Genomic DNA, 144,179 nt, shown 5'->3' on the forward strand with positions numbered 1-144,179 from the left:
TCCTTTGAAGTTTTTATATGGTTAACGCCATAAAGCAGGGCAGCCCTCAAAAGTTCACATGTCAACCTCCTCATTTAAGGGATTTTTCCAATTGAATCAACAAGTAGGGGTGGGGTAGTAAGGAGTGTTATTTTAATTTGGTTTCATCCTTGAATTATAGATATATGCATCAAAAGGGAGTTGGCATTCCAATTCATCCCAAAGGTGTTGGATGGGTTGAGGTCAGGGCTTTGTGCAGGCCAGTCAAGTTCTTCCACACCAAACTCTGCAAACCATGTCTTTATGGACCAGGCTTTGTGCATTGAGGCAGTGTCATGCTGAAACAGGGAAGGGCCTTCCCCAGACTGTTGCCACAAACCCAGATTGGTCCATCAGACTGTCAGATAGTAAAACTTGATTCATCACTCCAGAAAGCACGTTTCCACTGCTCCAGAGATCAATTGTGGTGTGCTTTACACCACACTAGCCAACGTTTGGCATTGTGCATGATGATTTTAGGCTTGTGCTTGGCCATGGACACCCAATTTATGAAGCGCCCAACAAACAGTTTTTGTGCTGACATTGCTTCCAGAGGTCGTTTGGGACTCGATAGTGAGTTTTGCAACCAAGAACAGACGATTTTTACACATTATGCTTCAGCACTCGACAGTCCTGTTCTGTAAGCTTGTGTGGTCTACTGCTTAACAGCCGAGCTGTTGTTACTGTGAGACAGTTCCACTTCACAATAGCATGCTTACAGTTCACCGGAGCAGCTCTAGCTGAGTAAAAAAAAATTGTTTCACTTTATTTCTGATTTTTCCCCTATTTTCCCAATTTAGTAGCCAATCGATCCCTATTCTAGTTCAAACACCCACCCTCGTACTGTACGCGTTCGCCAACTGCATCTCTCCAGCCGGCAGTCTCAAAGGAGACGCCTCGCCACTTTTGTGATAAGGTGAATCCAGGCCAAACCACTGTTTTTTCCCCGACACACACAGAGACGCATTCGTGTGACGAACACAAGCTGACTCCGCCCCCCTCCCAAAGACAGGGTTGCCAATTATTGCTGCCTCATTGAATCCGGCCATAGTTGGATCTGATGAGACCGAGGCGCGAACCCCGATCCCCAGTGGGCAAATGCATCGACACACATCCAACGCTTAGACCACTACACCACCGCGGACCCTCTAGCAGGGTAAAAAATTGACCAACTGACTTGTTGGAAAGATGGCATCCTCTGACAGCGCCATGCTGAAAGTCACTGAGCTCCTCAGTAAGGCCCATTCTATTGCCAATGTTTGTCTATGGAGACCGCATGGGTGTATGCTTGATTTTATGCATCAACCAGCAATGGATGTGGCTGAAATAGCCAAACCCATTCATAAGAAGACATGTCCACATACTTTTGGCATACTGTCTCTCTCTTGAACTACTTACCCTTGTCTCTCTCTCTCCCTCACTCTCTTTCTCTGCCTTTGTCTCAGTGGCTGAACCTCCCACTAACACACAGCGTACTGTCATTCATTATTATACTAATTAGCTGTCTGGGTGAGTCACACAATGGCCCTCGAAAAACAGCCAGAGGAGCTATGGGCTGTGCGTCAGTCTCACAGCACTAAATGGAAATTAAAATGTGACTCACGCATTTAATTATGACGGAACCATAAAACAAATGTCATGGTGACACCGAGTTAAGTAGACGTGTCTGGTAGTCATTGTTTGCACACGGGAGATTGTTTTCCACCCTGCAGCAACCATGTATCAGTGAGACTTCCCAAACTATTCCTTATGGGATGATACAATAGTGCAGCAGCAGTTTAGTAACAGTATAAACACTGAGACTTCTACAAACGCTGTATCTGAACATAATCTTATTGATTAGAGAATATGGTTACAATTTCAGCCAGGACTTGTGTTAATCAAACATTTGCTTTCAAAAGCCTTCATTTCGAGCCAGAAAGCTGGCCATTTTTTTGGCTTATGTTAATTTTTTATGTTGATGTGAAATATGAATCAATAGCCATTAACTCTATTATATTAATCTTTTAACATAAAATTTCAACCAGATGGTGAACCACTCAACTGCAGCACCTTAAAAGCATAGTTTATTACAACAATAACACATGAAAAAGGCTTCTTTTACTCTGTGTTATGGGTGAGACAATGGTTAAAAAAATGTAAGGTTCAGCCCATTATGATTTCAATAGACACAGTATCCATAATCAAAGGGATAAGCACACATTTGGAAATGATATCTTTAGTGATATGATTTTACACAACACGCAAGCCGACAGAGGTTTTCTTTAAAGTATTGTACATACATGAAAATCAAATAAACATTAGAAAACAAAACTGGTTGCTAACTAGCTCTTCAGTTACCTTAAGAATTGGCCTGGCAAGCAACAAAGTAAAGTTGGAAAGACTGGCAGAATAACCAGGACAGCTGAAATCCAGCTTTGACCAATTTAACTTGCCTGTCATTAGTTGATATTCATTAATTGATATACATTATAAGAATCTGGATTGGAGTTTTAGCTGTGGATAGGCCAAAGTTGTTATTTTTTTCACCCCCCCCCCTTTTCTCTCCAATTGTACTTGGCCAATTATGCCACTCTTCCGAGCCACTGCTCCACCCCCTCTGCCAAGCCAGAGAGGACTGCAGGCTACCACATGCCTCCTCCAATACATGTGGAGTCGCCAGCTGCTTCTTTTCACCTGACAGTGAGGAGTTTCACTAGGGCGACATAGCGCGTGGGAGGATCATGCTATTCCCCCCAGTCCCCCCCCCCCCGCAAACAGGCGCCCCGATCAACCACAAATGGTGCTAGTGCAGCGACCAGGAAGCATACCCACATCCGGCTTCCCACCCGTAGACACAGCCAATTATGTTTGGAGGGACGCCCGACCAAGCTGGAGGTAACACGGGGATTCGAACCAGCGATCCCCGTGTTGGTAGGCAACAAAATAGACTTCTACACTACCCAGACACCTATGTCAGTGTTTTGAAAACATTGGCTGCAGAAACAATGTGAGCGAAGACTTTCTGTTGACAGCTGCTGTCATGGCAGATCAGGTTAATGGTGGGGATGAGTATTTTGATACTCTGCCAAAGAAAGTATGTTAACCTCAACAAAATCAATTTGTACTTGAACTTTGGCCAAGAAATTACTTCTAGTACAAGAAGGACGACCCATTTCAGGAGTCTCAACACCATACATTAGTACCAAAGGAGAAAAAGTGACCAACACCCAGTTTTTCAAAGTAAAAGCTTGAATTACTCATTGTCTTCATTTAGTCTTCTTGAAAGGGAGCTGAACACGGATTTTTAAGCCTTGAAACAGCCAAAAAATAGACTTGCAAAAGGGGGTGCTACTCAATATATGGAAAATGGTGTGGAAGCAGTTGTCACCATCCACAGTTGTTACCAACTGTTACCACAGTACCATGGATGGTAACCTCGGTTCTGAGTTCTCTTGTACAAACCCTAATTCCAATGAAGTTGGGATGTTGTGTAAAACGTGAATAAAAACAGAATACAATGATTTGCAAATCCTTTTCCACCTATATTCAATTGAATACACTACAAAGACAATGTATTTAATGTTCAAACTAATAAACTTTATTGTTTCTTGCAAATATTCACTCATTTTGAATTTGATGCCTGCAACACGTTCCAAAGAAGCTGGGACAGGGGCAACAAAAGACTGGGAAAGTTGAGGAATGCTCAAAAAACACCTGTTTGGAACATTCCACAGGTGAACAGGTGAATTGGAAACAGGTGAGTGTCACGATTGGGTATAAAAGGAGCATCCCCAAAAAGCTCAGTCGTTCACAAGCAAGGATGGGGCGAGGGTCACCACTTTGTGAACAACTGCGTGAGCAAATAGTCCAACAGTTTAAGAACAACGTTTCTCAACACACAATTGCAAGGAATTTAGGGATTTCATCATCTACAGTCCATAATATCATCAAAAGATTCAGAGAATCTGGAGAAATCACTGCACGTAAGCGGCAAGGCTGAAAACCAACACTGAATGCCCGTGACCTTCGATCCCTCAGGCGGCACTGCATTAAAAACCAACATCATCCTGTAAAGGATATTACCACGTGGGCTCAGGAACACTTCAGAAAACCATCGTTAGTTAATACAGTTCATCGCTACATCTACAAGTGCAAGTTAAAACTCTACCATGCAAAGCGAAAGCCATATATCAACAACACCCAGAAACGCCGCTGGCTACTCTGGGACCGAGCTCATCTGAGATGGACTGAAGCAAAGTGGAAAAGTGTGCTGTGGACTGACGAGTCCACATTTCAAATTGTTTTTGGAAATCATGGACGTCGTGTCCTCCGGGCTAAAGAGGAAAAGGACCATCCAGATTGTTAAGAGCGCAAAGTTCAAAAGCCAGCATCTGTGATGGTATGGGGGGGGGGTGTTAGTGCCCATGGCACAGGTAGCTTGCACATCTGTGAAGGCACCATTAATACTGAAAGGTACATACAGGTTTTGGAGCAACATATGCTGCCATCCAAGCGACGTCTTTTTCAGGGATGTCCCTGCTTATTTCAGCAAGACAATGCCAAGCCCCATTCTGCATGTGTTACAACAGTGTGGCTTTGTAGTAAAAGAGTGCGAGTACTAGACTGGCCTGCCTGCAGTCCAGACCAGACCTGTCTCCAATTGAAAATGTGTGGCGCATTATGAAGCGCAAAATACGACAACGGAGACCCCGGACTGTTGAGCAACTGAAGTCGTACATCAAGCAAGAATGGGAAAGAATTCCACCTACAAAGCTTCAACAATTAGTGTCCTCAGTTCCCAAACGCTTATTGAGTGTTGTTAAAAGGAAAGGTGGTGTAACACAGTGGTAAACATGCCCCTGTCCCAGTTTTTTTGGAACGTGTTGCAGGCATCAAATTCAAAATGAGTGAATATTTGCAAAAAACAATAAAGTTTATCAGTTTGAACATTAAATATATTGTCTTTGTAGTGTATTCAATTGAATATAGGTGGAAAAGGATTTGCAAATCATTGTATTCTATTTTTATTTACATTTTACACAACGTCTCAACTACATTGGAATTGGGGTTTTTACTTTTTCTGGTTTTGTTTATTTTTTTAATTTCCAGCGCCCACTCACCGATCACATACAGCAAATAACTTTTAAGCCTCCAATTGTCCACTGAACAAACTGAACAAACTTTTTTACCGACTTTAACTGAAGGTTTTAATGAAAATCTTGCCAAGATTTTGACTGGTACAGCCCTGTGTGGACTACGACGAAGGGGGAAGCGAGCCGGAGCACTCGTTAAAACTGCGACAGCTGGGATTTAGAACCGCGTTCCAGCAAGTCCACCCGGCTAATGTCTGCAATCTGCAATAGAGGCTTTGAAAGATGGCCCACTCAGATTCCATGTCTCCAGTCTCCCTCGGGATACATGAGAACTCATTCCGGAGGTGGGACTTGAAGATCTCACGGACAGGGGCCTCCGCCAGACGTTCCCAGTTCACCCTTACTACATGTTTGGCCCACTCAGATTCCATGTCTCCAGTCTCCCTCGGGATACATGAGAACTCATTCCAGAGGTGGGACTTGAAGATCTCACGGACAGGGGCCTCCGCCAGACGTTCCCAGTTCACCCTTACTACATGTTTGGGTTTGCCAGGTCTGTCCGGCAGCTTTCTCCACCATCTGATTCAACTCACCACCAGGTGGTAATCATTCAACAGCTTTGCTCCTCTCTTCACCCGAGTGTCCAAAGCATATGGCCGCAGATCTGATGATGTGACCACAAAGTCTATCATCAATCTTTGGCCTAAGGTGTTCTGGTACCAAGTACACTTATGAACTACCTTATGTTCAAACATGGCGTTTGTTATGGCCAGTCCATGACTCGCACAGAAGTCCAGTAATAAGGCTCCGCCCGGGTTCTGATCGGGGAGACCATTCCTCCCAATTACGCACCTCCAGGTTTCTCCGTCGTTGCCCACGTCAGCATTGAAGTCCCCCAGCAGAACTATAGAGTCCCTTGGCCATCTCCAGCCCCTCAGCTCAGGCTCCTTCCCTGCCATAGAGGTGACATTCCACATCCCGACGACCAATTTGCGATGCCGGAAGTCGGCACGCCCCAGTCCTCGCCTTTGCCTGCCGCCTGGACTGCATTGTGCTCTACCCCAATGCTCATCTCCATGTGTGGTGGGTCCTCGGGGTGGTGGCTCCATGTTGTTTTTTCAGGCTGGGCCCGACCGGGTCCCTTGGGCCAAGGCCTGGCCATCAGATGCTCACTGGCGAGCTCCCTTCCCAGGTCTGGCTCCAGGAGGGGGCCGCAGTTTCCCTTTTCTGGGTGAGGTGCTGTATCTCTGGTGTTCTTTCATTGTGTTTCTTAGGAATCACTCTTAGTTTGGGCCATCCCCTTGGACCTATTTGCCTTGGAAGACACTACCAGGAGCTATTGCCCCTGACAACTCAGCTCCCAGGATCACAAGGACACCCAAACCCCTCCACTGCCCTAACGTCTGTGGTCATGAAATTCTTCGAGAGACAGGTGTTGGCCCACCTGAAGGAAATCACAGGCCCCCTGCTCAAACCCCTGCAGTTTGCCTACCAAGCAAACAGGTCAGTGGAGGATGCAGTCAATATGGGATTTCACTACATTTTCCAACACCTCAGCTCCCCAGGGACACATGTAAGGGTCCTGTTTGTGGACTTCAGCTCAGTGTTCAACACGATCATCCCAGATATCTTCCACTCCAAACTCACCCGGCTCACTGTACCATTCCCCATCTGCCAGTGGATTAAAAACTTCCTGACAGACAGGAGGCAGCTGGGGAAAATCGCATCCAGCACCCGGACAATCAGCACTGGCGCCCCTCAGGAATGTTTGCTCTCCCCTCTACTCTTCTCCCTCTCCACAAATTACTGCACCTCAGGTGACCCATCTGTTTAACTCCTGAAGTTTGCGTATGACACAAACATCATTTGTCTTATTTCGGATGGTGATGAGTCTACACATAAATGGGAGGTTGAACAGCTGGCATGAAACAGGCTTGTACTGTCTCATAAAGAATTTACTTGACTCACTGGATTATATATATATATATATATATATATATATATATATATATATATATATATATATATATATATACACTACCGTTCAAAAGTTTGGGATCACCCAAACAATTTTGTGTTTTCCATGAAAAGTCACACTTATTCACCACCATATGTTGTGAAATGAATAGAAAATAGAGTCAAGACATTGACAAGGTTAGAAATAATGATTTGTATTTGAAATAAGATTTTTTTTACATCAAACTTTGCTTTCGTCAAAGAATCCTCCATTTGCAGCAATTACAGCATTGCAGACCTTTGGCATTCTAGCTGTTAATTTGTTGAGGTAATCTGGAGAAATTGCACCCCACGCTTCCAGAAGCAGCTCCCACAAGTTGGATTGGTTGGATGGGCACTTCTTGCGTACCATACGGTCAAGCTGCTCCCACAACAGCTCAATGGGGTTCAGATCTGGTGACTGCGCTGGCCACTCCATTACCGATAGAATACCAGCTGCCTGCTTCTGCTCTAAATAGTTCTTGCACAATTTGGAGGTGTGTTTAGGGTCATTGTCCTGTTGTAGGATGAAATTGGCTCCAATCAAGCGCTGTCCACTGGGTATGGCATGGCGTTGCAAAATGGAGTGATAGCCTTCCTTATTCAGAATCCCTTTTACCCTGTACAAATCTCCCACCTTACCAGCACCAAAGCAACCCCAGACCATCACATTACCTCCACCATGCTTAACAGATGGCGTCAGGCATTCTTCCAGCATCTTTTCATTTGTTCTGCGTCTCACAAACGTTCTTTGTGATCCAAACACCTCAAACTTGGATTCATCCGTCCACAACACTTTTTTCCAGTCTTCCTCTGTCCAATGTCTGTGTTCTTTTGCCCATCTTAATCTTTTTCTTTTATTGGTCAGTCTCAGATATGGCTTTTTCTTTGCCACTCTGCCCTGAAGCCCAGAATCCCGCAGCCGCCTCTTCACTGTAGATGTTGACACTGGTGTTTTGCGGGTACTATTTAATGAAGATGCCAGTTGGGGACCTGTGAGGCGTCTGTTTCTCAAACTAGAGACTCTAATGTACTTATCTTCTTGCTCAGTTGTGCAACGCGGCCTCCCACTTCTTTTTCTACTCTGGTTAGAGCCTGTTTGTGCTGTCCTCTGAAGGGAGTAGTACACACAGGTGTAGGAAATCTTCAATTTCTTAGCAATTTCTTGCATGGAATAGCCTTCATTTCTAAGAACAAGAATAGACTGTCGAGTTTCAGATGAAAGTTCTCTTTTTCTGGCCATTTTGAGCGTTTAATTGACCCCACAAATGTGATGCTCCAGAAACTCAATCTGCTCAAAGGAAGGTCAGTTTTGTAGCTTCTGTAACGAGCTAAACTGTTTTCAGATGTGTGAACATGATTGCACAAGGGTTTTCTAATCATCAATTAGCCTTCTGAGCCAATGAGCAAACACATTGTACCATTAGAACACTGGAGTGATAGTTGCTTGAAATGGGCCTCTATACACCTATGTAGATATTGCACCAAAAACCAGACATTTGCAGCTAGAATAGTCATTTACCACATTAGCAATGTATAGAGTGTATTTCTTTAAAGTTAAGACTAGTTTAAAGTTATCTTCATTGAACAGTACAGTGCTTTTCCTTCAAAAATATGGACATTTCAATGTGATCCCAAACTTTTGAACGGTAGTGTATATATATATATATATATATATATATACACACACACACACATAGTGATAGTAGCTTTATTGACAGCTGGTGATTGCTTATGACATTAAATAGGCTTGTCCTGTCTCATAATTTACTTGACTCACTGGATTATTTTGCTCCTTATTTGTTGAGCACTTTCCTTACCACTGAGTGTTTCTTAAAAAAAAAAAAATATATATATATGTATATACATATATATATATATATATATAAATATGAAGATGTGTGTTGTAGTGTTTTTATTCTATGTTAAGTACATGGAGAGAGCCATGAAACCGGAGTCAAATCCATGTATGTGCAAAATTACATGGCCAATAAACATGATTCTGATTCTGATTCAGTCTAATCACCTTAATCCCTTGATACTTCAACAGGATACTCCAAATTACTCCTCTTGTGGATGGATCGAAAATAAATCAGTTCAACAGAGTATGTTATTTGTATTTATTTCTGTATTATTTCTGTAGCCCAGCATAAGAGTAAAAGCGTAGTATTTCCAATCCTTTTACAGCCTTGGCTTGCTCCTTATGTTGATTTAGTGAAGCAGAAGAGAAGAGATGATCATTGTCACACTTTCAATGGTTCTTTGATATTGAATGAAACTACTTCTACTACTTTCGGCTGCTCCCGTTAGGGGTCGCCACAGCAGATCATCCTTTTCCATCTCTTCCTGTCTTCTGCATCTTCCTCTGTCACACCAGCCACCTGCATGTTTTCCCTCACCACATCCATAAACCTCTTCTTTGGCCTTCCTCTTTTCCTCTTCCCTGGCAGCTCCATATTCACCATCCTTCCCCCGATATATCCAGCATCTCTCCACACATGTCCAAACCATCTCAGTCTTGCCTCTCTTACTTTGTCTCCAAACCGTCCAACTTGAGCAGTCCCTCTAACATAATTATTCCTAATCCTGACCTTCTTCGTCACCCCCAATGAAAATCTGAATATCTTCAACTTTGCCACCTCCAGCTCCGCCTCTGTCTTTCCGTCAGTGCCACTGTCTCCAAACCCTACAACATAGCTGGTCTCACAACAATATTGTAAACCTTCCCTTTAACTCTTACTGGTACCCTTCTGTCACAAATCGCTCCTGACACTCTTCTCCACCCATTCCACCCTGCCTGTGCTCTCTTCGTGACCTCTCTTCTGCAATTCCCCTTTACTTTGGACAGTTGACCCCGAGTATTTAAACTCATATGCCTTCATCACCTCTACTCCTTGCATCCTCACCATTCCGCCGTCCTCCCTCTCATTCACGCATAGGTATTCAGTCTTGCTCCTACTGTCTGTCAGCCTGTCCATCACCACTGCAAACAAGAAAGGGCTCAGAGTTGATCCTTGGTGTAATCCCACCTCCACCTTGAACCCATCTATCATTCCAACCGCACACCTCACCATTGTCACACTTCCTCATACATATCCTGCACCACTCCTACATACTTCTCTGCAACTCTCGACTTCCTCATACAATACCACACCTCCTCTCTCGGCACCCTGTCATATGCTTTCTCTAAATCTACAAAGACACAATGTAACTCCTGGCTTTCTCTATACTACCCAATCAACATTCTCAAAGCAAACATCACATCTATAGTGCTCTTTCGTGGCATGAAACCATACTGCTGCTTGCTAATCGTCACCTGTCCTCTTAACCTAGCTTCTATTACTCTTTCTCATATCTTCATGCTGTGGCTGATCAACTTTATACCTCTGTAGTTGCTACAGTTCTGCACATCACCCTTGATCTTGAAAATCGGTACCAGTATGCTTCTTCTCCACTCCTCGGGTATCCTCTCGCTTTCCAAGATTGTGTTAAACAATCTAGTTAAAAACCCCACTGCCATCTCTCCTAAACATCTCCATGCCTCCACAAGTATGTCATTGGGACCAACTGCCTTTCCACTCTTCATCCTCTTCATAGCTTCCCTCACGTCCTCCTTGCTAATTCACTGCACTTCCTGATTCATTATCCCTGCATCATCCGACCTTCTCTTTCTCACATTTTCTTCCTTCATCAGCCCCTCAAAGTACTCCTTCCACCTTCTCAGCACACTCTCCTCACTTGTCAGCAAATTTTCATCTCTATCCTTGATCACCCTAACTTGCTGCACATCCTTCCCAGCTCGGTTCCTCTGTTTAGCCAATCAGTACAAGTCCTTTTCTCCTTCCTTAACGTCTAACCTCTCATACAACTCACCATATGCCTTTTCCTTTTCATTTGCCACCTCTCTCTTCGCTTTACGCTGCCAACCTCTTCCTCTGTGTACTTTGCTGTACTTCCTCATTCCACCACCAAGTCTCCTTGTCTTCCTTCCTCTGTCCTGATGACACACCAAGTACCTTCCTAGCTGTCTCCTTCACTATTTCTGCAGTGGTTGCCCAACCATCCGGCAACTCTTCACTACCAGCCAGTGCCTGTCTTAACTCCTGCCTGAACTCCACACAACAGTCTTCCTTCTTCAACTTCCACCATTTGAGCTTCGGCTCTGCCTTTGCTCGCTTCCTCTTCTTGGTCTCCAAAGTCATCCTACAGACCACCATCCGATGCTGCCTAGCTATGTTCTCCCCTGTCACCACCTTGCAGTCTCCCACCCCTTTTAGATCACACCTTCTACATAAGATATAGTCCACCTGTGTGCACTTTCCTCCACTCTTGGATGTCACTCTGTGTTCCTCCCTCTTCTTGAAATATTTATTCACCACAGCCATTTCCATCCTTTTAGCAAAATCGACCACCATCTGTCCTTCCACATTTCTCTCCTTGACACCATACCTACCAATCACCACCTCATCACCTCTGTTCCCTTCACTAACATGTCCATTGAAGTCCGCTCTAATCACCACTCTCTCCTCCTTGGGTATACTCTCCACCACATCATCCAACTCACTCCAGAATTCTTCTTTCTCTTCCATCTCACACCCAACTTGTGGAGCATATGCGCTGATAATATTCGGCAACACACCTTCGATTTCCAGCTTCATACTCATCACTCTGTCTGACACTCTTCACCTCTAGCACACTCTTGACATACTCTTCCTTCAGAATTACCCCTACCCCATTTCTCCTCCCATTTGCACCATGGTAGAAGAGTTTGAACCCACCTCCGATACTCCTGGCCTTACTCCCCTTCCACCTGGTCTCTTGAACACACAGTATGCCTACCTTTCTTCTTTCCATCATATCAGCCAGCGTTCTCCCTCTACCAGTCATAGTGCCAACATTCAAATGATATTTGAATATTGGCACATTTGAATGTTGGCACAAAAGTCATAGTGCCAACATTCAAATGATATTGAATGAAACCAAATAATCAATTATTCATTTGCAGTTGAAGTTTAACTTCAACCACTGCTAAAATGAGATTTCAGAACCAGAATCCGAAACCAAATCAGTTTTGTTTGCCAGCAGGTTTACATGTACAAGAAATGTAACTTGATATGTTGCTCACTATAATACTTAGAAAAAAAAGCAATACACATATAGAAGTTTGTTCTTTGTATATTTAGAAATAGTTAAAGTACTAATTTTCAATTGCTTGATGGAGAGATGGTCCTGCTCTTGTTTTCCAGGAAAATGAGAGGCCCTGAAGGCCTAAAGAGTTGAAAGACAGACGTGGCTGCTCCAAATGGCGTGGGCCGAGCCAGCGTTAAGTCCAAACTCTAAGTCAACCCCACAACAGAGGAACCAGAGATTATACATCACAGCAAGGACTTTTACATCAACTGTCCCTCGAGTTCATCTTCAAGTTTTGCTCCTATTAGTCCTCTTCTTCTCCTCCCTGCAAACAGTCCTGAGCATTCCACCCCAGCCTGCCCGTGCCCCTCTTCTGTCTGGCCAACCTTTCATCATCTTCTGGGGGATTTCTGATTCTTCCTGCTCCAGTCGGCCGGACCTTGGGTCCTTTGGAATGGAAAGGGAAGGCCGTGTAACAGTTTTTTATGAGGACACGTTGGGAAATTATCCTTACTTTGTAGACCGAGATACACCAGTGAACAGCGGTTTACCGCAGTACACACGTCTGCATGACCACCTCCAGAAGACAGGGGAGGACTTGGTGGCAGCGCTACCTACCCCAAGGTACCTGGGGCTGGGTGTGCTGCGCTGGGCAGAGTGGGTCCCCCAGTGGGCAAGGAACAGAGAGACGCAAAAGGTGTACTTGGATGCGTCCAGAGCCCTGCTGAAAGCTTTCTTTCCAAATTGGACGCCCGAGGAGGTTGAGAAGTGGTCACAGGTGAGGAGGAAGAGAAGTGAGGAAATGGGGAGGGGAAAGAAGAATTAGAGATGGAGAAAATAGTGTGCATACATAAGAATAAAAACAGGATTGCTATCTAGCTTTCTTTGTCAAAATAACTGTCTAGTAACATAAAATCTACTATTAGCATGGCTATTGCTTATGTACAGTGGTGTGAAAAAGTGTTTGCCCCCTTCCTGATTTCTTATTTCTTTGCATTTTTGTCACAAATGTTTCAGATCATCAAACAAATTTAAATATTAGACGCAGATAACACAAGTAAACACAAAATGCAGTTTTTAAATGAAGGTTTTTATTATTAAGGGAAAAGAAAAATCCAAACCTACATGGCCCTGTGTGAAAAAGTGATTGCCCCCCCCCCCTGTTAAAACATAGATTAAGTGTGGTTTATCACATCTTTGGAAAGCTGAGTTAAATTTCTCTAGCCATACCCAGGCCTGATTACTGCCACACCTCTTCTCAATCAAGAAATCACTTAAATAGGACCTGCCTGATAAAGTGAAGTAGACCAAAAGATCCTCAAAAGCTAGATATCATGCTGCGATCCAAAGAAATTCAGGAACAAATGAGAAACAAAGTAACTGAAATCTATCAGTCTGAAAAAGGTTATAAAGCCATTTCTAAAGCTTTGGGACTCCAGCGAACCACAGTGAGAGCCATTATCCACAAATGGCGAAAACATCGAACAGTGGTGAACCCTCCCAGGAGTGGCCAGCCGACCAAAATTACCCCAAGAGCGCAGCGACGACTTATCCAAGAGGTCACAGAAGACCCCACAACAACATCCAAAGAACTGCAGGCCTCACTTGCCTTAGTTAAGGTCAGTGTTCATGACTCCACCATAAGAAAGAGACTGGGCAAAAATGGCCTGCATGGCAGAGTTCCAAGACGAAAACCACTGCTGAGCAAAAAGAACATGAAGGCTCATCTCAGTTTTGCCAGAAAACATCTTGATGATCCCCAAGACTTTTGGGAAAATACTCTGTGGACTGACGAGACAAAAGTTGAACTTTTTGGAAGGTGTGTGTCCCATTACATCTGGCGTAAAAGTAACACAACATTTCAGAAAAGGAACATCATACCAACAGTAAAATATGGTGGTGGTAGTGTGATGGTCTGGGGCTGTTTTGCTGCTTCAGGACCTGGCAGATTTGCTGTGGTAAATGGAACCATGAATTCTGCTGTCTACCAAAAAATCCTGAAGGAGAATGTCCGGCCATCTGTTCGTGACCTCAAGCTTAAGCGCACTTGGGTTCTGCAGCAGGACAATGATCCAAAACACACCAGCAAGTCCACCTCTGAATGGCTTAAGAAAAACAAAATGAAGACTTTGAAGTGGCCTAGTCAAAGTCCTGACCTGAATCCGATTGAGATGCTGTGGCATGACCTTAAAAAGGCGGTTCATGCTCGAAAACCCTCCAATGTGGCTGAATTACAACAATTCTGCAAAGATGAGTCGGCCAAAATTCCTCCACAGCGCTGTAAAAGACTCATTGCCAGTTATCACAAACACTTGATTGCAGTTGTTGCTGCTAAGGGTGGCCCAACCAGTTATTAGGTTTAGGGGGCAATCACTTTTTCGAACAGGGCCATGTAGCTTTGGATTTTTTTTTCCCTTATTAATAAAAACCTTCATTTAAAAACTGCATTTTGTGTTTACTTGTGTTATCTTTGTCTAATATTTACATTTGTTTGATGATCTGAAACATTTAAGTGTGACAAACATGCAAAAAAATAAGAAATTAGGAAGGGGGCAAACACTTTTTCACACCACTGTATTTGACCAATTCAGATTGCTACCTGTAGTATTGTCTTCATTTGAAGAGTCTAAATTCAATAGACAAAAAATGAATTAGGGCCACAACTGTTAGAAGACACATACAAGAGTTATTGAAAAATCAGTTACGTTAGAGGAAACGTCAAGAGGACCGTCTTTATGCATGCTTAATAATCCAGGCAAGAAAATAACAGAAAGTTGAGTCAGTTCATCTGAACACAACGTTTATTGAGTGAAAGGTTTCATCACTCATCTAAGTGACCTCTTCAGTCTCACCTGACTACAGGTATCCCCACCCTTATGAAATGAAAGCCACCTTATTTGACATTGTATTCTTACAACGAATTATATTCTTGCAATGAATTTGTTCTCTGCATTTAACCCATCCTATTGTATAGGAGCAGCGGGCAGCTGCAGCGCCCAGGGACCAACTCCAGTTCTTCTTTCCATTGACTTGCTCAGGGGCACAGACAGGAGTATAAACCCTAACATGCATGTTTTTTTGATGGTGGGAGGAAACCGGAGCGCTAGGAGGAAACCCACACAGACATGGGTTGAACAGGCAAACTCCACACAGAAAGGACCTGGGTTGGAACCCAGGACCTTCTTGCTGTGAGGCAACAGTGCTAACCACGGGACACTGTGCCGCCATTAACAATACAGTGGCATAACGACCGAAAACAACAATCGGTTTCATATGCAAACTGCTGTGACTTTCAATTGCAATGTGTATTATTCACAGAGGATTTGGGAATGGTTGCAATCACAGCATTGTAAGATGGCGACAGATGTACCCTTAGCCCCCCCCCCTCCCCCGGTTCAGTGATGGTCATTCCCTCTTCATATAAATGGCCTCTTTGACTCACCATTCAAACTAGCGTTCCTCCCTATCAAGGATGTTCACATTCTCATCCTTGAAAGAGTGGCCACTGGCATGTAGATGGGTGTAGAATGCGGAGTCCTGCCTGACACGCTAGCTCTTCTGTGTTGTGCCATCCTCTTGGCCAGCATCTGTTTGGTTTCCCCAATGTACAAGTCATGGCAATCCTCCCCGCACTTAACGGCATATACTATATTGCTCTGTTTATGCCAGTGGACCCAATCCTTGGGGTGGACCAATTTCTGGCACAGCGTGTTTTGGGGTCTGAAAGCAAATGATACACAATGTTTGGAAAATACGCATCTCAACTGTTCTGAAACTCTCGCCACATACGGAATCACCAAGCGTTTACGCTTAGGCAGCTGTTGTCCTTCTCTCTTCAATCTCCTGGTGCACTGTTGAAATTGGTCCACCCCAAGGATCGAGTCCTCCGTCACAAACAGAGCAATATAGTATATGCCGTTAAGTGCTGGGAGGATTGCCATGACTTGTACATTGAGGAAACCAAACAGACGCTGGCCAAGATAATGGTACAACACAGGAGAGCTAACACATCAGGCCAGGATTCCTCAGTCTACACCCATCTACAGGCCAGTGGCCTCTCTTTCAAGGATGAGGATGTGCACATCCTTGATAGAGAGGAACGCTGGTTTGAATGGGAAGTCAAAGAGGCCACTATGTGAAGAGGGAATGACCATCACTGAATCGGGGGGGGGGGGGGGGGCAACAGCGCTAAGAGTACATCTGTCACCATCTTACAGTGCTGTGATTGCAATTATTGCCAAATCCTCTGCGAACAGTACACATTGCAATTGAAAGTCACGGCAATTTGCATATGAAACTGGCCGTTGGTTTCAGTTGTTATGCCACTGTATTGTTTATAAGGGTGGGGATACCTGCAGTCAGTTGAGACTAAAGAGGTCACTTAGATGAGTGCTGAAACATTTCCAGAGAACCATTGTAAAAAAGGTAACAGAGGGTAGTTGGGATGGAAATCACAGATCTCAGACACCAGAATTGATTGGGAATAATCCTGTGCACTCACAGGTGGACATGTCATATGCACACTGCTAGCATCTGCATCAAACACTCCCTCGATCAGTCTGGATTACATCCTTCTTCTTAATCCTCTTTCCCCGTCTGTTTCTATGTTGATCCCTTATCAGATACATGTTGTCATTGTTTGTTTCCGAGTCGCCTTGTTTCATTTGTGGCGATTGTCCTCCTCTTGGAGAAGCGATGCCGATTGGTTGTTTAGCTGATCAAACATGCCCAAGAGGGGGACCGATGGTGGCTATAAATGTATAACAAAAACCCTGTGCTCTTGTCATCCCACAGATCATCCAAAGGATGGAATTATTATAAGCGGTTCTTGAGGATTAATAAAGATTGCCTTTGCAGGTGGAGAATCTGAACTCCATTTGCAGATTAATCCTGTCTAGGACACAGTGGCATACAAAGTCCCTGTGTTGTATGCCAAGCCTGCAAACAGCACAAGTTTAAAACAATAAAAATAGAAAAAATAAAATAAAAGACAGATGGGAATAGAAAGGAAGCAAAGAGGATAATGGGTATGTGAGAGAAAAAGGTAGAGAGAAAGGAAGTTCCAAGGAAGGAACAGGCATTGAAGCATCAATGACTCAGGAAGACAATTACAGAAGGTAGAAGGAAAAAAGAGAGAGACTGTGGGGTGGGGGGATGAGGTGGTATGTGAGGCTGTACACCGAGAGGGCTGAAAGTTTTATCCCTTACAGGACCATTAACTGTGAACACTTCTTTGAGCCAAAAAACTCACAGGGGTGCCACACTAGCTGACTGACCCTGCACCCTGACTAGAAATCAAAACACCAATTAAAATACACCAAATTGTAAAAACAAGTAGTGTATCTAGAACAGCATCTAAAGCCTACTTTTCTGAGCTCTTGAGAAGTAAGGAGGGTAGTTTCAGCGATAAGAGGAGAATTGGCAGTCAAAAGGAATGTTTATATTATTCCTGAATTGCCTCGTTTGTCATGATGGAGATTAAAGGATAATTCTGTCGCTTTACAACTTGAGTCTTATTTTCATAGTTTTTGCCTTTGTGCTTATCAATCATACCGTTTCACTCAACAGCGTCATTTTGGAGAGCTCGGCATGGGACCATCGCTGGACTTCGCTAAAATGGTGTCTTGAGGGCAATTCATTCCTTCCATGTTCATGAGGGTCCGCTTTGGTCCCCGTGATATAAATGTCATCATCTGGCAATGTCCATCAGGGTCCTCGTGGATCCCTATGTGGACTTCCGCCTACAGTCCAAAATACAACGAATACAATCATCAGACATGTTCCAAGAAGTCCAATTTAACCCAATTATCTAAACCCCGTTTAGAACTGTAAACAAAAATGAAAGTTAAAAGTTATAACTGGAAATGTCCAATATTATCAACAATGGTTGATTGCATTGCTGGTTCAACATGCAGGAATGATTATCTTACGTATTGTAGGCAGTAGTAACAGTCGATAAACTACCCAGTGCAATTGAAAAATTAGTGATCATGGGAAATAATATACACTGTCTATCTGAGCATTAAGGGGTTTGTTGTGTTGAAAGGACAGGTAAATGGATCATATTACATAGCCCCATAAGATGCCATTGTAACCACGTTCAAGAGCTCCACAATGAAACCCGTGAGAAAAATGTCATAAGTGATTATCACGATGGCAAAAACTATGAAAATAAGACCATGGTTGTAAAAAAAAAAAAAAAAACACAAAACAGCATGAGCCTTTAATTGTAAAACAAAACAATCTCATCTCATGTCAATAATGTCACACAGGTCGACTTCGAGGCGGCAGCCCAGTCCATACTGATTGAGACTCTCCTGGAGGTGCAGAGACTACGCCCCAAAGCATTATGGGGTGTTTCTCCTTATCCAAGCTGCTACGAAGCCGACCCTTCCCAAACCCCATTAGCCAATTACACAGGCAGGTGTCCTGCTGCAGAGATGGCGCTCAACAATGAACTACAGTGGCTGTGGAAACGATGCTCTGCCCTCTACCCGCTCCTAACCTTGGAAAAGCTACAAGTAGGGATCCTAACATATGATCAAGTTTTGCAAACTTAGCATGAAAGCAAAACCCATGGAAATTGAATAACTGAAAAAAATACATACAGAGTCTGTCTGATCTGCAACACAAAGGTTGTGTACCTGAAGAGATCATTGCCTTACCTGCAAGCTGAAATATTTACCATATTCTTCTTTTGAAACACCTTTCTAAAAGTATTTTTAAATGTTTATTTCCTTAAAAGCAGTAATCAACCAGCAGATGGGGTTAAAAAGAGACGTAATATGCACTCCTCAAACCTCATCAACCACATTTGGTTTATTCATGCATCTGCTGACTGCTGTTGGCAATCTCGAAGAGTTGAAAATTTGTTTCTGCATCTGTGTAAACACGTATCTGTAAACCTGGTTGAGTTCTCGTGAGGTTATATTGATAATATTGCTTTGTTGGTGGTCAGCGTGGATAACAGTTTGTACAATTTATCTGCAGGGCGGGACTACAGGCTCCAGGCTCTATTTGTCCAACCAAATCAGAGAAGCACTGAGAGTGGCTTCTCTGGCTGGGACAGTGTATGATCTACCTGTTTTCCCATTGGTCAAGAGCGTCTATGTCGCTACTAATACTTTTCTGTCACAGGTGAGCTATATTTAATGTCATCTATATTATGTTTTGGTCAGCACTGCTGAATTAGAGCACAGCCTGGCGGCCTGTCCAGGGTGTCTTCCTGCCTGCCGCCCAGTGACCGCTGGGATAGGCTCCAGCATCCCCGCGACCCTGAGAGCAGAATAAGCGGTTTGGATAATGCATGGATGGATGGGTATTTATACTGATGTTATACATTATATGGTGTAAATATAGTATAAGGAAAATGTATGCTAATCAGAGGAGATAAAAGGACAGCAGCTGCCTAAAGGACAGAGATGCCTTTGTGCAAGGCACTCTTAAAGTACTTACCTTTTTTCATTTAGCGGATGCTTTAATCCAAAACATGTTTGCCAGAGTCATCAATGAGCATATATATTTGTGTGTCTCCTTCTATCGTAGCGCGTTAAATTGCAATTATAGCCAAAATTAAACTTACAAAAAAGCTGGAAAATGCCTCGAGTCAGTATGACAGACATCATTCATTGCCAAGAGTGTATGTCAGTCATGTCAAGTGCAAATAGTGTAAGTGTGAAACAGGCAGCTCACCAACATGGACAAATGTAATAGGACACTATTCAAATTACAAATTAACTGGACAATGCAACAAATCAGTTTAACAGTTATGCTTAGAGACCATCTATGGATTAAGGTAGGCCTGGAAAAGGAAGGTTTTCTTACTATGTACCACACAGTCACACAGAATGCTCCGTAATGTCCTCTGTTTTAATCTGGCCTCAAAGCCGTGTTTCTCTGTTTTCTCCTCTTTCTCAAACCTGTTTTCTTGTTACTCTCCACTGTCTTGTCTTTGGCAAAGTGTAAAATAAAAAGTCTTAAAAACAAGTGTCTCAACTCTGATTGACTGAACCCAGGTTCCCTTTAAATGCTGATGCTGCTATGGCATCGGCATCAAGCTACCTGGAAAAAAATCCTCATCTTATGATGTTCAGCTGTTTCAGTGACGGTTGTGATGTGTCTACAGGCAGACCTTGTCAACACTGTTGGAGAGAGTGCTGCCATGGGGGCTGCAGGAGTTGTTATCTGGGAGAAAGATGAGACAAAAACCGAGGTATTTCGTCAAAACATCCATGTATCTGTTTATCTATGTATCAATCCATGTGTCAGTCCATCTATGTATCTGTCAATCTGTCTGCCCGCCATCCAACCTTGTAGTTTTGTGGCACAGTAGGCCCCATACTAAACAGTGCCCCATTTAATCCTGACAGAGGATTACTGTTCCTGTTGTGTCCTTGAACGTATCCTTGAATGTTTCTGTAAGGTTTTGCCAACATGAAATTGGATTTTTAGAGAGAAAAAAAATCCGGTTCTAACTGACTTGTTCATTTGATACTTAATTTATATACTTAACTTAATACTTAACCCTTCTAGACTATTTTTTTACCCCCCCCCCTTTTCTCCCCAATTGTATCCGGCCAGTTACCCCACTCTTCGGAGCCATGCCGGTCACTGCTCTGCCAAGCCGGGGAGGGCTGCAGACTACCACATGCCTCCTCCGATGCATGTGGAGTCGCCAGAGCTCTGCTTCTTTTCACCTGACAGTGAGCAGTTTCGCCAGGGGGGACGTAGCATGTAGGAAGATCATGCTATTCCCCCCAGTTCCCCCTCACCCCCGAACAGGTGCCCCAACCGACCAGAGGAAGCGCTAGTGCAGCGACCAGGACACATACCCACATCCGGCTTCCCACCTGCAGACATGGCCAATTGTGTCTGTAGGGACGCCCGACCAAGCCAGAGGTAACATGGGGATTTGAACCAGCAATCCCCGTGTTGGAAGGCAATGGAATAAACTGCTACACCACCCGGATGCCCCTAATTCATCATTTTTTTTTCTTTTTTTCCCCCACAGTGCCTGTTCATCCACCTAAACTCTCTTCCAATTTTGTGTTTCTGTATGTCTACCCATCTCCCAGAGAGAGTGTTCAGACCTGGCCGAGTTTGTACGTCAGGTCCTCGGGCCGTACTCCATCAACGTTACAACGGCATCTCGACTCTGCTCATCCTCTCTGTGTCAGGGAAGGGGTCGATGCATCCGTCAGAACCCTGAAAGTGCTGCCTACCTTCACCTCCCACCCCCATCCAACGTAGTGGAGAAGGTGACAGAGAAGGTGAGATGGATAATCTTTAAATATTTAAAATCTCGTTCTTTTGAAATCTTGAGCATTTTGATTTTAAACTCCATCAACAACTGAATTGTTGATAATTACCTAAACAATGGAAAATGTCTCAACACACTTTTGGCTACCAACTCAATGTTACTTCAAAAAACAAAAGGATTAAGACATGTCTTTATGCATGCTCAATAATCCAGGTTAGAAAATCACAGAAAGTTGAATCCGTTTATCTGGACATAATGTTGACTGAGAATGTTTCATCCCTCATCTAAGTGACCTCTTCAGTCTTAAGACTGATGTCGATTAGAGACATGGGTGTAGACTGCGGCACTTGCCCAGAGGATTGCCTTGCCATGACTTGTACACTGGGGAAACCAATCAGACACTGGCCAAGAGGCACAACACTAGAGAGCTAACGCGTCAGGCCAGGACTCCGCAAGTCTACACCCATCTACAGGCCAGTGGCCCCTCTTTCAAGCATGAGGATGTGCCCATCCTTGATAGGGAGGGACCTGGGTTGGACGGGGAGTCAAAGAGACCGTCTATATGAAGAGGGAACGACCATCCCTGAACTGGGGGGGGGGGGGTCTGAGAGTACATCTGTCGCCATTTTACAATCCTGTGATTGCAACTATTCCCCAACCCTCTGTGAATAGTACACATGGCCATTGTAACGCTACTTTTGGTCGTTTTGCCACTGTGTTGTTTATAAGGGGGGGGGGATACCTGCAGTCAGCTGAGACTGAAGAGGTCATTTAGATGAGTGATGAAACGTATCTCTCAACAAACGCTGTATCCAGATGAACTGATGCAACTCTCTGGGAAGGATTAAGACATTGCTGAAGACAACTGTAATGATAGTGCTACTATTTACATTACACAAGTAATAAAAAGATGCCAAATAAAGTCATTCTGCTTCCACACCTTATCATTTACAAACAATTGTTTTCAGGGCCAAACAATGACAACTAACTAATACCAAAAACAATTGTACGTGTGCCTCCCATCCCCCAGTTTCCATGCTAAGCTGGTAGCCTTTTTGGGGGGGGGTTGGAGATTTCTCTTTGGTAGAGACGAAACAATTTTCATTTTTCAAGAACCACTTATATATCACAACTTTACACACACCGCACGGTTACCAACATTGGCGGCGCCAGCGGATTTTTATTTGGGGTGCTCAGTCGGAGCTCGACTATGAATTGGGGGTGCTCCGGAACTGTGGATATACCAGTATATACGCACGCACGACCAAAGGCAATCGCACGTGTTAAGAATGGCTAAAACTGAGCAATGCAAAAGTGAGACAGAATCAGACTCAAAACAGCGCGCGCGCGCACTGTATGCACACACACAAACACACACACAGAGCGCGGGTCAGCGACAGAAACCTCATCAGACCTCGATCCAGATCAAAACCAAAACTGTACAAGCGCGATAAAACAACGCGACTGCCTGCCATTTCTCTCCAACATCCCAAAAACCGTCACAAACTGTCAGACGTCCAGCATAACATACATCTCCAGGTACAGAACAATGCTGCCGGCTCCCTAGTAAGCAAACACAGCTCATAAAATAAAGAATAACTTACAGAATATAAATAAAGAACAATGGTGACGCATGAGAACAACTGTTATATGGCAATGCCTGACCTAGTAATACAGCGCCATTATAAGACAAGTCACTCACCATTGGACGTCTTCATACGAGAACAACGCGTCTGTATTTTGATTGTTGGCAAATGCATCGATGATTTCATCAGCATCTAAATCTTTGTCTTCCTGGTGTTTATGGCCAACAATGCCAGGCTACTGTTCCTGCTTCATTTTGAACTCCGTCCGCGCCTTCACTGAAAATGTGTGCCCCGCACTTTCGTGACGAGCCTTAAACTTGGCCGTAGCTTTTCGCCAGTTTTGGAAGGCGGTGATGGTGAACGATGACTCGGAGTGAAATCCGTGCTGACCTGGTCGTAAAAAAAAAAAGCCTGCATGCAAAACAAAAAGCTGCATCTTCGGTGATGCTGTATTCCAGCCAGACAGATTGCTCGAACCAGATTCTACTGAAACGTCTTTGCTGAGTCCCAAACGTCTGTCATCGGTATGCTTTGACAATTGGACGTCTTGGCCCTTCCTTCTGTGGTGTATTGGATCGAGCACCCGAGTGCTCGATTGTGTTGGACTGTCACCACTACTGAGTTCTGTAATACTCTGGTCGAGCCTAGTAGTGTGTGATGTCTCCGTCAGTAAAGATCAGACTTGTGCCGCATCCTCGTCTCCGTGTACTTATATATAATAGTGATTAAGTTAGTAACCCACGAATAGTAACACTACAATAGTGTACATAAGAGAAGTCACAACATGGTGTCAGAAGACGGAGTTACGGTATAATTCGAGGGCGGTACTTCAACGAGTTCGCTGGTAGCTGAGGCAGCTAGCTAACACGTGCTAGCCTGCGCACAAATATGGAACAGTTCAAGCCGCCACCACCGCTGATAATTACCGGGAATGTCGCAGAAAACTGGAGAAGATGGGAGCAGCGTTTCCAGCTGTACATGACCGCTTCAGGTGCGTTGGATAAGGAAGAGACGGTTAAAATAGCCATTCTGCTTCACACCATCGGCGAGGAGGCGCTAGAAGTGTATAACACACTCACCATCATCCCAGAAGGAGACGACGAATCGATGGAGGACGTTCTGAAAGCCTTCAAGGACTACTGCAGCCCTCGGAAGAACGTCGTGTTCCAACGCCATCAATTCTGGTCGCACACGATGTCAGCAGGAATATCGGTGGACAGATTCATCACAGAGCTGCGCCAGAAGAGCAAAGACTGTGAGTTTGGCAGACATGAAGAAGACATGATAAGGGATAAATTAGTGTTCAGCATAAATGATGCCCGTTTGAAAGAAAGACTGTTACGTGATAATGAGCTTACTTTGCGCAGGGCCGTAGAGATATGTAGATCAGCCGAGCTCGCTAAGTCACAAATACAAGCGATGCAGACGTCACATGTTGTCCAAGACGCCTCAGTGGATGCATTAAAGAAAGCAACAGGGCAAACGCGCACGGGCAGCTGGAACAAGAACAAAACGAGCAGCAAGAGGCATGTAACAACAACTCTCTGCCACAAGTGTGGAAATAAACATGAGCCCCGTCAATGCCCAGCTTATGGTGCAGTGTGCCACAAATGTGGTAAGAACAATCATTTTTCCAAGGTGTGTAAATCAAGCACTGAAAAAAGCGGCAATTACAAGACAAAGACAGTGCATAATCTAGAAAGTGAAATTGATTCCTTATATATAGGCATGATTGGAAAATATAAAAACAAAGCAGCCCACCAAGCTAAAAGCACTGTATGGCGTGAAACAGCCACGGTCAGAGGCGTAGCAATTAACTTTACATTGGACACAGGCGCCGATGCAAATGTGCTTCCTATGCGCGTATTCCGGCAGCTACCAGGTCCCGTTCAGTTACGGCCCACAGAGACTGTGCTGATTGCTTTTGGTGGTGCACGACTACCCTCAGATGGTGTTGCATCTCTAGATTGCCGCACATCAAAGCATACGGCTATATTGGACTTCCATGTGTCTAGCCGAGCTGACAAGCCAATCCTGGGTGGAGATGCGTGTGAAGAGCTGCAGCTGGTGAGAAGAGTCGAGGCGCTTGCAGTGGAGTCCCCACAACCAGCAAAACCTCCGGCCACCAAAGAGGAGCTGCTGCGGAGGTATGCGGAGGTCTTCACAGGATTAGGCGAATTTCCTGGAGTTCATCACATACACATTGACCCCAGCGTCACGCCTGTGATTCACGCGTGCAGGAACGTACCACTCTCCATCATGGACTCACTAAGAGAGACACTCACAGACTTGCAGAACAGGAAAGTCATAACTCCTGTCAATGAACCTACAAAATGGGTGAACAGTCTTGTTGCTACAAAGAAAAAAAATGGTGCGCTAAGGGTATGTTTGGATCCTTGCAACCTGAATGAGGCAGTCAAGCGTCAACACTACTCCATTCCTACACCGGAAGACGTGCGCAGCAGGCTAACAGGAAAATCCATCTTCTCCATCCTAGATGAAAAGGATGGATACTGGCAGATCAAGCTAGATGAGCCGTCGTCTAAGCTATGCACCTTCAACATGCCGTGGGGCCGGTTCCACTTCCTCAGACTCCCATTCGGGATCAAATCGGCCAGCGAAGTGTTTCAACAAAAGAACTGTGAGACCTTCGGCGATATCCCAGGTGTGTACATTATAGCAGACGACATGATCATCGCAGCGTCATCAGAGCGGGAACACGATGAAATCCTGCAGAAAGTAATGGAGAGAGCCATGACCGCACATGTGAAATTTAACAGGGACAAGATCCAGTTTAAAGTTGATACTGTAAAGTACATGGGACACGTCATCACGGCAGCAGGACAGAGAGCTGACGACACAAAGATCAAAGCGATTGTCGACATGCCAACCCCGGAAGACAAACAAAGTCTCCAACGTCTGCTGGGAATGACAAAATTCCTAGCACAATACATACCAAATGAAGCCTCACTCACGGCACCCCTCAGACAGCTGCTCAAGAAGGATGTAGCGTGGCAATGGTGCCCATACCACAGCTCAGCGCTAAAGGCACTAAAGACCATCCTCACACAAGCCCCTGTGCTGAGATACTACGATCACAAGCAGCCTCTCACTCTACAAGCAGACTCCTCAAAGGATGGACTGGGAGCCTGTCTGATGCAGGACGACCACCCAGTGTGCTATGCCTCACGAGCGCTCACCGACACAGAAACGAGGTACGCACAGATAGAGAAAGAGTTGCTCGCTATAGTGTTTGCTGCTAAGAGATTCCACCAGTATGTCTACGGCAGACCAGTAACTGTCCAGTCCGATCATAAGCCTCTGGAGGTCATCATGCGCAAGCCGCTGAGCAAAGCACCTGCGCGGCTGCAAGGTATGCTTTTACAACTGCAGAGGTATGATCTGAGTGTAACATACACACCAGGCAAGCACATGTACATTGCCGACACACTCTCACGCGCTACAGCTAGCAGAGAAGGTGACCATATTGATGAAAACCCTTGTGATGAGAGAGTTGTGTATGCCTTGGATGCCACAGATGCCTTCAGCGAGGAAACACTCAGCCAATTAAAGAAAGCAATGGCAGCAGATAGCGTGCTGCAAGCTGTGTGTGAGAAACACAAGAAAGGCTGGCCCATGAAAAAGAAAAGTTTGGACAGAAAACTACACGCCTACTGGGCAGTAAAGGACATTATAAGCATGGAAGATGACATTGTCTTGGTCGGAGACAAAATCATCATACCCCAGAGCTTCAGGAGCACGATTTTGGAGAAGCTGCATCTTGCACACCAAGGAGTGCAGTGCACAAAGGCCAGAGCAAGAAAGTCTCTCTACTGGCCTGGCATGGCACGAGATATAGAGGCAATGGTGGAAAAGTGCGTGCAATGCCAGCAGCTACAGCCCAAACAGCAGGCTGAGCCACTTATGCCGCATCAGGTCCCAGAACTGCCATGGATGAAAGTCGGAGCTGACATCTTCGAGCTACACGGTCAGTCATACCTGTTGCTAGTTGATTACCTAACCAAATATCCTGAAGTGCTCAACATATCTGACAAAACAGCATACACAGTAATCCAGAAGATGAAGTCTGTGTTTGCCAGACACGGGATTCCTAGGGAGATAGTGAGTGACCATGTCCCATTTGCCAGCTATGAGATGAAGTCATTTGCAGCTTCATGGGAGTTCAAGCTCACACACTCCAGCCCAGGTTTTCCCTCTTCAAATGGCATGGCTGAGAGAGCCATAAAGACAGTGAAACGTGCTGAAGAAGGCAATGCAGACCGGCACTGACCCACATCTGGTGCTGCTGTCACTGAGGAACACACCGGTGACAGGACTGGACGTATCACCTGCACAAATGTTGATGGGGAGAGTTCTACGAAGCACACTTCCGTGCTCCAGTGCTGTGCTGACACAATCAGTCCCACAGCACATTCACAGCAAGAACCTGCAGTTCTGCCAAAAACAACGTTACGACCAGCGTGCAAAGCCCCTGCCAGTGTTGACCCCAGGAGACACCGTACACATGCAAACACGGCGCGGCTGGGAGCCTGCCGTTGTCATCCGACAGCGAGATGAACCACGGTCCTACACTGTGCAGACACCGGCTGGGAGGATGCAGAGAAGGAACAGGCGACATCTGAGGAAGATACATCTGAGCCTATTCAGAGACACGGACAGTGATGAACATTTTGACTCAGAGGTACAACCCTCACCCTCACAAGCGCCTGTGCCAGTCGACTCACCACCACATGACCTGCCACCACACGACCCTCCTCCGGTGACTACAGGCAGTACACCCACATGCTACACAAAGTGCGGCAGAGCAGTTAGGCGCCCTGCCAGATACAATGACTAACCTCAGGGTTCTTTTGTGTGATCATTCAAGTGTTTATCAAGAAAAGAAAAAAAGAAAAAAGAAGGTGAAACAAAGAGTACAAGGTGTGTTTAACCTGAAATGTTGCAAGATTGCTGAATGTTCAAAATGTTTACATGCTAACCACCAGAATGTGAAAAGGAAATGGTTTATGTTGTTTAATGAGAGTCATCTGTCATTTAAAAAACATGCTTTATTAATCATTGAAGTATGCAAGTAGAAAAGACTTGTTCAGTGTTGATGCCATAGTGTTAATGGTTCGGTAAAGGGTCTACTGTTGAAGCAACTGATGAGTAGGCCACATCTCAGTTGGAAAAGAGGGATGTGGTGTATTGGATCGAGCACTCGGTGCTCGATTGTGTTGGACTGTCACCACTACTGAGTTCTGTAATACACTGGTCAAGCCTAGTAGTGTGTGATGTCTCCGTCAGTAAAGATCAGACTTGTGCCGCATCCTCGTCTCCGTGTACTTATATATAATAGTGATTAAGTTAGTAACCCACGAATAGTAACACTACAATAGTTTACATAAGAGAAGTCACAACACCTTCCTGTGGAATCCACGTTGGCCGTAGCATCGTGAAACGGATTCTCCTCCTGCTTTAGCGGATCTGGTTTCAGCAGACTCGCTATCAACAGCTGCGGGTCGATCATCCACAAAACGTGGCCTTTTGGAGACCAAGAAACGAACCATTTCGGACGATATGGATCACTGACATAACCCATAAAAACATTGCCCACTGTATTTCATTACTGGTTCAATACTTCCTGTTTGCTCGAAATATGCGCGTTGAGTGGCCGTTGCAGCTAGAAAAGCGCTATAAAATGCAACTTGATTGATTGATTGATTGACTGATTGACTGACCTCTGCGTTGAGAATGCGCCTTCGATCATTAAACATGCCCAACCAGCCATTAGCCAACCACACCTGCTATTTTAAGCGCGATCATTAAAATGCGTGGGGGTGCTAGCGTACGTATACCGTAAATAACGTATTATCGGTCACCTATTAATAGGATCAGGCCGGTCCTAGTAATAGATGACCGATAAAGACCAGATAATGTCACACAGTCGAACATTTAATTTAATTTACAATTAACTTATTGTAAACTGATTAATTACTTTATTTTGTAACTTAGTCACATTTCATTTTTTCACTGAATAAAATTAATTGTTCGACTGTGTGACGACCAGATAATGTCACACAGTCGATTAAATTTTATTTGGTGAAAAAATGAAATGTGTGAAGTAGTTCTAAAATTTCTTGGGGTGCTATGCCCTTTCTCAAAGCGCCACCTCTGGTTATCAAGTTTGTCAGTTTCTACTTATGTATCTCTTAGCTGACACAAACAAACAAAGCCATGCATATGAACCCTGCAAGGTTGTCAAGAGTGTAGGTTCACCAGCGGTGTTGCTCAAAGGTACACAGGCAGTGTAGGTGAATCCAGCAACCGATAGTGTGCATTGTACTCCTGATGTCATCTTCAGTTTTATACAAATCTCCTGTGATTTTAATAAATGGTCTTGAGATTTTGCATAGTCAGCATTCCATATTGTCATCTACTGGGATTCAAACAGGTTGAAGCTCTAATTCAAGGCCATCCTACCGTCCATTTGAAATTAGGAGTTGTGAATGGGATGATGACACAACTGCTAGGTGCTTACCATTATTAACAACAAGTAAAACATCACATAAAACTGTTACTTAGACAACATTAGGAAACAAAATTTATATTCACATTTATGATAAGCACTCCCCCTGGAATAAACAGTATAATGTACACGATGTACTCATTTCAAATGAGACTTCGATTGGGATTACAAACTGATACACATTTCGGTAAGATATAAAAAAACGCAAGAGTATTACCAAACAAAAATGCATAATATTCAATCACAAGATTTGCTTTTAAATTTATTTTGATTTCTTTAAAGCTGTAACCATTTTGTGATATTTACTCTTTTAGGCAGAGTTGGCAAAAACTACAGTCCTACCAGAAACAGCTGTTAAACCTAATGTGCCAGATCCAGCTGAGATATGGAAGAAAGACTTTCAGTGCCAGTGGTTCGAGACTCCAGATGGGGCCATCTCTGACCAGCAGTCCCCAAAGGATGGAGCTCCTGTTGGGGGACTAGGAATATTAGAGGCTGAGGATCTAACTGGGCCTACTGGATCATCTACGGTGAAGAGCATCTCTATTGATGAACTCGGGAGAAGCAGCATGTCTGGCACACAAAGTCTAAAACCCTCATTGGAAGTACCCTTAGACCATGGTACAAAGCCACCGAGTGCCTGGGTACTGACTGTTCTTCTGTTGTTAGTTGTTCTGTTGTGTTGTTAGACTCCTTTGCCTGGAAACTTAGAGGAATCCAAGCATAGCAACTGGGGAAAAATGTCTCCCTACCAGAGGTGATTGATTTAAGCCCCCGACTACTGAAGTGTCCTTGAACAAGATGGTGATTGCCTATCGGCCTAGAGGTATGTTAAAAAAAGGTTGAAAAAAGGCAAACTTAGCACAAGAAGTCCAACGCTTCCACTAGAAATACAAAGGCAAAATTGCATGACATTTTCTAAGTGATCCAGGGTCAGCTAGTACCAGTCCTGCTTATGTGTCCTCAAACAAGACACCAAGTCCCAGACAGCTGCAGGGATATACATATACAGCATACCCAGTTCTGCAAGTCCAGCACCTTTACAGGATTTACCAAGGGACCATGGCACTAACAATGCCCCAAAACCTACTTCTAGTGCCGCCTCGTGCCCTGTTAGGTGTGGGGCTTTCAACTGTGTGCCATCAAAGGCCACGAGTATTAAGAGTTTCATTCAACCAAATGCTACACCTGCCGATTTCATCAAACAGTTCATCTCTCATGAGGAGGGTGAGCTAATTGATGAAATTAGCTAGTGTAGAGTTTGTTTGGAGAGAAAACCTGCATACCCTTGGGGCTTGATGGCACAAGTTTAACAACCGCTGCCTTAAACTTAATCTACTTGAAGTTGAGTAGAGGTAAAGATTACCTGGCAAGCATAAAGTTCTCACTAGAACTCACAAAACTAGTTAGTCTTAGGTGTCCAAACTGACACAATTGCTGTGGCTGCTGGGTAATATCTAATGCCAGATGCTTTCAAAACAGTGTTGACAATGGTACAAGTAAAGAGGACCATGGTTTAAACCCAGTCAGCTAACTAACCCCCTCTGCCTGAGCTTGAGAGTTCAACACTGGTCACAACAATTGTATAATCAAGGCTCTCCCAGTGAGGTTAAATTTGCTTCAAGTGTCTGTTACATATGCAGTATCTGTTGATTCAGAGGTCACTCTTGCTTTGAGGGAAAATAGCATTTCAGTATACACTATACAGCTGTATGTACTTCAAGGAGCCACATTTTTATTTTTTACAATGGTTTAAATCCATTTTTTTTAAATTTTTTCCTCAATCACCCAAGATACCTCCAAATCATGTACATAAGAAAAACTTGTGGTATATCATAAAACTTGTTGTATATTATAAAAAAATGGGACTGAAGACTTCTTATTTTTCAGCTCATGTAAATTTATTTTTCAATAAAATATACACTCAAGACGAACAGTAGCTAAATCAATTTTTAGTTACACAAAGATTGTATGTACACAGGCGCATCTAATTGTACAATAGAATATCAATCATGTAATGAAGAAGATTAAGTTCCCTCCCTAAACTCCTATCCTGAGCATGCTTCTTCTCAGCAGTACCTTCTCTAAAAGGTTTACAGATGCTTCCTCCTTTTGCAGGAAGCACCTAGTCTAGGTTGCACTGGTACTTTGAAGGGGTAGTACTCACAACTTTACAGAACTGGTATGGTTTCAGGAGAATTCAGCAACGCCAAGGGAATCCAGGCTTGGTGATGCCAGATTGCCATCTTCACTCGCCAAATGAATTTGACAGTTGAAGATCTTCAAGAGTGAGCTCAATGAAACGGCATGCTGGTCAATCAGAGAGGAGGGCTAACATTTGTCATACAAGGACAGGTTTTCATTCCACCTAAACATCCTACACCCACTGATTTTCCTTTTTAGTTCCCCTCTGGTTCACGTTGTACTAATCAGCAACTGAGCTGGTGTCATGGTTCACAGGAACAAAAACTGGCCTTCCATCATGGCACATAAGTGTATACAGATATGTATATTGTATATAACTTTTTCCTGCCCTTTTTTTTAGACTTACTTGACATGTCTTCTCCTAGAGAGGTCAAGGGGGAAATGAGTGACAGACAAAACATTATTCATATGGAGTCCAAAGTCCTGTCTGAAACCCTAAACCTAAACAATGTCCTTAATTCATGAATTTTAAAGGCAGGCGGATACAGAGCCATACCTTAAGAGCTCTAACTGTGTGGCTTTACACTGTAACCAAAGCTCAACCATGCACCTGCAAAGATGCTGCTTTAACTAAGGTTAAAAAATTGAATGTTTTCATAAACAGCTTTAGTAAGCACCAATGTTGCAACCAGGGTTTTATTTGTAGGAGTATCTTGACCATCTGTTGTATGGAAGTGGGTAGGTATTGTACATTTAATGGCTTGAGGGAGTTCCTCAACTTTAATTTTCTAAGTTTTGTTTGGCGTAAGACCCAATAATAGTGTTGGACTGCGGCCTAAGCACACAAAAAAGCCATCATATAAGAGCCATCACAATGTCAAAATTATCCAGCCAAAATAATCGAACACATTGCCAACCCATCAATAATAGGTTACAGGTTTGATTTAAATAGTACCAAAAATCTAGAATAGTACTAAGATCTAGTACAAAGCTTTCTACCAGTGCAAAGATAAAATGTTCTTCGGTAAATACAAGATGATGCTCTGTGAGAGCAAATGGCTTTTGGTTGGTGCGGAACAGCCAACCTATGCTGCAATCACTGGATATCTGCGACCAATTTCAGACAGAAGCAAGTAGTCCTAGTCCTCACCTATACTTGTTTTAAAGTCAACTGAACCTCCAACCTGCCATTGATTTAGATTTGCAGATAATGTCATGAGTGTGTTCAAATTTAACAAGTGCCTTGGTTCAATTTTCCGTGGCTGAAATTAAGGCTTCTGTCCAAATTATTTACTGTTGAACAAATAACTTGACCTCATCACACTATCTTCAGAAAACATGTTTTAAGCGGTCATGTGTCATGCTAGCACTGGAACAAATTAATGGCATTGTTGTCAGTATGGCTTTCCTGTGACTGGACATGTTTGTTTCAACAGTCAGGGTTTTTTTCAGCTTCAACTCGATACAATTAGAAGTTAGTAAAAATAAATCAGTTAATTTACAGGTGCTTTCTATGATTTATAAATTAACTGTAGTCAATACAAAATAAATTAAGGGTTAAGAGTTTTGTCCAAAAAATAAGCTAACATTTATACAAATAGTTACCACTGTAACATGATTGTGGTGTGAAAGTAAAGTCCAATGTGCGTTACTACCAAAATAATCTGTCAGCCTAGAAGTTCTACTTTAACACTAGTTGTGGTTTTGCAGATTAAAAAGGATAGTTTGGAATTTTTGAAATGCATTCTACTTTCTATTGACCACAAATGTCAATCGATAGATTCCTGCAACCTAGCTAAATGGCAATGAAACTCAGCAGGGAAAGTTATTCTCATTCAGTTCAAAAAGCACTCTAGAGTTCACCTAAAGCCAACATAATATATCACACCAGTTTATGATAGTGAATTTGAGTGGTTATATCAAAATATTAGCTTTTACTTACCGGTATTTGAACCCTGGAGTACGTTTTTATAACTGCATGAAAATTGGCCACCTATCTATGTTGACTTGCATTGCACTGGCAGGAGCAGTCCAGTAAGTACAGGATGGATGAACATGAAAATGGAGACCAGTGGTTAACAACATTATGGTGAGTGGAGAAAAGGAATATACTTTAAAACTTCTGAACTAACCATCTATGAGCATTTTTGAACAGAACTTTTCAAATAGCATTTACTTTGGTTAAAATGGCTTCAGATAGTCGGGGGCGGGGGAAGCTTCAGGTGGGGTTGACTGATCTGTGCTGCATGAAATATTCATATCTAGGCACCTGATAAAGTCAAAACAAGAGCACCTGAAACATTGCAAATATAAAAAGCCCTTTAATAGGCTACATACAATGTTTTTCCAGATATGTGTTCAACTCAGGACTGACCGCGCAACAATACTTTTTTTTAATGTGAAAACAAAAGCAGCATTACCACAGAAAGAGAAACAAGCTTTTAACCCCCCCCCCAAAATGTAACATTAATCATAATTATGGTCGAAGTAGCTGTATTCTACCTATATTCCAAGGAGTGCTCTGATGAATGCTGAGAGTATTCTGAGAATTCTATGATTTTTTTTTTTGGTCTATTCTTGACAGGCTATTGCCTAAATGATCGACCTTACCTATGCACACAATGAGGGGCAGACAAAAGAAGAGGGTAAGGTGACTCATTCCTCGTGATACTGTTATTTATAAATAACATGTGGCTGGTGTTTGCTTCAAGGTCACAGCACTGACATTCTGAATGGAGGATTGCCGGCTCAACATCCTCAGACCGGCTGAGAGAAACTGGGCATGAAAAATGAAATGAGTGTACACTTGAACTTCCCTCTACATCTACTATTAACACAACTTTGAGCAATGCATCCGACCTTCAATCATTCCAGAACATCGGATCAGGAGCAAACAATAGAAATTTTGGCTGTACTGGGCTGCTCCAAATAATGACCACTTGGAACTGAGAGTATGAATCAGAGTACTACTGTTGCTACTCAGAAAACCTTCTAGGGTAAATCAAAGACACATAAAAAAAAAGTTTCCATTCCTGTGCAAATCATGACATTGTCTTCTGAACAGTTCATACAAGGCCTCTTCAGAGAGACAGCGAGAGACAGCGAGAGAATGCCCCTGTGTGGAAAGCAGAAGTTAGTGCAACCTGGACCAAGCATGGATGGACGGAGAGAAACCCACAGTCCTTCAAAAAGAAAAAAGAAATCTTCTGTTAATGGGGAGAGAGGAGCACTTATTCATGCATCTCCAAGGAAGTGTATTGTGTTTATGTGTGTGGTTTGTAACCGTCATTTGTAACTGTCATTGGGGATCCAGGAAGCATAACAGATGTATGGTGCATGTTTATTTGTGTGTATGTGAGTCACTTCACCAAGTATCTCCAAAAACGTGAATTTGTGGGGTTTCAATGCAGGACAACTCCAGCAGAGGAAGTTGGCCTTGTTTTATTAATGGTCAGCCCCCAAACCGATTTTAGAACTCCTAAAATGGGCTCTACCACATAGATATGGTAACCCTCAAACATGATTGGTTGGCTTGATGAGGATGAGGAGGGATTAGAAGCAGCAGTCATCCAGTATGATTATTAGCTGTGAGTCCCGGGATCAAAAGTCAGCAGTAAAGCATCTCACTGGTTGCCAAGTGCCCAAGGAGCACATCATCACTCTGGTTGCTAGGAGGACTTTCAGGGGCTGGATGGCTTGCAAATTCTCCAGGGCAGTTTTATTTTTGTTGCCTATTTGTGTGATACCTGCAGAGAGGAGAGGGTTAGTTGCAGGTATCCTCCAGGGTTTTCTGGATGCGCTAGATGTTGAGTCTATGCAGTGGGGATGCGTATCAGCTCCAGATAGGTGGGGTTACTTGCAGATGGCTTCCAGCGCATCCAGGGTGCGTTTGATGTCACGAATCTGTGCGGCCAGGGTGTGTATGGGCTGCATGGAGCGATCCAACTCCTCACAGCGAGCCATCAGCGTGTACATTCCCTGTAAGAACAGGGATATGAAGAAAGTGATAAGAAAGGAATGCTTTGGAAAAAGAATCGAGCACAGTCGAGACTATATAAGCCTGATTCATCCTTATAACAAAAGCATAAAGAGCAGTGAACTTAGTCAAAATGACGCACTTGTTGTATAATCTCTAGTTGACAGGAAGTGTTTACCTTAGTTGCACATGAAGTTGCAGACAACCTGACCTTAGTTGCATGAGGTTGCAGACAACCTGACTTTTGAAACAATGCAGTATTTTGGAAGATGTGATTCTGTCCAGGATTGTGTGAATTAGAACTTATAATTTGGTATTTTGGTGCATGTGCAAAGGTGAGTGTGTACGTGCCATTGTGTCAGAAGGGGATTTGGACAGACAACATGTGGATCTGTTCAGATGTAAAATAACAGCAATGTTTAAGAGTTTGAAGTCCAACTAAATCAAAATAATCAGATTGGTGTGCTCTGTAATTATTTTATGACTCATTGCAAAATGGTATAATTTCAGCACAAAGTTAATCCCCCCCCCATCCAATTATTTCGGTATGGTAAACAAAGCTGCCATCTTTTTTATTTTTAATTAACAGAACTGGAACCACTGATCTTTCGTCTTCTATTTTTTTTGGCTGATTTGCATAATTTCCAGCAGTGCTTCCAAATGCACTGCTAATTTGATATGCACTGCCATCCTGACAATGTGAGAAACATGAGTAACTTAAGAGCTGTTGGACAATGTCTATCTTAATATAGCTCAATAATGATAATAGCAAAAATAGTAATATAATAACGCTTTTATTTCATACAGTTCTTTTCAAGATACAAAGAAGCTCAAAAAGAACAAAATCAAAAACAAGTGTAACTGCAAGCAGCGATTCTGGGGTTCAAGCCAACACAGACCATTAGAAATTGAAAACTTCAACAACTTAATTAAAAATATCCACCAAGTTTGGTGATGTTTGGAAAAACTATCATTGTTTTATGGCCAAATTTGCACCAGGCCCATGCAGGTGTATAGAACTGACAGCGCACCCTATTGAACAATTTCAAAATAGTTTTACACACGTTTTGTTTTATTTGTGTATGCCAAGCCCCCCCCCCTCCTTTTTCTTTTGCATTTGTAGCACCCCCTAATTTTAGATTTGAATGAAATTTTCAGGGTATGTTTCAGGTACATGTGTAGACATATTCTGCAAGTTTTCAAATGTTTAGCCCAACAGTTATTGACTTTGGTCTATTTATGTGCTGAGCCATGCCCTTTCAAAGTTCATTTGTCAATATCTTGAAAACTAATTATGATATAAACAAGCTTTAAAACAACTTTTGATAACCTTTGGCCAATAATGATCCACAGACAATTTGGTAACAATTGGACCTATGGTCAAAATGTCAAAATGTCAAAAATGTGTTTTTCAAAGAATTCAAAATGGCAGAAAATCTAGTCAGGTGGACTTAAGTGGTTCTTCGGCAAAATTGTAGAATGAGGATAGATGGATGTCTGAACCAAGTTTCGTCTAAATCGGATTTACGGCATAGAAGTTATGACTTTTCAAAGTTCAAAATTTTGACCTTTAATTATAGTGCCCCTCTCAGGCTGATTGGGGTCATATTTCATGGGCAGCACTTGCACACAACTTCAAATCAATAGGCCACGTCTCATGTCTCTACCATTTACCATCTCACAGGAAGGCGGCAATTCCAAGATCCAAGCCAACACAGACCATTAGAAGTTGAAAGCTTCAACAGCTTAATTAAAATATCAACCAAGTTTGGTGATGTTTGGACAAATTGTCATTGATTTATGACGAAATTTACACCAGGCTCATGCACATGTTTGGACGTGGTGGTGCCCCTGTTGAGCAATTTCAAAATAGTTTTACACATGTAGTTCAACATCATTATGAAACATATCTTGTAAGTTTTGTAATGATTGGACAAACAATTTCTGATTTACAGTCTGATTTGTGTTATGCCATGCCCATTTTTTTTTTTTTTTTACATTTGCAGTGTCCCCTAGTTGTGGGTTTGAATGAAACCTTCAGGGTATGTTTCGGTTACCTATGTAGACAGATACTGCAAGTTTTGTAATGTTTGGCCCAACAACTGTTGACTTTGGTCTATTTATGTGCTGAGCCACACCCTTTTGAAGTTCATTGGTCAATATCTTTAAAACTAAATAAGATATCAACAAGCTTTATACAACCTCTGATAAGCTTGGTCTAATAATGATCCACAGAAAATTTGGTAGCAACTTACAGGTTAGAATATGTCAAAAATGTGTTTTTCAAAAAATTCAAAATGGTGTTAAAACTAGTCAGGCGGACTTTGGTGCTTCTTGAGGCAAAACTGTAGAGTGAAGACAGATGGATGTCTGTATCAAGTTTCGTATAAATTGAACTCGCGGCTTAGGACTTACGACTTTTCAAAGTTCAAAGTCTTGACCTTTTATTATAGCGCCCCCATACGGCCAATTTGGGTCATATTTCATTGGCAGCACTTCCGCATAACTTCCAACTAATGTGCAAAATCTTATGTCTCTAGCATTTACCATCTCATGGGAATTTGCGTAAACATTTCCGAATAATAATAATAATAATAAACCAGCACAAAAACAAAACCTAACCAGCACAAAATCAAAAAGGGTTAAGCCCTCCGAGCTTGAACCCTAATAACATAGAAATCAAATTAAAAAAAAAACAATAAATACATAAAACTATAAAATACACAAAGGATAAGAATGAAACAGAAGTTAATAATGAGAGGAAACACAGAAACAGAAGGGAAGGTACTGACATTTTTAGACAACAAATATACATTTAAATAGTGATTTTAGGGACTTCTTGAATGAGGTAAGTGAATCATAATTGCTAATGTTTTGGAAGAGAGTCTAAGTGATTGGGCTGTACATACCTAGGTTTGGTGTTTCAAACCCCGAAACAAAGCTCCTTCATTTCATGATATTTTACTGGAGAGATTAGAAAAACGGGTCCGCCTATCTGGGCCAGTTCTGAACTGGTTTAGAACCTACCTACAGGACAGGCAGTTCTCTGTGTCCATTGAACACTTTGCCTTGGACAAAGTGGGTATTATGTGTGGGGTACCCCAAGGTTCGTTTCTTGGACCATTGCTATTTAATCTCTATATGCTCCCACTCGCACATGTTATACAGAGACACAAAATCCATCCATCTATCCATTATCCAAGCTGCTTATTCTACTTAGGGTTGTGGGATGCTGGAGTCATCCCAGCAGTCATTGGGCGGGAAGCGGGAAGACACCCTAGACTGGCGGCCAGGCCATCACAGGGCCAACACATTCACACCTAGGGACAATTTAGTATGGCTGATTCACCTGACCTACATGTCTTTGGACTGTGGGAGGCAATCAGAGCACCCAGAGGAAACCCACGCAGACACGGGGAGAACATGCAAACTCGACACAGAGGATGACCTGGGATGACCCCCCAGGTTGGACTACCCCGGGGTTCGAACCCAGGTCCTTCTTATTGTGAGGCGACCGCGCTAACCACTGCTCCACAGAGACACAAAATAAATTACCATAATTATGCAGACAATTCAGAACTATACATATCCCTATCCCCTGATGACCTAGATCCCATACATTCCCTAACTCAGTGTATTGACGATATTAATCTATGGATGTTAGAGAACTTTTTACAATTGAACAAAGACAAAACAGAATACTCATTTTTGGTGCAAAGACTCAGAGACAGAATTGCAGCCTATTTCAGTTCTCTGTCCCTGGAGTGCAAAAGCGAAGCTAGAAATCTGGGTGTAATCATAGACGACGACATAAAGTTCAAGAGCCATATCAACCATCTCACAAGATAAGCCTTCTACCATCTTAAAACATCCATCCATCCATGATCTATACCCGCTTATCCAATTCAGGGTCGCGGGGGGGTGGAGCCTATCCCAGTATGCATTGAAGCTGGGATAGGCTTGGGGCATAAGGGGCTTTCTATCAAAACCAGTCTCTGAGAAATTAATCCATACATTTATAACAAGTAGACTAGACTACTGTAAGGGTCTATTCACTGGCCTCCAAAAAATCAATTGTGCAGCAACTACAGTTAATTGAAAATTCTCACCGGAACTAAAAAGTATGACCAAATCACACCTGTTCTTAGATCTCTGCATTGGCTCCCTGTCAAAACTCGAATCGATTTTAAAATTCTGTTACTTGTATACAAAGCTCTAAATGGCCTTGCACCTCAGTATATAAAAGACATGCTAATTAGATACAAACAAGCAAGTACTCTCAGATCCAAAGGTAGTGGTCTTTTAACCACCCCCTCATATTAACTCCAAAGCAGGGGAAGCTGCCTTTTGTATTTACGCCCTAAGTAGATGGAATGCCCTGCCTGAGGACCTGAGAAAGGCCCCCACACTGAACACTTTTAAAAGCAGGTTAAAAACTTTACTTTTCACAACAGCCTATAGCAAAGTTCTTGGTGTGTGTGTGTGTGTGAGAGAGAGAGAGAGAGAGGGCATTTTGTATATTCTGATTTTTGTATATTCTGCTCCAAATTCTGTATAATTGCACTAACACCTTTTGAAGTGCATATTTATTTTCCACATTTGCACTTTTAAGACTGTTTCGATTGTACTGTCACTTTATGTAAAGCACATTGTGTTACCTGTGTATGAAATATGCCATATGAATAAAGTTTGACTTAACTTGACTTCACTTCAGAGACTTTCACAGATCAATCGGCAGGAAGCATGAACCCGGCCTATGGTGTTACCTTTTCGTTAAAGTAGACCTCTGAATCTGCAAGATGTCTCTCTTAATTTAACACATACACAAAGGGGGTCAGTGGTATTCTCAAAAGCCAGTTTGTGAGGGGAAGGTCATGGATCAAAACCCATCAGTGGGTAAAAATTAAGATGGAATACAGGTAAATGAGAAACACTACTCTGTTCTTTTACATCGACTGTCCAGGTGCCACTGAGCAAGACATCTATACCTAGTGGCTCCAGTGGAGTTGATATCGATCAACCGGTTTAATATTACCATGCCCTATGAGGACTGCCTTAAAGCAATAAATAACATTACCAACCTCAAGAATGATACCTGACGGCTCTCAGATGAAGTGCAAAAAAAGGACTCTCTTTTATCTGATTTTATTGACACAGAAGCCACACAGTCCAAAACTATCTCGGTTATGAACTCAGCCATTTCCGATACCATCCTCTGGGACCCATCATCATTGCTGGCCCTCCCCCTGCTCCACTCTCAGGCTACCTGGTCGGGCGTGGTAGTCAAAAGTGGCAAGACAGAAAGACCCAAGCTGCCTCGCCTCCGCCCATAAACCTGTCACGTCGTTTTACCATGCTATCAGCTGATGCTGTGGTTCACCATGTTGATGCCCCCATGACTGATACTGTTCCCATGGCCAATGTTGCTCCCTCCCATGTGGAACCAGTCCCTGCTCCAGCTGGGACTACTCCTGCTGCAAAGGTTGCTGCGGTGGCAAACCCACTTACTACTGCTGTTGCCACCACGGGCCCCCTGCACGGGTCACCCTGCACTGTCGGGCAGGTTGGTCACTCCCAGTCCCAATACTGCTTCCTTACGCCAACAACATTCATTCCCCCTCCCCCAAAGATTGTCCCTGACAGTGCTGTCAATCAGTCACCCACTCCTCTCTTCCCTTCACTACCTTGATCGTTGGGGATGTCATAGTCCGAAACATCTGTTGCGTAAATGCAATCACGTGCTGCTTTCCTGGAGCTACTACCCATCAACTACTACTACCCCATCAAAAAAAAAACTATCAGGACTCCTGGATTTATTTCCGACAATTACGAAAGTAATAGTCCATATCGGCTCTAATGACACTGCCCATCAGCAGTCCAAGTTGACAAAAGATGATTGTAGCCATCTTTTTAATCTCTAACAGTTGGGGAAAAACTGCTTTTGTTTCTGGCCCAATTCCCACACTGGGACACAGTGTGGGGCATTTTAGCAGAATTCTCAGCCTTCATACTTGGCTCCAGTCCATGAGTATAGCGCACAACAATGGTTTTATCTTCCTCTGGATCGCCACCTTGCCGTGGTGGAGAAGCTTGTGTGTATCAATGATCCCAAGAGCTATGCCGTCTGGAGCTTGGCTACTGATAGGGTCACCCAAGGTGGCTTGGTCAAGGGGGAGGTTCCAGACGAAGCACAATCCAACAAAGATCTCAACGGCGGAACTGGCGGAAGATGTCTCCAGGTCACAACAGCAGTGAAGGTAGACGACACAGACTACCTTCAGCAATACAAAGATGCTCTCATCACAGCCAGGTCCACCTACTACTGACATCTCATAAACTCTAGCTCCACCAATGTCAAGGATCTCTTTCCCACAATAAACAAACTTCTCAAACCCAGTAACAATACCTACAATTCCTTCACATTTAACAAGTGCAACGCTTTCCTTTCATTTTTCCAAACTAAAACTGACACTATCTACAGCAATCTGACCCCCCCACCCCCACTCAGCCCCTGTCAGATTTCTCCCCGGTGTCCTAAATTGAGCTCTCCAACCTCACTGTAGGAATGAGAAGCTCCACTTGTTTCCTGGATCCTATCAGATCCAATCTTGTTAAGGACTGTCTCCCAGCTATCTCCTCACTCATCACTGAAATCAATAATGCCTCCTTCAGCCCTGGTTCAGTCCCCTATACATTTAAACCGCTGTCACCCCATCTTCAAAAAACCTGGACTCAACACTGATATCATGAGCAATTTCCGGCCCACCTCTAATCTTCCCTTTCTGTCAGAAATACTGGAACGTGTTGTTACCGCCGAACTCAAAGCTCACCTCATTTCCAACGACGTGTTCAAACCAATTCAATCTGGTTTCCACTCACAGCACAGCACAGAAACAGTCCTCCTTAAAGTCACCAAGGACCTCCTCCTCTCCTCAGACTCTGGCCACCCTCAGCATTCTCATTCTCCTTTACCTCACAGCAGCTTTCGACACCATCAACCACACCATTCTTCTCTCCCGCCTTGAATCCTCCCCCAGCATCACCGGTACTGCCCTCTCCTGGCTTAAGTCATGTCTCACAAACAGAGAACAGTTCATCAGCATCAACAACTGCCCCTCCTTCACCACTTCTCTGTCCCAAGACATCCCCCAGGTTTCGGTGATTGGTCCTCTCCTGTTCATCTTTTAAATGCTCCCCCCCTCGGTAACATCATATGTTGTCATGGTCTCCACTTCCACACCGATGATGTCCATCTCTACATCTCCACTAAATCCATCACCACTGCAACTCTCTCCACTCTGACCAACTGCCTCACTGAAATTAAATCATGAATGCAAGCCAAGTTCCTCTAACTAAATTGTGATAAATCTGACATGATCATCATCGGTCCCAAATCACTTACCAAAACCACTCACGACCATAGATAACTCCACTCTGCCTCCCTCCCCACACATCCACAACCTCGGAATCATTTTCGACAGCAACCTCTCCTTTAAACACCACGTCAATCAAATCATCAGTACTACCCTTTTCCACCTAAAAAACATAGCTCATCTCTGCCCATCACTCCCTTCTCTGCTGCCAAAACTTTGATCCATGCCTTCAACACATCCAGAATTGACTACTGCAACAGCATTTTCTATGGCTCATCATCCAAAGTCCTAAACAAACTCCAGTACATTCAGAACTCTGCTGCTCTCCTGCTTTCCCACTCCCACTCCTGTGACCACATCACCCCTGTACTCCAGAACTTCTACTGAATTGGATCCACATTGTATCAAATTCAAAGTACTTCACAAATCCCTCCACAACCAAGCCCCCTCCTACCTCACCAACCTGCTCCACTACTATACACCTTCCCTCTACCCTCGCTCCTCCAATGCCAACCTCCTGTCTTCACCACACAGGACGAGCTATGGACCTAGGGCGACAGAGTGTCCTCCGTAGCTGCCCCGTCCCTCTGGAACTCTCTCCCCAAACACATCAGAGACTGCACCGATCGGTCTATGTTCAAATCATTAATCAAAACTCGCCTTTTCAGAATTGCTTTTAATGTGTGATTAATGTTGTGTATTTCATATTTTTATTGTGCTGCTTTTATGTTCATTTTAACTTATGTAAAGCATCTTTGAGTACTCTGAAAAGTGCTCTATGAATAAAATGTATTATTATTATTAAAAACCTTTGTTATAATCCTGAAAATTGTTTCTGTTTATCTTAGATAAACTAATGGTGCCGTGTGGTAATTGCAAATGTGTTTTAACCCTCCAAGTCCCTTTGAAATAGAGACCAAGTTGCCAATGCTGTTGTGTCAGCACCTTCCCCACTGCTAATAAAACATGGTTGAATATTGGGTTGAGCTACTGATGTTGCCGAATCTGTTAGTAAAGGCCTTCTTCAAACTTACGTCTTCCATATCTGCTTGCTTGCCAGAAGGACTTTAATACTTATTTAAACTCACGACCTGCTGTCTTCTTTTGCACGCTACTCTGAAGACTAAAAAATGTGCCATATTATTTTCCCCAGGAAATGCCTATCCAGAACAAGCCATTAAAATAAGCAACTACTAGCTCTTAGGATTTGGTTGTTTGTGGATTAGCTATATACACCAGTGATAGACAGTATTGAAAAGGACATTGGTTTGCATGTAAAATTCAGGATTCTAGTTTAAATAAAAATGAATGAAAATGTGTCACCTTTATACTCATGTCCACAGACTCCCCCAGACTGTCCACTGAATCTCTGTAGGTCTGGATATATCCCACACTCAAGGCGGTCATCTGGAGGAGAGAAAGAAGTGATACATAAAAAAATGGAGACAGAGAGAGAGAAAGAGAGAGCAAGAGAGATAGTTTGCTTGGATAGTGACTTAATTGAATTATGTCTACAGATTTTAAGAAAAATCAATTTCCATAAAACATTAAATGTCTCTAAAACGAAAGATGACAAACTCCGAGTAATGATCATGAATAATGTACACCAAGTGTTGAAAGCAGAATTACCATCAATTTCTTCCATAAAACAGTCCAACCAGGTGAATGAAGGTGAAAGCTGATTGTTCTTATTGATGGTAATCCTCTGAATTACAGGCCTTTCATTACACAGAACCTATCAAGTGAGGCGTATTTACATACTTTCATTGTAATGACTTAACTGCCATGTAGCATAACCACAGTAACAATAGCACAACATTTGGCATTCACCTTATTTGCTTGTATACAAATGATTCAAAATACTTGTGTTTGGCACCATATGATTTGAGAATGTATCCCCCACAATTTTCCATCACTGATGATGTGTCCAAGTATGTGCATCCGTAGATGTATTTAACAACTGAAACTTTCTGAAACCACCAGTGACGATCAGGAGTAGACTGGGTAACAACCACAAAAAGAGTGAAGACAGCCAGAGAGACAGAGGACGTTTGGAGAGATGGCAACCGTGGAGGGGCAGGTTGGCAGCCCAAACCACATCTTTTGAAAGGAAGAAACCCACACTAAGCTACAGAAACTTCAATGGAAATATACCTACAGTGGAGCCCGAGAGGGGGGATGAGCACCCCAACCGGACAGACCTATGGTTAACAACACAGGACAACTGCCTAACACAACAAGAGTGCTTTGTACTTGTGGAAGGAACTGCAAGAATGAGAGAGGCTTGAAGATTCCCCAGATCAAGATGAGATGGTTGACAGTGGAGCCAATGACAAAGTGCACAGGAACTATGCCTGGTGAGACGCAGGAGGAGCCAGGCCTGAGCCAACCCACAGCCCCTGGAACCTCCAACTGTCAATAGCAGCTACAGTCAGCACTCCACTGGTTCATGCAAGAATCCGAAGGCCCCAATCCAGCAAGAAGGCTGAGGGGCAGCAGTTCGGCGAGGATTTGGATCAGGTGCTGGAACTTATTGCTAAGGGTGACACAGACCAGCGGCTGAAGATGATGGCCACCATCATTGTAAGTATAGCTGCAGAGAGGTTTGGGACAGAGGCTGCCAAGAAGGCACTGTCAGTACACACTCTGAATCAGCGAGCAGTCAGGATCCAGCAGCTCAGGAAGGAGCTGAAGTCTCCCAAGAGGCAGTACAAGTCGAGAGGGCAGCCTTGGCAGATCTCAGGGCAATCCTCAGAAAGAAACTCCTAACTCTGCGCAGAGCTGAAGAGCACAGAAGGAGGTGAATGGAGAGGGCAAGGAAGCAAGCAGCATTCCTTGCCAATCCCTTTAAGCTGACGAAGCAGCTCCTTAGAGCAGAAAGGCACCAGTCGGATTGACCTGCTCCAAAGAGGCCATTGATGACCATCTCAAGTGCAAATACAGCGACCTGTGAAAGATCAAGCCCTGAGCACGTGCAACAGACTAATATCACCACCTGAGTTGACAACAGAATTCAACCTGAAGAAACCCTGCCTGAGCGAAGTGGAAAGAGTCATGAGGAGGGTGAGGTCAAGCTCAGCGCCAGGCCCAAACGGAGTTCCCCACAAGGTGTATAAGAACTGCCCAATGTTGCTCTACTGGCTTTGGAGGGCCCTGACAGTTGTTTGGAGAAGGGGAAAGGAGGAAGGTGCTGAGAGCATTAACCAGTTCCAGATCATCTCCTTGCTCAGTGTTGAAGGCAAGAATTTTTTCCAGTATTGTTGCAAAGCGACACTCAGAAGGGAGGCATCCCAGGTATCCCTGGTTGTCTGGAGCACACAGGCGTGGTGACCCAGCTCATAGGGGTAGAAAGAAAGGGCAGAGAGGTCCCGACTGTGTTGTGGCTGGATCTTACTAATGCCCTATGGCTTGATACTCCACAAGCTAGTCGTTGCAGCACTGGAGAAAAACCATATCCCCCTCAAGGTGAAAGACGTCATCCTGGACTACTACAACAAGTTCAGTATGAGGGGCTCCTCTGGCCCATTGACATCCAACTGGCACTAGCTCAAAGAAGGGATTATCACCGGTTGCAGCATCTCAGAAAATTCAAGGCTTGAATTTACCAGTATGGGATCCTCCCAAGAATTCTCTAGCCCCCGCTGATTTATGAGGTCCCCATCTCAGCAGTAGAGGGCTTTGAGCAGAAGGTCACAGCTTCCTTTTGATTGCCACACAACCTAAGCCAAATTACATGGGAGTATTAACAACTCGAGCTCCCTTTCAGCACAGTGAGGGAGTTCATCCTGATGCGTGCACAAAAGCACCTGCAGTACACCGGATCAAGTGACCCCCAAAGTGGCCAATGCAGGGATCTCAATAAAAACCGGGAGTAAGTGGAAGGCTGCTAATGCAGTACAGCAAGCGGAGTCCTGGCCTCAGCACAAGGTCCTAGTGGGAAGAATCATACAGGGCAGGGCCAGACTGAGGTGCACAACATCTGCCCATTATGACATTGCCTGTGGCAAGGAGAGGGGGAGGCTTGTGCAGGAGTAGGTCCGAGCTGCCGTGGAGGAGGACAGAACCAGCAAGGCAGTGGCCATGAAGCAGTAAGGAGCTTGGATGCAGTGGGGGCAGGCAATGGAGCAGAAGGTCACCTGGGAGGACATCTGAAAAGGGAATCCCCAAAGGATCAAGTTATTGATCCAGTGAGTCTACAATGTCCTCCCAAGCCCATCCAACCTGTTCATATGGGGCAAAGTGGAGACACCAGCTTGCTGCCTATGTTCCAAGAGAGGGACACTTGGACACATCCTGATCTGCTGTTCCAAGACACTGGGTGAGGAGCGCTATCGTTGGTGGCACGGGCCAAGTCCTCAAATCCATCACTGAAGCAATCAGCAGGGGGATCAACGACAACAGGCAGGTCTGCTCAACTACCAAGGCGATCACGTTCTTCAAGGAAGGAGTATGGCCAAAGCAAAACTCCAAGCCCTGCTCTGTTGGCCTACTTCCCACTGCACGAGACTGGGTGATCAAAGTTGACCTGGAGAAGCAGCTGAAGATCCCAGCCCACATCACCCAGATCTCATTGAGACCACACATCATCCTTATCTCTGAGGCCACAAAGCAGATCATCCTGCTTGAGCTCACTGTACCTTGGAAGGAGAAGATGGAAGAGGCACAGGAGAAGAAGAGGGCAAAATACCAGGAGCTGGTAGAGGACTGTCGCAGGCAGGGGTGAAATCAAAGTGTGTGCCAATTGTGGTGGGCTGCAGGGGATTTGCAGGGCAATCCCTGGAAAGGCCTATGGAACCCTGGACATCACAGGACCAAACAGGAGGAGAGCCATCAGCAAAAACAGCGAGGCAGCAGAGAAAGCCTCTAGATAACTCTGGCTGAAGAAAGGACACAGTGTTAAAACCTTTTGGGCCCTGATCTGTACTTTTTATAGAGTCAGAGGTGAAAAAACTCAAAGTGTCTCTATACATTCTCACATTCTGGATGGTTCCATTAAGACTACGCATCATAATCTCCACACTGTGTGCCACATCCTGGGTGTGTCTCTGGAGGTCCAATAGGACGGCTGGATCAATGGGCGGGATGTCTGCCGGTCGTCTTGCTGACCCCCGGCTCCTGTGGATGGGACCCGAACAGTCCGCTGGAAACAAAACACATGCGTATACAAACACGCACGCAAACACATACATACACACACACACACACAGTTATATACGATACATATGCCAACATACACAAAGATACAAAGCTACTAGCACAGCATACACAGACACAGACATATATACAAAGATACAAACACACACACACGCAGTTATATATGATACATATGCCAACATACACAAAGATACAAAGCTACTAGCACAGCATACACAGACACTGACATATATACAAAGATACAAACACACACACACACACACACACACACACACACACACACACACACACACACATAGGTTGAAGGAGATGGAAAGACATACTTGTGCATATAAATATGAATGCATAAATATTGACAGACAAACAGAGAAACGCACACACACAAAGGCACATAACACAAAGTGACAGACAGTCACACGCAAACACAAAAAGAGACTTAAAACAGTCATTAAAAACAAGATATCTCTCATTTGAAAAACATGACACTTACAAAATGACTGATAAAAAACATTGAGGGGTGCAATAAGCCCTTGGTAAGAATTTTAGATAATGGTTTCTCGATACTTTGAACATTACTCAGTGAAATTCAGTGACTCTCCCTCCAAAACAGACATAAGAAGGCATTTAGAGAGAAACACCACTGTTTACCATTTTACTTATCATAAGGGAACAATATTTAAAGTGCCACCAGCCCGCAGCCAAATACTGGATAAATTGTGGCCATGGTCGGTAAGTTCATCTACTATGCCAGGCTCTGGCAAGAAATCAACCATTACGCTCCATCAACCTTGGGGATTCTTTATTATTTAAGGATCAAAGGAGATTGTAAAATAGTCAAAAAGTGGCTGCAGGATAAGTTTCCATCTCCGACAATAATTCCAGTAGGACTGCAGCAAAGCCTGATACCAAGCCCTCTAATTTAAACAGCCTCTGAGTCATCTGCCTTAATTTAATCAATAGCTATGATGAGAGAGCCTGCGCAAGGGCATATTAACCTCATTTCTACATAACATGTACTCAAAATAGGCCCATGGTTAATACAGTCATAATACTTTAAAACCCATATTTTAGAGATATTAAAAAAGGAACTTGAAATATGAGTTTTTTGCCAAAATGAACAGAATTAAGCATTTTATCACAGGACTATTCGACTATATATTAAGTAGGTCTTGACATGATCAGGGCTAACTCCAAGTGTAATAAAAGGCAAAGGTATGGTTCAATTCTCAAAGACATCAACCCAATCAAGTTGACAACTGTGACAGTCAAAATGTTTTCTAGGGCCCAAGCACCGAGTGGTGCGAAGGCCCTTATTGTATGTATTATTTTTATTAGTGTTTTTAGGACCTGAGCGCCAGATGGCAAAGGCCCTATTGTTTCTGTAAGGATTATCATTATTATTATTCTTTTTCTTCAAAACTTGGGACATTTTTGAGGTTGTTCCCACGGGGGAAAATTTGGTACACACATTGGTGCTTGTGACAGTTACTCAGGGACAGAGACTTGGCCCTGGGTGTGGCCCAGGGACTCCACAGCTCCCCCATATGTCATTGAGGCTTGTGCCCGGCATATACAGTGCATCCGGAAAGTATTCACACCCCTTCACGTTCCCCACATTTTGTTATGTTACAGCCTTATTCCAAAATGGATTAAATTCCTTTTTTTTCTCATCAATCTACATACAATACCCCATAACGACAAAGCGAAAAAGGTTTTTTTGAGACATTTTTGCAAATTTATTAAAAAATAAAAAAAAGAAATATTGCATGTACATATAAGTATTCACACCCTTTACTCAGTACCTGGTTGAGGCACCCTTGGCAGCGATTACAGCCTCAAGTCTTCTTGGGTACGAAGCTACAAGCTTGGCACACCTATATTTGGGGTATTTCTCCCATTCTTCTCTGCAGATCCTCTCGAGCTCTGTGAGGTTAGATGGGGAGCGTCGCTGCACAGCTATTTTCAGGTCTTTCCAGAGATGTTCAATGGGGTTCAAGTCTGGGCTCTGGCTGGGCCACTCAAGGATATTCACAACTTGTCCCGAAGCCACTGCTTCGTTGTCTTGGCTGTGTGCTTAGGGTCGTTGTCGTGTTGAAAGGTAAACCTTCACCCCAGTCTGAGGTCCTGAGCGCTCTGGAGCAGGTTTTCATCAAGGATCTCCCTGTACTTTGCTCCATTCATCTTTTCCTCGATCCTGACTAGTCTCCCAGTTCCTGCCGCTGAAGAACATCCCCACAGCATGATGCTGCCACCACCATGCTTCACTGTAGGGATGGTATTAGCAAGGTGATGAAAGGTGCCTGGTTTCCTCCAGACGTGACGTTTGGCATTCAGGCCAAAGAGTTCAATCATGGTTTTATCAGACCAGAGAATCTTGTTTCTCATGGTCTGAGAGTCCTTTAGGTGCCTTCTGGCAAACTCCAAGCGGGCTGTAATGTGCCTTTTACTGAGCAGAGGCTCCCATCTGGCCACTCTACCATAAAGGCCTGATTGGTGGAGTTCTGCAGAGTTGGTTGTTCTTCTGGAAAGTTCTCCCATCTCCACAGAGGAATGCTGGAGCTCTGTCAGAGTGACCATCGGGTTCTTGGTCACCTCCCTGACCAAGGCCCTTCTCCCCCAATTGCTCAGTTTGGCTGGGCGGCTAGCTCTAGGAAGAGTCCTGGTGGATCCAAACTTCTTCCATTTACGAATGATGGAGACCACTGTGCTCTTCGGGACCTTCAAAGCTGTAGAATTTTTTTTTGTACCGTTCCCCAGATCTGTGCCTCAATACAATCCTGTCTCGGAGGTCCACAGACAATTCCTTTGATTTCAAGGCTTGGTTTCTGCTCTGACATGCACTGTCAACAGTGGGACCTCATATAGACAGGTGTGTGCCTTTCCAAATCATGTCCAATCCATTGAATTTACTACAGGTGGACTCCAATCAAGATGTAGAAACATCTCAAGGATGATCAGTGGAAACAGGATGAACCTGAGCTCAATTTTGAGTGTCATAGCAAAGGGTGTGAATACATGCAATATTTCAGTTTTTTATTTTTAATAAATTTGCAAAAATTTCTACAAAACCTTCTTCGCTTTGTCATTATGGGGTATTGTGTGTAGATTGATGAGAAAAAAAAGGAATTTAATCCATTTTGGAATAAGGCTGTAACATAACAAAATGTGGGGAAAGTGAAGGGTTGTGAATACTTTCCGGATGCACTGTAGTTTCACCTACATACACCAAATTTGGCAGGCATGTGGGTCTCCCCAAGACAAACAAATTTGGAATGTACATTGTATTATTACCCAACAGGAAGTGAGTTATTTTCGATTTTGTGCATTTTGACATGTTACAGTTTGAAATACTCTTCCTGGACAGTTCATTGGATTCATGTCAGATTTGGCGTATATGATGTCAAGATGTTGCTGATTTTAAATTACAAATGGAATTTTGATATCTTACAAGGGGTTGAAATGGCAAAACACATTTATGTCTCGCCATACACACAGGACATGTGTCACAAATTCGCCATGCATTGCTTGATCTGGCTCAAACTTCACAGGCTATGGATTATGATGGTTATGATGATATCCAATGCTCAAAGTGACTCTCTGGTATAGTGCCACCATTTGGCAAAAGCAAGACTGCCTTTGTCATTGATCTCAGCAACAGTGCTCCTAGACGGTCCATTGGATTAATTTCGAATTTGGTATACATCATGAAGTCACGGGTGTCCTGATTATATTTTGTGAAGGGATTTTGACAAGTTGAATTGTGTAGCCATGGGGAAAGGATGAATTTGGGTACCTCTGAACAGATTCTGATCTCTTTCACCATTCTGGTGAGCAACATATTTTGCAGGAGAATATCACATTTTGATTTAACTGAGAACAAAATCATTTGCAGATACAGGGTGCCAGGAGGCAAATTTGTAATTAGTGATATTGGCTACACATATACAACTGACTTCAACTTGACTTGCTATACTTGATGACATCAAGGAGGACTTTGAAGCTGCCTACTGTGCTCTTGGTGCAAAGCCACCATTTACACTTTGCCACATAGATAATTGCAATCAGATGCAAAACTAGGGCAAATTGCACTCGGCTGCAAAACTTTATGGGCGTTTGTGCCCATAACATGCAATATCTTGAGACAGGGCAGATAGCGGTTGCAAGTGATGCACAATTCATGGTGCTATTAGTGGCCGCAACTCATTCTTGGTGAATTCATCTGTCAATAGAGTTTGAAAAAAAAATGAGACATCTGCAGATAGACACTAATGAAACAGGAGGGAGAGTTAGCAGATAATTAGAACAGTTATACTTACAATTAAATTTGATCTCTTTCAAATCAAACATCCCATGATATGAGTGGAAGTATTGTTCTTGTAACTGTATTTATAGCCTTCTTTTTTTTTACTCGAATGTAGCTTAAGCATGTCATGTGATATGCTACTTCAGTACAATTCAACAACAAATATTACTGAGACAATACAGAAAATTGCAGGGCATTTAATATACAGGAATTCACATTATAGACACTACCACTGACTATCCCTGTAACAAATTGGCCACAATTTTGAACATTGATCATACATGGTCCAGCCATATACTAGGTTTTGACCTAGTCATGTTATAACTGTCATGGAGAACAATGTTAAAAGTGGGCTGGTACTAAATGACATAAGCGACCATTTACCTCTATTTGTCATATATTATTGTCAACTAAAGAGAAAGAAGGAGGAAAATTGCTACAGATATGTTAGGGTAAGAACGGATGAAGCAATAAACAAGTTCGGGGATGACCTCTTAAAAGAACAGATGAAAAAGGTTTATGTAGAGGATGTAAAAGTCGCATATGAGACATCTCTAAAGAGCCATTTACCACTGATAAACACTGCTCAACAATACCATGTAAACATAAATGTAGCTCTAACAAAAAGCCTTGGATAACAAAGGCTTACAAAAAGCATGCAAAAAGAAAAGCAAATTCTACAGACTTCATACAATTTAGAATAAAGACCGCTGAAAAGCAATACAAGGTTTTAGAAAATATGTTGACAATTATAATGAGACAAGTCAACGGCTACCACTCCCTCCGACGCATGCGAGGGCCTTGCAGCTTTAATCATGTGCCTGCTGTGCAAAGCAGACACATTATTATTCGTCATACTTATTCCAATACTTATTCTTCCATACAAATTTCGGCGTGTAACTATAGTCCCGCAGCTTTGAGAAAGACCCCGCGAATTACACATCGAATGTGCAGTTTGAGCAGGAATGGTGCGCTATGACTTTTCCTCGTGACTCGAGTCAACATATGGTGATAAAAAAAAAAAAGGAAACATTTCCCATAGAAAAACAACACTAAATCATCATGAAAATGATCAAATCCAACCCTCTTTGGACCCACATTACTTCGTCATAGTTTAAGGTAGAAACGTGGTTGAAACTTTAAGACTTCAGAGCCCGTTGAACTAAATCAATATTTTGATATCTAGTACGGTTTTTGCAAATTCGCAGTTTAAGGTTTTTTTTTGGGTTTTTTTTAGACCGTTTCAGAGTTTATAATGGGTGCGTATTGGGTGGGCTGTTCAGAGCTAGAGTGCACATGACCCACACTGCCATGCCTGAAAATTTTCCCAAAAAAACTCATTTCACCTCTTTTAATTCCCACAATTTTCAACCCTCAGGGACAATTTATATATCAAAATGTAGAAATTTGTCCTCTTCACCCAGTGTGACTCTCACTGTGACATTACTTAAGGATTTTGAAAAAAATCGCCTCCAAGCACAGAGTGCTGACTAAAATTCCCATATACTGCCATGTCAAACTGAGGTCTAAGGGTCTTGTCAAAAACAAAAATGATGAGTTTTTAAACTGCGACAGCTCCTATACCATAAACAGTAGGTACACACATAATACATCAGCGTCTTCACTGAGGCCTTGTGATGCTCATTTCGAAAAAAATATCACTACGACTTGTACTTTTTGAGCTATGGGGGAACCAAGCAGCAGGGACACTCAAAATTTCTCCAGAAATTTTCAAATTATTATTCTGTAATTACACACATTTTTGAGATGCTAGGTGTGCTTGAAAACTCACGAAAGTTTGCACATGTGTCAGAAGTGGTGAACATTGATACCTGATATGGGTCTTCAGCTTGGGTGTGGCAAATTGGCTCGATAACGCCTCCTAACAATTTTCAAAGTCAAAGCCCCCACCTTTAAAATTGACGTAGATGTACACAATTTGTAAGGCAGATATAATATCCTCACATTAATAAAAAAGCCTCTCGGAGCCATACCCTAGGTCCAACAGGAAGTCAGCCATTTTGAAATTACTGTACAATTTTTGTAGTTTTTGCCATTTACAGGAGTTGTACTTTAACAAACTCCTCCTACAGAATTAACCAGAGTGATTTCAAATTTGGTCTGTGACATCGAAAGATCTTTGTGATGCTAAACTATGAAACCTATTGAGTTTTCATGGAACACCCTTGACATGGCGTGCCGGTCAATTTGCATGTTTCGCCATGAAACAGGAAGTTGTTGTAATTTGAATGTACATTGCTCAATCTGCCCCAAATTTCCCATGCTTGATAAGAGTCCCGGCCTGAACACATCTACATGTCAACACTGACTCATGGTTATAGGTTATGGAGCCACTTACTGGCAACAGGAAGTTACAGATGCTGTACTTTTACGATCTCTGCCTAGCAGGTTAACCAGATCAATCTCAAATTTTGGTCAGGGACATCTCAAGACTTTCACAATATTAATTTGTGAAGCTCTTGATTGTTATAACTTGACTTTACATTGTCCATGCTGGCCCAAATTTCCCATGCTATATAAGAGTCCAGGCCTGAAGACATCTACGTGCCTCTATTGAGTCATAGTCACAGCACCACCAACTGACAACAGGAAGTCAGCCTTATGTGACAAACATCATCCGAGTCACTTGAAATTTACATGGTGGATCACACTATTCCCCCCAGTTCCCCCTCCCCCCTGAACAGGCACCCCGACTGACCACAAGAGGCACTAGTGCAGTGACCAGGACTATACCCACACCCGGATTCCCACTCACAGACACAGCCTGTAGACGCGTCTGTAGGCATATTCGACCAAGCTGGAGGTAACACGGGGATTCGACCCAGTGATCCCCATGTGATTTCTCTCTCCTCTCACACATATTATCTCACAAATGAATGTTAGTATATGTCCCTTAGACATTATTATTCCCTCACATCTACTTAAGGAAGTGCTGAACACTATTGGGCCAAGTATTTTATCGATAGTTAACAGCTCCCTGGTAAATGGCCATGTCCCAGCTTGCTTTAAAAATGCTGTAATTCACCCTCTGATAAAAAATTAAAAAAAACTAACTAACTTGGATCCATCTGTGCCTAATAATAACCGACCAATCTCAAAGCTCTCATTTTTATCCAAAATTCTTGAAAATGTAGTTTCCTCTCAGCTCGTCTCCTTCTTGGAAGTTTCCTCTCAACTCATCTTCTTGGACAAATTCAGCATACTGGAAAAATTTCAGTCAGGTTTTAGGATGCACCATGGCACAGAGTCCACTGTCCTGATGGTGATAAATTACTTGTTCTTGTCTTTAGATTCTGGACATTTCATTTAAAATTTGTTTCAGATCTCTCACTGCCTTTGACACTGTTGATCACTCCACCCTCTTGGACTGCCTTAAGCATGTTGTTGGCATTCAGGGACAGGCCCTTCAGTGGTTTGCCTCCTACCTCCAAGACCGATTAGCCTCTATTAGAATTAAAAATGTGTCCTCTTCCTCCGCATCCATCTCCTGTGGAGTACTGCAAGGCTCCATTTTAGGCCCTTTTTATTTTCCCTATATATGCTTCCTTTGGGGCCTATTTTCAGAAAACATAATATCTCCTGTTGTTGTGCCAACGACACCCAGCTGTACCTCCAGCTAAAATCCTGTGATCCATACAGTATTAACTCCCTTCTAAATTGCGTTGAAGATGTAAAATCCTGGATGGCAAAAAGCTTCCTTCAGCTAAACAAGAATAAACTCAGGTCTTTATCTTCAGCCCTGCAGACAACTCTGCAACCACAATCAGTGCCTTCAGGCTGCTAGGCTGCTATCATTGAATGTACAGTCCCATGCACGAAATCTCGATGTCATCTTTGATTTTGGTTTAAAATTTGATAAGCAAACCAATTCAGTTGTCAGCACTAGCTTCTTTCATCTTAAATAAATTGCAAAATTAAAATCATTCCTGTTAAAGATTTTGAGACTATAATTCACGCTTTTATTTCTTCTCGCCTTGACTACTGCAGTTCCCTCTACGTAGCAATCAGTCAGTCAGTCCTATCTCGCCTGCTAGTGGTTCAAAATGCAGCAGCGAGACTCTTCACTGGTAGTCAGGCCAAATGGTGTCCGGGCTGCAAACTGTGTCCGGGTGATGTCATCACAATGCAATCATGACAGCTCACATTCCTGACAGTCCTCTCTCGCTGTAGTTCATAGAGTTGTAATATTGCAGGCAAAAGCAGGTTTAATAGTGTACTCTTTTTAGCTACATTGTACAATACATGTGCAGGGTCACCTTTTATATTCGACTTGCAATTGTTTATATTAGGATATGTTTTTCAAAAAGCACAAAGTAAGCATACTTTCAGGCGAAAGTTCTCTACTGGTTGATCAACTTGTTAGCTAGCTAGAAAACTAGCTAGCTAACGTTATGTTGCGTGGATGAGATTTTCAATAACGATGTTCTATAAACCTATTTTCCATTAGCCTTCTCAGTTCATGAAAAGTCTGGTTGTTTAAAATAACCTTTCGTGACCCTTTTTTTTTGAGTTGCTAGCTACCTAGCTAACTTGTCATTGATGTCAAAAAACATATAATAGCAAATATTGGACGTTTCATTTTAGTGGAAAATAGGTTTATAGAACATCTTTATTGAAAATCTCGTCCACGCTATATAACGTTTGCTAGCTAGCTAACAAGGTGATCAACCAGTAGATGAACTTTTGCCTAAAAGTATGTTTTTGTACTTTTCGAAAAACATATCCTATTATAAACAATTGCAAGTCGAATATAAAAGGTGACCCTGCACATGTATTGTACGACGTAGCTAAAAAGAGTACACTATTAAACCTGCTTTTACCTGCAATTATGACTCTACGAAGTACAGCGAGAGAGGAATGTCAGGAATGCAAGCTGTCACGATTGCATTGCGATGATGTCGCCCGGACACAATTTGGCCTGACAGTACCAAGAGGAGAGAGCACATCTCTCCTGTACAGGTCTCCTTTCACTGGTTACCACTGAAGTTCAGAATTGATTTTAAGTTGCTTTTATTTGTTTATAAACACTGCTTGGACTGGCATCAAGTTACATCTCTGAACTGCTCATTCCCCATTCCACCTTCACGACCCTTAGATCTGCTGACCAATCACTGCTCTTCATTCCACGCTCCCAGTTAAAAACCAAAGCTGACTGAGCATTTTCAGGTGTTGGCCCTAAATTGTGGAATAGTTTTCCACAAATAATTAGATATTCCCCCTCCACTGACATTTTTAAAACCTGTCTTAAGACCCATCTCTTTTCTTTTAGCCTCTTAATTGTCATCATGACATGCCTGACCACTCTCCAGCTTCCACTTGTTGTTTGTGCAATGCTGTTTGTGACATGAATTTACAAAGACGCTATGCTTTTTTCACTTTACTTATATCCTCTTATTTACATTTTTACTTGATCATTCCTGTGTTTATATTTGATCATTCTTGTGTTTTTGTTCCATTGTAATCATTTTAACCTCTTTGTAAAGCACTTTGGTCAACATTTGTTCCTTTTAAATGTGCTCTACAAATAAAACTAACTTGACTTGACTATGTCTCTCTGGACCTTGTGTAACTTTTACCCAAAAAACAAAATTAAATTTCAACTGCCTGAACTTTTGACTACTGTGTATCAAACTGCTGAAACCATGAAAAGGGGACAGAATGCCTGGGTCAGTCACCTGCCGAATAAATCACACAAGGTGAGCCAGAATGCTTTTCTCACCGTGTCCTTCCATCAGTGTGGCTGAACCCCGTCGCAAACTTCGGCTTATGTAGGCTATCTAACCTTGTACATATGCAAGTCTATACATTCTGAAGATGTATTCCACAAACAACACGGAAAATGAAAAATGAAAAAAAAACACACACTTACACACACACGCCCTGTTTTCCCACATACAAAAACACCTAACCAAACCAATTATTTCAACTCACTTTCACTCACACAAATAGAAATACACATCCACACCCTGATGCACACACACATAGACACACTTCTTGAATCCATTTTAACATCAGGATTGTGGTTGGTTTCAGAGGTCAGTAGAAAAAAGTTGGTTAGCAGTGCAGCATCAATTCTCAATTCTTGCACTCAAGATGAGATATATGAAGACCTTACAAACTCCTTATGGATTAGAAAGTCCACCCTTCATACTCACAGTCACTACAGTCCAGACTAGGCTTGGAGCTCATCTTGATCTTCTGTTCCAAATTCTTCGTAATGAAGTGGGTCAGGTCTCCATCATGGCTCACCGTCCCCTCCAGCTCCAGAGCTGAGGAGATTGTGGCCCTGCGCCCCTCCGACTGGCCCCCTCGGCCCCCTCCCCGCGCCCCAGAACCACCTGTTGAGAGTCGCGAACATCAGCTCAAGACTCTAGTAAAACACAGTGAGCAGTGGACCAAGAGCTTCAATGTGATGGGCTTGTTGCTACTTTCCCTAGAATTATTTCCCAATGCTAAGTCTCCATATGCACATTCACACGGTAGAGAGGAAAGAGGGGAGAGGTGCTGGGAAGGAACGTTTTTTTTGTCCACTGTACAACCTCCAATTACATTAGCCACTTTCGACTTTTTGTAAGCCAACATGCTTCAGAGTGGAAAAGGACACCCAAATCAAGGATGGCAACCTATCAAAGTGTTTGGAAGAGTAAATGAACTTACCAACCACAGGCATAAACTGACGATATTTGGCTGGTGGGAGGGTGGTAATTTCCCAGTATGGTGAAGAGTAAGCAGTGTGCAGGTTTTCATTCCTATCAAACATTTCACCAGCTGACTTCACTAACTAGCATGATCTTCAAACTGACAGAGAGGCACTAATCAGTACGTTAAGTTGCAGTTTTTTTATGACTGGATTTGAAGCAGGTGGTGTCAGGAATGTTACCACTGGGACAACTGGCTTGTGACAGCCATGCATTCATAGCAATGCCACATTTTGATCTTGTCACATTTGCTGTTGCTGTCATTGTGAAACAGAATTCACCAATTGTTTGATTGATGTGCAACTAATAGGGAACAAGTTGTAACTGATGTTACAACAATATTGTTTGGTTGGAATGATGACCTGCATACACTTGAACCCCAAAGGTACATGGTTGAAGATGCCTAGTTTATAGTTCAGGGAAACAAAATGGTATCATTGTGGGAGATACTGATGTTTAAGCTCCACTAAAAATCAAATAACTACCTTTTTACATACCTCCACAAGCTTGGCTGATCTCATCCAGACTCTTGCTGTCCTGCATGCCCCGGACAATACGGTCTCTCTCGGGCACGTTGCGGACCCGTACCTGGGCCATGACATGGGGAGGGCATGGGCTACTGTCTGAGGGAAGGGAAGGAGGCGGAGATGAGGTGGTTCTAGGACCAGGCGCTGAAGAAGAGTACTGCCTTGTAGGCTATGACAGAGGGGATATTAAGGGGGGAGAATGGTGGGGGAGAGAGGAATGGGGAGGAGAAACAATGAGTGTTACCACTTTTTTTTCTTTTTTTTTTAAATCACAGTGAGAACTGGAGGTAAAGGCCAGCTCCTGGAAGTGTGGACCATAAAAAGGTGAGGATTCATCAGTTGAGCCATGGCTCTCCTTTTTCTAGATTTGGGAAAGACTTTGTAATATATCCTGACACAGCCATAAGTATCTAAAAATCAATAAGTCTGAATTTTAATTGGATTCATTTATAGTGAGCTCTACTAGAGATAGGCCAAGCCTGGGCTTTTGTAGAATTCAACGTCAGAATAATGCTATTGCCTACTGATAGAACTGACAGAACTTGTCCTGTCACAACAACGATATCAGCAGCAACACAGGCAGACACGGATATTAGCAGCAGTGTTTCCCATACATTGATTTATTTGTGGAGGTCCACCACAATATCAACATCGACCGCCAGACATTGTCTATTTTATCATTTATGGTCGCGCTGCTTCTCTGTCCTCTCTTCTGCTCTCTGCCTGGGACAGGGCTGCATTCTCAGTGCATGCCCCCCCCCACACACACACACACACACACGAAGCGAACAAAAGAGCAGAGAGGTTGGGTGGACACAGTAAAGCAGGTGAAGTGAAGATAACTCAAAGATTACTTGAGTCGACGACAACTACGCTGTGCCAAAAAAGTAAAAAGGCCAATAATTTACTTTATCAAACCACCTGTTCAACAAGCATGTAGAAAAGGGATATTTTCAACTTTTTTGTCTGCGTTCTCCTGGCATGTTTTACACAATCACAGCGCACTGGTTAAGCTAATAGTGAATTGTTACGAACAAGCTAAAGCGAAAGTATGTAGCCTGTTTATAGTTTGCCACGAATCTTAAAATTTGGAAAATTCTTGTTAACTTAGCTACCAGCTCAGACAAACCAGCCTCTCCTCCCTCTACCAGCAGTAGGCAGTGAATCACAACAGCAGCGGGGAGAGGAGAACAGAGGACAGGATGAATGACTGATAGACTGATGTCTTGTGTTTTTCAGTCTTGCTAAACTTCACTTAGTATACTGATGTTAGGAATATTATTTATTTTACTAAAATTTTAGATTTCTTTCCAGTCAGATATCATTGAGTTTATAGTGACTTTGCTGTTGTGAACATTACTGTTACTATTCTAGAAACAGTATTTAGTTGTATTTAAAATATAAATCCATTCTAATCTTGTTCTGCAATTATTCATTTTTAAAAATTATAATTAAAAAAACAATTCTTTAGTAATGAAAAAGAGTATTGATAAAGAACAGGGCCGACAGGCGTCTGGGTGGCGTGGCGGTCTATTCTGTTGCCTACCAACACAGGGCTCGCCGGTTCGAATCCCCATGTTGCCTCTGGCTTGGTCGGGCATCCCTACAGACACAATTGGCCATGTCTACAGGGGGGAAGCTGGATGTGGGTATGTGTCCTGGTCTCTGCACTAGCGCCTCCTCTGGCCGGTCGAGGTGCCTGTTTGAGGGGGAGGGGGAACTGGGGGGAGTAGTGTGATCCTCCCACATGCTATGTCCCCCTGGTGAAACTCCTCACTGTCAGGTGAAAAGAAGCGGCTGGTGACTCCACATGTATCAGGGGAGGCATGTGGTAGTCTGCAGACCTCCCCAGGTCAGCAGAGGGGGTGGAGCAGCAACCAGGACGGCTCGGAAGAGTGGGGTAATTGGCCAAGTACAACTGGGGAGAAAAAGTGGGAAACAAATCCAAAAAAAAAAAAAAAAAAAAAGAACTGGGCCGACAAGAGTATGGATAAGATAAAGATAAAATCCAAACATATCTGTCCCTACAGCTGGATAATGGCTTCACCCTGACTTTGGGAGGATGAGCAAATCACAGTTCAACTCCCTTCACTATAAGCCTCGTTTAACCAGTGTTATTTTTTGATTATTATTTTTTATGGCGCACGGTACGATCACTCACAAAAATTAAGGCTTACTTCATTTCCCCAATATTACAGTGCAACTTATATCATTCATGTAGATCTTAATAAATAAAAGTTAAAGATTTTTCAAACATTGTTCATTTCGGACGGCATCACATTTTTTTCCCGGGGGAATCCTACGGTCAGCTGCCACCACAAAAAGAATCTAATTCTGTGGGAAACACTACTAGCAGTCAAGTCCTACAGACTCTGTAAGAAAGAGAATTCACTTTTAAGGGCTTTGATTGCTTCACGCAACATTTGTTACAGGTTGTCCTCTTTTGCCCATCTGTCATGTAGCTGTACAGGAATAATTGAAGATCCTTTTAAAATAGTATCAGGTCACAAACCTCCATATCTGCACCTTCTGCGCCATGCTCCCTATCCCACTCTCTCTCCTTCTTCTCATCTTCCTCCTCATCCTGTTTCTCCATCTCTCCATCCATCTCCCCCTCCAAGCTCTCCAATCCTGTCCACTGCCTGTCTGAGCTGATAGGGCCCCCTTGTGGAGCTGGAGAGTCTTTGGATTCTATGTGCTGTGCTATGTCCCCTGGAAGAGCTGTGCCAGGGGAGTCTGTGGAGTGAGATGTCTCTGAAAACTGTGTGTCCTTCGGGCCTGTGTCTCCTGTGCACGTGGCAGTGGGGAGGGAAGGGTCAAGCCTACGGGGGGCATGTAACGACTCCAGGTGCGTTTGAGAGTCCAAACCAGATGTTGCTGAATTATGGACTGCCTCTGTATCTAAGCAACCCTCCCCATCGTAAACTGCCCTCTCCATATCAATGTGGTTTTCAGTCTCTCTGTGGGACCCATCCTTTGAACCCTGCCCATGACAGGGCCCTCGGCTCCCCCCAAATTTTAATGATCCTGGTGTGTGTGTGTTGGGGCCGTTCTCACTGCAGGGTTCCAAAGAGACAGATGTCAAAACTCCATTGGCTGACTCTGGCACGTCTGTGCCAATCACAGGGAAGAGACTCATCCCTCCACCTGCTATATTAGAGAAAGAGAATATCAGATAAACAACCAATTGAGAGAAGTCACATCCCAGCAGTGCTTTTCACAGGCTATGTTTAGACTGCAGGCAAAATCGATTCATTTCTCAAATCCAATTCATGGGACTGACTGTCCACACTGTTATTTCTAAGTGATCAGGTCAGATTTTTGTGTTCAGGCATCAACTTATCTGCATTGGTTGTTGTGGTAAAGATACAGGCGTGTATACATACACTAGCCAAAACCAAAGCAGTAAGTTGCAGGCTATGAAGAATAGAGATGTATCTTCTTCTCTTCATAGCATATCAATGCCTAGTAACAGTGCATGACTAATTTTTCGTCCCAGAGAGCATCAACAATGGAAGAGATTGATATAGAGCTATGTGTCATGCTGCATTCATGGCCAACATCACTGCAATGAGAGGTGTGGTGCCGTAAGCATTGCGAGTGATGTAAAAGACAGTTTGAATTTTGAGCAGCCATATGAAGACATATCTAAAAATCTTATTTGGATCAAATTTCAAACCGCCTATGTGGTTTAAGTCTGATTTGTAAAAATCGTTCTGTTGCTGACCAGACTTAATAAAAAAGCAATCTGATTCCAATCTGGATATGCCATGGAGCAGATATGACAGGCAGTGTGAACATAGCATTAGCTGCTGGTGAGAATAAGGATAATGATCCATAAATTAATGAAAGAAACTGAGTGCATGCTTTAAGGATCCAGACTTCGTCCATGGCCCTCTTTATTGAAGTTTTAATTAGGAATTTTTAATTTCTTTACAGCAACAAAAAGATTGATTAGAGGGAAAACCCCAGTTCAACTCCAGGCTTTGTAACATTTAGCCAACTCAATAAATCAAAATGAGTCTTTGGGAAACGTTCCAATTTCATGTGGTCAGATTTTTATTAGGGAATACAGCCCTATTTCATTTATTCTTTCGCCACATCCACTTAATCAAATTTGGAGAAATTTGGGGAGAATTCTATCCCACCAAGACAGTCTATCATACAACAAACACACATATTGTCACGCATCTTTACAAATATGGACAATTCATCAACTCTGCGTGCCTTTTGAGTGTGGGGAAAAAACATGAACACGAGAAGACCATGCAAACTTGCAACAAAAAAACAAGTACTGTAACCTCACAGCAATATCAATACACAAGACCCTCTTGCTGTGAGACTACAGTACAAACAATGAAGCAACTGCACCACTTTGTGGCACAGAGATGTGTGAAACATAAACGTTCACCGACCCCGTTTCAGATCCGCTACCGCAAATGTTTTCTTGTTTACCATTCCTACTTGGTGATCGGTAACGTCCTTGCTGTGTTGGGCTCAAATTGCGGCAATATCATAGATCAGTGGTTCTCATTCCGGTCCTCGGGGGCCACCGCTACTGCTGGTTTTCTATTCTACCACCTGGTAGAATAGAAAACCAGTACATTCAGCTGTACCAGTTATTCCAGCTACCAGTCGGGGAGTGTTTAGACCCGAAGCAACAGGTGAATGTAGATAACTAATGCTACCTGTCAGAACTGATAAACCAGCGGTACTGGTAGTTACCAAGGACCAGATGGAAAACTAATCATAGATGTTCTGTTTGAAAGTTGTGTAGCTCCGCACGTTAAAGAGCCCGAATCAACAGCAACAACGGCCTTTATAAACCAGTGTGTCATTATTATCGCAGCCTTAGACAGTGGGCGATTACTGAAAAATTACAGCTACGACTGAGAGGGATACTAACACTCGGGCTATTTCCTGGGTGACCGTATTAGCCCCCGCGTGAGGTAAACGTAACGTTAGCCTGCTAAAGGTAGCTTAAATTACTACTAGTTGTATTTATTAGCCACCCGTAGCTATCAGCGTAATAAAAAATACAATCCGCTGTACAAAGAAAGGATAAACTTTAGTACAAATGTTCGCCAAATTGAAGAGATTCGGTCAAGTAGACACAAAAGACTAAACGAATACACGGCAGCGAGCTCACGTCAAGGAAGTTGAAGTACCGCTGCCATTAGCCGATATGCTAACAAGCTGTCAGAGGCATCCAGTCGGGTGAAAGCGCTGTTGTTGACGGATGCTAGCGCTCTAAACGGCTAACGTTAATTGGCTCACCGAGCCTTTAAAGTCGCAGCGTTTATGTGGTACGCATATCGTCGTCGTCGTCGCTTCACGACGGGGCAAACTATCCTGATAGGGATAAATGTTGTTTCCTGTGTCGTTGATATTAACGCCGCGCAATGTCTTACAGAACACACTCACCAGCGCAGTTTCTATCCTGAAAATGTAGGCGACAACGAAATCCCGTCAGAAAATTACTCCCCACCCCGACTACTGTAAGACGCGCGTTAGTTCCGCTTTTCGAAACAAATGCGTTTCGTCGCCAACGACGTCGTGATTCCAACATTGTTGAAAGTCAATCTTTCACATTTTACAAATATCTGGATTTTAGGCTACACTGTTTTTTTTCTCACCCTATGGGTGTACGTTTAGAGTCTGCTCACCGATGTTGTGTGAATTGCAAAAAGAAAAGAAAAAGTGAAAATATAACTTTGCTATAGGCTACCTACAATTTAAGCATTTTGCGTTAATAAAATCGCCGCAAACATTGTATGGATTTGAGTCATTACTTTTGCCTTCTTTACGCCACGGCTAACGTTATGTAAACTACTAATAAGACAGGTTAGCCCCTAGCTAACGAGTCTGACCTTTTAGCCGAGCGGTTAGTGACGTCGCCTTGTGGCGCAGTACACCCGTATCGTACAACCCGTATCGAATCCCGCACCGGGCAAGAAAATAACGGGTTATAGTTATGTAAGCTGCCTGTCGTCAAGCCAAAAGGCTAGAATCATATGGAAAGCACCGGACAAGCTGGACATTTTGAGCAAATGCAAGAAAAAAAAGTCCGGTTCTTAACTTCTTGCTCATTATTTATAACGGAAAATAGCATGTAAGCTATAAAATAAACTACAGAAATAAAGCAATACATTCTTGCACACGGTGGCGCAGTGGCTAGCGCGGTCGCGGTCGCAGCAAGAAGGTTCCGGGTTCGAGATCCGGGGGGGTAGTCCAACATTGGAGATAATTCGGGGTCGTTCTCTGTGTGCAGTTCGCATGTTTTGACTGCTGGGATAGGCTCCAGCGACCCTGGGAGCAGGATAAGCGATTTGGACAATGGATGGATGGATGACTATCTATCTCTGGACATTTAGTAAATACTCTTAAAAAATGATATGCAGATGAGAGCACGTGACCACATTGCTGGGTATTGCCGTGAAGTCGTTTTCGTTTTATTCACGTGTCCTTCGATCGAATAGTCAAAAAAAATAAAGAAATAAATTACTACGTCCTATGTCATTTCCTCGCCACTTCTCCTCGGCCTCGATGGAAAACGTCATGAGGGAAAGATATGAAGGAGAATTCATAAGGATTTAGGATAATACAACCGCGGTGCTAAGAGTGCACTTACTGGCCACGTAATCACGCGACTGCAAATGTACCCGTGGGTCCGAATTCTCTGCCGGCTCTCAAGTTTAACCAAGGGTTAAATTTGTAGGTGTAGGTTGTTTTGTTTTTCTTTTTTTTCTTTTTGCTCAGGTATTGCTATCGGTTCTAATATTACACACTGTTGTGTTACATTGTGGCCCGTGTGAACATACTGCTCCCTCCAGGCTGTGTGCTGGTGTAGCCTGTTATCAATTGTAGCAGAGCAGTGTCGCATGTCGTTACGGTTTGTGTCTGCGTGTGACAGACGACAGCAGCCTAGTAGGCCTGCATCACGGTGATTACTACATCGCCTTGGGGGGGAGGGGGGTCCCATAATATCCACAAACATCACCTGTTTGTGGATATTATGTTGTACAATTAAAACAGGCTTACACTGGCTACCTCAGCCTCCTATATGGAAATGTAATGTGTCTATTAATTAGTTATTTCCACATTTAATCAACTTCTCAACATTTGAGGTGGAGGCAATTATGAGAAGCTACAGTTAGACTACTCCATTATTGGTCACTATGCATTCTGCCCCCAACTGCCCTTTCAGTTAGTCTGTTATCTACAGTGTTAATAGGAGTTGAAGAATCTGGCACGGCAGGCAGGCAGGCAGGCAGGCAGGCAGGCAGGCAGGCAGGCAGGCAGGCAGGCAGGCAGGCAGGCAGGCAGGCAGGCAGGCAGGCAGAGCTCCCATCCCACCCCCCATTTTGCTCTATACTCCCCCAGCTGCCTTTTTATAGGCCACTAACTGAAGATAGCCTCATCAGGATATATGCTACTCAGCTGGGTAGATGGGTTTTTGGCCATTCATTGAGTGCAGTAGGGTTAGGCCCATGATTGTAACATGTTCGGGGAATCAACTATTTTGTCACGTTACACATCCACAGCCTGTACCAGCCATAACAACTTCAAAGCACAATCAAGTCAACAAGGTGTTTACTGAGTTGTGTGGTGGTTCTATATGCATAGGATTGTAACCAGATCATAATCAGCATGATAACCATAACACACAAGTCTGTCCTTCAAGACAAAGGGTTGTGAGACGCTTTTAGCCAGATGATGTTTTTAATTCACCATGTCTGAAACTTAAGAATGATGACAAGTACAGTAGCAGATATGTAGGCCTAACATGGTATGCTGTTTTGCACAAATTTAACCATTATTTTCATAAATCATACTAATTGGAATTCATGTTGATAATTATGAGTGGACAGAAGGGTGAGAATGAGCAGCCATTCTCAGTGTGACAACCATTTCGTTTCACTTTTGTAACTGGTAGCCTATATTCCTTTACTTCATTTCCAACCTTGGTAATCACCGGATGGTCCACGTTTATATAGCCTGCATGAAACAACACGGTAAGAACTCACAGGGCAAAGTATATAAGATACACTTTCAGTAGTCCATCTTCAGAATCAGAATCAGAACCATGTTTATTGGCCATGTAGGTTTGCACACACATGGAATTTGACTCCAGTTTCGTGGCTCTCTCAGTGTACTTAACATAGAATAACAACACTGCAACACAACAATCTTCAGATATACACTACCGTTCAAAAGTTTGGGATCACCCAAACAATTTTGTGTTTTCCATGAAAAGTCACACTTATTCACCACCATATGTTGTGAAATGAATAGAAAATAGAGTCAAGACATTGACAAGGTTAGAAATAATGATTTGTATTTGAAATAAGATTTTTTTTACATCAAACTTTGCTTTCGTCAAAGAATCCTCCATTTGCAGCAATTACAGCATTGCAGACCTTTGGCATTCGAGCTGTTAATTTGTTGAGGTAATCTGGAGAAATTGCACCCCACGCTTCCAGAAGCAGCTCCCACAAGTTGGATTGGTTGGATGGGCACTTCTTTGAGCAGATTGAGTTTCTGGAGCATCACATTTGTGGGGTCAATTAAACGCTCAAAATGGCCAGAAAAAGAGAACTTTCATCTGAAACTCGACAGTCTATTCTTGTTCTTAGAAATGAAGGCTATTCCATGCGAGAAATTGCTAAGAAATTGAAGATTTCCTACACCGGTGTGTACTACTCCCTTCAGAGGACAGCACAAACAGGCTCTAACCAGAGTAGAAAAAGAAGTGGGAGGCCGCGTTGCATAACTGAGCAAGAAGATAAGTACATTAGAGTCTCTAGTTTGAGAAACAGACGCCTCACAGGTCCCCAACTGGCATCTTCATTAAATAGTACCTGTTAGAGCCTGTTTGTGCTGTCCTCTGAAGGGAGTAGTACACACCGGTGTAGGAAATCTTCAAACAAATTTGCTGCAAATGGAGGATTCTTTGACGAAAGCAAAGTTTGATGTAAAAAAAATCTTATTTCAAATACAAATCATTATTTCTAACCTTGTCAATGTCTTGACTCTATTTTCTATTCATTTCACAACATATGGTGGTGAATAAGTGTGACTTTTCATGGAAAACACAAAATTGTTTGGGTGATCCCAAACTTTTGAACGGTAGTGTATACACACAAGGATTGACTATATACAGGTGAAATAAGAGGTGATAAGGTGCAGTGATACAGAAAATATATCACAGATGCTGAAATAGATGTTAGCAGGTTACTTCCAGTATACGTACAATGTACAGTACAGTATATACAAATGGTTGGATTTATTTGACATTGTTAAGGGTTCATTTGAATGACAGCCTGCGGAAAGAAACTGTTTTTATATCTGGTTGTTTTGGGGTACAGTGCTCTGTAGCGCCTGCCAGAGGGGAGAAGTTGGAACAGGTTGTGACCAGACTGTGACTGGCCTGCAGTGATGTTGCCTGCCCGTTTCCTGAGTCTGGAGGTGTATAAGTCCTGAATGGAGGGCAGGTTGGTACCAATGATTTTCTCTGCAGACCCGACTGTCCGTTGTAGTCTGTCCCTGTCCTGTTTGGGGGCCGATCCAAACCAGACAGTCATGGATATGCAGAGGACAGACTGGGTTATTGCAGTGTGGAACTGACTCAGCAGTTCCTGATGCAGTTGAACTTCTTGAGCTGGCAGAGGAAGTACATCCTCTGCTGGGGCTTTTTGATGATTGTGTCTATGTTGGATACCCCCCTTAGGTCCTGGGAGATTGTTGAACCCAGAAATCTGTAGGTTTTCACCGTAGACACTGTGCTGTTGAGTATGGTGAGGGGGAGGGCAGTGTTGGGGGGCTCCTCCTGAAGTCATCTCCACTGTTTTGAGCGTGTTCAGCTCCAAGTTGTTATGGCCACACCAGAGGCCAGCTGTTCAACCTCCATTGTATCTTCACCACGGCAGATCCATATCAATAACATTTGCAGTCACGTGATTATGTGGTAAATGCAGTCAGATTCTCAGCACCGCTGTTGTCTTTTCCTAAGTCCTAATGAATTTTTCTTCATCTTTCCTTGACATCATGATGTTTTCCATCGAGGTCAAGGAAAAGTGGTTAGGAAAGGACATATGACTTCATTCTTTTGACTATTCAACCGCAGGTTTGGTGGTTAACCAGCTGCAAGGAGCTAGCGATAGACATTGGTCAAAGAAGACAAAAATGCCATATGCCACAGATGATCCTGCAATCACTTTAAAGGCACTCCAGAGGTCAGTGGCTGAAATTGGAGTAAATGTGCATGAGTCAACCATATCATGGGCTCTTTATAAATCTGGCTTTGAAGGGAGGGTGGCAGGAAAGAAGCTGTTGTGCAAAACTATGTATATAAAAGCACACTTGGAGTTTGCTACCAAGCATGAGAGAGACCCAGTTAGGATGTGGGTAAAGGTTTTGTGGTCAGATGAGACAAAAGTTGAGCTTTTTGGCCGTATATATATATATGTATATATATATATATATATGTGTGTGTGTGTGTGTGTATGTGTGTGTGTATATATATATATATATATATTATATTCCCACACGGTGGCACAAATTCACATTTGCAGCGGCCTCACCCATGCAGTGTCTTTGTCCACGTCTGCATCTAAGTTTGTCTTCATTTGACAGCTGGGAGAGCTGGCGCTGGATTGGGAGGGAGAGCTTGGTCGGCTGTCTCCTGTGGGCCCAGGGGCAACAGCCCTGCCTGGAGCTGTGCATGAACAGGTAACACCGTGGGTGGTCTGACAGGACGCAGAAGCGGGGCAGGCTAAGCTAACTGCTAGCCCATGCGGAGCCGCAGTTCTGATAACACCGAGGGCGGTCTGGCGGCGGCCTCACCTAGCCCCGATTGTGTTTTTAGTGTCTTCGGCCGGAGTGTGGGGAGGTGTGTCGAAGGTGTATGGCTGGGAGAGCTAGCGTTAGGTTGGCTGAGGGAGCTTGGTCTGCTGCATCCTTTGGGCCCAAGGACCATGGTCCTGACCGGAGCTGTGCCCGAAGAGGAAACACTGACGGCGGTCTGACAGGATGCAGAAGCAGGGCAGGCTAAGCTAACTGCTAGCCCATGCAGACCGGCAGTTCCGACAGTCATCCTAGCTGGCGCTCGTTCTCCTTGACAGTTTATTTATTTATTTATTTATTTTAGATGTTTGTGTGAATTTGGATATATGTGTTCTTGAAGTTCTTGTAGTTTTTGGATTTGTGTTTTTGTCTTTGTGTTGTACAGCTGCGGGGTGGAGCAAACGATGTTTTGTTTCACTTCATGTGCGCAAGTGCATGAAATGAAATGACCAAGTGCTTCTCATTTCTGATTCTGATATATCCTTTAAAGAGGCCTTCTGGCTAACCAGAAATGATTACATCCCCATGGTGGCGTCAGTATTGTGCTTATATACTTTAGGCAAGGCTGCCAAATTTTCAGAAAGGTGTTGTACCCTTGTCTAAGACTATATGCGATCTTTTCAGGAGGAATACAACTGTTCATTTCCGAAGACCTTCTACCAATGAGGAGAGGGGAATCAGATTTCCATGTCACTGTTATGCATTTCCTGGCCACACAGAAAGCGATTTCCATACATTTAATTTGGGAATTGGTTGAGGGTCACGGCACGGGGTTCATGTTCTCTCTGTCTGCATGGGTTTCCTCCAGGTGCTCCGATTCCCTCCCTCAGTCCAAAGACATGTTGGTCATGTTGGTCAGGTGAATCGGCCACACTAAATTGTCCCTAGGTATGACTGTGTGTGTGTGTGTGTGTGTGTGTGTGTGTGTGTGTGTGTGTGTGTGTGTGTGTGTGTGTGTGATGGACTGGCGACCTGTACAGGGTATCTCCCCGGCTGCTGCCCAATGACTGCTGGGATAGGCTCCAGCATCATGTGACCCTGGTTGGGATAAGCAGCTTCGATAATGGATTGATGGATGGATGGTTGAGGGTCAACTGACACTTATGAAAATCCCCAGTAAGCAAAGCTCAGGCTGTAATGGGAAGGTAACCTCTGTGATCTTTGTCAAGGTGTCACAGAAGTCGTACCAAAAGGGCCTCACCTTTGTGCAAAGCCATGTACAGCGCAGGAAGGAGCCGACCTCTATAGCCCATCTGAAGCACATTTCTGACAATTCAGGTGTAATGTCCGTAGACGCCTTGTCTTACTGACATAAGAATAATTCAAGAACGAGCCGACTTCGTAGGTTCTTAACTGTGTAGCTTTTACTAGCGTTCATCCGACATACAACCTTCATAACATGCGCTTCTCACTTCCTGTATACGTCACACGCACTGCACGTACACCCGTGAGTAGGTCAAGTTAAACACGTGACCTTTCATTCATTACATCTCCCCCTCTAAGATGATTTTCTAACCTGTATATCACCCCCCTTTTCACAAAAAAAATAAAAAATCCCCCACAGTACACAAGTCCATACGCCTCACAAATCCAGCCGGATTGCAGGCTTGCTCACCCTGCCAGAGCGAGTAACATATGGTGTGGAAGTTGGCATTTCTGCTGCTCGGGACTCATCCGTGTTTCCACTCTCCCCTGGAGTGACATGGTCAGGATCCCTGCTGACAAAGGTGAGTGTTTTAGGTGTGGCCAACAGGTGGCGCCTGTTCCTTCTGTAATGTTCACCTTGAGCTGTCTCCACTATGTAGGATCTGGGAGTGGAGCTCTGACTGTGAACAACTGCTGGCATTGTCCATGTTTTCTGTCCATCAAGTTTGGTGAGTACTGCGTCACCCGAGTTCAGTGGGCGCAGTGTCCGCACGCCGTTCCTGCGGTCGTAGTAGAAAGCCTGCCTCGATTTGGCTGCGGCGTCAGCGGTTTTGATCAGCTCGTCTTTAGGCCAGGCCGGTTTCAGGTTATGCTGCAATGTGGGTAAGGTGGTTCTGAGTCTCCTACCCATGAGCAATTCCGCTGGACTGGCTCCAGTGGAAGAAGAGGGTGTAGCTCTGTATGTCAACAGGGCGAGGAGAGGGTCTTCCTGCCTTAATATGCTTTTGGCTATCTGAACAGCCCTCTCTGCCTGTCCATTACTCTGGGGGTAGTGTGGGCTTGAAGTCACATGGATGAAATCATAATCCTCACTGAACCTCCTCATCTCTTCTGAAACTAGCTGTGGCCCATTATCGCTAACTACAATTTCAGGGATACCAAAACGTGCAAATGTAGCCTTCAGCCTAGCTACAACCTGACTGCTAGTAGTTGTTGGTAGATTTAGGATCTCCAAAAACCTGGAATAATAGTCAGACACTATCAAGTAGTTTTGCTTTTTGTACTCACACAGGTCTATGCCAACTTTCTGCCATGGTCTGGATGGGAGCTCACTTGACATTAAAGGCTCTTTTCTCTGTGTGTTCTTGTGTTCTCTGCAGAATTGACATTGCTGTATCTTTGTTGTAATGTGCTCTGTCATTTTGGGCCACCACACTGACTGGCTAGCTCTCTCTCTGCACTTAACTATCCCCTGGTGCCCGTCGTGTATTCTGTCTAAGATCACCTCCCTCATCTCTGTGGGAATGACGATACGACTGCCTCTGATGACTAAACCATCTACCTCAGATAACTCCCCTCTCACCTGATAAAAGTCTCTGACTGTCTCCGGCACTTTATCGACATACTCAGGCCAGCCGTGTCTGATGAAGCCCAACACTGTCTGGAGCTGCAGATCCCCATCCGTGCTCTGTTTTATCTCCTGCATCCTTTGAGGTGTGGCAGGCACCTGGCACACGATGGCATCAATGTGCGCTGCAACATCATCATGAGAAGCACCATCTCCGTAGCGCTGCTCTGGGCCTCTGGAGAGTGCATCAGCTACAGCTAAAGTTTTGCCTGGTGCGTATTCAGCCACTGCATTGAAACGCATCAGCCTCATTAACAGTCTCTGGCACCTAATGGGCACATTATCCAAGTCTTTGCTGTTCATGAGAGGCACTAGTGGTTTATGATCGGTGACAAGTCTGAAATTGTCAAGCCCAAACAAGTACTTCTCGAACCTTTCACATGCCCAGACGCTGGCTAAGCACTCTTTCTCGATCTGTGCGTACCTTGTCTCTGCGTCACTCAGCCGTCGGGAACAGTAGGCCACGGGCTTCCAGTGTTCCCCGTGCTGCTGGAGCAGAACGCCCCCCAGCCCGTAGCTGCTGGCATCTGCTGACACCACCGTAGCCTTAGTGACGTCATAAAAGGTGAGTACCGGGGCGGTGGCGAGTGCTGCTTTAAGGTCTTGGAATGCTGTGTTCTGTGCAGGTCCCCACAGCCACTCTGTCGTTGCTTTAAGCAGTCCATAAAGCGGCTGACCTACAGTGGACAGCTCTGGGACGTATTTTGCCAAATAGTTCACCATCCCGAGGAACCTCCTGAGTTCCGTCACGTTCTGGGGCTGAGGAAAGTTCTCTATTCCGGCCACTTTGTCCGGGTCAGGTCTGATGCCTGCCTCGTTGATGATATGACCAAGGAAGCGGACTTGTTTCTGTTTGAACTTGCATTTCGCTTGGTTCAGTTTGAGACCTGCTGTTTCAATGACCCCCAGCGCCTCTGCTAGGCGCCGGTCATGGATTTCCTCAGTCTCTCCATGTATAAGGATGTCATCCATGTACACCTCTGTGCCCTCTAGCCCGGTCAGAGTTTCCGCCATCTTTCTCTGGAAAATCTCTGGAGCACTCGTTATACCAAATGGAAGGCAGCAGAAAGCATACCTCCCAAATGGGGTGATGAAAGTGGTGAGCCCCCTGCTGTCTTCATGCAAGGGGATCTGGTAAAACCCACTTGCTGCATCCAACGTTGTGAAGAACTTTGACCCTGCGAGCCTTGGCATTATTTCCTCCATAGTGGGCAGCACGTATTTCTCACGTTTCACCGCTCGATTCAGCCTCCTGAGGTCAGCGCAGCAGCGAACCTCTTTCTTGTTCGGTTTCAGCACCGGCACCATAGCGGCGCACCATTCTGTGGGCTGAGTCACTTTTTCAATAATACCCTCATTTTCCATGCGCTGCAGTTCTTTCTTAACCAGTGGTACAAGTGGCAGTGGTATCCGTCTGGCTGTATGCACCGCGTATGGCTGGGCACCCTCCACCAGAGCTATTTTCACTGGGTCTGTTTTCAGCAGTCCACTTGAACCGAAAACTCCACTGACCTCATTCATCCGCTTCACTAGACCCATCTCCACTGCCTCTAGACGACTCAGCAGACAGCTGCCTCTCCCCTTGATCACATACACTGGAAAGGAGTATTGTTTCTCCTTGTAGTTGGTTGTGGCTTGAAACTGTCCTATGCAGCTGATGTTTCCACCTGGGCTTATGAAGCATGTGTCAGGAGGTCCCAGTTTTATGTTTGGCTTCAGCTTTTTAAATGTCCCTTGGTTGATAACAGTAGCGTCAGCCCCCGTGTCAATTTTAAAGGTTATTGGTACATCACTTATTGTTAAACTAACAGTCCAATCTTCCTGACTGCTCTCTTTGCCAACTTCTCCCAGAAAGTACAGCTGTTTAACCTCTTCAGTGACTTCTCTCACCGCTTTAGAGTGACATACACGCTCCCAATGTCCCTTTTTATGACACTTGTTGCACTTACTGTTCGTTGCAGGACACTTCCGCTCATCGGTGTGCTGCGTCTTGCCGCACTTCCCGCATTCATCTACTTTGTTGGTTGCCGGACTGCCGCCACCATGACGCTGTCCGCCCTTTTTGTTTTGGCGTTCGTCCCGCCATCGGACAACATTGACGTTAGCCAGCAGGGCCTCTGGTTGGTTAGCTTGGAGGCTGAGCTGCTTTGTTATTGCCTCCGCCTGGCGCACTTGTTCAATGACTTTCACCAGAGTAAGGTCCGCTGTGAGCTGGAACTGACGGGAGAGCACCTTATCTTTTATGCCCACTACCAGACGATCTCTGATATGTTCATCCCTCTTGTCCCCAAACTCACAGTGTTCAGACAGCTCATACAATGTCCGGATGTACATCTCCGCTGTCTCTCCTGGCTGCTGGCTACGTTGATAGAAGCACGCCCTCTCATGTATGATGTTACGGCGGGGAATAAAGTAGTCGTCAAACTTTTTCAGTACGATATCATAGTCCACTTTATCACCCTCCGCCGCGAAGTCAAACGAGCTGAATATCTTTTCAGCCTCGCTGCCCATTGCATAAATCAGCGAACTCACTTGAATCTCCCCGTCGTCTTTATCCAGCTTTGTCGCGAGCCTGAAGCGCGAAAACCTTTGTTTCCACTCCGGCCATTCAACGGGGCCGTCAAACTTGAATTCACTCGGCGGATTAAACTTCGGCATGACCGCTCGTGTTCAGATACACAGACTATTCTGACACCATGTAATGTCCGTAGACGCCTTGTCTTACTGACATAAGAATAATTCAAGAACGAGCCGACTTCGTAGGTTCTTAACTGTGTAGCTTTTACTAGCGTTCATCCGACATACAACCTTCATAACATGCGCTTCTCACTTCCTGTATACGTCACACGCACTGCACGTACACCCGTGAGTAGGTCAAGTTAAACACGTGACCTTTCATTCATTACATCAGGTTTGGATTTATGTAGTTTCTGTGGGTCGAGGTACAGTTGATGGAGGAAATTATAGTGAACCAGTCTGTACAGGGCATTAATGGTAGTTGACAAACTGCCTTGACATAAATCTGACCAGAGCTGTTCATCAATTTTTATGTTCAGATCTGATTTCCATCTCGCTCTAGATTTGTGCAGACCTGGCTTTGGGCCCTCATTCAGCAGTAAGGAGTACATTTGAGAAATAAAGTTGTATACATTTCCCTCATGAAGCAGTTTCTCCACATCGGTAAGTACAGGTAAAGCCATTCCAGGGCCCAGGTTGGTTCTAAGCAACTTTTTATATAAGAGCATAATAAAGACTTTAAACAATACAGAGTGCTTCCACAAAGATCCTTTCTGAGATTACATAGCTTGCTTATTAACCATAACTTCAGCTTCGATTTGGTCACAAGCCTGAAACTTTAACCTGAGAAACTACACCTAAATAACTGAAACAACACTTCAGGTTTAATGTTTATTACACTGTTATGCAATAACATGTAAAATAACTCTTGTTAACAGCTCATGTAATGTCAGTTTTAATAGCACATTTACTTTGAACAAGAGGGACAAAATCAGACATCGTCTGCTGCAGAGGCATCCTATGCACCGACAAGTTCGAGATGAAACCCCTGGACCCTATAGTTCTCGTTTTCACATGCCACCATGTCACCTTTCTCTTCAGCTTCATGACAGATACCGTAGTGTTTTCTGTTTCTTTGCACACTGCTTTTTACCTCCGTTACTGGCCTTCCTTGCATTGTTTTATTGTATTTCTCTTAGAGGCAAAGTTTTGTTGCTCACTGATGCTCAGGTCATGGCCATGATGTCCCTCAAGATGTAAATGATCTTCAACTAAATATTAAATAGGACTGTAAGGAGAAAAGTTAGTGCTATGGTCAAAATGAAGTTGGAAAAATATATTAAGCCGTGGTGCTTTTTCAGAAGCATTAGATTTGCTTGGCCAAATAAGGAGGTAGACTTCCAACATCGCAGACTGGTCCAGGAGGACCGACTGGGAGGAGACCCCCGGGGTAGACCCAGAACTCGCTGGAGGGACTACACCTTGGGGTCGCCCAGGAGGAGCTGGAGGGCGTTGCTGGGGAGAGGGACGACTGGAGTGCCCTACTTAGCTTGCTGCCACCGCGACCCGACCCCGGAGAAGCAGCTGATGATGAGTGCTATATAACACGCAATTTGATCGATCGATCGATTGATTGAGATGAGATAATGATTTAGAAATAAAAGATAGCACAATTCACAATTTGTTATTTTTTGGAGGAGGCCTATGGAGCAGAATTACTACAATCATAACTTATTATTATTATGACTGCTGCTGTTATTATTATTGTTATCATACGTGCAAAATTGTATTTGGGAATTTGCCAACTTTGTTCCTCCTGCGTTGGCTTCTTCTACCCAAAAGGGGGAGACAAACACCACGGCCAGCTACACCTTTTGGGATTTTACTGAACTTTTCCAAATGTATTGACACGGACTTGAAACGAACCATGGACCTTTGAAAATAATTGCCAAGCTCGTTCTGAAAAGATCTAGGATGGTGAAAAGGCCAAAGGGTGCTTTCTTGACCTTATCCTGCCATTAATGTGTCCATTTGCTTTTGGGATTTTTGTGTATGTCCTCCTAGTCTAAAGCATTACGATTATAGAAAGCAGGGAACTAACATGTTATGCAGCCTTAGATAACATCTTTATTTAGGTTTGACCTTGAGCTTATGTAACCTTATGTCACAGTGTGGGCCAACCTGAAGCACACACAGGCGACTGGCTGTCTGTGAGGAAAGCCTGGAGGGCAGCATGTATCGCAAGCATCAAGAACAGAAAAACATAATTGTCTCATCTTTGATGCAACACAATACACCCCTTTGTATTCAAGTCAAAACTGTCAATTTGATTGCCTCTTTGTTTATCAGTTGTTTAGAGGGTATGACGTCGAAGGAAAATAAGTGTCATAATTTGGCAGCGCATGTTGATCATAAGCTACAACTGTACCTTCAAGGGGTAATGGTGGATTACGTAGGTCAATGGTCTTTGTATGCATTATCCATTAAATCCACAACAAAGCAGGAGTGGGATTTGTCAGATTGAGAGTACGATGAAGCAGCGATGGGCTACACATTATTTGCCCTAATACTTCAAAATACTGAAGACTGTCGTTTTTTGTTTCACTTACTGTACTGACACCTACGGTGACGCGGGTCACTGCAGTGGCATCTGACCATTCACCGTCCCACAGATAGTTTGCAATTGAAAGAGTTACAAATACCACTGTGTGAACACAAAACGGGGTTGAACCTGAGGTTTAGCTATTGATGTATCTGTTGGCAAAGGTCCTCTGGTGCTTGGTTTGTCATATCTGCTTGTTAGCCACATGTGCTAGCCAAATCACTCCCGACACTCTTCTCCACCCACTCCACCCTGCCTGCACTCACCTCTTCACCTCTCTTCCGCACTCCCCGTTACTTTGAACAGTTGACCCCAAGTATTTAAACTCATCCACCTTCTTCACCTCTACTCCTTGTATATCCATCATTCCACTGTCCTCCCTCTCGTTCACGCATATGCATTCCATCTGGCTCCTACTGATATTCATTCCTCTTCTCCCCGGTGCATACCTCCACCTCTCCAGGCTCTCCTCAACCTGCTTCATACTCTTGCTACAGATCACAATGTCATCCACAAACACCATAGCCCACGGTGACTCCTGCCTGATCTTTTCAGGCAGGAGTCACCTGTCCATCACCATGGCAAACAAGAAAGGGCTCAGAGCCAATCCTTGATGTAATCCCACCTCCACCTTGAACCCATCCGTCATTCGTACCGCACACCTCACCACTGTCACACTGCCCTCATACATATCCTTGCACCACTCCTATATACTTCTCTGCAACTCCCGACTTCCTCATACAATACCACGCCTCCTCTCTCAGCATCCTGTTGTATGCTTTCTCTAAATCTACAAAGACACAATGTAACTCCTTCTGGCCTTCTCTATACTTCTCAATCTACATTCTGAAAGCAAACATCGCATCTGTAGTGCTCTTTCCTGGCATGAAACCATACTGCTGCTCGCTGATCATCACCTCTCCTCTTAACCTAGCTTCTATTACTCTCTCCCATATATTCATGCTGTGGCTGATCAACTTTATACCTCTGTAGTTGCTACAGTTCTGCACGTCACCCTTGTTCTTGAAAATCGGTACCAGTATACTTCTTCTCCACTCCTCAGGTATCCTCTCACTTTCCAAAATCTAGTTAAAGAGCCAGTTAAAAACCCCACTGCCATCTCTCCTAAACAAATCCATGCCTCCACAGGTACTATGTCATCTGGACCAACTGCCTTTCCACTCTTCATAGCTGCCCTCACTTCCTCCTTGCTAATCCACTGCACTTCCTGATTCACTATTAGATTATTAGATTGGATTAGCTATTCTCAAATAAAACTGTAATAGAAAGTATTGACATTAACATTTGTTTGCACGTAAATCTTCACGATTACAACTTTTACAGATTTTTGGAAAGAGTAAAAAAAGAAAAAGAAAATGGTACGATGTTTTACTTAATCCATTCAAATCACCATAGACAAATATGCACAAAACCTACAGCTTTATAGAAATTAATTTTGATATTTGTGCCACACGTTACTAAGGTTGTACACCGCACTCTACTGCCAATGATTTTAAAAACTTTAAAATACAACACAGATACATATTCAAACACAGTGCATTTATTTAAATCATAATTTAACAAGTAAATCATCTTCAGTCGCAGGTATATTTTTAGCTTTGGGAGAATCTACTGAGACTTCGATGTTGCTTCAAATGACACCATCATCATCATCATCTCTTCTTCTTCTTCTTCGGCTTGTTCCCTGCCAAAAATTCAGGTCAAAATGTATTTCTTGCTGTGCAGGCCGGGTTGCAGTGGTGCACTGCAGTCTGTGCTTCAGTCTGCCGTCACACTGGCCTGAAAAGCATTTTTGAAATTGTGTAAATTGATAGTAAAGTGACTGGCGGATCTCAAATAGCCTCGGTTTACCCTCGTTGACTCTGGAGCAGAGTCCAGGCCAGTATTTGTGGTTTTGTGGAGTCCTTGAGAGTGGTCAGAAAGGACAAACACAGCTAGAGAGGGACAGATGGGACTCATAACCACATCTTCACCACATCTAAAACAACATGAAATGAGTCATATCGATCCTTACTGTACACAACGGCCATATGCTCTGTGTCTTTCTGTGGGGATTTTCGTCCCGTTATATCCTCCTTATTCTCTCTCCTGTCAAACATTAAGTTCTTAAAAAGACCCAGGACACACACCCAGGTGTTTTTGGTTACTTTAGCTGATTAGTCCTTCTCTGAGGTTGAAGTTGGGCAGAGATATGTATGGTACAAGGTGAGGTCAGTTTGTACCATGCACTCAAAAGAACAAATAGGGTAAGTGGTCCCACCTAACAGATGCAACAAAACTGACATAGTAGAGTCAGGGAGATGTTAATCAAACAGCATGTTCACGCCCAGACAGACCTGAGAAGATCTCTAGTCTGCCAACTCACCTGTAAACACCTGTGCAGGTGGATTTAAGGCTTCTGATATCAGCGCCCCATGTTTTTGTAGCATTTCCCAATCGAATGGTTAACACGTCAATACCCAATTTCTATAGGAATGACTCTGAGTAGTTACTCTGAGTCGGTTAAAAGCTGAGTCATTATAATGAGGGAGGTGAATTCATTGTTGAAGTGTCTTGCCAGTCCATTATCAATCCATCTTGAAACAAACAGGACCCTGTGGTGGGTGAACTTAGTGGCATTGTTGTCATTCATTACATCATCATATGTTATCGTTATCATTATTATTATCATTGCTGTTCATTCATTACATTATTATGTATTATCATCACCTAAAACAGCACTGTAATTGGTGGGGTCTCAGGCTCGACGCCCAAGTGATAGAGGCCACTCACAGCGTTTATACCCCCTAAGGGAGTTTAATAATACGATTAACATTTCGATCCGCCAAAGGTCTTCATCAGGATGAGAAAGGTGAGGGAAGTGCACCTGCTCACTGGCAGCTACTAATTACTGCACTACTTTCTCTTCCCACCCTGAAATATGGAAACACTAAAGGTTTTGACAAACAGCCTGTGACAGCATAACACAGCCCAACTCCTGGTATGCATTTATTAGAAAATGAACTGCGATCGTTTAAAGAATATACTCGTCGTATGTAGCACATCCCCCATCTATAAATCACATATGAATGATTTTATCTCTCTGTAATCAGTGTTAAATATTCCATTTAGTCTTTTTTTTTTTCCTGAGACATCATTCATTATCCTGTCATTATGGGCACCACTGCACTCCACTTGTGTTGCATCAGTGAACAGCAGTTACCAACATATTGCACTCATAAAACTGACTGTTAAAATAAAATTATTTGTGGTATATTTTATTAGAAAGTATGTGACTCTGTTGTCATGCAAGACATATGATGGTCTGATCATTTTATAGTAATTAGTTGCTGTTTTGAAATAAAGAAAAATGATGGATGAGTATGTGAATGATAATATAGCAGGAATGGCTCTCTGATATGACTGGGGATATGCATGTGACTTTCTGTGTGCTCATATGTGTATATATTTTTTGGTCCAACCCTGTTTGTGTGCATGATGGATAAGAAAATGTTGCAACAGTAAGGACACGGCTGTGTAGGTACATTTTGTGTAGCTTAGGGAAAATATTGGCAACTTTAACGGACGGATGTTTATGTGCACGCATGGGACTTTGTCAGTGTCTATATGTGTATTGCTGTGTGTGTGTGTGAATACGCATGCATTGGTTGCATGCGTGAGTTATGTGCACACAGGCCATTCTCTGCATATGCATTTGTATATGTTCATGCAGGTATGTGTGCATGGGTGTAGAGTGTGTAGATGTGCATGCATGAAGTACGTGCACACATATGTGTGAACAATAACCCACTAAAATATCTTGATGCATGCTCAATAATCCAGGTAAGGAAATCCCAGAAAGTTGAATCAGTTCATTTGGACACAAAGTTTAGTGAGAGAAAGGTTTCATTACTCATCTAAGTGACTTCGTTAGTCTCAGCAGACTGCAGGTATCCCCACCCTTATAAACACCAGTTACATAACGATTGAAACTGGCACAGTTGCGTCACATTTGAATCTATTCTTAACTCGTTGGTAGGCAGTAATGAACATCACATTCAAAACACTGTAGATTTTGTGGATAAGATGAGGGATATCATTATGGAGGGGGATGAAGCAATGGTCTCTTATGTTATGTCCCTCTTCATGTGCGTTCCTGTTGATGAAACAGTTGGGGTAGTCTGTATGAAATTACAGGACGACCCCGCCCTTAGCAATAGAACCACCCTTAACACTGACCAAGTGTGTCTGCTTCTGAAGCTGTGTCTTCAGTCGACGTACTTCACATATAGGGGCCAGTACTGTAGGCAGAGGCATGGGTGTGCTATGGGTTCCCCAGTTTCACTTATAGTGGCCAACTGGTATATGGAGGAAGTGGTAAAGCCCTGTGAAGGCCTGGCGGAATGTCCAGGGTGGCTCCCCGCCTGCCGCCCAATGACTGCTGGGATAGGCTCCAGCATCCCCACAACCCTGAGAGCAGGATAAGTGGTTTGGATAATGGATGGATGGTAAAGATGGCTCTGATGTCCTATCCAGGGACACCACCTAGCGTTCAGATATGTGGGCAACACCTGGGTTAAAATTAAATCTCAGGATGTACCACATTTCACTGACCACATTAACTCTGTGGAAAACCACATCAAAATCACCAGGGAGGATGTGAAAAATGACAGGTTAGCCTTCTTGGACTGTGAAATTGCAATTGGTGATAGGGGACATTTGTTGTTGATGTCTACTGTAAACCAACACATACTGATCGGTATTTGACTGTCATCATCCACCGGAGAACAAACTAGGAGTCATCAGGACGCTATGTACCACCGAGCTGACAACGTCCACACCAACACAGTGGTCGGGGAAGGGAAGAAATCCCACAATAGACAGGCCCTGGTTAAGTGTGGTTATCCTAACTGGGCATTTGTCAAAGCCAGGAAGACGCCCAAACAGTGCACCAGCCAATCAAAGAGAGGAGAAGGACAACAGCTGCCCAAGTGTTAAACCGATGGTGATTCGTATGTGGCGGGAGTGTCGGAACAGTTGAAACGCATATTTTCCAAACACTGCGTCTCAGCTGCTTTCAAACCTCAAAACACACTGCACCACAAAATGGTCCACCCCAAGGATCGGGTCCCCCGGCATAAACAGAGCAACACAGTGTACACCCATGGCTCTCAAACTATGCGCGTGGCATGCATACCACCGTTGGTACACATGTCCCCTCTAGTGGTACGTGGAGGAATCTCTGAAATATTTTTTAAAAATGAAATAAAATTAATTTAAAAACATATAACACTATCCAAATACTAATAATACGAATAAAAATGCCTTAACCATGGGATCATTGAAATGGGATTTAAAATAAGTTTTGCCTTTCCTGTAAAATCTGTTTCAAAATCAGCCTATTTACGAATAATAATCTAATTAACTGTTAAAAGTAAAAGTATTAGGCTAACTGTTACAAACTAAACTGTGATGGCAAGTGTGATATCTTGAGTTTGACTTCAATGATGAGGCTGTCCAGAATGCATATTAACAGTTTATTAAATAATGTAAGCCATCACATGTTGAAACTCTCTCATAACGACAACTGTCTCTTCTTCTAGGTTTTAACACTGCATGGATATATAACAGGTAAGGAGTGCCTATTATTTCAGTTCATACTTCCGCGTGTGGTGTGGAATGGTACTGCAGGTAAGTATTTTAACGGGCTATCACATCCCTCCTCCCCTGAAGCTTAACCTAACCAGGTGACCTTTGATATTACATTTAACAAATCGGAATACTGCAGTGATATTACTTCACATTTAACTAACTTGGATTACTGCAATGGCCACAACCGTCCTTCTTTAACTCTCTAAACTAAAAAATCGAGTGTTCAATAGCAAACATTCACATACATTAAACTTTTTAAAAAAATATCAAGTCTGAACTCAAAAAACTAGAAACTAGAAACTAGGAAGGTGGGTAGACTGCCAGCCTTCAAGCAAGTCACGGAGCATATTCTTGCTCTTTCTTGTGGGGTCTCACTATTCTCACACAAAGTCTTTCAGATGAGCAGGAGCCTGCCTTATCCTAATGGAGTGTCGTAGTGCAGGTGGAGGCTCTGTTCTCATGTCTGGCGGCATGTCAGTAGGAGAGTGTTCAGGAACTCATTCAAATGTAGTTAGTCTCTCGCTGACCAAAGTGGTGACGACAGAGTCCCTAGGTGAGTGTTCTGGATGTTGTAAGCTGATAAGACTCTCTAGTCCCCCCACATGCAGTCGTGTCGCTGATCTTTGTTGCATGGTGCTACCTGATTGGGTTGATGTGTCTTCTTTTTGAGTGTCCATCACCTGTCTGCACTGTATATGATACGGGTCCAGTGCTTTCCTCAATGACTGCTGGTATCCACTTCAGTCCGTGGCTGTTGTTCTTGCCGCTTGAGTTGATTCTGGTGAATTTTGGTCTTAACGTCTGGCAACAGCAGATCCAGAGTGGAACATAATCTTCTGGACATAAGCATTTCAGCTGGTGACAAGCCGGTTGTTGCTTGTGATGTAATTCTGTAGTTAAACAGGAATCTGGCTATTCTTGTCTCCAAGGCATCTCCTTTCACCTTTTTCACCCATTTGAACGTTTGCACTGCTCTTTCTGCTGGGCCATTCGATGCAGGGTAGAATGAAGTGGATGTTACATACTGTATGCCATTCTGTTTCAAGAACACCTTGAACTCAGTACTTCTGAAGCACGCTGCATTGTCGCATACGAGCATCTGTGGCAAACCATGTGTGCTGAAGCACTGTCTGAGCTTTTTGATGGTTGCTTGACTCGTTGGTGTACTGGCTGAGTATACCTCTAACCATTTTGAGTGCGAGTCCACAATGATAAGGAACATCTTCTCTAGGAAGAGGCCTGCATAATTGATGTGAAGTCTGCTCCATGGTGTCTCAGGCCACTCCCATGGGTGTAGCGGTGCACAGGCTGGAGACTTCCTTTTTTCTTGACATGACTGACAGGACTGGAATTCCTGTACAATCTCCATATCCATTCCTGGCCACCATACATGAGCGTGCTAGGCCCTTCATTCTTGATATGCCCAGGTACATGTGGTGCAGCTGTTTTAGTATGGCCCTTCTTCCTCTCTCGGGAATGACCACTCTCGCCCCCCAAAGCACACATCCATCCCTCACACTCAATTCCAGTCTCCTCTGACTGTAAGGACTGTATGATGGGTCCACCTGTCTTGGCCATCCTTTCAGGCACCAATCATGCACTTGGTTGAGCGTTTCGTCCTTGGCTGTCCACTGCTTCACCTGTGCTGTTGTGATTGGTGGGTCATCCATCACCTCTAGCATGAGCACTTGGTCTGTGTCATCCTCCTCCTTGGTCTGAAGCAGCGGCAACCTGCTTAACGCATCTGCGTTCGCATGATCTTTACCTGGCTTGTAAACGATTTTGTATTTAATGAATTTTTTTTCTGGCACAGGATACAAATCCTCTATTCAAGACTCTAAAAATCAAAACAACCATACAAAAAAAGAACCACAATATAGTTATCAAAATCGCAATAATCTCACAAATAATCACATCAATACAATAGTCTCTAAAATACATTAGTCTCACAAATAATCATAGTCACACAATACCCAAAATGATCACAACTCAGCTTTATAATTGTATAAAAAGTCATTTGTTGACCAAAATTTATCTAATCTATGTTTAAAAGAATTAACTGAAGGAGCCTGCACTACATCCTCTGGAAGTTCGTTCCATGCTCTTACAGCACAAATTGTGAAGAAGTTTTTTCTCTTTTCAGAGTGACACTTTAATGGGAACAGTTTTAAGGAGATCACTCTTAACTCATACCTATTATTCCAAAAATAGATAACAGTCTCAGTTGTGAAATCAGAAATTTTGTGAACAAAGTTATAGACGTCAATCATGTCGCCTCTATGTCTCCTGTATACTAGTCAGTAGTTGTAAATTTCTTAACCTCTCTTCATATGACATCTCTTTCAGACCTGAGATTAGTTTAGTAGCTCTTCTCTGAACCTTCTCAGTTTTTTCTATATATTTTACTTTATAAGGACACCAGACCAAGCTTGCGAATTCAAGATGAGATATGCAGATTCGTATGCTCTCAGCAGGACTGCCCACTTCTGCACTCTGTGCCACAACCACAGATGGTTGACCCCATCTGTGGCACTGGTGTCTTCTCATGAAACAGCGAGATCAGTGACTTGTGGTCAGTGCTGATTGTGAATGGCCACCCATTGATCTACTTATGGAACCGCTTAATGCCGAACATTATTGCTAACCCTTCTTTGTCAAGCTGCGAGTAATGTTTCTCTGTGGGTGTCAGCGTGCGTGACATGAACCCCAGTGGCTTCTCACTTCCATCTTTCATCATGTGTGACAGCAGGGTGCCTACTCCGTACCATGAGGCATCACACGCCAGTACCAATTCTTTGTCAGCTGTGTGGTGACCTAAAACTTTGGCTGATTTGAGCAACTGCTTTGACTTCTGAAAGCTTCTTCTTGCTCTCTGTTCCAGGCCCATGACACATCTTTCTTTAGTAGATGGTATAACGGGGCTAGACGTGTGGCAAGGTTAGGCAGGAATTTGTTATAGTAATTCAACAAGCCTATATGCTTTCAGCTCAGTCACTGTGGTTGGGGATGGGGCTTCCACTATGGCTCTCATCTTGCTCTCCACGGATGTAAGCCTTCAGCATCTACCTTGTGACCTAGGTACTCAACTTCGTCTTGCAGGAATGCACACTTACATCTGTGGAGTCGCAGGCCAGCTTCTCTCAGTCGTCGGAGTACTTCGATCAGTGTTCTCAGGTGTTCTGCTTCATCGCTCCCTGTCATTAGAATGTCGTCCAACTATACAGCTACCCGCGGCAGGCCCAGCAGCAGGCTCTCCATCGTTCTTTGAAAGATGGCTGGCATGGACGAAACTCCAAACGATAGCCTATTGTAGGTAAACAAGCCTCTGTTTGTGTTCACTGTTAAGTACATTTTGGATTCATCATCCATCACAATTTGTTGGTAGGTGTGGCTTAAGTCAAGCTTGGAAAACTGTTTCTCTGCCTCTAGTGTATTGAACAGGTCTTTGACATGGGGAATCGGGTATTGCTCTAGTGAGGAGGCACTGTTTATTGTTAGTTTGTAGTCACCACATATCCTGCCATCCAGCTTTATCACGGGGACTATGGGTGCTGCCCACTCAGCGTACTTAACTGGTGAAATTATGCCCCTCTTTAACAGTCTATCTAGCTCTTCTTCTACCTTTGCCCTCATGGTATAGGGATCAGACAAGGGTCGATAGAATTTGGGAAGGGCTTCAGCAGACACCCGAACCATTGCTTTCATGCCTTCCAACATGCCTATTTCATTTTTGAAAACTTCTTCATTTTTAGTGAGCACTTCCTGTAGTGTCTGTGCCTCGGTTCTCACGTTTTTAACTACATCCCACTTCAGTTTTATGGCCTCCAGCCGCCCTCTTCCTAGTAAGCTCAGCCCTGCACCCTTCACCACCACTAGAGGTAATGTCTTCACCTGCCCTGCAAGTTTTACTTTCACTTCTGCTACCCCTACGACAGTAATTTTCTCACCAGTGTATGACTTCAGTGTGAGTTTGGTTTGTTTTATTTGTAGGCCCTTTGCTTCCCACGTCTCCTTGAACTTGCTCTCGTTCATTACGCTAAAGCTGCATCCCGTATCAATGTCAAAGTTCACCGACTTCTTGTTCACTTCAATATTCACATCGAAAGGTCTCGCTTTCTGTACTGTCGTTTCTGTTTTTATGCAGGCTAACGTGAACGCGTCCTCTGACTCGGAATGTTCGTCACCGTTGTCCGCTCTCTCGCACGTCGTGTGGACCATGTGAGCGTGAGCTTCGACGCTCCGCTCTGGTGCTTTGTTTTGACTGACGCGCGCCCTCTCTGCTTCGATTACGGCAAGCTTTAGCGTTATGCCCACTTTGCCCCTTTAAACTTGCCCTCGGCTGCACTGTGTTGTTTCCCGTGACATCGGTAGCATCCGCTCTGTCTCTGTTGTTAAGTACTTTTGTTATGTTTCTCTTCCTTTCTCGCGCACTCGGTTACAGACTACTTTAGTGCGCAGGTCTTGAGCGTGCTTGCTAGCGGCTTCTGCAGCTACAACAATTTTGTATGCATTAGCAAACTCTGTTTCAGCCAGCAAGCGTCTTTGAATTCTATCGGCATTTATCCCGCACACAAGCCTGTCCCTGAGCATCTGTTCGAGTGGTGTGTCGTAGTTACAATCCTCAACGGCGTATACACTTGACGGTCTCCAATAGGATGGATGGCGAGGGCGAGAGTCAAATTTATATCTCAGAACGATCTCACTCGATTTCAGACTGAAGGGGTTTTGCATCAAACGCTTTGGCTGTTGGTACGTTTTGGAGCTATGTTTCTCTGGACTTCTCATGAGCTTGTACGTGGCTGGACCCACTACGCTGACGATGACAGCTCTCTGCTTCTCCTCGTCATCTATGCTATTGGCTTCGAAAAACTGCTCGAGTATCTCACAGTATTCTTCCCACGTTTGCTCTTTAGTCTCGAAGGCCGACAAGGTGCCAATCATTGTACTCATCTCTCTGTACTTATTTACTATTACTCCCTCTCACTGGTCCAGCCTGAGCAAGTTTGCAACTTAGCATGACAGTCCTACCGTCGCCTTGAACTTGAACTCCAGTTCGGCATCCGTCCTCAATCAGGCTTTCTTCTTCCATCCAATATCCTCGTCGCCAATATAGGATATCTCGAGTTTGACTTTAAATGATATGGCTATCCAGCATGCATATTAAAAGTTTATTAAATAACGTAAGCCATCACATGTTGAAACTCTCACAACGACAACTGCCTCTACTTCTAGGTTTTAACTCTACACGGATATATAACAGGTAAGTAGTACCTATTACTTCAGGTCATACCGCCGCGTGTGGCATGGAATGGTACTGCAGGTAAGTATTTTAACAGGATAACACAGCAAGATAGTGAGCGGAGGTAGCTAAAATGATGAATGGATCAAAAACAATGCAGTCGTGGATCCAAACGGATAGGCTGCAGCATCCCCGCGACCCTGAGAGCAGGATAAGCGGTTCGGATAATGGATGGACGGATGAATATGACGGTGCAGCTCAGGAGGACTTTCTGTTCTGACAATCACTGCAAACCAGAAATACAGCCGAGCAGATATCTGGAACACATTTGTCCAAGAGAATGGGCTCGATTGGAAAAACCGTGCTGCGTCTGTACGGACGGCGGTGCCAGGGCTATGATAGGTCACCACAGTGGAGTAGCAGCTTGATTTAACAACTTGGCTTCCGAGAAGCTATGGATTCATCCATCGCGAGGCCCTTGCAGTGACGAAGCTGCCAGAAGAAATGAAATCTGTGCTGGACTCGGTTGTGAAATAAGATAATATTCTTATCAGGAATAATGTGCCTCCTGCGTGAACTGTGCGTAGCTGAATAGGTTAGGCCTACAATACTGTATTTTAACATCAGTCATAATGTTTTGAGTTGTTACACGATGTGAAAAAGTTTGAGAACCACTGGTGTACGCTATTATGTGCCGGGAGGAAGCCATGAATTGTACAGTGAGGAAACCAAACAGACGTTGACGAAGAGGATGGCACAACACAGGAGAGCTAATGGGTCAGGCCTGGACTCCGCAGTCTACACCCATCTACAGGCCAGTGGCCACTCTTTCAAGGATGAGGATGTGCACATCCTTGATAGAGAGGAACGCTGGTTTGAATGGGGAGTCAAAGAGGCCATCCATGTGAAGCGGGAACGACCATCCCTGAATTGGAGGGGGGGGGGCTAAGAGTACATCTGTCACCATCTTACAATGCTGTGATTGCATCTATTACCCAATTCTCTGTGAATAGTACACATGGCCATTGAAACTCTAGTTAATGGTCATGGCAATTTGCATATGAAACTGTTCATGTTTTGGTCATTATGCCACTGTATTGTACTGTATTGTTTATAAGGGCAGGCATACCTGCAGACTGAAGAGGTCACTTAGATGAGTGACGAAATGTTTCTTCCAATTAACGCTGTGTCCAGATGAACTGATTCAACTTTGTGGGAACTCACTAAAATACAAATTTCCTCCTATTGAAAGAAGCAGCACTTTATACATATTTGCTGTACACAGTCTCCATGAATGAGAAATGATCAATAGAATACAGTTTGCTTCCATCTGCAAAGAAGTCGCCGTGGAAAATCACAGACATGTACTGGCATGAAGCTATGTTATATAGAATTACAGGGGAAAAAAGTATGCGAGGCCATTTAGTAATGAATGAGGAGAGGTTTTGTACAGCAACTTTGAGGGAAAGCATAAATGTTGAAGTGGTATGCCGTAAAGAGCTCTACCATACTCGTGGTATTTGGATCTGACAAGAAACATGCCAGTATGGCTGCATATGTGCACACTGACACACACATACACATCCATCATTGTGAGGCTGCCATTACTGACCACACAATTTCATGAGAGCAAAAATAGGTAGCCTCCCACACACACACACACACACATTACAAACTAGCTCAGTCCAAGTTACCCCTTTGATGTGGTTTTAGAATGAAAACCCATTTTAATGTTCTTCAGGATCTCTTACCCAGCTGTCCTCAGCGCTAGAATCAACTACTGTATTTTTCAGTGACATCAAAGGTGTTTTAGATTCACTACTTAGCTCTACATTTGGCACACTTGCTTTTGGTTTGACTGTTGAACTTTCATGTCAAATTCTCTCGTTTTCTCTGATGCCTGGAAACGTACAGTGCAGACATCCATACAGTACAAGTGCACCCACACACATACTTACATACATTTCAGCATTAATTCACACACACACACACACACACACACACACACACACACACACACACACACACACACACACACACACACACACACACACACACACACACTATAAAGACATACATGTTTTTGAACATATAAAAAGGCACAGATATATGAGCATGCTCATGTCGCTCATATATATCTCATCTATATATCTCATATGCTCATATGCAGACATGCACATAGAAACACACACACACACTATGAAGGCATAAATGTTTGTGAACATACACAAACAGGCAGACAGACATATGAGCATGCTCATATGCAGACATGCACACAGAAACACACAAATACACACACACACACACACACACTATAAAGGCATAAATGTTTCTGAACATAACACGGGCAGACAGACTTATGAGCATGCTCATATGCAGACATGCACTCAGAAACACACAGCACACAAATACACACACACACACACACACACACACACACACACACACACACACACACACGGTGAAATAAGGAGCCCGTTTGTGAGATGTCAAACTAGATTTGAGAACCTAACCAGGCAGCGTCTCTTAAACAAACTGAGCTCACACACCACTCCAGAAACAGGCCGTTTCCTTCCAGATGAAACAAATATATACCACGAAGATGAGAGCTCAGTAGTGGCAGAACAAGTCGTGTTAGTTTAACATTTAAATGCTGAAAACAAGCCACCATTCAGTACCTAGTCTGGGCACACAGTGAAGTCAGTGAAGAATTGCAGTTCTCACAGACTAACCCTCACTTTATGCCACCTCTATTTTGCCCTTTTTCTTAACTTAAATTCAAACTTCTTGCAAAACGTCTTGTATGTGTATATATATATATATACACACATTAGACCTGCTTCACTATCACAGGTAAATTACAACTCCTTTTTTCAGATGGGGTCTAAAGTGAGAAATGCAGGTGTTGGAATTCAATACCTTTGAAACAGACAAGTGTTGTTGTCATGGTGACCAGCTAGAGGTCTGCCGGTGGCCCATCGCAGGTTTGAATAAACACCATACGACATAATAAGGTTCCCATGAGACATCTGTCTGTCTGGTGAGTCCTCTTTGAAAGTTGTTCACTTCCCAAATCATGTAAAATCCCTATAGGGACTCTATTTGAATCGCAAACGCACATTAAAATGTTGATCAGAACACAGCTCAGTGTTTTCAGCACTAGCCATCTCAACCAGGGTTCGAAATTCACCTTTTGCCATGTTTCGACACATTGACAGTGGTTAGGGCTAGCCATTTTCACTTTTTGCGAGCCAAAATGATCATGTTGATGATCTCGATGACGAAAACCTTGCTTGGCTGACTGTACATTTGTCTAGTGAAGGTTAAAATTTATTGGTATGTGAATGGAGTCTGGTGGTAATTTCAAGCCCTGGTAATTTGACCCTCAGGCCTGTGAGAACCATTCACAACACATGATGCTATAAAGTCAATAATACATGAAGCTGGAATGGACAATAAGAGTTTTTTTCTTGGTTCCTTAAAAGCTTAACATTTGTTGACAGAAGTTTTTTTTTTCATCCATTAGCAGCAAAATCCGTTTTCCTAGACAAACAGTATATATCTGGCACAAAAAAAAAACAAAAAAAAAAACAACAACAAGTTGACATTGTCATTAAAAATGTACTTGATAGCCAAGTGACAATCTGGGCATGCTTTAACAAACACTCAAAAGTCAATGGAGGTTTTTTCATAAGATATGCAAAATCAAAAGCCCCCTCCTTTGAGTCCATCCGTCGCGTCTCTCACGGTAGTCGCACCATCCTCTTCCTCGCCCTGTTACAGTTTGCTTACGTACAGTTCCAGTATGCTTTGGTCTCCATCTGAAGCGCGCCAGTTCATTTGAGTGACTCACCAACAGGCTTCAAGCAAATATAATTGTAAAAGACATAACTCTTTGCTGCCACAGGTACCTCACATAACACGTATGCATGTATGCAGTGGAAGAAAATAGACTTTTATGACCTCATCAAAGCCCTCTTCATGCCTCTCGTTGCCATTTAATCTTTACTTTCCTGTAGGTGTGGCCGTTCATCATGTGGTCAAACCACACCGATCCACAGGAGCACCACCGTTTCAAACAGAAAACACTCATAGTAGGTGTGATGTTTGAAGGGGGATCACTGCAAAATGCTATGTATTCATCAGAGTGAAAAAACCTGCCGTCTAATGTTCATCAATCTATATTTAGATCACCAAAATAATTATTTTTTTGCCGTAAATTATTTTTTAAAGCAAAAATCCTCACAACAGCAAATAACTTTGATATTATTATTCCTTAATGGGCTTCAACAATGTACGAGCAGCAATTTCAGAAGAGTAGTTCTCACTTCTTCTTTTTTTTTTGTCCAACTGATGAAAGTCTAATTTTCGGAACTGTCCTCTTCATCTTTTCCGTGAGCGTTAAAGCGTGAGACACCTCCTGAATGCATCACATCCTCTCAAAAGACTGCTTCCCACCATAATGTCAGTCAAACTAATTGGTTTGGACATGCTGTGCATCCTTCATTCAACATGCTATGCTAAACCGCAAGTCTTTTATTCACAAAGTCTTTTACCCAAGTCCTTTAAAAGGGTCCCCTCTGTCCAAATCCTACATGCAGACTGTAAGTACATTTTGTGTAGCTAAGGGAAAATATTGGTAACTGTAATGGATGGTGTTTATGTGCACGTACGGGACTTTGTCAGTGTCTGTATTCCTGTGTGTGTGTGTGTGTGTGTGTGTGTGTGTGTGTGTGTGTGTGTTGTTAGTGGTTTTTGGGGGTGTATATGTACACTGGCGTATGTTTTTTTATGTATGTTTATGTGTGTGTTTGTGTGTTGTCTCTGACTATGTTAAGTCGCCACTTCTCTCTTCCGCGACACATTTACGCGCTCCTCGGAGCCCTCTGCTGGGGCTTGCTCCTGCTCTTCCTCCCTGCTCCTCTTCCTCCTCCTCCCCCGCCTCCTCTCCCACCTCCATGCTTGTGCCTCTCCCCCATCTCGCTCTCCAGCTTGTTGCTTTCCACATTACCGTGGCGACGGTGGTTGCGTGGGGGACGGTATCCTAGTGCCCGACAGTGCTGCCCGAGGTTACCAGGGTGAATCAGAGCCATCACATCCTGGTACCAGGGCTGGGCTTCTGGACTCTGACTGGACGGGCTCAGCCAGGAAGCGGGGACTGGATTGGCCGAAGGGCTCCAGACAGACAGGCGGACGGTGACGGCGGTCCAATGGAAGCCGTGCTCCTCCAGCTGGCAGTTGTAGACGCCGCCGTGAGACAGCTCGGCTCGACGAATCAGAATGCCCCGGTCGATCACCACCAACTGGTCCCCTGACACCACCTGGGGAGAGAGAGCGAGGGAGAGAAAGAAAGAGTGAGAGTGAGAGCGAGAGAGAGGGAGCGAGGCAAGGAAAGGAAAGGAAAGAGGAAAAGTGGTAAAGAAAGGTATTGAGAGAATGGAGCAGAGAGAGAGATGAGGATCAAATAAACAAAATGTTTCAGTTTTGTTTAGACCATGTAGTTTTCTAACCACCTGTTTGTGTGTCTTTATGTATGTTTGCATGCATGCGTGTATGTGTGTGCGCACACGTGCATGAATCACGCCCGGTACACACTGTGCAAACCAAAGGTTCCAGACTTATATTGAATTTTTAACAATGAATAAGCTCCGCTAAATAAAAATGGTACTTGTCCATAAAATTTTTTTTTTCTCAAAACCCAATGCCCTGCACTGACCCTAACCTGCCTCCTACGCTATCAGTATATTTCAGTGTAGAAAATGATCTGCCCCTGAAAAGAAAGCCGCCTCAGTTTGTGTAGCAAAAAGTCAGACATCTACATGCAGGAAATGTGCCAACTGGTTCTTTTTTTTTGCTCACACGCTGTAAAAAATACACCCACTTGAGCATAGCAAATGTATAGTTTTTATTGTTACCTACTGTTAATTTAACCAGTGATTACTGAAAAGTGGTCCTCCATCCCACAATGATGTTCATACAGATATAAGTGGAATGACTGCCTACCACTACCATGGTTACACAACTAATACTGGTGTAGTTCTGTCTGTCACGTGGTTTAACGTTAACACTGGCAACAGCAGTCAGTGTGTGTTCACGTACTATGAAAAATATCCCTGCAGGTGCCACTGTGTGTGTGTGTGTGTGTGTGTGTGTGTGTGTGTGTGTGTGTGTGTGTGTGTGTGTGTGTGTGTGTGTGTATGTTTACCTGATGCAGTTCTGGACTGTTCTCTCCAGCCTGTTTGTACCAGGTAACAGCAGCATGCCTCGATCTGGGCAGACACTCAAGGTAGGTGCTGTTACCTTCGGCAACCATCATGCCCCTGTGCTCCGCCTCCACCTGCAGGCCTGCTGCAAGAGATGGACAAAAAAACAATGAGCAACAAAACATTTTTTTTCGTTTATTTAACCTTTTAATGGTGTATGCACTTTTCAGATACGGGACTTTTCTTTCTTTCTTTTGCTGGCAGGTAATTTTGTGTCTCTCTTCAAGAATGTAGACCCAATTTATATATCCAAAATGCATGCACTCCACCTACATGCGTACCAAGGATATATAGATCCTATTTGTACTGCACCCTGTTTATTTAACAATATAAATGTTTGTCCAATTCTGGTGTAGAATTTCAAGAGAGATATTGAGGCTTTAGGTCGCCATATATATGCAAAGGTGGAGACTGATATTACATGTATATAGCAAGCAGGTTTATTGACCCCATCTGAATTGTGCCTTGGATGTCAACCATGTATTGTCTAATTTTCTAATTGTCTTGTAATATTTCAACAACAATTAACCTGGTAAAATAGTTTTTGGTCAGTTGCACTTCAAAAGATTCTGTAATTAAATCAGTGAATTAAAGCAATTCCAGTTTTGTTTCTAATTCTGATTTAGGGCCATATAGGTACCAGATGTGAAACTTACAGTTACAAACCAAAGATGAAATAAAATATTTTGATGCTGCATTAACGTTGAACATACTGTACAATGAAAACTTGACTTTGACTGTGTCTTCCATTCACAAATGTTAGTATGAATGTAGTGTGTTTGCACAGTGAATGGAGAACAATCGGCTCCTTACCCCCCTGTATGACACACTGTGTGAGGGGGTCTTCATCCTTTCCTAAATGACGAGCATTCCTCCTGTACATAGAGAGAGGAGGAGACAGGAGAGGGGGAGGAAGCGAAAGAGGAAGAGAGACAGATAGGGAGATGAGAGATATAAATCAGGGGTAGAAAGAGTTACAGGGCAGGGACAAGTGATGAGGAGAGACAGAGTGAGAAAAACATCATGAATTACAAAAGTCAGTGAAAAATAATCACCTGAATCAAATTTTATCATCCTCATCTCACTTCATCTGCCATGCAAAAGCTTGGTAGATAAAATGTAAAGGTTAGTTAAAATCCTGAATCTCCATTTGTGCATTATATATATATGTGTGTGTGTGTGTGTGTGTGTGTGTGTGTGTGTGTGTGTGTGTGTGTGTGTGTGTGTGTGTGTATGTGTGTGTGTGTGTGTGTGCCCTGTGATGGTGTCTGGCGGCCTGTCCAGGGTGTCTCCACACCTGCTGCATAATGACTGCTGGAATAGGCTCCAGCATCCCGCGACCAGAATTTAGATAAGCGGCTTGGATAATAGATAGATGGATGGATATGTGTGTGTGTGTGTGTGTGTGTGTATGTGTGCATGTGCGTTTGTGTGTACGCATCTGACAGTTTGTGCAATTTGATTGTACATCTCCCTGTTTTTTTTTCTTTTGTCTATGTCTTAAATGTTGGATAAGCAGCACTTTATGTCCAAGACACTTGATGTTCAAGAACAATAAAGTTTACCATATCTTATCTTATCTTATCTCATCTTACAACCTGTGTGTGCATCCACATTCGTGTGTACTACAAGAACCCTTGTGCACATGGACCGGTATTCCCACCTGCGTGCGATTGGCATGTAGGGGCTGCAGGCGTGTCCGTCCCAGGTGCAGTAGGGATCCCTGGCCAGGCAGCACTCGGCACAGGCCTGACCATACAGCTCACACTGGAACAGGGCCAGCTGGGACACCCCCTCCCTGGAGCCCACAAACAACCACTGCAAGAAGGAGGAGGGGGGGGTTGATGGTTTGTGGAGGATGAAGATAGATAGATAGATAGATAGATAGATAGATAGATAGATAGATAGATAGATAGATAGATAGATAGATAGATAGATAGATAGATAGATAGATAGATAGATAGATAGATAGATAGATAGATAGATAGATAGATAGATAGATAGATAGATAGATAGATAGATAGATAGATAGATAGATAGATATAGATAGATAGATAGATAGATAGATAGATAGATAGATAGATAGATAGATAGATAGATAGAGAGAGAGAGAGAGAGAGAGAGAGAGAGAGAGAGAGAGAGAGAGAGAGAGAGAGAGAGAGAGAGAGAGAGACAGAGAGACAGAGAGACAGACAGACAGACAGACAGACAGACATACAGACAGAGGAGCAAAGCAAGAAAAGGTTTGACAGCAAGGCAGATGAGGATGGGTGAGGATGAAACAGGGAGGGGGAACAGGACAGAGGGGGAAATGTGAATGTGAGAAAGACAGAAGAAAAATACACACAGAAACCGAGATTGAGGAGGATCAGGAAGAAAGAGAAATGAGTCAGAGAGAGAGTTTAGATTATTTCTGTAAATTAGGAGAGATGTAGTAACCCAGAACTCTGTCACACAACTAACTCACACTTGTGAAAACTAAACAGCATGACTGTTAGGCAAACACCTATACACACTTAGACATGTTGTGTAAGTGTGTGTGTGTGTATGTGTGTGTGCGTGTGTGTACACACATGCACACACACCGTTGTGGGTGTGTATATGGCAACCCTTCATCAGTGCTCTACGGTACGGTAACCATAGCAACTGGGGATGAAGCTGTCCTTGGAGATACGAGGTGGGGAGATGAGTGCTAAGCGAGATGTGCGTTAGTAACACCTTGTGTGTGCTTGTGTTGTTATCCCTGTCTCGTTCTGTGTGTTTGTATTTGTGTGTGCAAGTGTGTATGGTCGAGGGAAAATCTTTTACCTTTTTCTTTGAGAGTGTCATGGTTGTCACTGGTGATTTGTGCTGATAGGAAGAGAGAAGCAAGATTAGACACACACTGGGTTTAAATCCACGGTCTCGCCAGATGAAAAGACAGACAGGCAGGCAGACAAGGCAAGACATGTAGCCCACAGAGATATACGCAGGATGCCTAACATATGAGGATATATCAGTTTGTTCTTGTTGATGGCTTTGAAAGGTCTTTGTGGACAAGACCCAGACTTCTCAATCAGCTCCATTTCTCAACACACTATCTGAGAACAGCACAAATTCAAGCATCACTTCACCTTCATCAGATGAAGAGGATAAAATCCTATCATCAGTTAGTATGGAAAAAAAATTATATTGAGGCAGGCAGGGCGTTGTTTGTGGGTTTGGAAATGGGTAGGATTAGTAACGGCTCATCTGGCCAATGAGGCGCTCCTGTTCATAAACGATCTCTCTGCCTATATGTGTTTTATATCAGGCAGAGAAAAGAACCAGGGCAAATGCTGATGTGGTAGTTGGTTGGGCATTTATGAATATATTTTTTTTGATTTTGATATATTCTATTGATCCCCAAAGGGAAGTTCTTCTCTGCATTTAACCCATCCTAGCTGTGTAGCTAGGAGCAGTGGGCGCCGCCATGCGGCACCTGGGGACCAACTCCAGTTCGTCTTGCCATGCCTCAGTCAGGAGTATTAACCCCAACATGCATGTCTTTTTTTATGGTGGGGGAAACCAGAGCACCTGGAGAAAACCCACCGCAGATACGGGGAGAACATGCAAACTCCACACAGAGGACGACCTGGGATGACCCCCAAGGTTGGACAACCTCGGGGAACGAACCCAGGACCTTCTTGCTTTGAGGCGACAGCACTAACCACTGGGCCACCGTGCTGAATAAATGAATGAATGAATGAAGACTGTTGTCAACTGTTTCTCTGAGGCTTCAGCAGACAGTGAATGGTCCCCGGATAAGAAACCCATATTGACCGAGTAGCAGTCAATCATGACAAGGACTAGTTGAGACTGATTCAAGACCGAGTCCAAATGAGAGCGAGACCAAGACAAGATGCAGACAGAAAAAAAAAACGAGTCCTCGTCAAGATCAAGCCTTAAATGAAATTAAGCTGTTTCCAGTCCACATTCGCTAATCCTGTGGTGGAGCTGATTGAGGGTCAGCTACTAAACCCTGAAGACGTACTCGGGACAGTGGATATGAGCATGCATCCAAGAACCTCACCAGCAGCTGGTGGTCGGCATGCTGCACTCTGACATTTGGTCGAGTAAGGTGTAACTTCAGTACCAAAACAAAACATCACCAGTAATTAAAGAAGCTTATTGATACAAACGTGCAGATACAAAATGCATTACTTAACTGTTCATACATTTTAGAATTTCGATAATCTGATGCAAGTGATGAAGTCTGCAGGATCTGTTATTTTAAGTTGTTCATATTGCACTTAAAGTTGTAATGATCAAAACGTAAGTGTAGTGAAACAACACTTTAGGGTCAAATTAATCCCATAGTATTTTTTTAAACTTCATATTATTCTCAACTCTCTAAAATGCATAGAGACAAAGCAGCATGCAGCCTCCAGCCCCATGGAGGGTGTTGTGCCGTGTTTAAGTAAAGGAGCTAACCTGCATTGAAACTAACCTTTTTTAGAGACTAGTCAACATCAGATTCAGTCGTGGTGCCACACACTATCATCGTTCTCTTGACATTCAGAAAAAAGACACGTGCTTGGCATGCAAAGAAAACGCTTAAGCATGCCACTGGTAAAGCAACATCTTTAAGGGATGGCAGCAAGTCATGTGAATGCATGCGGTAATTGGCAGCTTTGAATTAATTGAACCAATGCTAATTTTTTAAACCAATTACCTTAATCAAACATACCATATGATTTTTTTTGTAGAGTAATTTACTTGAGTACAAGTCAATGCCGCAATGCCACATGTTGGTGACAGATGTGTATCCAAAAGAAAAAAATGACTATAATTTTAAGAAATGCAGCTGGAACTAGCCAAGACCTAAAATCATATTTGGCTAGACCGATGACCAAGTATGAGCACCAACATGATTGAGACAACAGAACATAACATCTTGCGTCTGAACTACAGCCCTGCTTCTTCTCTCCAAAATGCATCACCGATACATTGGGTTTTCTGCTGTGAATTTTCTGTTAACCAAAGTACTGATGTTGAGATGATGAGGACATGCAAACAGCCACTTTAGCTGAAGCCTCTGAACTGTTCACGTCAGAATAGAAGTAATGATTTGGATCTTTTTTTGGGGGGGGGGATCCCCCCTTTTCTCCCCAATTGAACCTGGCCAATTTCCCCACTCTTCTGAGCCATCACAGTCACCCCTCTGCTGATGTAGAGTCACCAGCCACTTCTTTTCACCTGACAATGAGGAGTTTCACCAGGGGGATGTAGCACGTGGGAGGATCCTGCTATGCTCCCCAGTTCCCCCTCCCCCCTGAACTGGCACCCTGACCTGGCACCCTGACCGACCAGAGGAGGTGCTAGTGCAGTGACCAGGACACATACCCACATCCAGCTTCCCACCCGCAGACAAGGCCAATTGTGTCTGTAGGGACGCCCAACCAAGCCAGAGGTAACACATGGATTTGAACCGGCGATCCCTGTGTTGGTGAGCAACGGAATAGGCCGCTATGTTACCCAGATGCCCCATGATTTGGATCTTTAAAGTCCAACATGTTTTGTTTCTCTTTGTACCTCGATGTAAATGTGGACGGTGATTCTGAATTTGCACTTCAGGACACATCTTAGATATATGTCTCCCAGTGTGGGGGCTACTGTTTCATACAATCTGAATGGATGAAAATGTTGCGTATTGTATGTTCTATGTGGATAAAGTATGCACTGTGAGTGTTTGGTTAATGACTGGATAATGAAATGCATTATATCACGGAGGATTAGCATATAAGGTAACCTGCCTCCTCCATACATTATATTTTGATTTAACAGTACTGTTGCAAAGCTTGCTGCTGTGTTTACCTGAAAGACCTGCAGCTGCTCCAAAGTGACCTCCTGGTTCTGTCCATGTTCCCTGGGGAGGTAGATGGACTTCAGCACCAGGCCTGAGTCTGGAGCACACAACATGAGGAGTAGTAGTTAAATGGTCAAGTTAGCTATGCACGCAGACAAGAAAAGAAAGAAGATAGAAGAAAGCCACTTTATTCTGCATTGTCATTGTATTCTTACAAGAAAATTTGTTCTCTACATTTAACCATCCTATCGTATAGGAGCAATGGGCAGCTGCAGCACCCGGGGGCCAACTCCAGTTCTCTTTCCATTGCCTTGTTCAGGGGCACAGACAGGAGTATTAACCCTAACATGCATTTCTTTTTGATGGTGGGAGGAAACCGGAGCACCCGGAGGAAACCCACGCAGACACGGGGAGAACATGCAAACTCCACACAGAAAGGACCTGGGACAGTCTGGGGTTCGAACCCAGGGCCTTCTTGCTGTGATGCAACAGTACTAACGACTGAACCACTGTGCTGCCCTAGCATCAGGTTTATACACAGTTAAATCCACTTGGGACATGGATATGTGAGAGGTTTGAAAATGAAAACAAAGAAGATGTAAAAGAAAATTAACAATTTCAATTACAAAGTAAACATGAACAATTCAAAGTTCGGCCTTTACCCCTCAGAGGAACTTTTTTTTCCCCATTTACTTTGAGTTGCTTAAAACCCCACACATACTCAAGGAAGAGTAAATCATAGGTGCAAATCGCTGTATGCAATTTTAATCCACTATTTCCTCATACACGCTGTACATACACAGAGAAGCACAGAGGCAAAAACATGTGCTCTCTCTCACACACACACACAAACTTACCTGTGCCAATGAACAACACATCGTAGGTGCCATCCACCGCCTCCACCCTGTCCACCACCAGTTTGCTAAACTTGTAGTGAACGCCCACTCTGACCAGGAGGGGGCGCTCTCCCAGAGGCAGCACATTTTCCTGAAACAGATTGAATTATTGACAGTGAGTCAAGTCAAGTTGCATTTTTTATAGCTCTTTTCTAGCTGCAACAGCCACTCAAAGTGCTTGGGTTATCCCCAAACACCACTCTCGTGGGCCTGCAATATATGTTTTCATAGGTGGATTTGCAACTCCTGTGAAACTTCCCAAGCCTCAAGGAAATCATCGTCATCATCAACATTTAATGATCACATGACCGAGGCCCTTGGATTTGCTTTTGGTACAGCAAGGTAGACACCATAACTGGAACAACAGACATCATTCACAGATTGCCACAAGACAAAATTCACCAACAATATTTAGGAGACTGATTCAGGAGTTTTAAGTGCAGGTACATCGGTCAGGTTTAGTGAGAAGTGTTCAGAGTCCTTACTGCAGTGAGGAAAAACTGATTTTAAAAGGGGATGATTTGGTGGGCAGGGACATATATCACCTCTTAAAGGGCATCAGCTGGAAGAGGTGGTGAGCAGGGTCAGAGGGGTCAGAGATTTTGCTCTTTTGATTGTGTGTTTTTGATATAATAATTTAATAATAATAATTTTATTCATAAAGCACTTTTCTAAAACAATGTTACCAAGTGCTTCACAAAAAAAAGAAGAAGAAAAAACCAGATAAAGCCAGACAAGGCATGAAGAAGAGTAAGATCAAATGAGAGTAAGAATAAAAAAAGTAGAAATAAAACCAAATACCAAACATTTGTAAAAGCTTTCATAAAAAGAAAAGCTTTGAGATGAGATTTAAAAGAAGCTAGAGACTTAGTTCGTCTAAGTTCAGCAGGAAGAGAGGTCCATAGTGTGGGGGCTCTAACAGCAAAAGCCCGCCCACCCTTTGTAACCAACCGAGACCTGGGAATAACCAGCAGGGCTCCATCTGCAGACCTTAATGGTCGAGGGGGGACATACCAAGTCAATAAATCTCAAATGTATAAAGGAGCAAGACCATTAAAGCCTTAAAAGTGAGCAATAAAAATTTTAAATCAATTCGAAATATAACAGGGAGCCAGTGTAGGGAGGCAAGCACGGGAGGGATATGGTCATGCCTCCTTGCCCCGGTGATTCAACTGATGGGATGGGGATGCCAATAATCTTGGATGATTTATTGACTATGCGCTGCAGTTTTTTGCGTGTGTGACTGTCTGTGCTGCCATTACAAACTATTATGCAAGAGGTGAGTATGCTCTCATACTGTGTAAAACTGAAGGAGGAGGCTTTGTTTTACTTTGAATTTTCTGATCAGTCTTGGCGAAAAATAGTCTTTGCTGGGCTTTGTTGGTAATGTGGTCTGTATTGCTGTTCCACTTGAGCATGTTGCTGATGTCTGTGCCAAGAAATTTGAGTGAGTGATGGTTATGGGTTCTCCTGACATGTGAAAGGGGGTTTTGGGGAGGGGGCTGTGCTTGAAATCTATATGTTTTTGATGTGTTGAGCTGGAAGTTGTTCTCAAGGCATCAAGTCACTGCTTGGGCTACCCGCTCACAGTATCGGTCTTCGTTGTTGATGGTTATAGTAAATCTAATTATGGCGGTGTTGTCTGCATATTTAAGAGCGGTGACTGAGCTGTGGTGGGATGTGAAGAGATTTGTGTAGCGGGAGAAGAGCCAGGCTGAGAGAGGACACAACCCTGGGGGTCCCTGTGCTCAGGGTCAGAGGGCGAGGTGGAAGGCTATTCATCTCAACCCTCTGTTGCCTTCTTCATAGGAAGCTCCGAACCCAGTGGCATATGCAGCGGTCAATAATCATGTCCAACAGTTTACTGAAGAGATTGACCGAATTTATTGTATTGAAGGCCGAGCTGAAGTCGATGAATAGGATGTGGGCATAGGTTGAAATAAGTTACTTTAAACTGTATTGGTTTTCCCCCAGTTCGTTCAACTCCTATCTAATCTAGTTTAGGGTCATCGGAGCCTTTCCCTGTAGCCATCAGGTTGACGGCAGAAACACACCCTGAATGGGTGACTAAGCCAACACAGGGCCCACAAAAAAATAAAAAATAAATAAAATAAAAATCAATCATACATCATCCATACCTGCTGGCATTTTAGTATCCAGTTCACCTAATGTGCATGTCTATGGACTGTGAGAGGAAAGTGCAGTCCTCAGAGGACATCCACACCATGACTTTGATGTACAATTGCCACAAAGGAGAGTTGGCATCAAACCCGGTAGCCTCTTGCTGGGAGGCACCAGTGCTAAACATTAGGCCATCACGCCACCCTATATATCACGGCAATAATTATGTCAAGTTAGCAATATAATGTGTTCTAATAATATAATATTAGAAATGCAACCTGGAGCAGAGGATGTGTCCTGCTGAAGAAGATGACATCATCAGGATACTCTCTGGTCGAACTGTAGCTTCCATAGGTACTGCTAGGACACTGCAAGGGAGAGAAAGAGAGAGAGAGAGAGATAGAGAGAGAGCGAGAGAGAGCGATTGTGTGATTAAGGAGAAATGGAGAGAGAGGGATGTTCAGGATAGATTACAGTCTTCTGGATTAATGCTTTGAATTGAATTAACCCACTTTTTGATGTAATATTAATCTTCGATGCACATGACTCATAATGCAAATTATGATACTAATAGTATTAATGGAATGACAAAGGTTATTTAAGCTATAAACCCTTCAAGCAAAGCAGTACATACTGGCTCACTGCTTTTATAAAAAAAAAAGCAGGAGCAGACAATGGCAATAATAAAGAATCAAACTTTTCGATAAATCTTTCATGTGTAATCAATCACTAAAAGATAATTACTAGTTTCTACTGGTTGATATTACTTGTTATGTTTAGAACCGGCAATGTAATTCTTAATCAGTCAGACAACTGCTAAACAACATGGCTGCTCAAAGACACAACGCTGGTGTAAGTGGTGATTCTTCATAAATAGGTGGCAGGTTGGTATTTATCAAACTATCACTTTTACATAAAACAAACTGATGTCCTTTTTTTTTAGTAACCACCAAAATGCTTAGCTTGAAGGAGAAGGATTTCAGGCAGTATAAACTTACAGTTCCAGGTCGTGGGTAGGGCACCTTGCCTGAAAACTCTGCCCACTTATATTGAGGCCCCTCTTTGTGCAGGAAGTTGCCTTTGAAAGCCCGAACCACATCTTCCATCCGATACACACACACCGCTGAACCATTCAGAACATCACTATAGCACAGAAAGGTGGAGAAATAAAGGCAGGGAGAGAAAAAAAGGTGGACAGGATGGTTACGATGGGCTCAGCCTGGTGTATCTTGGACAAATCTTTTGGTGCAGTTATTTTTTGCCAGGGGGGCAGATTCTGCCCCCTTTTTATCCCGATTTGACATGTCTAATTTCTTGTTCCCCACCATTACATGACTCCTACAGCAGTTGGGGAGGGTGTAGACTAGCTTTTCACCTGCAGCTGCAGGTTTTTCCAGGGAAAAAGAAATGCATGGGTAGGCTTATGCTATTTCTGCTAGAGCCACCCACAGCTGTATCGGCGTCCCACCACCTGTAGGAGTCAGTAATTGTAGTGGCAGACCACATTACCCCTACTGGCTTCCCGCACAGCAGCATTGCCAATTATGTTTCCTGCATTGCTCAGCCAAGCCAGAGGCAACGTCTGGTTTTCAGCCATGAAACTCAGCTGTGCAGCCCGAGCGTCTCACCTTCAGCACACATTTAATTCCCACAGTTTTACTTGACTTGAGTTTTCACTGTGATATCACATTGGGGAAAATTTTCTTCTGCTAACCCCTCACTACAGAGAGCTCAGAGTTTAGGGTCAACTATAGAGCATCCCCTGGAGCTTTGCTCAAAGAAACTTCAGCAGGGAAAACACTGCCATTGCGCTAGTTTGAATCCGAGATTCCCCTCTTCGGATGACTCCCTATCCACGGCTCCCCATTTTACCTTGCTGAGCCAAATGATATTGTTAATATTGTTGTCATGGAAACAGCCAATTATAGTTTCATAGTTTGACGTTTTGATCCGATAGGCTGTATGTAAATGAGTGTGTCTGATGACATCATGAGTGTCAGAAGAAAATGTCGGCTGGGGGAAGCTGAAGTGGGGGGAGCTCCTATTTAGAGATAGGAATTGAAAAAGTGAATACTACCTTTCACACTGACATTACTTTTCAGTTGACAGAGATGACACAAAAGGCAAAGTAAATAGTGATGACAGAAAATAATCATGTTTCGGTTTCAGTCCATCTTAGTGACTCGTGAATGTAATGGCAACGAGGCCTATTTCTGTGGCAGCCAAGGTCCTTTTGCCATCTCAAAAGAGTTGCTGGCTGTGGTCCGAAGTGTATCATAGAAATGACTGTTTGACAGAGATGAACTCTGTATGCATTGCAGCTCTGTGGTCGAAGTCCCACCCTGGATGTTACCTCAGAATTCCCTCCATTCCCAACCGGCATTCCCAAGAGACATTCCGAACCCATTCCAAACCAACAAAACCGACCAACTCCCTGCTCGGCCAGTGGAACCCCGCCATGTTTCTGCTGCTGCTGCTGTCGGAGTCAGCCGCTCAGCTGAGGAGCGAGCTGGGTTATCCTCAGACCCTGTGCTGCTGTCAGCCGCATGAGAGAGAAACATAAAAATAAACGGTGGCGGGCGACGCTACTTTTCTTTTCCATTTATGACTCACTCGCTCTCTAATTTTCTCATATATCCCCGTTTTTCAGCTTGTTTTAGTCTGCGTATGGTTTTCACGTCTTTCTGTTTGCTGAGTACCATGCGGCCAATTTTGTCTGTCTGATGGCCAATCGGTTTAAAGGTGTCCATCGGTCTGCCTGTCTCTGTCTGTATGTCTAAATTTCCCATGTTTCCCTCTGTCTGTCTCTGTCTGGTGGTCTCTATCCGAGTGTCTGTATTATATAACTGATTGTCTGTTCCTCTGTGAGCTCCTGACTCAACAAATATCTGTCCGTCTCTGTGCATGTCCATCTGTCGGCCTGCCAGTTTGCTTGTCTGTTGAGTCCATTGCCCTTTTGTCAGTCCATTTGAGTGACTTTCCGACAGTCTGTCTGTGTTTCTCTCTCTGTTTCAGCATCTGTTTTCCCTTCTGTCTTGCTGTTTGTCTTTCCATCTGCTTCTCATTTTCATCTTTTACTCTTTATAACTGATGACCGTCTGTCTTGCCCAACAAATTATCACTCTTTCAACACTTAAAAGAATCCAAATGACCATTATAGAGTTCCAGTATGATTCTTTCATACAGGCAGGCTCTGCATGCATAGTTTACCTCACTTAACTTAACTTCCATGCAAGCCACAGACACATACAGATGTGCACATATGCACACGCACACACACACAAACGAATACACATGCAGAGAACCACTACATTTCCATAAATAGGCATTGACACAGACAAGAATACACACACACACACACACACACACACACATGCAGAACACAGAATATAAAACTTAATGCTGGTCACAGTCAAAGAAAGTGTGTATATTTCTTGGCTACGAACTGCATTTACACACACACAGACACAGACACAGACACACACACACACACACACACACACACACACACACACACACACACAAGGAACGTCAGTAGTCACAATATATGAAGTGTACCATAGTTCACAGCCCATTCAATGATGAGAGTCTGTGTACAGTACAGCCAATGCACTGAACTGTATCACACGTACACACTTGCTACTAGTATGCACACATACAAACATGCACAAGAAAGCCTGAAATTTCAATATAAAGACTTGTCTTATGAACAGCTGTGAACTCACTCCAACTGTACACACACACATACACACAACACAAACACACACACACACACACACACACAGTTAACCTAATGAATAGGTGTGAACTGGTATGAACCCAGCTGTATGATTATATTATATTTCCATTATTCACCACAGTGGGGTTTGGTTGTTACAGCGTGATGGGAAAATATAACGCAACTGACCAATCCAAGCCTCTCCCCTCCCCTCATACACAAACACAACAATATACTGACATACAAACAGCACAGAAACATACGTGCATGCGCGTGTACGCACACAACCACACGTGCGTGCGTGTGTACGCACGCACGCACACACACGATAAAACACAAACTCACACTTGTACACGATTACGTATGATACACAGTACACACACAATTCTCATATGTAAAATAAATGTGTGTGTGTGCTACAGAGAGAGATACAGTACATTTGTACTGCTGTTAAATGATTGTGCCCTGTTATTTCACGTAAGCATCCCCAGTCAGATGTTTTGGATGTTTAAACCTACTTAGCTACAGAACCGGACTGTGATTCTGATCATCTGGCTCAGCTCAGCATTACTACACTTGTAAATCTTTTTCAAATGAAAGAAAACAACATATTTAGACAGGCAATTGACGGTCACTTTACAGGGAGGCTCACAGCATAACGCGATTAAAAACCAAAAAAATTTATTTTTAACTACAATATATTGAATATAATCAAACATGATATCTTTTGTATCTTATCCAAACATATTATATTAAATTATATATCTGGTTAGCCCTGTGATGGTCTGGTGGCCTGTCCAGGGTGTCTCCCCGCCTGCCGCCCAACGACTGCTGGGATAGGCTCCAGCATCCCCGCGACCATGAGAGCAGGATAAGCGGTTTGGATAATGGATGGATGGCTATATATGGTTAAGGAGAGGCCATCCTTCGCATGAGACGTTAAAACCGAGGTCCTGACTCACTGTGGTCATTAAAGATCCCATGGCACTTGTCGCAAAGAGTAGAGGGTTCCCTGGTGTCCTGGCAAAATTCCCAACCTGGCTCTCTCCATCTGACCACCTAATCATCCCCCAATGTAATTGGCTCAATGATTCCTCCCTCTCCCCCTCAAGCTGATGTGTGGTGAGCATTCTGGTGCAAAATGGCTGCCGTGCATCACGCAGGTGGGTGCTACACATTGGTGGTGGCTGAAGTGAGTTACCCCCTTCAATGCGAAGCGCTTTGGGTGTCTAGAAAAGTGCTATATAATTATTATAATTATTAACTTACCTAAACTTAACCTAACCTACCTTAACCTGACTTATCCTCACCCTCTACCTAACCTTAACCTTAACCCAATGCTTACCTTAACCTAACCTCAACCGATAGCTGACCTATTCGCTAGCTAGCCCACAAGGCTGAGGGAACATGGGGCTGATCCCGGTAGGGATGCCCCCTTTCCTTAGACCCTCGATTCGGATGAGGAAATACTCCCAAAGAAAAAAGAAATAAATTTTTCAATCATTAAACTTACCCATCAATACAAGAGCTATACTATACTGATGAAGTGCTGAAGCTGTGATCCTCATCCTCAACTGAAATCTGATGGGGCTTTCCCCTTCTTTGTCATGTGTGCAATAATTAGTCTCGTGTCTTGATGCAGGCTCAATAATCCAGGTGAGAAAATCAAAGAAGGTTCATCAGTTCATCTGGATACAACGTTTATTGACAGTACGTTTCATCACCCAACTAATAATTAGTCTCAATTTTTCTCTTGGTTCAGCCCTCGTTAATGAGGCATTCATGTATTTTTACGTTTTGTAAATATCCGCATGCTGAAGGCCTTGTTGTTGGCTTTCTGAAGAAAAGTCTCTCAAACTCCAGAAACCTTTGGTTGCTGTCTAAATGGTAGGGACACTGTCATGCTGGAGGATTGTCATCATCATCGGTCACTCGGGGTCAAGTATGACCATCCTCCCTCTGGATCTTCAGGTGGGCGTAGAGGCCAACCCTGGAGCCGCATAATGGGAGGAAGCCTGCATGTGACAGCTTTTTACATGGAGTGGCTGAAGTGCTTGCAGTCACCACACGGTCCTTGGCAGGGGGTGGCCAGAGTCCAATGGCATGGAGAACCAAGACGATTGGGCACCACCCTCTGTTGCAGCCTTCATCCACCTTCACTGTCATTGTGACCTGGAGACATCTTCCGCCAGTTCTGCCATTGAGGTCTTTGTTGGATCGTGCTTTGTCTGGAACCTCCCCCTTGACCCATCCACCTTGGGTGACCTTACCAGGAGCCAAGCTCTGGATGGCATAGCTCTTGGGATCATCGGTACACACAAGCTTCTCCACCATGACAAGGTGGCGATCCAGGAGAAGTGGAGGATTGTACAGTGGCAGAGACAGCAACAGTGAGTATGGGTGGGCAGAATCTAAGTGTTGGTGAATAGGTCGCATGTAGGCAAGGGAGAAAATGGGGCAACCAATCTGGAAAAGAAACGCTTGTGCACGGCTCCGTGTCCATGTGCATGACGGGTTTGTGTCTTATCCTGTGTAAGTGGTAACAGGTCAGACAGGTCATTTAAGACAGCTGTGAGACGCAGTCTACATCTCAGTACAATATACTACAAAGACAAATCAAGCTCAAAATAATACAGTCTGGCTCACTTAATGACATCCGTTTGTATGCTCTGTCTTGTGACCCATTGTCCCAAGATGTTAAGAATTAATATAACACAACAAAGCAAGGGTACTTACCACCAAACAATGACATACTTTACAATAAAATGTAGTTCAGTGTGTCATCGCCGTGATGAATGCACACATCATTTTTATCTCACAGTGTATGGCCCGGGGCGAGGGCATTCCCACAATGCAACACAGACATAAAGGAGCGACCAGTGCCACCCAAGCACAATGCACTACAACACAACATGAGGGATGATGAGTGCTAGCATGTGTGCTTTATTGATTTTCTTTTAAGCCATGCGATTCCCACAATGCAACAGGAACCACTCAGGTCAGAACTCAACAGGCAACACACAGTACAGTATTTTATTGACGCATGATTCACTTTCAGAAAATACGGTTTTATTATTTACAGCCGTATGCATCCCATGATAGCAGAGCAAGGAAAACCGCACAAGCCAAAAGCCAAAAGCTCTTGATCCTTTTTACTTTACTTCTGCACAGCGTCTTTGTGGCTTGCATTTATGCATTAATTATCCACTTGCGATCACGATGAGTCATGACTGTTGGCTTGATTGTTGACAGCTATCTTTAGAAAGAAGCTCAAAGACGTTCCACATCCTGCATCTACCCCTCTTAAACTTTTAAAGAGCCGCTTTGGCAGACCATTCCTCGCAACCGCCGATTGTTGTGAAAACCCGACGAAATAAGATAATAAGTTTAATTTCCGGAACACGCTCTCCCAGAAGTGGTGCAAACATGGCCCGTTTCACCACCGCACCGCCGTTAGGGTTTAACCTCTGCCACTTCCATTGCAGCACCACTCTGAGCCACATCTAAGTGATGCGTGTTGACATCATCATGTGACACAGGTTGCTTTATTGTAATGAGTTTACGGCGGGGCCAGCGCTCCCTGAGGGATTCACGTTGATTCATTACTGGAACACATATCCTATGCCTCATAACACCAAGATCTCACCAAAGCCTTATGAGGAAGTGGACTGGTCTCTGGGGGACAAAGAAGTTTGGGAAATGAGCACCACATCTCACAGTATGACGTTTTATGAATCAAGGCGCCGTAGTGTGGTTTGACTTACAGTCTTGTTGAACAGAAAAATGGCTGCTGTGTTTCGTGAGAGGCGAACGCAATTCAATGAGGCATTTAGGCCATAGACTGGATTCATTCAGGTCTACTCGTGATTGTACCCAGCCAATTATCCCACTCTTCCGAGCCATCGCAGTCGCTGTTTCACCCCCTCTGCCGATCCGGGGAGGGCTGCAGACTACCACATGCCTCCTCCGATACACGTGGAGTCGCCAGCCGCTTCTTTTCACCTGACAGTGAGGAGTTTCGCCAGGGGGATGTAGCGCATGGGAGGATCACACTACCCCCCCGAACAGGTGCCCCAACTGACCAATTTTTGCAAATTTATTAAAAATAAAAAACTGAAATATTGCATGTACATAAGTATTCACACCCTTTACTCAGTACCTGGTTGAGGTACCCTTGGCAGCGATTACAGCCTCAAGTCTTCTTGGGTATGAAGCTACAAGCTTGGCACACCTATATTTGGGGTGTTTCTCCCATTCTTCTCTGCAGATCCTCTCGAGCTCTGTAAGGTTAGATGGGGAGCGTCGCTGCACAGCTATTTTCAGGTCTTTCCAGAGATGTTCAATGGGGTTCAAGTCTGGGCTCTGGCTGGGCCACTCAAGGACATTCACAGACTTGTCCCAAAGCCACTCCTTCGTTGTCTTGGCTGTGTGCTTAGGGTCGTTGTCATGTTGAAAGGTAAACCTTCGCCCCAGTCTGAGGTCCTGAGCGCTCTGGAGCAGGTTTACATCAAGGATCTCTCTGTACTTTGCTCCATTCATCTTTTCCTCCATCCTGACTAGTGTCCCAGTTCCTGCTGCTGAAAAACATCCCCACAGCATGATGCTGCCACCACCATGCTTCACTGTAGGGATGGTATTAGCAAGGTGATGAGAGGTGCCTGGTTTCCTCCAGACGTGACGTTTGGCATTCAGGCCAAAGAGTTCAATCTTGGTTTCATCAGACCAGAGAATCTTGTTTCTCATGGTCTGAGAGTCCTTTAGGTGCTTTCTGGCAAACTCCAAGCGGGCTGTCATGTGCCTTTTACTGAGCAAAGGCTTCCATCTGGCCACTCTACCATAAAGGCCTGATTGGTGGAGTGCTGCAGAGATGGTTGTCCTTCTGGAAGGTTCTCCCATCTCCACAGAGGAACGCTGGAGCTCTGTCAGAGTGACCATCGAGTTCTTGGTCACCTCCCTGACCAAGGCCCTTCTCCCCCAATTGCTCAGTTTGGCTGGGCGGCTAGCTCTAGGAAGAGTCCTGGTGGATCCAAACTTCTTCCATTTACGAATGATGGAGACCACTGTGCTCTTCGGGACCTTCAAAGCTGTAGAATTTTTTTTTGTACCGTTCCCCAGATCTGTGCCTCAATACAATCCTGTCTCGGAGGTCCACAGACAATTCCTTTGATTTCAAGGCTTGGTTTCTGCTCTGACATGCACTGTCAACAGTGGGACCTCATATAGACAGGTGTGTGCCTTTCCAAACCATGTCTGATCAATTGAATTTACTACAGGTGGACTCCAATCAAGATGTAGAAACATCTCAAGGATGATCAGTGGAAACAGGATGAACCTGAGTTCAATTTTGAGTGTCATAGCAAAGGGTGTGAATACTTATGTAACTGCAATATTTCAGTTTTTTATTTTTAATAAATTAGCAAAAATTTCTACAAAACCTTTTTCACTTTGTCATTATGGGGTATTGTGTGTAGATTGATGAGAAAAAAAGGAATGTAATCAATTTTGGAATAAGGCTGTAACATAAAAAAATGTGGGGAAAGTGAAGGGGTGTGAATACTTTCCAGATGCACTGTACCTTCATCCAGCTTCCCACCTGCAGATACAGCCAATTGTGTCTATAGGGACACCCGACCAAGCCGGAGGTAACACAGGAATTCGTTGGTAGGCAACGGAATAGACCACTACGTTACCTGGACGCCCTCTGTTCTCATTCATGTCTCTCTACCTCAACTCTCCACTTTTCTTTCTCTCTCTCCATCTATATCTTTTATCTTCCTCTTTGCTGCCCTGCCTCCCCACACGCAAACTCCTCTTCTCTCCTGCCCACTCGTTTCCTTTTCTGTCCTGTCATCTCCTTTCCTCTGCTGTCCTCTCCTCCTCTCCCTCCTCCTGTATTATCGGAGGTTTTCTATATTTTTAAGGGTTTCATACCTCGATGTGGTGAACAGGCCATAGATAAGAGGGTTCTTCTTGTCTTTCCCCTGGAGGATAAAGATGTCCTCTGGATGAAGAAATGAAGGGACGGAACAGTGGAAGGAGGGAGAGGGATAAGGGAGGGAGAGAAATGGGTCACAGATTAGTTCAGCTGCGATCGTAACACATGGTGAATCTAAGGTGAACTTGATGTCCTGGGATCAGTATTTCATGAGCTTGTCAACAATGTGCATGCACCTCTGTTTGCATGTGTGTGTGCATGTGTGTGTGTGTGTGTGTGTGTGTGTGTGTGCCTGCGAAGTACCAACAGGTGTTTGCATGAGTGAAAGTATGTATAACTAACTGCCTGTGCGGATGGATGTGAGTGATAACGTACATATACCTAGTATGCATGATTTTTGTGCTTTTGCATGCATAAATTATGTGTAATGTGTGTGTCCATGAATACATATACATTTAAGAGTGTGAAGGTGTTTGTCTATTGTGTGTGTATTTGCACATGCATGTCCACATGATTGCATAGTCTGTGCATATACGTGTGTGTGTGTGTGTGTGTGTGTGTGTGTGTGTGTGTGTGTGTGTGTGTGTGTGTGTGTGTGTGTGTGTGTGTGTGTGTGTGTGTGTGTGTGTGTGTGTGTGTGTGTGTGTGTCCATCTATCAGTCTAGCTGTGTGACTAATAACGTCGGCAGGACGAGCAGCATGGCTGACTGGCTGCCTCTAATGAACCGGTATCCATTAATAACCAGCCCCAGTGGGAGAGCTGACCGTTGAAGCCACTGTTCAACAACAACACCTGCTGTCACATCCAAGACCAGGCCTGACTCGTCACCGCTCATTTTTCACATTAATTCACTAGCACTGTTATCCGCCCAACCCCCCGATGCTTCGCACGTTGCTTTTTTGCTGTTTTTCTATTTAACTGCTAACTGCATTGCAGGGACATGTCAAGTGCTGTCATAGGTAAGACTGTGAACTATCTTCATCCCCACTGCTGGAGGGCGAACTAGCGGGGGGCAGAATCCTTTAATTTCCTGAAAGTGTTCATTAAAGTCCAACTCTAAAGATGAAATGAGACTTCACCCTTGCCATGTTTAGGGAGGGATTGGATAAAATACCTACGTAAAGTCATTTATTAGCAGACTTGCAGACCGTCATTGTGTGGCACCTTTTGAAGCAGAACGACTAAATGTTCACAGTCGAGTGAAACGGTCTGACAGAAGAAAAAGGTGACTACTTTTGTTGTTGTTTGAATAAATACTTCCTAAACCTTTGCCATAACCGGAGATGGGGAGAGGATGAACTGGTTGAGATGGCTCTCTGTAGTTGTTCTCCTCTCTTTCTTTCGTCTCCCCTCCTCTCCTCACTTAATCCTCTCTTTTTTCTCTCTTCCCCTCCACTCTCTCACTCCCTCTCTCTCTCTCTCACTCACACTCACACACACACACACACACACACACACACACACACACACACACACACACACACACACAAGTATTGTTGTGGTGGAGGAGACAGTGAGGCGTATCAGTGTTCGCACATTCCTGTCGCTTCTGTTTTCAGGTGGCCTCCATGGACCACGACCCTGCTGAGTCTAATCTCATCTCATCTCACACACACACACACACAGCTTCATCACAATCTACCCAATTGTTAGGCCCCCTGGGGCAGAGCAGAGCAGAGAGGATTGTGGGTAGTGTGCACCCTGCAGTGCACAGAATGTTATTTTTCTCCATTCTTACTTTAATATGTCACTCATTCATCATCAAAATCTCTCCCTTCCTCTCGTCTCTTCTTCTTTACTCCTTTCCATTCCTCTCTAAATTAAAGGAGGTCCCATGGTGACAAAGTTACTGCCTACATTTTCTCCTCAAACTCCCTGAGGTCCATCATTCCTTTATTATATCCATCTTTCATCCTTCCTCTCTCTCCTTGTCTCTCCTCCTCCTCCCTTATTTTCTTCTCTTGGAGAGGACGTGAGGCATATTCACACTGCTGTACTTTTTTACACAAGAAAAAAAAGAAGGTCAGAGACAAGCACTGCCTCTCATTATGTGCTGATAATATTTATAAGCGTGTCATGTGACTCACATTCGGTTTGCCACAAGGTCACACGTTCCGCTCAGCTGGACAATGGACAATGTTTTCCTCACAATGCAAATGCAAAACGAAACGCAAGTTACCTCCAAGCGCATGTCCAACACACTACTGGTTGTGTTTTGTGTGTGTGTGTGTGTGTGTGTGTCTCCCGCCTCTTCTTCCTTTTGATTGTTTGATTCAAAAAAACAAAAAACAAAAACAAATAAAAACACTGCATGTTGCAAGTGCTGCTCTTTAGTGTTTGACTTCCATCAACTTCAGAAAGCACCACTCTGAGTCTTGGGGGCTGTATGTTTGTATGTGTGTGTGTGGGTGTGTGTGCATGTGTGTGTGTGTGTGGGGGGGGTGGAAGTGTGTGTGTGTGTGTGTGGGTGTGGGTGTGTGTGTGTGTGTGTGTGGGGGGAGTGTGTGTGTATAGGGGTGTGGGTGTGCGCGCGTGGTGTGTGTGTGTGGGGGAGTGTGTGTGTGTGTGTTTGGGGGGAGTGTGTGTGGGGGGGGTGTATGTGGGGGGGTGTGTGTGGGGGGGAAGTGTGTATGTGTGTGTGTTTGGGGGGAGTGTGTGTGTGTGTGCGTGTGTGTGGGGGGGCAGAGGCATCATATTTGCAAAGTGGCGCCTTGCCTTCTGTCTTGTGGCAGCTCCCTATGAGCCTTGAGGTAAATATGTCTGCAGTCTCAAATTCCCAAGACAAGGCGACCCAGAGAAGCCATGGCCTGGGATGGAGGCATGTGCTTTATTTACAGCCCCGCCCAGCAAAGACGCACTCTTACCACAACGTCACGTGCTTATATCCCCACTGATTTAATGCTGCCCCATCTCTCTCCTGCCACTCGCCGGTTTTGTTTTGATTTTCCTTCAGACTCCGGTTGTTTTGTACTATTGACTAGTTTGTCACAGGGAAAAAGGAGGATAGAAAACCATACGTTCATTACAAACACCGTGTCCGGTAGGACAAAACCACCTCTTCAGGAGACTGATGAGCCAGGGGGATGGAGGTCCATCTATGGTTTCCTGTCACGTTCATCTCACCTGTTTTTTTGTTTTTTCCCCCCTTTTTCTCCCCAGTTGTATCCGGCGAGTTACCCCACTCTTCCGAGCCGTCCCGGTCGCTGCTTCACCCCCTCTGTCGATCCGGGGAGGGCTGCAGACTACCACATGCCTCCTCCGATACATGTGGAGTCGCCAGCCACTTCTTTTCACCTGACAGTGAGGAGTTTCACCAGGGGGATGTGGCATGTGGGAGGATCACGCTATTCCCCCCAGTTCCCCCTTCCCCCTGAACAGGTGCCCTAACTGACCAGAGGAGGCACTAGTGCAGCGACCAGGACACATACCCACATCCGGCTTCCCACCCGCAGACACGGTCAATTGTGTCTGTCGGGACACCCGACCAAGCCGGAGGTAACATGGGGATTCGAACTGGCGATCCCCGTGTTGGTAGGCAATGGAATAGACCCCCCCCCCCCCCATCTAACCTATTATACCGACCTCATTCAAGATGGGGATCAAGTGGTGAATATAACTACCTCTGAAACCAAAAGATAACCCCGACGACCTCACATCAAATCCCAGCGGAGCAATCTGTCCTTGAATGCACCATCTCTCTTTCTCCACCTTTCCTTCCCTTTAGTCCAAAGCCCATTGAAATCCCTGCAAAGATGAGTTGTCCCCCTACTGTTTTATTCGTTTATTTCAAATGGTGGGCTTTTTTCCCCCCAGCCTTGAGGCAACTGAGGTAAGATAAAAATGAAATAAGAACTTCATGAAAGACATAATGAACGAATATTTTTGCTCTATGTCAAACGCAACAGCACTCCACTACGGTTGCTCACTATCTGCCACTTCTCTCTCTTTCTGATACACTTCTATTTTCTTAACCACATCTGCCCTTTCTTCCTTTGATAGTCAGCCACACTTTACTCCTTCAAGGAAATCCCTCTCTCTGGGAGCCTTTGTGTCTTTGTTACACCCACTCCCCATCTGCCTCCCTATCTTTCTTTCTCTTTCTGTCTATTCATCAGGCAATCACCTACCACCATTTCCTTTTTTAAAGCCACCTTAGATGATTTCTCAGGGTCACTCCGGGTGTCCTCATAGTCTTTGTCTCTCACTTTCTCCGACCCCCCGCTATCTCTCCACTTGGTCTAGCTATCTATCTATGTGTGTGCTTGCCCGTCTGTATGGCCTATTTTCCTCCAGATCACTGTACTTGTATCTTCTTCCCCCAAACAAAAGAGCCCCCTCCGCCCCCAGGGGGAGATAGTCTTGTCTGGCCCGCAGACCTGCACAAGCGCCTATCCACTCCCCAAAATACACACACAGCCTTCTCATCATTTGGCTCGATCCCTCCGGGCCAAAGGCCTTATCCTCCTCTTTATTTCTCCAGTCATATCTAAGCCACCAGACACACTGAATGCCGACATTCTCCTCCTCCTTGTCACCTCTCTGGCCTCGGCCCCAGTCTTTCTTTCCTTGCTGCCACCCCCCCCCCTTCTTCACTGCTGTGATTCTCTCCGTCTGGCTCTTTCACCTCCCTACACAAAGCTTCTGCCACACCCTTCCCTCCAATCTTCATCTTCCTCTCCTCTTCTTCCTCCTCTATGTCTGGTCTGTTACCCTCCCATCACAGCCTCTTTTCATCCCCCGCCCTCTCTCTTCTCGCCCTTTACAGCTATTGTCCCTCTGCTCTACTTAATCGTTCCCTCCATTTACACCACAGGGCTCCCGACTCTTACAAAGTGATTTCTATTAAAAAAAAAAAAGACACTATTGGGTAATATGGCATTTTATGAGTTATCTCACGATCCTTGCTAAGAAATAAGTATATCAAGCTGCTTTTGGAAAGAAAACCAGACATGATTAAAAAGAGGTGAATAGGAGGAGGAGAGGAAAGACAGAATAGAAGCAGTAAAAGAGATAAATGGCATTTCTGTTTTTCTTCACTTTGGAGAGAGTGGCTATGACGCAACTGGACATGAGTAGGTCAGGATTTCTGAACCTTTATCACACAGTACCCATCCTACGTCACCTTTCTCTCCTTTCTCCCCCAACCGCAACTTCCACCCTCCCCTTTTCTCCCTCCATCACCTCCATCCCTGTTCCTCTTCATCACTGTCCTACCAATGCTCTCTAGCCATCTGCTGCAGAGTGCTGTCGGTGTGCATGCTGGTTTCCATCCTCACCAGTCCCTACACCTGCTCACCAGCTCACCTTCAGCCACAGACCCTGGAGCAAATAATAACAATGGTGACCTTCCTACATCCTCCTTTCTTGTCCATCCTTCTTCTTGACAACCTGAATGACCTGTTGAGGTTACTCTCTTTTCCCAAGTCTCACCCAGCCAGACCTGTCTTCACCTCCACCGTCTCTGACAAGGATACCTGGCTCTCCTACAACCCAGGCCAAAGCTCCACCACAAATGAAGTTACAGAACCAAGCCAACCACTCATTCACAAACACACACAGACACACAGACACAGACACAGACACAGACACACACACACACACACACACACACACACACACACACACACACACACACAATATGGGAGTCTTTAAATTCTGCTAAAAACCTAAGTTTTATGTCCTAAGCCTCTAAGTCCCCATGACCTTCCTGTTTGTCTAGTCATGTTATAAATACTTATGGCGTTTATCCTGGTTTTTTCTCTCTTTTTTATGTTTTCTCTTATTCAGCACCTTTTCGAATCGTAAAAAAAAGGTCATCATGATTGTTTTTAAATATACCTAACAGTTGAATTGACTTTACAGATACTTGAGTCTCCCTCCCTCTTCCTCTCCTCCTTTCTCCCAAATGTGGTGACTGTTTCCCCCATCCCTGCCCCCCCTGCCCCCGTTTCCTCCAACCAGCGCCCCTATCTTTCTTCTTTCTCCCGCTCCTCCTCCTCCTCCCCCATTTGGCCCAGAGCCTCTATTCTGAAAGTGGTGGAAGACTCATAGCAAAAAGACCACCTCACCTGAAAAACAACCACAACCCAGCTCCTGGCTGGGTGCCAATACGCATGTATGCTGTGCCATGGTAACTGATTCTTTTCTCATGAAACACACACACACACACACATATACACACATACACACACACACACACACACACACACCTTTTCTCCATCAGGCCATCCTCAAACCATCGCCTCTTCTTTTCCTCTCTCCATCTTCTCCAAATCCTTTCTTTTCTCTCCTTGCTCTTTCATCTCTCCTCACACTCCTGGATGCTTCACTTTTCCCCCACAGGCTGTATTTCCTGTCTCTAGCCATCACCCCAAACCCCTCTCCCCATACACACGACTCCTCATAGTTTCGGGGGCTATCCTCAGTCAGCTACATGAATACAGTCACACTATTTATACGGCACAACAGATACATTGAAATATGTGATGCACTTTACATAAGAACAATTTAAAAGTGAAAATGTGTGTGTGTGTGTGTGTGTCCACACCCTTCAGCACTAACCACAGTCTCTTCCATCTGTAGCCTGTTAAGATCTCAGTCCCTCCCCCCTATCATTCCTTGTCTCAATGCCACCCTTTATCTCTCTCTCTCTTCCTTCCTCTTCCTCACTTTCCCTGTCTCTCTGTCATTAAGGCGGGGTGATCTGTGGACAAGGATGTGGCCGTTGTCTGGCATCTGGAAAACACTGCTGCACATGTACATGCATGTGCGCGTATAAGTACAGAAACAAGCTCACTAATGCACACAAGCACAAACATGCACATGGCCATACACACACACGCAGCCATGCACTCACAATGCACTCACAAGTACATATGTCCTCACATAAGTACTCACGCTAATTTCTATATGCATGCACACAAACACCTTGAAATAGAGATGTAGATGTACACACAAACACATACACACATATATTTTCCCCTCCTCATAATACCCATTTAGATGATGGCCAGTACAATGAATCTCTTTAAGACCTGAATGTCCACGTTGCCTCGACATTGAATCCAACCACAGATAACTGTCTGCCTCCCTCCCCAAAACCTCACAGCATGATTGTCCTCGACAACAACAGCAGCAGAAATGCCAGAGACCGGGCTGTACATGGCAAGCAATCCTTTCCCATGAGTTGGCCCAGTAAAGGCTCTGACCAAAAGTAATAAAAGATGTGGCAGTTCTTCAAGACAGTAGGAAGAATGTCCTTAGCAGCAGTCAGGAGAGGAAAAATAACACAAGTAACACAAACACTGACAACACCAACTACAAGAATAAGAACATCTCAAACACGGTACATCTGTGTGGAACCTCAAAGTTTTTACAGCTTGATCTAAATTCTTGTAGACCTCGGTGCCATCTTTGATACAACTGACCAAACTGTTCTATTTAACCGCAATACATTTAGGTTACAGGACTGTCTGAAGTCTTAATTCTTCAAGAGAGCCTTTTTTTATAATCACAATGAAATTACTGCTCATCCCTAATTCTTATTTCCTGTGGGGTTCACCAGGGCTCTATGCTAGGTCTAGTCATGCTTTCCATGTGACTATATGCTTCGGCTACATATCAGCATTCCCAAAAACAAAGTAGGCTGAATTAGAGAGGCCTAGCACATATGATATTCATTATTCATTATCCAAACCACTTATCCTGCTCTCAGGGTTGCTGGAACCTATCCCAGCAGTCACTAGGCGGCAGGCGGGGGGACACCCTGGACAGGCCATTAGGCCATCACAGGGCCGACACACACACATTCATACCTAGGGACAATTTAGTACGGCCGATTCACCTGACCTGCATGTCTTTGGACTGTGGGAGGAAACCGGAGCACCCGGAGGAAACCCACGTAGACATGGGAAGAACATGCAAATGCTACACAGAGGATGACCCAGGAGGACCTCCAAGGTTGGACTACCCCGGGGCTCGAACGTAGGACATTCTTGCTGTGAAGCGCCCACGTTAACCACTGTGATTGCATGCCACCTGATATTAATTAATTTTATATATATATATATATATATATATATTCATATAATCATATAATTTCTCATTTGAAAATATACCAGGCTCTGTGACTGACTTTTCTTTGTGTGCTTGTTTTTGTCCCTTTTTTTACATTATATTCATTCATAATTTATGCCTGGGCATCAACACAGACTGTGACGTCTGTTTTTCTATCAATCCTCTCTCTCTCTCTCTCCCCCCCCCCCCCCCCATATATATGTAAAACTGTGTCAAAACCATGACATCGTGTCTTTTGTACAGGTGAAGATGGATTTGTCCCTCATGGTAACTGATCCTCTCCACCTGTAAAAACATTTACAGTTGCCTTTGACCTCAACATAATAGCAGCCATTGACAAGTCTGAATAGAGCTTTTGACATTACTACTGTTTTATCATCTACCCTTAGCTACAGATTACAAAACACACACACACACGCGCGCGCACATAATCACAGTATCACACAAACACAGTTCTACAGACACACAGAGCTATATACAACTTGATATATATACACACACAAACACACTGTGAGAGCAGATCACCGAGGAAGGGCTTTTAAACACATTTGGCGCAATAAAAAACGTGACTCATCAAAGAATCTGCCTTTTTTGAAAAATTTGTTCTTGTCTTCCCATCTAAATATTAAAACATCCCTGCATACCTCCCAAAGATGTGCACAAAACATGTCCCGCCAAGCACACACTCATGTCATACACACAAACAGCCAGGTGCTGTCCACACACACACCATCATGAGGGACCTGCAGACAAGCAAGGGTTTGTGGAATCTGTAGTGTTTCTGCACTACATAGCATGGCGTAAACACAACACTGTCTGCATTCTTAACCTGATGGGCTTGACTCCTGTGTATGGGTCTGCAGTTGTGTGTGTGTGAGGGCAGCAATTAAATGGCTGCACAAATAATTTCTTTTTGTGTGTTGTTATCAGCTGTGTAAAACTTATCCACTAGCATGCTGGGTAGAATGTTTATGTTCCTGACAAGTCAAAATTGTCTTGTATACACAGACAGGAGTTAATGGCAGGTTTGTGGAAGTGTGTATGAGTGTGTGTGTGTGTGTGTGTGTGTGTGTGTGTGTGTGTGTGTGTGTGTGTGTGTGTGTGTGTGCGTGTGAGTGAGTGTGTGTGTGTCTGCAGAGAAGTCAGAGGAGTCAGCTTGTTTACTGTAGGGGGCCCTCTAGTTTACAAAGACGAACAGATAAGAAAACTGGCCACGTCTCTGCATCTCTCTCTATCCTCCTGTAGCGTTTTCCATCTGTCCATGTTTCGTTCTCCTTCCCTCTTGTAGTATTTATATTTTCCTCTGCCTGCTCTGACAGCTGTACCTCTCACTGTCTAATTGTTGCATTTGCAGCTAAAGAGGTAAGGCAGCAAGGGATTACAGGTTCAACTCCCATCAGCGGTGACTAACAGCTGAGTGGCAAAATGGAAGCATGCTGGACCTGTAACTACCGACGGTGATGGACTATCAGTGCTGTTTGTGAAGTTTTATTAGATATGTGCTGAATGATTTTAATTGAGAGTTAGGTTAGACCCCTACTGGACCCATTCATGCAAAAGATGCATGCACATCACTTTATCACTCGCTCTGTTGCTCTCGCTCTCTCTGCCTATTACAGTAACTCCTCTAGAATTTATTTTTTAATGCACTCTGCGTCTCCTTGCAGCTCTAGTTCCCTCTGGTTGCCTCTATTCCTCTTTGGCACTTGGTGTTTTTCCCTTGAGCACTTTGATGTTTTGTGTCTCTTTCTTTTAACCTACACATACACACACATCATACATAACGGCAAGCAAAGCAGAGGTCCACCGCCACGGTGATTCCTCCTGGGGCATTAGTGATTAAATTAATTTTCAGTATTGTAAGGATTTTTGATGAATATATCCTCTGTTATGTTCTTTTATTGGCTCTATAACACGTTCCTTATCCTCTTTTCCTTTGCATCCTTCAGTCTCTCTTGCTCTCCGTCACTTCTTTAGTCTTCTCCTATATTCCCTCTGTTTTGAATCTCTTGCTTTCTGCCCCACGCGTCCTGCATTCTCTCCTATTGTCTCGCTATCCTTCTCATACTCTTTACTTGATGTAGCCTCAGTGGCCTAATGGATAAGGCACTGGCCTTCTAAGCCAGGGATTGTGGGTTCGAGTCCCATCTGAGGTGCATAAAGGCAGAGTTGTATGTTGTCTGCTACATCTATTATGTTTCTGTGAAGTCGTATATGAAAGTAAGAGTCTCTATCTGGGCACACTGAAGCTAAAATTTGGTGCTACAACACTGATCCGTTCCTCACTAGCTTGAAACAAGTTAGACTACACTTACAACGTAACCAATCTCAGCATATCAAGATAGTTACGAGTCCGTTAATTCCACTTTATAGTATGGTGGACCATAAGGCCTTAACCACCATGGGGGCGGTTGCCGTAGGGTGACATGGGCTGGGTGTATTCGGCTATGTGGGTGTGTGCTTGATGCTTGTGGTCAGAAGGGGCATCTACACGGCAGTGGGCCTCGCTCCTACATTGGGTGTGGATGGGCATGGCCCCCCCCACCTGCCTGTTGGGTGGGCAGGTCCAGCAGTGCGTCGGTCTGTTGGTTGTGGGGTCTGGCTCCAGGACGGTGGTTTTTGCTTGCCATCCACGGCTAAGGTCCCGTGCCTGCAGGTACACCCTATGCCTGCATCTGGGGGTTGGTGGTGGGGGTACACCTCGGGGTACAGGCCCAGCTTCTGCATTTGGGTACTTGTTTGTGATCCTCGGGGGCGAGCGGGGCTGTTGCTCTACGGGCTCCTGGCCCCCCTGTTGGCTCAGTGGTCATGGGATGTCTTCACGACTGCGGGGCCTGTGGGTGGCTGCAGAGCCTCTCTGATACCCGGAGGCACTACGATAAATTGCGTGACTCAGACACCAGAATATATTGGGATTAATCCCATGCATTCACAAGTGGACACTTCATATACACATACATAATGCTAGCATCTGCCTCATAAACCCCCTGGAACACTCCCTTGATGAAATATTTCTTGCTTGTCCCCCCCCCTTTTATTTTCCCTCCTTTTTTCAGTCTTCTTCATCATTGTAAATGCTATCCTAAACTGATTTTGATAAACTCGATTTAATTATATTTTGTCGCACACGTCAGCATCTGTTTCTATGGCTATATCTTATCAGATTTATTTTCTCATTTTTCATTTCTGAGTTTCCTTGTTTCACTTGTAGTGATTGTCCCCCTCTTGGAGAAGCAATGCTGATTGGATGTTTAGCTGATCAAATATGCAGAAGACGGGGACTAATGGCGGATATAAATGTATGACAAAAACCCTGTGCTCTTGTCATCCCACAGACCATCCAAAAGACGGAGTTATTATAAGTGGTTCTTGATGATTAATAAAGATTGCCTTTGCAGGCTGAGAATCTGAACTCCACTGGCAGATTAACCCTGGCTAGGACACATTGGCATGCAAATTCCGTGTTGTATGCCAAAGCCTGCTGACAGCACAGGTTAATAAAAAATAATTTTCAGTACATTATGGATTTTTGATGAATATATCCTCTGTTATGTTCTTTTAATGTCTCTATAACACTTTCATTTTTCTCTTGTCCTTTGCATCCTTCAGTCTCTCTCACCCTCTCCGTCATTGTATTCCCCTATGTTCCCTCTGCTTGGAATCTCTCTTTCTGCCGCTCTTACTGCATTCTCTCCTATTGTCTCTCTATTCCTCTCATACTCTGCAGTCTATGTAGCCTCAGTGGCCTAATGGATAAGACACTAGCCTCCTAAGCCAGGGATTTTGGGTTCGAGTCCCATCTGAGGTGAAGTACAGCAGAGTGGCACAGTTGAAGCATGATGGGCCTGTAACCCAGTGGTCAATGGGTTGAATCCATCTGCTGCTAAGATTTTAACTGTGGGTCTGCATTAACATTGAAGCTAAGAGGCTCAAAGATACTCTCTTGCTGGACCCACTGAGAGTATCCAACAAATGACCTTTTTATTTCCCCCCTTGCTCTCGATCCCTCTGTCTCACAATTCTCCCAGCTGTTGTGGCCTCAGAGGCCTAATGGTTAAGGTACTTGCCTCCTAAGCCAGGGATTGTGGGTTTGGGTCCAACATGAGTTGATGCATAGCAGAGTGGCGCAGCGGAAGCGTGCTGGGCCCATAACCCAGAGGTCGATGGATAGAAACCATCCTCTGCTAAGATTTTAACTGTGGTCCTGAAGCAGAGAGGCTCAAATATACTCTCCCACTGGACCCACTGAAGCTAAGAATATACAACATTCACAGAATTTTGAGGGCTGCTTGCAAAATACATTGCTATTGAAGCACATGGGGAGCGAATGCTAGCCCGTCTTTTATGATCCCACAGAAGAGCTACTGTAGCTCAAATTGCTGAAAATGTTAATGCTAGGTATGATAGACAGGTGTCAGAACACAAAGTGTATTGCAGCTTAAAGTGTATGGGGCTGCATAACCAAAGACCAGTCAGAGTGCCCATGATGATTCCTGTGTACTGCTGAAAGCCTCTTCAATAGGCGTGTGAGCATCAGACCTTGCACCATGAAGCAGTGGAACAAGTTGACCTGGTCTGATGAGTCACATTTTCTTATATATCATGTGGATGTTTGCGTGCATGTGTGTTGCTTATCTGGGGAGGCACCAGGATGCAGTATGAGAACAAGACATGCCAGCGGAGGCAGTGTGATCCTCTGGACAATGTTTTGTTGGGAAACTTTGGGTCCTGGCATCCAAGTGGATGTTACATTGACACTACACACCTACCTAAATATTGTTGCAAACCAGGCACACCCCTTCAGGGTAATGGTATTCCCACAGTGGCCTCTGTCAGCAGGATAATAACCCCTGCCACACTGCAAAAATTGTTCAGGAATGGTTTGAGGAACATGACAAAGAGTTCAAGGTGTTGCTTTGGCCTCAAAATTCCTTATATCTCAACCAGATCAAGTATGTGAGGGATGTGCTAGGAAAAAAATCAAATCCAAGGAGACTCCATATCAGGACTTAAAGGATCTGCTGCTAACTTCTTGGTACAAGATACCAGAGAACAACCTCACAGGGCTTGTGGAGTCTATGCCTCAGCAGGTCAGAGCTGTTTTGGTGGCACATGGGGAACCTACACCATATTAGGAGGGTTGTTTTGATGTTCTAGCTGATTGGTGTGCATATCCAAAAACTACAATACTAGATAAAAATAACAAAAATAAAATTGGAATTTTAACTTTAGGGCAAATTATTGCTATTAATATCAACTTGCAAATTAAAGGTAAAATGTAAATTGGTCCACAGGGACAATGCACAATGCACAGATGAGAGTATCCAACAAATTACCCTTTTATTTCCCCTCTTGCTCTCTCTCTCTCTCTCTCTCTCTCTCTCTCTCTCTCTCTCTCTCTTGCTTTGTCTGTAATTTCTCCTGGATTACTGTGGCCTCAGTACCCTAATGGATAAGGCACTGCCTCCTAAGCAAGGGAGTGTGGGTTTGAGTCCCATCTGAGATTAAGTATAGCAGAGTGGCGCAGCGGAAGCGTGCTGGGCCCACAACCCAGAGGTGATGGATCGAAATCATCCTCTGCTAAGGTTTTAACTGTGTGTCTGCATCAAAGTTACAGCACAGAGGCTCAAAGATACTCTCCTGCTGGAGCCACTGAAGCCAAAAATATACAGCCTTAACAGAATTGTTAGGGCCGCTTGCAAAATACATTGCTATTGAGGTGCGTGAGGAGGAAAAGCTAGCCCGTCTGTCCGATCTCACAGAAGAGCTACTGGGGCTCAAAATGCTGAAAAAGTTAATGCTGTGTATGATAGGTATAGGTGTCAGAAACACAGTGCATTGCAGCTTGCTGCATAATAAGAAAGTGAAGCAGTCTCTGTCTGTGCACACTGAAGCTAAAATTGGGTACTGCAACACTAGCAGATTCTTGTTCACTTGAAAAAATTTGGACTGAACTTGCAATGTAACTACTCTCAGAATCTGAAGATTGTTTTCAATCCATCAATACCACTTATTGGTCGGTGAGTCATGACTGCCTGATCAGTATCGCCACAATGTCACCAACATCCTTGTTCACTTTGATTTTGGATGTGTCACTAATAAAAACTAGAAACTCAAGTGATAATAGTACACGCTACTGACATTTATTCATTCGCTTCCAAGACATGGAGGTCTGAAAAAGGAGATAAATGTGCTTTTCTGTAAATTTGTGAATTTCACCACAACATTATTTATTATAAAGGACTGTACTTGTGTCAAAGATTTGATAAACACCATGTTCCCATGCATGTATGAATACTGCATGGTACAGGCACAGGAACATTCTAATGGCACTTATAAAAATAATCCATTCTAAACAGATGCTGTGATGAGTGGAATAACACCATTCTATAATTTTGTCACGACAACTGAGCCAATGATAGGATCAAAGCTCAGTAAGATATAAGCAATGATCACTAAAATGGTTGTGGCAGCCATCGCTCGAATTATAAACTGAAAGCCACTGGTGGCATCGACCATAAATTGCCAAACTGTAAACTAAACTTTACACTTTCAGGCTGTCAAATAAACATATTAATCTGAGAATACAGTGGAGGAAGAGCATCACAAAGAGCTGCTCTTTAATCAGTCAGCTAACACTTTTAGAAATTCAGGATCATCCATGCTAAAAGTAGATCCACAGTACAATAGATAGACAGACAGACGGACAGATAGATAGATAGATAGATAGATAGATAGATAGATAGATAGATAGATAGATAGATAGATAGATAGATAGATAGATAGATAGATAGATAGATAGATAGATAGATAGATAGATAGATAGATAGATAGATAGATAGATAGATAGATAGATAGATAGATAGATAGATAGATAGATAGATAGATAGATAGATAGATAGATAGATGGATGGATGGATGGACGGACGGACGGACGGACGGACGGACGGACAGAGTGCTTTATTTATCACCAAAGGGAAATTCCAGTGTTGCAGTAGCAATTCACAGAAATGATAAAAAACACACAACTCAAAAAAGCAGATATAGTATATATATATCTGTACTTTTTTGAGTTGTGTGTTTTTATATGTATATATATGTACACCGATTAACCAAAACATTAAAACCACTGAAAAGAAAGTGAATAACATTGATTATCTCATTTTAATGCCACATGTCAAGGGGTGGCATATATTAGGCAGCAAGTGAACACTTGGTTCTTGAAGATAATGTGTTGGAAGCAGGAAAAATTGGCAAGCATAAGGATCAGAGCAACTTTGACGAGGGCCAAATTGTGATTGCTAGACAAATAGGTCAGAGCATGTCCAAAACAGCAGGTCTTGTGGGGTGTTCCAGATATACAGTGGTCAACACCTACCAAAGAAAGACAATGGGTGAACTGGTGACAGGGTCATGGGCACCCAAGGCTCATTGACGCGAATTGGGCGACAAGGCTAGCCTGTCTGTTCTGATCCCAGTAGAGAGCTACTGTAGCTCAAATAGCTGAAAAAGTTAATGCTGGGTATGCCAGACAGGTGTCAAAACACACAAACACAATTGCAGCTTACTGTGTATAAGGCTACGTAACCAAAGACCTACCAGAGCGCCCATGATGACTCCTGTTCACCACCGAAAACCTCTACAATAGGCATGTGAGCATCTGAACTGCACCATGAAGCAGTGGATTAGGTGGCCAGGTCTGATGAATCACATTTTCTTTTACATAATGTGGATGGTCGGGTGCATGTGCATTGTTTACCTGGTGAAGAGATTAAAACCAGGATGCACTATGCAAAGAAGACAAGCCAGTGAAGGCAGTGTGATGTTCTGGGTAATGTTCTGCTGGGACACTTTGGGTCTTGGCATCCACGTGGATGTTACATGGACACGTGCCACCTACCTAAACATCGTTGCAGACCAGGTACACCCCTTCATGGCAACGGTATTCCCGCATTGGCCTGTTTCTGGAGGATAATGCACCTTGTCACACTGCAAAAGTTGTTCCGGAATGGTTTGAGGAACATGATGAAGAGTTCAAAGTGTTGCTCTGGTCTCCAAATTCCTCAGATCACAATCGATCAAGAACCTGAGGGATGTGCTAGAAAAACAAGTCAAATCCATGCAGGCTCCACCTCACAGCTTACAAGACTTAAAGGATCTGCTGCTAACATCGTGGTGCCAGACACCAGCTTCAGAGGTCTTATGGAGTCCATGTCTGTAATGTCCGTAGACGCCTTGTCTTACTGACATAAGAATAATTCATGAACGAGCCGACTTCGTAGGTTCTTAACTGTGTAGCTTTTACTAGCGTTCATCCGACATACAACCTTCATAACATGCCCTTCTAACTTCCTGTATACGTCCCACGCACTGCACGTACATCCGTGAGTAGGTCAAGTTAAACACGTGACCTTTCATTCATTACATCTCCCCCTCTAAGATGATTTTCTAAACATTTCTCTGAACATTTACTGCCAACAATTTTAACCTGTATATCACCCCCCTTTTCACAAAAAATTAAAAATCTCCAACAGTACACAAGTCCATACGCCTCACAAATCCAGCCGGATTGCAGGCTTGCTCACCCTGCCAGAGCGAGTAACATATGGTGTGGAAGTTGGCATTTCTGCTGCTCGGGACTCATCCGTGTTTCCACTCTCCCCTGGAGTGACATGGTCAGGATCCCTGCTGACAAAGGTGAGTGTTTTGGGTGTGGCCAACAGGTGGCGCCTGTTCCTTCTGTAATGTTCACCTTGAGCTGTCTCCACTATGTAGGATCTGGGAGTGGAGCTCTGACTGTGAACAACTGCTGGCATTGTCCATGTTTTCTGTCCATCAGGTTTGGTGAGTACTGCGTCACCCGAGTTCAGTGGGCGCAGTGTCCGCACGCCGTTCCTGCGGTTGTAGTAGAAAGCCTGCCTCGATTTGGCTGCGGCGTCAGCGGTTTTGATCAGTTCCTCTTTAGGCCAGGCCGGTTTCAGGTTATGCTGCAATGTGGGTAAGGTGGTTCTGAGTCTCCTACCCATGAGCAATTCCGCTGGACTGGCTCCAGTGGAAGAAGAGGGTGTAGCTCTGTATGTCAACAGGGCGAGGAGAGGGTCTTCCTGCCTTAATATGCTTTTGGCTATCTGAACAGCCCTCTCTGCCTGTCCATTACTCTGGGGGTAGTGTGGGCTTGAAGTCACATGGATGAAATCATAATCCTCACTGAACCTCCTCATCTCTTCTGAAACTAGCTGTGGCCCATTATCACTAACTACAATTTCAGGAATACCAAAACGTGCAAATGTAGCCTTCAGCCTAGCTACAACCTGACTGCTAGTAGTTGTTGGTAGATTTAGGATCTCCAAAAACCTGGAATAATAGTCAGACACTATCAAGTAGTTTTGCTTTTTGTACTCACACAGGTCTATGCCAACTTTCTGCCATGGTCTGGATGGGAGCTCACTTGACATTAAAGGCTCTTTTCTCTGTGTGTTCTTGTGTTCTCTGCAGAATTGACATTGCTGTATCTTTGTTGTAATGTGCTCTGTCATTTTGGGCCACCACACTGACTGGCTAGCTCTCTCTCTGCACTTAGCTATCCCCTGGTGCCCGTCGTGTATTCTGTCTAAGATCACCTCCCTCATCTCTGTGGGAATGACGATACGACTGCCTCTGATGACTAAACCATCTACCTCAGATAACTCCCCTCTCACCTGATAAAAGTCTCTGACTGTCTCCGGCACTTTATCGACATACTCAGGCCAGCCGTGTCTGATGAAGCCCAACACTGTCTGGAGCTGCAGATCCCCATCCGTGCTCTGTTTTATCTCCTGCATCCTTTGAGGTGTGGCAGGCACCTGGCACACGATGGCATCAATGTGCGCTGCAACATCATCATGAGAAGCACCATCTCCGTAGCACTGCTCTGGGCCTCTGGAGAGTGCATCAGCCACAGCTAAAGTTTTGCCTGGTGCGTATTCAGCCACTGCATTGAAACGCATCAGCCTCATTAACAGTCTCTGGCACCTAATGGGCACATTATCCAAGTCTTTGCTGTTCATGAGAGGCACTAGTGGTTTATGATCGGTGACAAGTCTGAAATTGTCAAGCCCAAACAAGTACTTCTCGAACCTTTCACATGCCCAGACGCTGGCTAAGCACTCTTTCTCGATCTGTGCGTACCTTGTCTCTGCGTCACTCAGCCGTCGGGAGCAGTAGGCCACGGGCTTCCAGTGTTCCCCGTGCTGCTGGAGCAGAACGCCTCCCAGCCCGTAGCTGCTGGCATCTGCTGACACCACCGTAGCCTTAGTGACGTCATAAAAGGTGAGTACCGGGGCGGTGGCGAGTGCTGCTTTAAGGTCTTGGAATGCTGTGTTCTGTGCAGGTCCCCACAGCCACTCTGTCGTTGCTTTAAGCAGTCCATAAAGCGGCTGACCTACAGTGGACAGCTCTGGGACGTATTTTGCCAAATAGTTCACCATCCCGAGGAACCTCTTGAGTTCCGTCACGTTCTGGGGCTGAGGAAAGTTCTCTATTCCGGCCACTTTGTCCGGGTCAGGTCTGACGCCTGCCTCGTCGATGATGTGACCAAGGAAGCGGACTTGTTTCTGTTTGAACTTGCATTTCGCTTGGTTCAGTTTGAGACCTGCTGTTTCAATGACCCCCAGGGCCTCTGCTAGGCGCCAGTCATGGATTTCCTCAGTCTCTCCATGTATAAGGATGTCATCCATGTACACCTCTGTGCCCTCTAGCCCGGTCAGAGTTTCCGCCATCTTTCTCTGGAAAATCTCTGGAGCACTCGTTATACCAAATGGAAGGCGGCAGAAAGCATACCTCCCAAATGGGGTGATGAAAGTGGTGAGCCCCCTGCTGTCTTCATGCAAGGGGATCTGGTAAAACCCACTTGCTGCATCCAACGTTGTGAAGAACTTTGACCCTGCGAGCCTTGGCATTATTTCCTCCATAGTGGGCAGCACGTATTTCTCACGTTTCACCGCTCGATTCAGCCTCCTGAGGTCAGCGCAGCAGCGAACCTCTTTCTTGTTCGGTTTCAGCACCGGCACCATAGCGGCGCACCATTCTGTGGGCTGAGTCACTTTTTCAATAATGCCCTTATTTTCCATGCGCTGCAGTTCTTTCTTAACCAGTGGTACAAGTGGCAGTGGTATCCGTCTGGCTGTATGCACCGCGTATGGCTGGGCACCCTCCACCAGAGCTATTTTCACTGGGTCTGTTTTCAGCAGTCCACTTGAACCGAAAACTCCACTGACCTCATTCATCCGCTTCACTAGACCCATCTCCACTGCCTCTGGACGACTCAGCAGACAGCTGCCTCTCCCCTTGATCACATACACTGGAAAGGAGTATTGTTTCTCCTTGTAGTTGGTTGTGGCTTGAAACTGTCCTATGCAGCTGATGTTTCCACCTGGGCTTATGAAGCATGTGTCAGGAGGTCCCAGTTTTATGTTTGGCTTCAGCTTTTTAAATGTCCCTTGGTTGATAACAGTAGCGTCAGCCCCCGTGTCAATTTTAAAGGTTATTGGTACATCACTTATTGTTAAACTAACAGTCCAATCTTCCTGACTGCTCTCTTTGCCAACTTCTCCCAGAAAGTACAGCTGTTTAACCTCTTCAGTGACTTCTCTCACCGCTTTAGAGTGACATACACGCTCCCAATGTCCCTTTTTATGACACTTGTTGCACTTACTGTTCGTTGCAGGACACTTCCGCTCATCGGTGTGCTGCGTCTTGCCGCACCTCCCGCATTCATCTACTTTGTTGGTTGCAGGTCTGCTGCAACCATGACGCTGTCCGCCCTTTTTGTTTTGGCGTTCGTCCCGCCATCGGACAACATTGACGTTAGCCAGCTGGGCCTCTGGTTGGTTAGCTTGGAGGCTGAGCTGCTTTGTTATTGCCTCCGCCTGGCGCACTTGTTCAATGACTTTCACCAGAGTAAGGTCCGCTGTGAGCTGGAACTGACGGGAGAGCACCTTATCTTTTATGCCCACTACCAGACGATCTCTGATATGTTCATCCCTCTTGTCCCCAAACTCACAGTGTTCAGACAGCTCATACAATGTCCGGATGTACATCTCCGCTGTCTCTCCTGGCTGCTGGCTACGTTGATAGAAGCACGCCCTCTCATGTATGATGTTACGGCGGGGAATAAAGTAGTCGTCGAACTTTTTCAGTACGATATCATAGTCCACTTTATCACCCTCCGCCGCGAAGCCAAACGAGCTGAATATCTTTTCAGCCTCGTCGCCCATTGCATAAATCAGCGAACTCACTTGAACCTCCCCGTCGTCTTTATCCAGCTTTGTCGCGAGCCTGAAGCGCGAAAACCGTTGGTTCCACTCCGGCCATTCAACGGGGCAGTCAAACTTGAATTCACTCGGCGGATTAAACTTCGGCATGACCGCTCGTGTTCCGATACACAGACTATTCTGACACCATGTAATGTCCGTAGACGCCTTGTCTTACTGACATAAGAATAATTCATGAACGAGCCGACTTCGTAGGTTCTTAACTGTGTAGCTTTTACTAGCGTTCATCCGACATACAACCTTCATAACATGCCCTTCTAACTTCCTGTATACGTCCCACGCACTGCACGTACATCCGTGAGTAGGTCAAGTTAAACACGTGACCTTTCATTCATTACAATGTCTCAACAGGTCAGGGCTGATTTGGCGGTACGAGGGGGACCTACATAATATTAGGCAGCTAGTTTTGATATTTTGGCTCATAGGTGTGTATATATACAAAAACTACCATACTAGAGAAAAATCACGAGAAGAAAATTATAATTTTAACTTTCAGCCAACAAATTGCTATAATATTAATGTGCAAATTAAATGCAAGATGTAAATGTGCATTGGCCCACAGAGGCAATGCACATTTAAGCTTCTGTAGATGAGAGTTTCCAACAAATTACCCTTTGATTTCACCCCTTGCTCTCACTATCTTTGTCTCTCAATTCTCTCCATGTACTGTTGCCTCAGTGGCCTAATGGATAAGGCACTGGCCTCCTAAGCCAGAGATTGTGGGTTCGAGTCCCATCTGAGGTGATGTGTGCTGGCCCATGTCATTTTACTGACAGCTGATGTTTGCTTATGGCATGAAACAGGCTTGTACTGTCTCATGAAGAATTTACTTGACTCACTGGATTTTATATATATACTAAATATATATTATATAGATATTTATATATATACTAAAAATACCATATTAGATCAAAATCACGAGAATAAATTAGAATTTTAACTTTAGAGCAACATATTGCTGTTAATATTAATATTCAAATTAAATGTAAATGTGCATTGTCTTGATGCATGCTCAATAATCCAGGAAAGAAAATCAAAGTAGGTTGAATCAATTCATCTGGATACAACGTTTATTGACTGATACATTTCATCACTCATCTAAGTGACCTCTTCGGCCTAAACTGACTGCAGGTCTCCCATCTCTTTCAAGGATGAGGATGTGCATCTTTGATAGGGAGGAACGCTTGTTTGAACAGAGTCAAAGGGGCCAACTATGTTAAGAGGGAATGACCATCCCTGATCTGGGGGGCGGGGGGGGGTACATCTGTTGCATTTTACAATGCTGTGATTGCAAACATTCCCAAATCTTCTGTGAGTAGTACTCATGGCCACTGAAACTCTACTTCATGGCCACACCCATATTTGTATATCAAATTGGTCGTTGGTTTTTAGGTGTATGCAACTGTATTGTTTATAAGGGGTGCGGATGCGTGCAGTCAGTTTAGACTGAAGAGGTCACTTAGATGAGTGATGAAACGTATCGGTCAATAAACATTGTATCCAGATGAGCTGATTCAACCTTCTTTGATGTAAATGTGTATTGGCCCACAGAGGCAACGCACAATACATATGTAAGCTTCTGTATATGAGAGTTTCCAACAAATTAATCTTTTATTTCACCCCTTGCTCACTCTGTCTCTTTGTCTCTCAATTCTCTCCAGCAGTTGAGGCCACTGAGGCCACAACAACTGGGGAGAATTACGAGATAAAGAGAGAGAGAGAGCGAGCGCAAGGGGTGAACTAAAAGAATCATTTGTTGGATACTCTCATCTACAGAAGCTTAAATGTGCATTCCCTCTGTGGGCCAATGCACATTTATATTTTTACATTTAATTTGCACATTAATATTAATCGCAATTTGTTGCCCTAAAGTTAAAATTCTAATTTTATTCTCATGAATATTATCTGGTATGGTAGTTTTTGCATGTATGTGTGTGTGTGTGTGTGTGTATATATATAAATACACACACATCTATATATATAAAAAATCATATATATATATAAATACACACACATCTATATCTATCTATCTATATATATAGTATATTGTGGAGTTAGAAAACAACGAGACAGGAGACGTGAGAGTAGACGTAGTCGAGGTAGTTTACTAGCTCCAACTTTACATGTCATATATTCGACAACGACACTGAACTCTCTGCTCCGGAAGCGGAAGTGCATTCTCTCTTAGGTGAATGTCTCTAGTTATATAGATGTGGGTCACCACACAGGCCCCCCCAGAATTCACCTACACAAAACAATGCAAAACAGCAAAAGCGCAACTCATGAACATAAAAATAGACTCTACAACAGAACAGTCAATGACATAGTGCAAAGTCACGGGGAAAACAAGTGACGAGTCGGGGGGTGGACCCTGCGGCCATAACGGCTGCGCTTCACAGGAGGGGAAACAGATGGGGCCGAAACCCGGGCCATAGGCGGGGCCGAAGCAGGAACAGAGGCAGGTGCCGGGGCCGACCTAGGAGGGCGTCCCCGCCGCGGGGGTAGGGCCAATTGCATTGGCTCCCCAATGTCCAAGTGAGCAGGCTTGAGACGGTCTATAGCGACCCGCTCCGGCCTGCCCCCCATGTCCACCACAAAGTTCTTATCCCCCGCCTCCAGGACGCGGAAGGGCCCGTCGTATGGGGGCTGCAGCGGGGACCGATGGCTGTCGTGCCTAATGAAGACGTACCTCGCCGATGGCAGATCCTTGGGGACGTAGGACCGGGGGAGGCAGTGTTGAGACATCGGAACGGGAGCGAAGGCACCGGCAGCGCTCCGGGACGCACTGAGGTGAGAGGCGGCCGACCAGGGAGTCGTAGCATCCGGAAGAAACTCCCCCGGAACTCGCAGGGGCTGGCCATACACCAGCTCAGCGGAGGAGGTCTGGAGGTCTTCCTTCGGGGCCGAACGCAGGCCGAGCATGACCCATGGGAGCCGGTCCATCCAGTCGCAGCCAGTGAGGCTTGCTCGCAGAGCGGCTTTCATGTCCCGATGGAACCGCTCACAAAGTCCGTTGCTCTGCGGGTTGTACGCCGTAGTGCGGTGGATCTTCATCCCCAGGTGCTCAGCGACCGCCGTCCAGAGCTCCGAGGTAAACTGGGAGCCCCGGTCGCTCGTGATGTCACCCGGTGTGCCGAAACGGGCCACCCAGCAGCCGATGAACGCCCGTGCTACCTCTGCTGCCGTCGTGGAGGACAAGGGAATAGCCTCTGGCCACCTGGTGGCCCTGTCCACAATAGTGAGGAGGAACGTATAACCACGGGAGGGGGGCAGGGGACCCACCAGGTCAACATTGACGTGGTCAAACCGCCTCTCTGGAACCACAAACGGCGCCAAAGGGGCCTTGGTATGGCGGTGCACCTTGGCGCGTTGGCACGCCACACAAGAGCCGGCCCAGGCTCTAACATCCTTACGGAGCCCAGGCCAAACAAACTTGACGCTCACCAATTTGGTCGAGGCCTTCACTCCCGGGTGGGAAAGGCCGTGGACGGTGTCGAAAACTCGGCGCCGCCAGGAAGTAGGCACCAGGGGGCGCGGTTGACCGGTGGAGATGTCACAGAGGAGGGTGGTGTTGGCCGCGTCGAACGTCACGTCCTCCAGCCGTAGCGCCGTAGGGGTCGACCGGTAGTCTTGAACGGTCGCGTCCTTGGCTTGGTCCGCTGCCATAGCGGCGTAGTCGAGTCCCAAGTGAACGGCGTTAACAACCGCCCGTGAAAGGCAGTCGGCGACGGAGTTATCCTTGCCCGACACGTGTTGTATGTCCGTGGTAAACTCGGAAACCGCTGCGAGATGACGCTGCTGACGCCCAGACCACGGTTCTGAGGTTTTGGCCATACAGAACGTCAGCGGTTTGTGGTCCACGAAAGCGGTGAACTGTCGGCCCTCCAATAGGAACCTAAAGTGTCTGGTTGCGAGGAAGAGACCCAGTAGTTCCCTATCAAAGGTGCTGTATTTGCGCTCGCTCTCACGGAGTTGTGTACTGAAGAACGCCAACGGCTGCCAGCCCCCCCCCACCCACTGCTCACACACGGCCCCCACGGCGTAGTCGGAGGCATCCGTTGTAAGGGCTATGGGGGCGGCAGGCGACGGGTGAGCTAGCAGCGCAGCGTTGGCCAGCGCGGTCTTGGCGGCCACAAAAGCCTCGTCCATCCCCGAAGACCAGTCCAGCTCGTCCTTAGACTTCTTACCCCGCAGGGCCTCATACAGGGGACGCATGACGTGGGCGGCACGGGGCAGGAAACGGTTATAAAAGTTCACCATGCCCAGGAATTCCTGCAGCGACTGTACAGTGCGGGGGCGGGGGAACATGGTGACAGCCTCAACCCTGGCAGGGAGGGGAACGGCCCCCTGTGGAGTGATGTGGTGCCCGAGGAAGGTGATGGACGACTCCCCGAACTGACACTTAGCTGGGTTGATGATGAGGCCGTGTTCGCTGAGCCTGTCAAACAGCTGTCTGAGGTGCGTCATGTGTTCCTCCGCCGACGCGCTGGCCACGAGGATGTCGTCTAAGTACACAAACAAAAATGGCATGTCACGGAGCACAGAATCCATAAGGCGCTGAAACGTCTGCGCCGCCCCTTTAAGGCCGAAAGGCATACGTAAAAACTCAAAGAGCCCAAAGGGTGTGATGACAGCCGTTTTTGGGACATCCAGTGGGTGGACCGGCACTTGGTGATACCCCCGCACTAAGTCGATTTTGGAATAGATGGCAGCGCCCGCCAGGTGGGTAGAGAAATCTTGTATGTGCGGTATGGGGTACCGGTCGGGGGTCGTGGCATTGTTTAGGCGACGGTAGTCCCCGCACGGGCGCCAACCCCCGTTGGCCTTAGTAACCATGTGAAGAGGGGAAGCCCACGGGCTGTCAGAACGGCGGACAATGCCGAGGCGCTCCATAGTCGAAAACTCCTCCCTGGCTATTGCGAGCTTGGCCGAGTCGAGGCGTCGGGCCCGGGCGTAAACTGGGGGCCCCACTGTGGTGATATGATGTTCCACGCCGTGCTTGGCCACCGCCGAGGAGAAGGTGGGTGTGGTCAGCTCGGGGAAATTTGCGAGCAGGCGTTGGTATGGATCCCCGGTGGAGAGTGTGTTAGCGAGGCACAGCGCTCCAGCGCCCCCAAGCGTGCAGGGGTATGACGCAAAAGAGACGGCATCAATCACGCGACAGTTTTTAACATCCACCAGCAGGTTGAAAGCACAGAGGAAATCCGCACCTAGGAGCGGGGTGGATACAGCAGCCATCACAAAGTCCCAGCCGAAACGTCGGCCGCCAAAACACACGTCCACATGTCTGATACCGTACGTCCGAATGGACGTGCCGTTGGCGGCGTCCATCTGGGGGCCGTGACTGTCGGTCATCGTGTCCACAGCTTGTGCTGGTAGTATGCTGCGTTGAGCGCCAGAGTCAACCAGCAGCCGCCGGCCCGACAAGGAGTCTCTGATGAACAACAGCTTGCAGTCACGGCCGGCGCCCATAGCCGTTAACAAGCGCCGGCCTTGGCGTTTCCCTGAACCCTGTAACTGCAGGGTTTGCGACACCGTTTTGCTTTTGCCCCAAACCTGGCATGGTAATAACAGAGCCCGTCGTCAGGTTGGCGGCGGGCTGTCACCGCAGCCGCGGTGTCCATATAGTCGTACACAGGTGGTGGTGGGGCGGTCTGGTGGGGTAGCAGGGCATGCACAAACTGTTGCCGGTTGGCCAGGAAAACCCTGTCTACTTCAGCAGCCAGAGAACGGTAGTCCTTGGAGGCGGCGAGAGGAGAACTGGCCAATGCTGTGCGTACAGGTGCGGGGAGCTGCCTCAGAAAAATGTGTGTGAAAAGAAAGGCCGGATCAGCCGATCCCAGCACAGACAGCATTTTTTCCATTAAATCGGACGGTTTGCCGTCGCCGAGGCCATTCGGGGACAGTAAACGGTCTGCCTTCTCCAGCTCCGACAGTTCGAATAGTTTCAGGAGGAATGTCTTTATAGCATCGTACTTGCCAGCAGCTGGCGGAGCTTCCAAGTGTCATTGCTCGCGCCGTTGTCGATGCGTCTAACGCCGCCACTACGTGGAAGTACTGCGTTGCATCCTGCGTTATCCCTCTCAGCTGGAACTGGGCTTCCACATGTTGAAACCACGGCCGTGGATTATGCTGCCAAAAGTCGGGTAGCTTCACAGTAGCGGTGTAAATGCTAGCGTTAGCAATAGCCATGTTGTTAGCACCGGCGTCGTCGTTGTCAAACATACTCGTATTAGTTGTTCGATCACGTCGGGGTCACCAATGTGGAGTTAGAAAACAACGAGACAGGAGACGTGAGAGTAGACGTAGTCGAGGTAGTTTACTAGCTCCAACTTTACATGTCATATATTCGACAACGACACTGAACTCTCTGCTCCGGAAGCGGAAGTGCATTCTCTCTTAGGTGAATGTCTCTAGTTATATAGATGTGGGTCACCACAATATATACATATACATATATATACACACACACACACACACACACATATATATATAAGACTTTGTTAAAAGAAACACTCAATGGTAGGGGAAGTGCTCAACAAATAAGGAGCAAAAATAATCCTGTGAGTCAAGTAAATTCTTTATGAGACAGTACAAGCCTGTTTCATGCTACAGCAGTGCTGACCTGTCGAGGCATGGACTCCATCAGACCTCTGAAGGTGTGCTCTGATAGCTAGCACCAGTATGTTAGCAGCAGTTCCTTTACATCCTGTGAGTTTCAAGGTGTAGCCTTCCATGGATTTGACTTGTTTTGCCAGCAGGTGCTTGATCAATTGTGAGCTGAGAAATTTGGAGACCAGAGCAACACCTTGAGCTCTTTGTCATGTTCTTCAAACCATTACTGAACAACTTTTTCAGGGTTGCAGGGAGCATTATCCTGCTGAAAGAGACCATTTTAGGAATACTGTTGCCATGAAAGGGTGTACCTTGGCTGTAACGATGTTTAGGTAGGTGGCACATGTCAATGTAATATCCACTTGGATGCCAGGACCCAAAGTTTCCCAGCAGAACATTGCCCCGAGCATCACACTGCCTCCGCCGGCCTGTCTCCTTCTCATAGTCCTGATGCAATCTCTTTCCCAGGTAAACCACACATATGCACCCAAACATCCAGATGATGTAAAAGAAAATGTGATTCATCAGACCAGGCCACCTTCTTCTAATTCTTCATAGTGCGGTTCTGATGTTCACATACCTATTGTAGAGACGTTCAACAGTAGACAGGAGTCACCATCAGCACTCTGACCGTTCTGCGGCTATGCAGCCCCATACACTACAAGTTGAAATGCATTGTGTGTTCTGACACCTGTCTCTCATACCCAGCATTAACTTCTTTAACAAATTGAGCTACAGTAGCTCTTATCCACATAAGAGCTACTGTAGCTCAGTTTGTTATTGACCAGCTGAGCTAGCCTTCGCTCCTCACATGCATCAATAGCATTGCATTTTTGAAGCAACCCTCACAATTCAATGAAGGCGGTATATTTTTAGCTTCAGTGGGTACAGCAGGAGAGTATCCTTGAGTCTTTGTTCTGCAGACCCATAGTTAAAAGTGTAGCAAAGGATGATTTCAAATCATCAACCTCTGGGTTATGGCCCAGCACGCTGCGCCACACTTCACCTCAGAGTCGACTCAAACCCACAATCCCTGGCTGAGGAGGAGTGCCTTATCCATTAGGCCAAATGGATAAGGCACTGGCCTCCTAAGCCAGGGATTGTGGGTCCGAATCCCATCTGAGGTGAAGTATAGCAGAGTGGCGCAGCAGAAGTGTGCTTGGCCCATAACCCAGAGGTTGATGGATCGAAACCATCCTCTGCTAAAAATACAAAAATACTCTGCTGCTGGACCCACTGAAGCTAAAAATATACAGCCTTCACTGAACTTTGAGGGCTGCTTGCAAAATACATTGCTACTGATGCGCATAGGGAGCGAATGCTAGCCCATCTGGTCCGATCCCACAGAAGAGCTACTGTAGCACAAATTGCTGAGAAAGTTAATGCTGGGTATGATAGACAGGTGTCAAAACAAACTATGCATTGCAGCTAGCTGTGTATCTGGCTGCGTAGCCACCAAGGATGGAAATTAGCACCCGCTACATGCCAAATGCGGGTGGATTTGCGTATTGGCGGGTGAATTTGCTCAACCTACCAGCCACGGTGGCGGGTAAAGAAAAGTAGCAATTTGTGACATACTGAATCGCGAATCTGCCTTATTTTCCCCCTATGACCCGCCCTACTCTGCCTCTGATTGGCTAGTACTTGTTGCCATCGTTGGTTAGCCAATCAGAGGCAGAGTATAGGGACGCTTGTCTTGCGAGTCTGCTAATTCACACAGACACTTTCGAGGACGAGGAGAGAGCCAGAAAACACAATGTGGCGTTACATCGCAGGGGTTAAGAGGTCTGCAGAGAAAACATCCCAGGAGGAGACACAGGTTAAAGAGGCGAAGACGAAACGAAAACGTTTTTTTAATGAGAAGTGGAGAATAACTGACAACGGAGACAGAGAGTCGCGTGATTGGTTAGTTTACGAGGAGACAAGCCAGACAATGTTCTGTTGGGTATGTCGTCAGCACGCTTCGGATGCCAACAAGAAAGCTAACAGTTTCATTATTGGGACTAAAAACCTAAAATTGGAAGCCATAAAAGACCACGAATCATCCAAATGCCACATCCATGTAATAAAGATAGTACGGGGAAAATCGACCCCACAGGATACCGCTGCCATGAACGCGTCCCAGTTGGAGAAGATGAGCCTACTGTTTAGAAATGCCCACGCAATCGCGAGAAAAGGAAGGCCATTTACAGATTACGTGTGGCAATGCAAGGAAATCGTAATTTTTTAAAAATCTATTCACAAACGTTAGATTAAGTGTTGAATTAAGGTCAGAATATAGCTGTCATGTAATGTCATTAGCTAGCTAACGTTACGTGTAGTTAGCAAGTAAATCGTCATTTACTAACATTAGATTAAGTGTTGAATTAAGACCCATACTGACACAATTCCTTCTACTTGTTACAGTCTTGGTTTATGTAATAATAAAGGGAATTTTGGTGGCACTGATACACTGGTTATTTTTTGACAAATATGTTAAATGTTTTAAAGGTAGTGTACACAATTTTGAAAACCATAGAAGAGTAAACTAGATTTTTAAAATAGTATTTTAAGAGTTTAAATATTTAAAATAGCCTATTGCTTGAATATTGTAGATCTTGTTTTATTATTTTTCACATGCAGTTACACACTGCCGGTTAAAACAAGAAAGTGGCTGGTAAAAAAATTGAGTGGCTGGTAGATTTTGGAATCCACCAGCCACAATGGCAGGCGGACAAAAAAGTTAATTTCCACCCCTGGTAGCCACAGACCGGTCAGAATGCCCATGATGACTCTTGTCTACCGCCGAAAGCCTCTAAAATAGGCATGTGAGTTTCAGAACTGCACTATTGGAGGAGGGTGGCCTGGTCTGATGAATCACATTTTTTTTATATCATGTGGATGGTTGGGTGCGTGTGTCTTGTTTACTTGGAGAAGAGATTGTACAAGGATGCAATATGGTAGGACAAGCCGGCGCAGGCAGTGTGATGCTCTAGGCAATGTTCTGCCAGGAAACTTCA

General features: G+C 44.4%; 3 protein-coding genes and 2 non-coding genes across 7 annotated transcripts in view; 3 read left to right on the forward strand and 2 right to left on the reverse strand.

The window, feature by feature from the left end:
• Positions 1-12,390: 12,390 nt before the first annotated feature.
• Positions 12,391-30,353, forward strand: si:dkey-72l14.3 (Glyco_hydro_56 domain-containing protein). Its single transcript, XM_056299508.1, has 7 exons — positions 12,391-12,996; positions 18,491-18,739; positions 19,209-19,355; positions 20,344-20,430; positions 21,293-21,487; positions 29,907-30,122; positions 30,282-30,353. The coding sequence occupies exons 1-7, from the start codon at positions 12,391-12,393 to the stop codon at positions 30,351-30,353; spliced, it is 1,572 nt and encodes a 523-aa protein (XP_056155483.1).
• Positions 30,354-31,482: 1,129 nt separating this feature from the next.
• On the reverse strand, positions 31,483-65,160 carry borcs6 (BLOC-1 related complex subunit 6). Of its 3 annotated transcripts, XM_056273684.1 has the most exons (7): positions 64,939-65,160; positions 62,302-62,936; positions 59,766-59,958; positions 58,720-58,902; positions 48,063-48,226; positions 44,410-44,493; positions 31,483-35,715 (listed from the first exon to the last, which is right to left on the reverse strand). In XM_056273684.1, exons 2-7 carry the CDS (start codon positions 62,926-62,928, stop codon positions 35,590-35,592), a joined length of 1,377 nt encoding a protein of 458 aa, XP_056129659.1. In that variant the 5' UTR covers positions 62,929-62,936; positions 64,939-65,160; the 3' UTR covers positions 31,483-35,589. The 3 variants fall into 3 exon arrangements, with proteins under 3 accessions (XP_056129659.1, XP_056129658.1, XP_056129656.1); XM_056273683.1 differs by lacking the exon at positions 58,720-58,902 and having other exon boundaries at positions 59,760-59,958; XM_056273681.1 differs by lacking the exon at positions 58,720-58,902 and having other exon boundaries at positions 59,760-59,958; positions 62,302-62,939; positions 64,939-64,979.
• A 29,122-nt stretch (positions 65,161-94,282) lies between these two features.
• Positions 94,283-144,179, reverse strand: part of sema3h (sema domain, immunoglobulin domain (Ig), short basic domain, secreted, (semaphorin) 3H) — a 111,831-nt gene continuing 61,934 nt past the window's right edge. The window contains exons 10-19 of the mRNA XM_056299520.1: positions 114,174-114,243; positions 105,523-105,667; positions 104,803-104,892; positions 102,365-102,494; positions 101,516-101,604; positions 98,489-98,530; positions 97,344-97,498; positions 96,494-96,555; positions 95,623-95,765; positions 94,283-94,738 (exon numbers count right to left, since the gene is read on the reverse strand). Coding sequence (XP_056155495.1) covers positions 94,283-94,738; positions 95,623-95,765; positions 96,494-96,555; positions 97,344-97,498; positions 98,489-98,530; positions 101,516-101,604; positions 102,365-102,494; positions 104,803-104,892; positions 105,523-105,667; positions 114,174-114,243 — 1,382 coding nt within the window. The remainder of the gene's footprint in view (positions 94,739-95,622; positions 95,766-96,493; positions 96,556-97,343; positions 97,499-98,488; positions 98,531-101,515; positions 101,605-102,364; positions 102,495-104,802; positions 104,893-105,522; positions 105,668-114,173; positions 114,244-144,179) is intronic.
• On the forward strand, positions 124,338-124,410 carry trnar-ucu (transfer RNA arginine (anticodon UCU)). Its single transcript has one exon. It is a non-coding gene; the product is annotated as a tRNA-Arg (tRNA).
• trnar-ccu (transfer RNA arginine (anticodon CCU)) lies at positions 135,237-135,309 on the forward strand. Its single transcript has one exon. It is a non-coding gene; the product is annotated as a tRNA-Arg (tRNA).

Source organism: Lampris incognitus, chromosome 2, assembly GCF_029633865.1.
Source record: "Lampris incognitus isolate fLamInc1 chromosome 2, fLamInc1.hap2, whole genome shotgun sequence".
Lineage (NCBI taxonomy): Eukaryota > Metazoa > Chordata > Actinopteri > Lampriformes > Lampridae > Lampris > Lampris incognitus.

Excerpts from the sequence above, each read along its gene's own strand:
- si:dkey-72l14.3 (XM_056299508.1), top strand. The coding sequence starts at position 12,391 with ATGGCGTGGGCCGAGCCAGCGTTAAGTCCAAACTCTAAGTCAACCCCA. Across the intron at positions 19,356-20,343 it reads CTAATACTTTTCTGTCACAG|GCAGACCTTGTCAACACTGT; the intron begins GTGAGCTATATT and ends ATGTGTCTACAG. Across the intron at positions 21,488-29,906 it reads TGGAGAAGGTGACAGAGAAG|GCAGAGTTGGCAAAAACTAC; the intron begins GTGAGATGGATA and ends TTACTCTTTTAG.
- borcs6 (XM_056273684.1), bottom strand. The coding sequence starts at position 62,928 with ATGAGTCTCTTCCCTGTGATTGGCACAGACGTGCCAGAGTCAGCCAAT. Across the intron at positions 59,959-62,301 it reads CAGAAGGTGCAGATATGGAG|CCTACAAGGCAGTACTCTTC; the intron begins GTTTGTGACCTG and ends CCTCTGTCATAG. Across the intron at positions 35,716-44,409 it reads CTGTGGACATGAGTATAAAG|GGAATGTACACGCTGATGGC; the intron begins GTGACACATTTT and ends CTGTTCTTACAG.